This window comes from Odocoileus virginianus, chromosome 10 (assembly GCF_023699985.2).
Source record: "Odocoileus virginianus isolate 20LAN1187 ecotype Illinois chromosome 10, Ovbor_1.2, whole genome shotgun sequence".
Classification (NCBI taxonomy): domain Eukaryota; kingdom Metazoa; phylum Chordata; class Mammalia; order Artiodactyla; family Cervidae; genus Odocoileus; species Odocoileus virginianus.
The window spans coordinates 1,454,608-1,597,602 of NC_069683.1; the positions used below are offsets into that span (position 1 = coordinate 1,454,608).

The window sequence follows — 142,995 nt, forward strand, 5'->3', positions numbered from 1 at the left end:
ACTCTGAAGCCCTTGACTGAAAGTTTGTTACTTTTTGTAACAGTGGAAGACAAAGGAATGGGTGATTTTAGCTAAACTGGGGCAGAAGCAGAGAATAGGAAATGTACTTGGATGTGGGGAAAAAAACATGGCATGGCACCTATATATGATGGAATATTACTCGGCCATAAAAAAGAATGAAATCACACCAAGTGTGGTGACATGGATGGACCCAGAGACCGTCATAGTAAGTGACGTTAAGTCAGACCCAGAAAGACACACAGTACAGGACGCTGCTCACGTGTGGATTCTAAAAAAGGGTACAGATGAAGTTATTTACAGAACAGAAGACAATTCACAAATAGAGAAAAAAAAAAAGCAAAGTTATGCTTACCAGGGGTTGAAGCAGGGAGGAATAAATTTGGGGATTGGGATTGGTATATACACACTCCTATACATAAAATAGATAATTAGTAAGAACTTGCTGCATAGCACAGGGAACTCTCTACTCAGTACACTGTAATGGGAACAGAATCTTAAAAAAAGTGACTATATATATGCATGTGTACATGTGTGTGCTTACTAAGTCACTCAGGTGTGTCCGACTCTTTGCAACCCTATGAGCCATAGACCGCCAGGCTCCTCTGTCCATGGGATTCTCCAGATAAGAATATTGGAGAGGGTTGCCATGCCTTCCTCGGGGGATCTTCCCACCCAGGGAGTGAACTCCCATCTCCTGTGTCTTCCGCATTGACAGGCAGATTCTTTATTGCCTTTATTGCTAGTGCCACCTAGGAAGCCCTAGCTATATGTATATATATAAAACTAAATCACTAACACAACATTATAAAATCAACTATAGGCCAATAATTTTATACTCCAATAATTTTTTTAAATCTACAAAAATAGATAGAAATTTTTAAATTAGACATGTTAGATATAAGAAAATTAGTTTTTAATTTTTAAACCATGTTCCAAAAACATTTTTTAAAAAATTTCACTGGAAGATGACTTTACAGTGCTGTGCTGGCTTCTGCTGCCCAGCAGCTCGCATCATCCATAAGTAAATACACACGTCTCTCCGTCCCCTGGGCCTCCCTCCCGCTCCCCACCTTGCCACCCCTCTCGGAGTCACGGAGGACCGCCCTGAGCTCTCTGTGTCACACAGCTGCTTCCAACCAGCACTTTCTTTTACACATGATTGTGTGTATATGTCAACGCCACTTTCTCAGTTTCTCCCACCGAAAACCAAAAAGTTCAAGCATCTAGGTTAGCTAATTGGCTAATGACTGCTTCCAATGTCCAATCCATTGATCTTTTTTTCTTATTTCACATCACTGGGGATAATTGCTAAATTTGTAAAATGGCATGTTGGTAACGTATCAACACAAAAACCCAGCATCTGTTAATTGTTCTGTGCTAGGCCTAATGCTAAGTATTTTATATGCATTACACCATGTAATACTATAGCTCTGGAAACAATGCATTCTACCTTTCAATGAACTCATTAGAAAACACTTTGGAACACCGATTGATTAAACAACTTACAAAGAAGCAAGAGGCAAAGCCAAACTTTGAACCCAGCCTGAGCTTTGGACTGCTGTCAGTCTTGCTGATGGCCTTCTCAAGTTATTAATGTTTTGCCTCACCCGAGAGAATTGTGAATGGTGTTCCAAATGAATTCCATGGGCATGTGTTCAAAACTTTAGTTTTCAAAGATTGTAATGAAATTAAGACAACTTCTGAAATAAACTGTAGGTGGACCTTTGTGTGTATGTGTGTGTTAGTTGCTCAGTTGTGTCCCACTCTTGTGACCCCACAGACTGTAGCCCACCAGGCTCCCCAGTCCATGAAATTCTCCAGGCAAGAATACTGGAGTGGATTGCCATTCCCTTCTCCAGGGGATCTTTCTAGACCAGGGATCAAACCCAGGTCTCCTGCATTGCAGGCAGATTCTTTACCATCTGAGCCCACCAGGGAAGCCCAGATGGGCCTTTAAGAATAGGTTTATCAACTCCAGCTTGAAGTTTTCATTTCTTAAGAGCCCTAGAAGGGGTGATATTCTCTATTCCAGGTAAAAGAAGACTTGCCAGGCATCAGATAACTAAGATACAGGAAAAGTGTTTGATGGTGGTGAGGGGTTCTGTTGTGGGCATTTGGAAATCTCACAGAATGTTTAATATTCATTCCATTAGGGAGAAAGAGCATGAATTTTGGAGTCATTCATACATGGTTTGGAAATCTAAGTCTGCCTTTCATTTCTGGACAAAACCTGAGGAAGTTACTTAGTCTTGCTGAGCTTTGATGTCTTCAAAGTGACGAGGATCGTAACATCCTCATGAAAATTACTTAGTGGACATGTTTAAAGTGCATTTTGAAATTTCTTTGGTCCTCGAACATACTCCCTTTACCTCTCATCTTTTCAAAATTTCTCCTTGAAGAGTTCAAAGACTGGAGCATCCCATAAAATCCTTCTGCTTTGTGACTCCCAGAAGCTGCTGACCTTATACAAATCCTTCACCAGAAGCATCTCTGTGTTTCTCAAGATGAGGAGTAGCAGACTACGGTGTGGAAGTGGAGTATTGCGGATGAGAAAATAGCAGGCTCTTAATTCCATTTTTGTTTTTTTTTTTTGTCCCTGACTCTTGGCCGAGGGTTGCAGCTACAAAAGAGGATGGAGTAATATTCCATTGTGTATATGCATCACATGCTCTTTATCCATTCCTCTGTTGATGGACATTTAGGTTGCTTCCAAGTCCTGGCTATTGAAATGCTACTCAACCATAAAAAGGAACAAAACTGGGTTATTCGTAGAGACATAGATGGACCTAGAAAGTGTCATGCAGAGCTAATTAAGTCAGAGAGATAAAAGGAAATATTGTATAAGAATGCATATATGCAGAATCTAGAAAACTATGTACATGATCTTTTTTGCGAAACAGAGACACAAATGTAGAGAACACATGAATGGACACTAAGGGGAGCAAATGGAGCCGGGATGGATTTGGAGATTGGGGTTGACGTACCTACGCTGTTGATACTGTGTATAAAATAGGGAAGTAATGAGAACCTGCTGCGTACGTAGCACAGGGAACTTTGCTCCGCACTCAGCGGTGGCCTAAATGGCAAGGAAACGCAATAAAGAGGGGGTACATGTACACATGAAGTTGGTTCACTTTGCAGTCCAGTAGAAACTAACACAACATTGGAAAGCAACTATACTCCGATAGTTTTTGTATTTTTTAAGAGGGTAGAGGGGAGACACACCTAAAACTGCTGCTTCTTGTCCGGAGGAGGCAACTGGGCCCATGCGGTAGGCTCTGCCAATCACTGGGAGAGGCAGTGGGGGACAGGGGCCAAGCGCGGACCTCTGGGGGCCAGACTGAATGGGCGTAGGGGCCAAGGCCGCCACTTTATAGCTGCTTAGCTTTGGACACGTTACGTCATCTTTCTGTACCCTGGCCTCTTCATCTGAGAAATAAGGATAATGTTAACGCCTCCCTCTTAAAATTGCTGGGCACTAAGGTCCGTAACACGGAAGTGCTAAGCACAGCAGGTGCCCAGTTAGTGGACAGAGAGCCGTCGTTATCATGAGGACACCTGTGAGTTCTTCTGTTCCGCCCGCTCGCTGGGGACTTCATTTCCGTCGGCGTGGTCTGAAGACACAGCTCATCAGTCCTGTCACGGATGTGGCCCTCCTTCGAGGGAACGGCTCTGCTTACCATGTCAACTTCGAGGTGTCGGTGGGCGCTTCATTGGAGCCTTTCAACCAATCCTTTAAAACCAAATCAACTTTTACAGTCTTTGAATTTTTTTTTTCAAAGTTTAGGACACATAGAAATCACTCGAGCTACCCTGCTATTATCACCTCTTACCCTAAGTCTTGATTCGAAATTGTATTCTGAAGCTGGATCATCTTCCTTTCTGTGACCAAATTCCACATTACTCTGTGGTATTACAAAAAATTCTAATTTACATGTAGAAACTTGACTCAGACGCTATCCAAATTTAGGTGCCCCACAAACATTAGGGATGTTATCCAAAAGAATGTCAACATTCTGTTGCAAACTGAAGTATTTAAAAATGAAATAGTCCATTAGTAAAAATGTGATGATACAGAGGAAACAAGATTGGTCGTATTTGACCATCGTTGAAGCTGAGTCATGGGTACACTGAGGAGTTATATTTTTCTACTTTGATGTGACATATTTTCCAATACAAAATGTAAAAAAAAAAATTTTTTTTTTTTAATTTAAAGAAACAAAAAGTCTGTTAACTTCCTCACAACTTTAGAACAGCATCAAGGAAAAGCAGAACCAACACTGGACTAATCCTTCTGTTTAAGCTGACCACTTACCAGCTGACCTTGGAAAGGCACAGTCTTTCTACTGAAATTTAGTTCTTTCATTTGAACAATAGAGGGTACATCCTGGACCCAAGTCCAGTGGAAAGATAATTTAAACCATTGGTTTTAAAGTCTTCCTCAGATGTAATGAATAAGAGCCTTCAGGGGTGAGATGCAGGAAAATCTATCTAGACAAGGTTTAAATGGTTTACTTTGTCAATTTTTAATCACAAAGATAGTAAATACTGAATATACAAGTAGACTGATCCAATGTTTTTTAAAAAGTTAATAATCTCACCTCCCCCCCTCCCCTCCTTGCCCCTGCCATTGACGTAACTAGTGTCCTTGTTATACCAATGCATATAAGGGTATCTCGTCTTTCATAATTTTCATTTGCCTTTGACTTAGCATGGACATCCCCTAGGGTCAGTCAATACAGCACTAACTCATTCTTTTGAGTAACTGGGTAATATTCAAATGAATGCTTGGGACAGTTTAGTTGACCATTCAGCTGTTCCTTGCCACTGTAAATAGAGCTTCAGTAAACATCCTTGTACACATTTATTTACATCCTGGAAGATATTTTTCTCTATGGAACTAATTCCAAAAAGTGGTATTATCAAATCAAAGTACACGTGCATTTTAAATTCCAGAAGTTACCACCAGATTTCTTTCCCCAGATATGGCTGCAACTTTAATTCCATCAGCAATAAATGGATGAAATATTTCCCTACATTCTCACCAGTACTAGATGATGTCCCTCATAAATTTATACCGAATTCATGGGTGACAGATGGCATCTTATTATAGATTTAATTTCCATTTCCCTGACTAGTGAGATTGGACATATTTTCATATGTTTATCAGTCATCTGGGATTTACTCCTGAACTTTCTGCTTCTATCTTTTGACCCTTTTAATACTAGGCTATTTTGTCATTCTTATGTGGTTCAGTTGGTAAAGAATCTGTCTGCAGTGTGGGAGACCTGGGTTAGATCCCTGGGTTGGGAAGATCCCCTGGAGAAGGGAAAGGCTACCCACTACAGCATTCTGGCCTGGAGAATTCCATGGACTATATAATCCATGAGGTCACAAACAGCTGGACATGACTGAGTGACTTTCACTTTCACTCTTTCAAAATTCTGTAAGAGAATTTTGAATATTAAATGTACCAACATTTGCAAGTATGCTACAAATTTTCCCCACAATTTATAATTATTTTGCATTTTAACAGTGGAGTTTCTGGCATGCAGAAACTTACAATTTTCAATCCTCAAATATCTTTCTCACTATGACTTGAGTTTTTTTTTTAAATTAGGGATATTTTTACTACTCCAAGGTTATACAAATATTTTTCTATTTTTTCTTACAACAGATAATTTTTTACTTTTTAATCTTTGTTTCATTCAGAATATATTGTTAATACCATTGATGGAGTTTATTTTATATCTTTCTTTCATATGGCTAGCTAATTGTGCATACTATTTATTAAATAAATAATTCCACTGAAACTTAAATATTTCTTTTGCTGTATAACACACTTGTATATTTTTTAATCCATTTATGAATTTGTTTCTAGTCTTTTCTTAAGCTATTTCGGTGCCTTTATGGTAAGTTTTAATATCTCATAAAGTAAATCTCTGTTCACTATTCTTTTTTTTTAATTGTCTTTTATGGACTTAAGAGCTGTAGGACTTGCACTAATTTTTCTAGCTCCCCACCAATTATACCAACTACCAATTGCAATAATGATTAGAATTGGATTCACTTTTAATTGAAGTCAATTATGGAAGGATTAATATTTTCATGATACTAAATATTTTATTCTAGAAACATGGTATATATATCAATTTTCTCAGTTCCTTTTTCATACCATTTGGTAAAATTTTAATGTTTTTCTTGGGTTAGCCAAATGACTTTCCATTAAACTTATCTTTGGATATTTTATGCTATTTGTCACTCCAGTCAATGGAATTATTTTTCCCTCTCCATTTCTGACTATTACTAGTTTTTAATTTTTATTTGTGTTCTTAATTTTCAAAATATGACACAAGATCCCTTAAGATCCTGTTTGTTAGGGTTTGTTTATTGTGGTTTTTTTTGGCCAAGGTCTCTTGGATTTTGTAAATACAGGCATTATTGCAAGTTCAGCTCCAGATTATCACAATAAAGATATTCTGAAGCTCGGTTCCTCACCTGGAAGCTGGCATGAGATAGATCACCCAGACAATGAGTTTGAGAAGTTCAAAAACATATGCTAACCGATACTGTGGCTTTTCGTTAATACTGTTCATCCTTACACCCTCTGTAATTCTCATAAATTAGTCTGGTATTGAGGAGAAGACAGATGCATTCACTGGGATGAGTGAAAGTTGTCAATAGTTGGCAAAGGTAGGAATTTAACCAAGAAAGTGAGTGCTGGAGAGCTCTAGTGTCTGGACGGTGTTTGGAAATTACAGGAGCAGGGATTAAAGGCTTCCTTGCCTTGTCTTGTTCCTGCAGTGAGGATTTAAACTGGAAGTCTGACTGGCTGGGTGCTTCTTGTTCTGGGCTGGTGAGTGACTGCTGGAAAGCAGGTCAGGGCGAGAGGAGGCTTCGCCGGCCCCTCCCTGTACACAGACCTGCCTGTGAACTGCCTGCCGGGCCCTCGCAGACCCCACTGGCAAAATGGCCAAGCCCCTGGAAGGGGACCGAAGCAAGGACGTCCTGAGACAGCTGGTGGCGTGTTACATGGAACATCTGAGCCAAGAGAATATTCTGCTTTACCCTTATGTGTTGAAACAGAATGAAAAATCCCGAAGATCTATGACATAGTCTGGTTCTGTCGTGGGCTCTTGTGCGTGGTATCAATGGACCTGCTACCCACGGAAATCCGTTCCATCTGTTCAGACGATGAGGCCGTTTGGCCGTCTTGGGAAAGTCCTTTCTTAATATTGAAGCAGACACCATAAAACAGCTTTCTTTCCCTCACAAAGGCTTATTGGGCAGTCATGATATGCCAGGAACTCTGCTAACATGAAGAGGTAATGTTGAAAGATGCAGCCGCCGTCCTGAGGAGCGCAAAGCCTGGAGGCGTGCGGGTGGTGATGACACAGGCCAGGACTCTACGCTTGTACTGGCAAGGCCTCTGCCTGCCTTTTGTCTGTGGGAGAGCTTCAGCCAAAGAACAAGTTTAATCCGAGAAGGGAGAAAACGCAGTAGCAAAATAGAGCAGGCAGGACAAACTAATAAGAGTTTAGTTAGGAAGCAATGTCAAGGACCTTTAGTTCCTTCTCCAGGGCTAGAGATGATATTCTGAGCCGTATCCTGGGAGCTGTCTTGCAGATACTAAAACACCCACCAGGTGGAAGGAGTCACCCACATGATGAGCAGGATGTGGCCATGAAATAAGCTGCCACAGTTCTGAGAATTGGCCTCAAAGAAATGGGAATAAACTGGCCCTGGAATTGAAGATTAACTGTACTTAAAACAACCAAGGTGGCACTGGTCAGACCCCCGATGACCAACTTCGAGGTGACTGTCAGGGCTGGCGGCGCTGCTTCTCATGTCGACCCCTCCATCTGTAAAAGCTCCTGCCCACCGACTGTCCGTGGGCAGAATCAGCATTTGGACAGAAGTCCACCCCCTTTCCCCCACCCCGACCCCGGTTGCCAGCATCCAAAATAAAGCAACCTTTCCTTTTCCCCAACTTGGCTTCTTTATTGGCTTTTGAGCAGCGAGCAGCCAGACCCTACTTTTGGGAACAGTGACAGAGTCTTTCAAAACGTATTGTGAGCTGTTAGGAAGGAAGGAGCTACCAGTAAGTATGTGGCTAGGAGGGCTTCCCAGGTGGCTCAGGCGTAAAGAATCTACCTGCCAATGCAGGAGGTAGACGCAGGAGACGCAGGTTCAATCCCTGGGTCAGGAAGACCCCCCGGAGGAGGAAATGGCAGTGCACTCCAGTCTTCTTACCTGGACAATCTCATGGACAGAGGAGCCCGGCCGGCTACAGTCCATGGGGTCTCAAAGAGTCGGACCCGACTGAGGGACGATGCCCACGCGCATGCATGTGTGACTGGGAAGCATAGGCCATATTTACTTCTGGGAATCAGAACTCCTCATTGAACTCAACTGATAGAATCATTATCTGGAAGACAAATAAGGGACGTAATTGTCAATCGACTATACCTGGTCGGTATGGATTGTTTAGTGTAAACACACCTGCTGTTTATGAATTTATGAGGCAGAGCTACACCGAAAAATTGGAAGTCACTGTCATCATTTTGGCTAGCAACGTATGAAAGGTGAAATCTCTTCCCCCATCCCGGTCCTCCCCACCCCAACCCCCTGGCGACCATGGCTCATTCTCAGTCTATGAGTCTGTTTGTTTCTGTTTTGTAACTAAGTCCATTTGTATCATTTCCTTTTAGATTCCACATAGGAGCGTTGTCATCAAGGATAGTTAGGGACTTTGGGACTGACATGTACACACTGCTATACTCAAAATGGATAGCCGACAGGGACCCGCTGAGTGGCACGTGGAACTCTATTCAGTACATGTGGCGGCTGGGTGGGAGGGGAACCTGGCGGAGAAGGGATCCACGGTGCGGCTGAGCTCCTTCCTTGTTTACCTGGAGCTACGCAACATTGTTTGTTCATCAGCTATACCTCAGTACAAAAGAAAAAGTTCAAGAAGAAGAGGTGAAATCCCAAACAGATGGCTTCCCGAGGCTCATGTGACCCGTTCGTGCAGTTATTAATAACTGTCATCACGACCACGTGGGCAGTGGAAACCAGGGAGCGGAGCCTGAGGGACTTGGGACCCCTTCAGAGGGGAAGGTTGCTGTGACCCCCTACACTTCATTAGTCGTCCGAGAAGCCTGGGGCTGGGCAACGCATCTCCTGGAACTCTGGTTGTTTGTTCAGCCCAATGTGCTTGTGCCAGCAGAAAGATCTGATATTAGGAGGATTCGGGGAAGAAGTAACAACTATGGTGAGGACTGAAGATTGAGTATGAATGAGCCAGACTAAAAGAAAAAGTGATGGGGAATCCTAGATGAAGGAGAGAACTCGTTCCAGGCAGGAGCCATTTCTAACCAAAAACTTGTATTATCCACTCAGAATCCCTGACCTAAAAAAAAATAATACACACTTCAGGAACAGCACAGACTTTTTTCCTGACACTGCAACTTGGGTCATTGTGGACATTGCAACTACTGCTTAAAAAAGAAATCTTAACTGAATTGGCTTTGGGTGATTAGCCAATCCCCATCCCTCTATGAAAGGCTTCCCAGGTGGCACTAGTGGTAAAAAGCCGGCCTGCCAATGCATCAGATGAGAGACATGTGGGTGGGGAAGACCCCCTGGAGGAAGGCATGGCAACCCACCCCAGTATTCTTGTCCATGGGAGAGGAGCCTGGTGGGATATGGTCCATAGGGTCTCCAGGAGTCAGACACGTCTGAAACGACTTAGCACATCTCTCTATAAAAAATAGTAAACCTCTATAGAATTTGCTGTTTACATTTGGTATGATCTTAAAGGATGAGGTTCTAGCAATTCAAGAATTATATCAGTTAACAAGCTTTTTGTAAAAATTTCAAATCACCTAGAAGGCTATGGTAGGTTTGTCACTCACAGCATAGTATAAATCTGTCCACTCAGATTATTAAACTCCTAAGACCTGGCTGAATGTTATACTGACTGAATGAAAGCATACACTGAGAAAGAAAGGAAAGAGATCATTTTGGATTTCGAAGGGTATAGAAGTCTTAGATAAAAAAATAAAAAATAAAACCAAGAAGTTAGTGCTATATGAAAACAACTACATTCTGGCAATCAATGTTCAGAAAACACGGAAGGAGAAAGAAGAGAAAGCAAATAGATTCTCTGTTTCAAAATGATGCCTCAGGCAGGTCTTATATCCAGAGAATAATATTTATTCAAGGGTTTAGGCTCAGACCATCTTAGAACAGACCTGCTGACCTTGAATGGCTCCAGTTAAGACAGTGATTCCAAAACCAATCGTGTGCCTGAAATAAACAGCAACAAAAAAGTGGGAAATGGAGTTTTTTTTAATATGGCAAAACTAAGCATATAATTACCAACTCGTGTATTTTAGTGTGTGTTAGTTGCTCAGTTGGGTCCAGCTCTTTGTGGCCCTGTGGACTGTAGCCCACCAGGCTCCTCTGACCATGGCATTCTTCAGGCAAGACTACTGGAGTGGGTAGCCGTTCCCTTCTCCAGGGGATCTTCCTGATCCAGGGATCGAACCTGGCTCTCCTGCACTGCAGGAAGATTCTTCACTGTTTGAACCACCGAGGAAGCCCATAATTATCGATAATCACAGTTAAAATAGGTGAATTAATTTTCCTGCTAAAAATGTAGGTCTCATATATTGAGTTAAAAGCAAAATCCAAGAAGCACATATTAGTCTGCTCGGGCTGCAGAATCCCATAGGCTGGGTAGCCTAAACAACAGAAATTATTTCTCACTGTTCTTGAGTCTGAAAAGTCCAAGGTCAAGGTACCAGCAAGGTAAATTCATGCTGAGCCTTTTCTCCTGGCTTGCTGCTGAATGCCATCTCACTCTGTCCTCACGTGGAAGAGAAAGAGGAAGACAGAGAGAGGGCTCTGACCTCTCTTTTCCTACTGAGAAGGACAGCAGTCCCATCATGGGGACTCCACCCTCATGACCTCAACTAAACATCCAAAAATCATCACATTGGGGGTTAGGGCTTCAACGCATAAATGCGGGAGGGGAAGGCACAAAAGCATTCAATCCACACTACGGCACATCTGCAACAAACAGCATGTGAGGGCTAAAAAGATGGAAAACAGACACACTAGACAAACGTTAAACTGAAAGCAAGCTAATAACATCAATATCTGAAGGAGAAAAAAGAACTTGAACATTTGATAAACACAGAGTCCGCCCCACAAGATGGGCTACGAAATCTTCCTAACAGCATAAGACAGCTATGGTATAATATACAGACGTACAAAGAGTGATTGGTAAGTTTACAATCAAAGGGGGAGAATTCAGGACACTTTCTGCAGAAAGCAACAGATGGAGTACATTTTGTTTAAGTAGGATTTATACCATACCATTATAATTTGAATTTTTCATGATTTCTGGTTTTCTCCTCATGTGTTTGAGAACTGTTCATCTGCTCGTGCATCATAGCTGACCTCTAGGGATGAATATCCACATGCAGAGCACTGGGCACTTGTTTCTAAGTCTTAGTTCTGGTCCCTGCCTGTGATCATCAACTATCTATTGAGCAAGACCTGTATCTGTAGTCTAGTGCTGACCGTCGTTACTTTCACCTACAGATAAATGCTGCTTAGAAGAAACTGGGATGTGAGGATGAAGGAAAGGCAGGGGCTTACTAGATATCCTAGGCCGCCATCTCCCACTCAACTGCTTACTTCTGTCATGCCAAATGTGAACTTTGTCTTGTTTTTACAGGTCCTATCTCCACAACAGTCTGCTCCTGTGAGTGCTCCAACCTGCTGTTTCTTCTCTGCTCCACCATCTGCTCAAAATGTCAGACTTCATGGCGGTTTGTTTTGGGGACATATTATTGTCTTTGTCTCTTTTTGTTTTTCCCATTATCTTATGTAATTATTGGTGTGAAGAAGACGGACACGTGTTCAGTTCACCACCTCGATCCGCTCTCCACCTGGCCTTCTCTCTCTGCACTCCTTCTCCCAGGCTGGTCCCACCCTCCACATCATACCAGTTCCTTTGTATTTACCTTATACCACTTTCCTTACAGTCCGATGAACCTGGGACAATCCTACTTTACTGTGGACACCAACTCCCCTGAAATACTGCCTGAGTCTTGGCCTTTACATGTGCATCTTCCCAAGAACTAGTGAACAATCTTTTCTTTTACCTTCAGGGAGTGCTTCAGCTTGGGAATATGGGGAGAAGACAGTGGACTATCTCTGATACACCCTTTTGAGTCTTTTGAAAGGGGAGAGGGATAGGTTACCAGGGACCTTCCCACCTCCCTCCCTCTCCTGCAGAGTTAAAATAGGGGCAGTCCAACATAAGTTCTTGGCAACCAAGCCTTATCTTGTCTCCACGGGATGAGTAGCCTGTGTGGGATGTGTTTAAAAATTTAAGAATGATGCCCAGCATTAATAATAAAAATATTTAAAATGGGTAAAGGCATTCACCTTTTAATTTTTAAAAAAGTGCATCTGTTTGTTTGGGTGGAGCTGGGTCTTTGTTGCTGTGTGTGGGCTTCCTCCAGCTGTGGGTAGTGGCGACTACTCTTCTTTGTGGTATGTGGGCTTCTCATTGCAGTGGCTTCTCCCGTTGGGGACCACAGGCTGGAGGGAGCAGGGACTTCAGTAGTTGCGACATGCAGGCTCAGCAGTTGCCGCTTGAGGGCGCTAGAGCGTGGGCTCAGTAGTCGTGGGACACAGGCTTAGGTGCTCCATGACACGCAGGATCTTCCCAGACCAAGGATCAAACCCATGTCCCCCACATTGGCAGGCAGAGTCTTAACCACTGGGCCACCAGAGAAGTGCCGGCACCAATCGTTTCAGTTTGTCTTCCCACAGACTACTCCAGGACCTGGAGATCGCAGCACCTCACTAGCAACCTAACAGCTCCCCACCTGTCCTACCTGAACACACACACCTCTGCTAGCCTCTTTATCTCCTGATCTCATCTAAACTTGGTCTAAATATTTAGCTTCGTGTGTCCCCAAATCATGCATTATAGATGTTTTGCAAATCCCCTTTTGGCATAGTCACTGAATGTCTAAAAACTATTCATGACAAATATATCAAGGTAAGACTTCATTTCCTGCCAGATCAGCCAGTCTTCTTATGTATGAACATTGAACTGCTCAGAGGCCATGAAATATGTTGAAAAGGAGATATTATGCTTGTATAGTCATAGATGATCCCAGAAAAGGTAGTGTCTTGAAAATGAACTTTATTTCCCCTGTATACACTTTTTCTCTTTTGAAAATTGTACTCTGTGTCTGGAGAAGGGATGGGCTACCCACTCCAGTATTCTTGGGCTTCTGCTGTGGCTCAGTTGGTCAAGAATCCACCTGCAATGAGGGAGACCTGGGTTCGATCCCTGGGTTGGGAAGATCCCCTGGAGAAGGGAAAGGCTACCCATTCCAGTATTCTGGCCTGTGTCTTAGATTAACTGACCATAAGTGTGTAGGTTTTCTTCTGAGCTCTCTATTTCATTAATCTGCATCTATTTTTGCACCAGTACTATATATACTGTTTTGACTACTGGAGCTCTGTACTATAGTCTGAAGTCAGAGTACCTGATATTTCCAGTTTTTTTCTTTTTCTTCAAGAGTGTTTTGGCAATTCAGGGTCTTTTGTAGTTCCATATAAATTTTAGGATTGTTTATTCCAGTTTTGTGGAAAATGTCATGGGTATTTTCATAGGGATTAAATTTTAAATTTGTAGATTGCTTTGAGTAGCATGGCCATTTTAACAATACTAATTCTTCCATCCAAGGACGCAGAATAACTTTCCATGTATTCATATCATCTTCAATTTCCTTCATCAATGTTTTAAAATTTTCAAACTATAAGTCTTTCATTTCCTTAATTAAGTTTATTCTTAGGTATTTTATTCTTTTTGGTGTGATTTTAAATGGGACTATTTTATTCTTTTGTCTTTCTCATGGTTTATTATTAATATATAGGAAAGTAACAAATACTACCTCCACTAAGGAATCTTATGAATTCACCTATTCACATTCTCTTATTAGTGTTTATTCAATCAGCAGTTCTCACAGTTGAAATTTCTCTACTATAATATGTACACAAAGTACCAGTATTCTCACTCTGCTCCCACTTGCATCCCAATAAGACAATAACTCCCCAAAAGATTCATTCTCCTATTCTTGTCCCTCCTTCTACCCAGAAGGGTGTGATGGTAAGACACAATGCCTCTACAGCTCTGTCTGTGCTTCCCTTGAGCCCTACCCTGGCTGTTTCAGCTCCAGATACCATGAAATTTCCCTTGCAGTTAATCACGTCCATTTAAAGACTCCTTCATTAAAAGTTTTATTACCCATTCCCAGAGAGTGTATCACTGTTCATTTAAAGTTAACTATACAGGCTTTAGCAACACATGAACCGTGAACTTCCAGATGCTCAAGCTGGTTTTAGAAAAGGCAGAGGAACCAGAGATCAAATTGCCAATATCTGCTGGATCCTCAAAAAAGCAAGAGAGTTTCAGAAAAACATCTATTTCTGCTTTATTGACTATACCAAAGCCTTTGACTGTGTGGATCACAATAAACTGTGGAAAATTCTGAAAGAGATGGGAATACCAGACCACCTGACCTGCCTCTTGAGAAACCTGTATGCAGGTCAGGAAGCAACCATTAGAACTGGACATGGAGCAACAGACTGGTTCCAAATAGGAAAAGGAGTACATCAAGGCTGTATGTTGTCACCCTGCTTATTTAACTTATATGCAGAGTACATCATGAGAAACTCTGGGCTGGAAGAAGCACAGGCTGGAATCAAGATTGATGAGAGAAATATCAATCACCTCAGATATGCAGATGACACCACCCTCACAGCAGAAAGTGAAGAGAAACTAAAAAGCCTCTTGATGAAAGTGAAAGAGGAGAGTGAAAAAGTTGGCTTAAAGCTCAACATTCAGAAAACTAAGATCATGGCATCTGGTCCCATCACCTCATGGGAAACAGATGGGGAGACAGTGGAAACAGTGTCAGACTTTAGCTTTTTGGGCTCCAAAATCACTGCAGTTGGTGACTGCAGCCGTGAAATTAAAAGATGCTTACTCCTTGGAAGGAAAGTTATGACTAACCTAGATAGCATATTAAAAAGTAGAGACATTACTTTGCCAACAAAGGTCTGTCTAGCCAAGGCTATGGTTTTTCCAGTGGTCATGTATGGATGTGAGAGTTGGACGGTGGAGAAAGCTGAGCACTGAAGAATTGATGCTTTTGAACTGTGATGTTGGAGAAGACTCTTGAGAGTCCCTTGGACTTCAAGGAGATCCAACCAGTCCATCCTGAAGGAGATCAGTCCTGGATGTTCATTGGAAGGACTGATGCTGAAGCTGAAACTCCAATACTTTGGCCACCTCATGTGAAGAGTTGACTCACTGGAAAAGACCCTGATGCTGGGAGGGATTGGGGGCAGGAGGAGAAGGGGCCGACAGAGGATGAGATGGCTGGATGGCATCACCGACTCGATGGATATGAGTTTGAGTAAACTCCGAGTTGGTGATGGACAGGGAGGCCTGGCGTGCTGCGATTCATGGGTTCGCAAAGAGTCGGACACGAGTGAGCGACTGAACTGAACTGAACTAAGCGACTGAACTGAACTGACAGGGGAACTGTCATCAGCTGTACAAAGGCAGCACAGCGTGAAGGGCTGGAGATCTGGCCTCTGGGGAAGAGTCAGGGTTGAAGGCCTGAACATCCTCTTCCAGAGCTGGTCCTGGAATATGCCAGAGCCCATTGGGATGGTCTCCTTCTTGTCACCCGTAAGTTCACAGTGGGCCTACCTCAACTAAGAAGCTGCCCCCTCCCTTTAATTAAAAAAAATTTTTTTTTTACTTTTAATTTTTTAATTGAAGCATAGTTAATTCACAATTGTGTGAATGTGGTGGTTTAGTTGCTAAGTCGTGTCTGACTCTTGTGAGTCCATGGACTGTAGCCCACTGGGCTCCTTTGTCCATGTGATTCTTCAGGCAAGACTACTGGAGTGGGTTGCCGTGTCCTGCTCCAGGGGATCTTCCCGGATTACGTGACTATGTTGTGTTCGTTTCAAGTGTACAGCAAGATGATTCAGTTATACATATCTATACATATTATTTTTTAGATTCTTTTCCATCATAGGTTATTACAAGATATTGAGTATAGATCCCTGTGCTATACAGTAGGTCCTTGTAGTTTACCTACTTTATATATAGTAGTAGTGTGTATATGTTAGTCCCAAACTTCTAATTTATCCCCCACCACCCGCTCTGGCAGGGCTGTCCTGATGGCTCAGCAGGTAAAGAAGCCACCTGCAACGCAGCAGACACGGAGGCCGAGGCTCCATCCCTGGATGGGAAGACCCCCTGGGAGAGGAAAGAATCAGACATGACTGAGCATTCATGCAGCCCCTCTGGTAACTGTAAGTTTGTTTCCTGCGTCTGTGAATCTATTTCAATTTATTTTTTTACTTTAACATTTTAAAATTTATTTTTAATCAGAGGATAATTGCTTTACAATGCTGCTTTCTGCCCCACGTCAACATGAATCAGAGGTATACATATGTCCCCTGCCTCTTGAACCTCCCTCCAACCCTGTCCCCTTCTTAAAAGAGGATGGATATGGGGGCTCTAAATTTCTAGCAGCCCATTAGGGTCAGCCCTGAAGGCCTGGCGGCTAAACTGTCTACAGAGACCCCTGGTCCATCCTGTCCTAGGAAAAAAGCCCTCCCTCGCAGGACACCAGGTGCTCCAAGGAGGCTGTCAGCACGCGGGGGGTTTTTCCGCACCAGGAAAAGAACCATGGCGGGGGTGGGGGGGGTTGAACATTGCCTGGAGCCAAGAGGAAGCATGAGCTGGGTGGTTTTATTCAAACCTCCTCGCAGGCACACTGCGACTTCGAAACCATCCTCTGAGCTCCTGTCTCGATTCTGGGGATGGCTCAGAACTGGGCTGGACCAGACTGAGGCCAAACTAAGAGACCTGGATATCTTCCCCGAAGCCCCTCACTTGCTGACTTGAGTTTCCAAGGAGGATTATTTTATCAAGAGAATGGCAGGGTCCCAGGCACCTACAGGAATTGCAGGCTCTGGGGCCAGACATGGATGAACACTTCTGTCCAATCCATACTCCCAGAGGGCACTTTTCTGGGTTGCATTTGATCTTCGAAGTCATTCCTTGAGCTAGGTGTGACTTTTGCCCCCATTTCACAGATTAGGAAACAAGATACTTTGAGGCCACTGGACTAGTTGGGGCAGAGGTGGAGGGGTGTCGGGGCGGAGTTTAATGTTAGAGCTTCACAGTTTCTTAGGACCCTGAACATAGACCTTAGGCAAGTTACGGTTGCGTTTTTGGGGTGCGGGGGGTAGATGGGGGGCGGGTGACTTGATTCCCTGTGAATTAAAATGATCTGTTCATTTGTGATTCTCCAACCATTTGCGTTCAAACTCAATCACATGAGTAGCTTTTAATAAACCACAGATTCTGGGACTCAATCTCAGCGTAAATTCACCAGGTAGGGCTCAGTAATCTGCATCTTTTAACCAGTAGCGGCATCAACAGATCTGCCTGAGAAGCTCAGACCAGCAGTTCATGGGGATCCTGTAGTGATCTTGTCGAAACACATTTCTGAGCTCCTGAGGCCATAAGGCTGGAGTGTGGCCGGGTGGGGTGACCTGCATTTCTCAAAAAGTGATGCCAACGCCGCTGGTGACCATCCGTTTTCACTGAACAAAAACTACTCTAAGGACTTCACAAACATTAACTAATTTCATCCTCATAACACCCTAGGGAGTAACGTCAGTCATTCCCCATTTCAAAAGAAAACTATGGCCAGCGACATCAAGCCTGCAGACATACGGCTACCTGCAGAGTCAGGCTGACTCCCTAAGCACGCAGGCAGCTGGCACTAGACCTTAGCGAGCCCCGCCCTCCCACTCTGCTTATCCGCTGCGGTTCTAATCAGCTTCCGCTCCCCCCGCCCACCCCAGCACCTTCCGGACTGCTTCCCTCCCGTCTCGCTCCCTGCTGCCCCAACCTGTCCCTCCGGGACCCTCCCGCACGGGGCCTGTGACCGAGGTCTGCGCGGGCAGCCCCTTCCCGAGCCCTCCCGAGTCCAGCTCGCAAGAGCAGCGACTATTTGCGGCGAGCAAAGCCGCTTCCGGGCGGATGGACACCCGCAGGCGGCCTGCAGGCGCCAAGTGAGCCTCAGCCAGGGGACGGGGCGGGGCAAGGAGGCGGGGAAAGCGGAGCTGAGCGCGGACTGACAGTCGCGACGGCCAATGGCAGCACGGGGCGGCTCGCCCAGCTTCCGCGCTCTGCCCCGCGACTTGAGTCAATTTAGTCGCTTAGTTCAGTTCGGTTCAGTCGCTCACTTGTGTCTGACTCTTTGCGACCCCATGAATCGCAGCACGCCAGGCCTCCCTGTCCATCACAAACTCTCGGTGTTTACTCAAACTCATATCCATCGAGTCGGTGATGCCATCCAGCCATCTCATCCTCTGTCGGCCCCTTCTCCTCCTGCATCAGGGTCTTTTCCAGTGAGTCAACTCTTCACATGATGTGGCCAAAGTATTGGAGTTTCAGCTTCAGCATCAGTCCTTCCAATGAACATCCAGGACTGATCTCCTTCAGGATGGACTGGTTGGATCTCCTTGCAGTCCAAGGGACTCTCAAGAGTCTTCTCCAACATCACAGTTCAAAAGCATCAATTCTTCAGTGCTCAGCTTTCTCCACCGTCCAACTCTCACATCCATACATGACCACTGGAAAAACCATAGCCTTGGCTAGACAGACCTTTGTTGGCAAAGTAATGTCTCTACTTTTTAATATGCTATCTAGGTTAGTCATAACTTTCCTTCCAAGGAGTAAGCATCTTTTAATTTCACGGCTGCAGTCACCATCTGCAGTGATTTTGGAGCCCAAAAAGATAAAGTCTGACACTGTTTCCACTGTCTCCCCATCTGTTTCCCATGAGGTGATGGGACCAGATGCCATGATCTTAGTTTTCTGAATGTTGAGCTTTAAGCCAACTTTTTCACTCTCCTCTTTCACTTTCATCAAGAGGCTTTTTAGTTTCTCTTCACTTTCTGCTGTGAGGGTGGTGTCATCTGCATATCTGAGGTGATTGATATTTCTCCCATCAATCTTGATTCCAGCCTGTGCTTCTTCCAGCCCAGAATTTCTCATGATGTACTCTGCATAGAAGTTAAATAAGCAGGGTGACAATATACAGCCTTGATGTACTCCTTTTCCTATTTGGAACCAGTCTGTTGCTCCATGTCCAGTTCTAACGGTTGCTTCCTGACCTGCATACAGGTTTCTCAAGAGGCAGGTCAGGTGGTCTGGTATTCCCATCTCTTTCAGAATTTTCCACAGTTTATTGTGATCCACACAGTCAGAGGCTTTGGTATAGTCAATAAAGCAGAAAAGATGTTTTTCTGTAGTTCCCCTGTAGTCCCCCATAAAACTCCTGCTCTTCCCTTATCCATCAACTTCAAATCTAAATCAACGTCTCTCTCTCTCCCTCTGAACTTCTCCCTTTCTCTCTTTCTCTCTCATACTCTCCTCGGGTAAAGGAAAGGTGTCTTCTTGGCTCCTAGAACATGTTGTTTGCAACTCTAAATACAGAAATCATCCTATGATGTTAAGGACTATTTGAGTGTGGGTGGAGCGTCCCAGGTAGTGCTAGTGGTAAAGAACGCGCCTGCCAGTGCAGGAGACATAAAAGACACAGGATGGATCTCTGGGTCAGGGAGATCCCCTGGAGAAGGAAATGGCAAACCACTCCAGTATTCTTGCCTGGGAACTCCATTGACCAGGGAGCCTAGCAGGCTGCAGTCCATGCGGTCGCAAAAAGCTGGACATGACTGAAGCGACTGAATGTGTGTGCATGGAGTAGAGACATCTTTCAAGGTGTGAGCAGTCTTTATGGGTTTGGTGGTGGTGGTAGTTTATTCCCTAAGTGGTGTCCAATTCTTGCAACCCCATGGACTGTAGCCTGCCAGGCTCCTCTGTCCATGGGATTCTCCAGGCAAGAATACTGGAGTGGGTTGCCATTTCCTTCTCCAATACATGAGAGTGAAAAGTGAAAGTATACACACTACTATATATAAAATAGATAAGTAGTAAGGCCCTACCATAGAGCACAGCGAACTCTACATGATACTTTGTAATGGCCTACATGGGAACAGAATCTAAGGAGAATGGATATATGTAAAAGTCTAACACATTCACCTTGCTTACACCTGAAACTAATACAAACTTGTAAATCATGTAAATCAACTCTACTGCAATAAAAACTATTTTAAAAATTAAGTGACTTAAAGCAATAATTATTACCTTATATTTCTGGTAGTCAGAAACTTAAAATAGGTCTTGAAAGTGAAAGTGTGAAAACATTAGTCGCTCAGTCGTGTCCAACTCTTTGTGACCCCGTGGACTGTGGCTCTCTAGGCTCCTCTGTCCATAGCATTCTACAGGCCAGAATACTGGAGTGGGTGGCCAATTCCTTCTCCAGGGGATGTTCCTGACCCAGGGACCAAACCCACGTCTCCTTCATTGCACGAGGATTCTTTGTTTTCTGAGCCACCGGGGAAGCCCTAAGTGGGTCTTATGGGATAAAAATAAAAGTGTTGGCAAAGCCAGCTTCTGGAGTCTGTAGGGGAGAATCTACATCCTTGCCTTTTGAGCCTGAAGAAGTTTTCCACATCCCTAGGCTTGTGATCCTACATCACTCTACCTTTTCTCCCTACTTCCATCATCTTTATATAGTCTTCTCTTCTGCATTCTAATCTCCTTCTGTGTCCCTCCTACAAGCACACTTGTCATTGCCCTTGCAGGCTATTTGGTCCTGTCCAAGAAGCCCATGAGACATTTGGTCCATGCCAAGTGCCGGGAGAAATATCAACAGCCTCAGATATGCAGATGACACCACCCTCACAGCAGAAAGTGAAGAACTAAAGAGCCTCTTGATGAAAGTGAAAGAGGAGAGTGAAAAAGTTGGCTTAAAGCTCAACATTCAGAAAACTAAGATCACGGCATCTGGTCCCATCACTTCATGGCAAATAGATGGGGAAACAGGGAAACAGTGGCTGACTTTATTTTGGGGGGCTCAAAACTCACTGCAGATGATGACTGCAGCCATGAAATTAAAAAATGCTTACTCCTTGGAAGAAAAGTTATGACCAACCTAGACAGCATATTAAAAAGCAGAGACATTACTTTGCCAACAAAGGTCCATCTCATCAAGGCTATGGTTTTTCCAGTGGTCATGTATGGATGTGAGAGTTGGACTGTGAAGAAAGCTGAGCACTGAAGAATTGATGCTTTTGAACTGTGATGTTGGAGAAGACTCTTGAGAGTTCTTTGGACTGCAAGGAGATCCAACCAGTCCATCCTAATGGAGATCAGTCCTGGGTATTCATTGTAAGGACTGATGCTGAAGCTGAAACTCCAATACTTTGGCCACCTCATGCAAAGAGCTGACTCATTGGAAAAGACCCTGATGCTGGCAAAGGTTGAAGGTGGGAGGAGAAGGGGACAGCAGAGGATGAGATGGTTGGATGGCATTAGTGACTCAATGGACATGAGTTTGAGTAAACTCTGGGAGTTGGTGATGAACAGGGAAGCCTGGCGTGCTGCAGACACGACTGGGCGACTGAACTGAACTGCAGATCAGGGAAGATGGAAGAAGACTCGAGGAGCCGTGGGGACTGCAGACACGTTTGTTCTCTCCAGGCAGCGGCGGCGAGTCTTCAAAGACTACTGATGTACTAAGACAGACAAAAGTGGCCCGTGCCCCAGTGGGCTCGCAGGCCCACTGCTACCCAGGTCAGCAGTATCGTTGTTTACAGAACATAAACAGGCAGTGTGAGGCTGTGAGACAGTGGGGCAGGAGGGCCGGACTGAATCCATGTTGTCAGTTCATTTCTCCACAACATTCTGTCTTTAATTAATGTTATCCCATTTCACATCAAATGCAAAGACAATTCCATTTGCTCCCTTTTGTGCTATTGTTAAAGTATTATCTTCTGCATTTACTGTAACTCTGGTATACAGTTATTATGCTCTTATTGTTTAGTCTCTACGTTGTGTCCGACCTTTCGGTGACCCTGTGTATCGCAGCCTGCCAGGCTCCTCTGTCCGTGCGGCTCTCCAGGCAGGAACACTGGAGGGGGCTGCCGTTTCCTACTCCAGGGGCTCTTCCCGGCTCAGGGATCAAACCTCTGTCTTCTGCTTTGGCAGGTGGATCCTTTTACCTCTGAGTCATGAGGGAAGCCCCATACAGTTACTGTATTTGAATTTAAAATAGTCAATTGTTTGTAAAGAATTTAAGAAAAGAAAGAAACATAGCTTTAAACCACTTATATTGTCAATAGTCTCTCTAGCTGCACTTCCAAAATATCACTGAATTTAATTTCCTTTCAGTTTACAGACTATTTCTTTCTTGTAGGGCAGATATGCCTTGTTTATCCGAAACTTCTTTTTTTTTTTGCTTGTGTTTTGCAAAGATATTTTGTTTGATGTGAAATTTCAGGCTTTCAGCATTTTAAAAATGTCATTCTATTGTCATGGGGAAGAACCTTTGTATTCTATTGCAAGTTAATGACTAAAGGGATGTTGCCTATAAGTTTGAATTATAAATAATGGCCCATCTCTGGGAACCCAGCCTCTCAGGTAGGGAGTGCTAAACTAAAATACTTTGTTTAGCCACAGGAAGCATCCCTGACCAGGCCCTCCTGTGAGTGGCTGCAGGAAGGAAGACATTAACACATCCCTTCTAAGTCTGATCTGAACCAGGAAATGTTTGACTTGACTCCCTTCCCTTTTAGTATCAAAACACCCTCTTCACTCAGGAAAGATGATTCTTCGGGGCCTGAGTCCATCATCTTTCTGGTTTGCTGGCTTTCTCTGAATAAAGTCATTCTTCCTTGTCGATTTGTTGGCATACCGTGCTAGGGAAGGAGGAAACAGAATAGGCTCCATCTTGAAAGCAGGACGCCATCTTGGGCCGGACTGTGGACTTTGAGGTTTAGGCTCAGTATCTATAAAACGACATACCAACTGGAAAACCAGGCGCCCGAAGGAAGACTCGACTCTCCGTGGCCTAAGAGAATGCCCCAGTTATCTGTGTAACTGAAGAGAATCCTGCATTCGATTATGCTTATTGGCGTGTGACCACAGCCCTGTTGGTAACTGTCCATTGTTGACCCCCTAGGGTTAAGGTTTACAAATAAACCAAAGGCTTAACTTTGATTCTATCTTTTCCTTTGTTCAGACTAGTTTCAGGGAAGATGGGGAGGTGGGTTTGGGCATGTACACTTAGGGTATATAAGGTTTTCACAAAAACTGGTCGGGGGCCTTGGCTAAGAGGAGACTCTGCCTTGGGCCGGCCGGTGGAATAAACTGTGCTCCACGATCTGCATTTTCCTTCTGAGTGAGTTTGTTTCCCGGAATGCGTGGCTACAGCACAGCAAGCAGTGCAAGCTTGGACTGGGTAACAGATTTCGGGGAGGCAACCAGGGCCTTGCTGCCTGTGGCCAGATGCCCCGGTCCCGTTGCCACTGGGAGGTTTCTGGGTGAGACCCTGTTGTAGCCACGCGATCCGGGAAACAAACTCACTCAGAGGGACAATGCAGATCGTGGAGTGCGGTTTATTTCACCGGCAGGCCCAAGGCAGAGTCTCCTCTTGGCCACAGACCCCGACCAGTTTTTCTGAAAACCTCATATACCCTAAGTGTACATGCTCAAACCCACCTCCCCAGATTCCCTGAGACTAGTCTGGACAAGGTAAAAGAGATACGATCAGAGTTAACCCATGATTCATGTGTCACAAGACTAGATAAACAGTGGATATTTATCAATAGGCCTGTGGTCATGTCCCGATAAACATAACGGAATATACCACTTTGTTCTGTTACAGAGATAATTAGCACATTCTTTTAGGCAGCGGAGCGTCCAAGTCCAAGTCCTGAGGCGCTTTGACCCAGGGGTCTGGTTTTCCGTTGGTCTGCCATTTCTATAGACCCCGGGCCCAAAGTTCAGAGGCCACTGGGAGGGTGACCACGCCTGTAGCCGAATGCTCGCAGTCTGGCCTGAGACAGAGTCCAGCTGCTGGTCCTTCAAGCCTGGCAGCTGCGGATACCACTCGTCGCTTCAGAATTCCCCAAGGTGGCACAGGCTGTCCCCGCGCTTGGCAGTTGGAGGCAGGGATCAAGATTGGGGAGAGGACACACTCCCTACAGTGCGGTAGATCGCTCCAGTGTTTACACCCAGAAGCTTCATTTCCTCTCTGTTAGGGCTTTTTCTCCAGAATAAGTCAGTTTGTTTTGTATTCGAGGAGGGGTACCCGGTTGGAAAGAGGAAAGAGTTGTTGAACTTTTGTCCAGTTTGTGAACCAGTTCTCTGCTTTCTTTCTGAGGCTAGCATTTGTCTGCCATTTGTGTTTTGTCTCTCTTGAATTTGTCTTTGAAAGTGGGGAATGTTTCACTGTCCCTAAAGAAGAGCCCCCCAGGCACACGTTGGGTAGGCGAGCTAATGACAGCCGTGAAGCCCTGACTGAGAGGCAGATATCTGATTGTAACGAGGTGTGGCCCAGTACCTGGGAGGATCTGCACGCGGCTGTCAGGAGGGCTTGTCATGGGCCCTGCGTACCATGTCCTGCCCACCTCACTGTGTTACCTGCATAGTCTGTGCTCTCCCGTGTTGTTGGAGTCTGTAAAACTACAAGACCAAACCTGAAGGTCTGTCTAGGATTTTCTGCTTGTCCTTTAGGGGTTTTTGTCTCTTTGTTTGGTACCGTTTCTCCAGGGCTTCTTGGGTGGCTCAGTGGTGAAGAATCCGGCTGCCAACGTAGGAGAGGCAGGTTCAGTCCCTGGGTTGGGAAGATGCCCTGGAGGAGGACATGGCAAACCCCTCCAATGTTCTTGCCCCTGGAGAATCCCACGGACGGAGGAGCCGCGCCTGCTATATAGTCCATGGGGTTGCAAGAGAGTCAGACATGACTTAACGACTAAACAACAGCAATGTTTTCTCCATTTACAGCCAAATCAGTTTTGTGACATTCAGAACTTTTACTGATGTCAAATGGAGGAAAGGTACAGTGGGGAAAGCTCTCCTTGTCCAAGAGTGGGAAATTCCCAGGGAGAAGAGAAAGGTTCCGTTTGGTTCTTAAAATCAGCAAAAGCCCCATCCTAGAATTCCGCCTGGCTGCTTGGTGTCAAAGCAAAAGTGTATCCTTTTAATGGTTAGAAATGACCAATGGCTATTTACAGTTTTACAGATTTTTTCCCCCGCTATGGCTCTTTTGTGAAGAATCAAGGAAGAATAATGAAATCCTTTACGTGCAAGCATGTGGGCTATTTCGTCAGGAAAAGTAAGACAATGAAGGAAATGAGAGTGAGGATACGGTGCTTCAAACCTTAACTCCTCTGGTTGAACTAGATGTCTTAGCCGCTCCTGCTGCTCTGCTAATACATCCACCCCGCCCACCACCTTTCCTTCCTATCCTGCCCAAGTCCTGACACCAGGGCTCAGGACATCCCCTCCTTATAGGGATCACTTAGAAAATCCTACGTTAGTTTCTGGGCCCCAGGGACTTGGTCTGGTATTACCATCTAAGACACAACAGGGCAGCCAGTTTGGACTAAGAGCCACTCCTAGGGCAGAACTGTCTCCGTGGCTTTTATCTCAAGGGTGCATGCTCAGTCACTTCAGCCGTGTCTGACTCTTTGCAACCCCATGGACTAGAGCCCACCAGGCTTCTCCGTCCATGGGATTCTTCAGGCAAGAGTAATGGAGTTCCTCCTCCAGGGGCCGTTATCTCATCAGTTCAGTCGCTCAGTCATGTCCAACTCTTTGCAACCCCACGAACCGCAGCATGGCAGGCTTTCTTATCCATCACCAACTCCCAGACTTTACTCAAACTCATGTCCATTGAGTCGGTGATGCCATCCAACCATCTCATCCTCTGTCATCCCCTTCTCCTCCCACCTTCACTCTTTCCCAGCATCAGAGTCTTTTCCAGTGAGTCAGTTCTTGGCATCAGATGGCCAAAGCATTGGAGCTTCAGCTTCAGCATCAGCCCTTCCAGTGAATATACAGGACCGATCCCCTTTAGCATGGACTGGTTGGATCTCCTTGTAGCCCAAGGGACTCTCGAGAGTCTTCTCTAACACCACAGTTCAAAAGCATCAATTCTTCGGTACTCAGCTTTCTTTATAGTCCAACTCTCACATCCGTTCATGACTACGGGAAAAACCATATCTTTGACTAGACAGACCTTTGTCAGTAAAGTAATGTCTCTGCTTTTTAGTATGCTGCCTAGGTTGGTCATAGCTTTTCTTTCAAGGAGCAAGCGTCTTTTAATTTCATGGCTGTAGTCACCATCTGCAGTGATTTTGGAGCCCGAGAAAATAAAGCCTGTCACTGTTTCCACTATTTCCCTATCTATTTCCCATGAAGTGATGGGACCGGAGGCCATGATCTTAGTTTTCTGAATGTTGATTTTTAAACCAACTTTTTCACTGTCTTCTTTCACTTTCAACATGGTGGAGAGCTCTGAGAAAACATGGTCTGCTGGAGAAGGCAATGGCAAACCACTTCAGTATTCTTGCTTGAGAACCACACGAATGTCATACAGGAGGCTGACTGCAAACAACCAGCCTGCTGGGTTTCCAGGGCATCTTTAAGGGCTGAGATCACAGCAGTCCTTATAGGGAGGATCCTCCACACCTCAGGCAACCTTGGCAGTAACCACAGCTGAACCACACTGGGGCCTGAGGAGGGAAGATTGCCCTCATTAGGGCACCACTTATTAGCGCATTGGGGCAGGGCTTTGAAAAGGGCAATCACAGCTAAAGACTTTGAACACCATTCAAGAAATTCAGCGAGACAAACGAAGACCTCTGTGAAGTTTTAGGGAGGATTTATCGAGACCACAGGGCTTCCCTAGTGGCTGAGACAGTAAAGAATCTGCTTCCCGCGTAGGAGACACAGGTTCGATCCCTGGGCCCGGAAGATCCCCTGGAGAAAGAAATGGCAACCCACTCCAGCATTCTTGCCTGGAGACGCTCAGGAACAGAGGAGCCTGGCGGGCTACAGTCATGGTGTCAGAGAGAGTCAGCCAGGCCTGGGCGACTCACACACACAGACGCCATGCTAACGCAGATCCTGAAGCCCCTGGAGATATTAGAGTGGTAAACTTCACCTTGTTTTGAGCAAAGTACCTTGATCAGGGGAAAGTTGCAAAGATCACGTGTGACATTTAGAATGAACACTTCTCAGTTGGTCGGTGTCGCCTATAAAGTGTTCAACAGGGAACGACAGAAGAACGATGCAAGCAGAATGCCGCTTTCCTGGGGGACAGCATTGAATATCTGAAAAGCAAGTAACCTGGAGACAGGTAAGGCACTCTTGAGGAAGGAATAATGCACTTATGGAAAGAAAGACAACATGAAGAAATGATTGCCCTAGGCCAAAACATAAGAAGAAAAATGATAAAAGTAGAGAGCCTCTCATACGGTAGAGATGATCACGGTGATGAAGGACAAGGCCCAGGGCTCATTTGGACTTGAGGTGCCTAATTCCCCACAGGACCCCGGGATAAAATGGTGCAGAATGAGCTGATGAACTTTCTGGTGATACACCTCGTCCTGAAGTTTTTCACCAAGGCAGCTTGGCATCAGAGTCACACCAGAGCACGTTTTAAGCCTACAGATGGCACTCAGGAAAACCCCAGAAACGGAGACCCCCGATTCACCAACCACCCTCCCTCCCGGGTCTGTGAAAAGATAGCCACTAATATCTGTGGAATTTTTTCCAGTGTGGGTGAAAGCGTAAATCACCTGGTCAGAAAGTCTCTGAAGAGGATGCCTGGGTCTTGAACAAACTGAAAGCTGAATGCAAGCTTAGTATCGCCATTGATATCTGCATGTGGACGTTTGAGACCAGCGAGTGCCATCACTGCCGCCCCAGGACACAGAGACCTTATCAAAAACGTGGCCACGGGCCATCCGAGACTGATGCTGCTGCCCTGACTACTGTTGCAGCCGCTGAACGTGAAGGAGGTGTCTCCAAGAATGGGCAGACCCTTGGGCATGCCCTTCTAGCTTCCACTCGGCGTGACTAGTTGCTGGACTTAATGACAGATCCCTCTGAGCCACCTTACAGCCAGGAGAGACGAGCAAGTCGCTAAGAAATTCAGCTCCTGCGTTAAGAAAACTGACTCCAGCCCTGACACAGCAGCATCCGTGAAATTTCTGGCTAGAACAGCGACAGTGTGATGGAGCCGAGCACTAGCATGCCTTATTTCGAGGCTTGGAAAGTCATCCCTAGAGATGGTAACGCCAGTGGGACAAATTGCTAAAGGGTTTTATCAGATTCAAACAGCTGTAGATACAGAAGGGAAGAGAATTTTTCCTGCTGACTGAAGATTCTAAGTTGGCTCATTTGAAAAGACCCTGATGCTGGGAAAGAGTGAGGGGAGTAGAAGGGGACGACAGAGGATGAGATGGTTGGAGGGCATCACCGACTCGATGGACATGAGTTTGGGTGGACTCTGGGAGATGGTGATGGACAGGGAGGCCTGGCATGCTGCGGTCCATGGGGTCGCAAAGAGTCAGACACGACTGAGTGACTGAACTGAACTGAAGACTAAGAAACATTCATCGCCCCATTTGGCAGGAAATAGCCAGAGTGGTCTTAAGCCTTTTCCCCACAAATTTGTGGAATGAACGTTGACAGTGGAAAAACCTACCAGGGAAGAACCTTTGTATTCTATTACAAGTTAATCACTAAAGCAGTTGTACCTTTAAGCTTAAATTGTATCTCTGGGAATGAGAGATGGGGCATTATGTATAACGTGCATAATAGCCTATTATCTCTGCCTCCCAGATAATGAGCTGCAAGCTAAAAGACTTTTGTTAAGCTCACAGGAAACATCCTGACCAGACCCACCTGTGAATGACTGTAGGAAGGAGGAAATGAACACATCCCATCCAGAGGCTGACCCAAACTTGCAAATGTTTGATTTTAATCCCTCCACTTTAAGTGGAGAAGAAGCCTGAATTCTAACTCAGCCAGGATGGTTCTTTGGGACGCAAGCCAACTGTCATTTTGGCCTGCTAGCCATCTGAACAGTCACTGTCCTTGCCAGGACTGTTGCCTCTTGATTTCCTAGACTCCCGCGCTGCCAGCAGGTAAGACTGAATCAGTGACACGACTGTCTCCCGACCTTGTGCACCTTCTGAACGTCAGCCGCTGTTTGTACCTCTGTTCCCTTCTGTGTCTGCCTGCTTTTGCTGTGGCTTCCTTGAAGGTTATCTTTTTATCTGGGACTTTCAGTAGTTTAATTATGATATGTCTGGGGGTGGTTCTCCTTCTGTTTATTCCATTTGAGGTTTACCAAACTTATTCTAAATGTGGGGTGGGGGTACTTTCTAGGTCCTTTAGTCTTTCCAAGTAAGTAATTTCTTATGGGTAAAAAAAGAGCTCTGCTTCTCTGCGTGAGTTCTAACAGTGGCTATCTCTTGCTTTTGCGGCAGCTGTTTATGCAAAGAGGGGGATGAGGCAGGTAGGCGTTGCCTGTAGCGATCCTGCCTGCCTCCGGATCTCACAGCTCAGAGTTGCTGAGCGCTGGAAGGACTGGAAGGAGCTCTGGGGTCAGAAAGCAGCTCAGACCCCTGGAAAAGTGAGCCCCAGGGGCCATCTGCCAAGCACAGGGCCTGGGGGACGGACTCCCCACGCCCAGCCCCGGAAGTGCAGCCTGCCGCGTGGGTTCAGGTAGGACTCTCAGCTCGGCAGGTCGGGGCTCACATTTACGCACACTTTCCAAGACCACAGGAGCCAGAGGATACCTGTCATCCTCTGGAATGGTCTTCTGCCTGTTGTCCCCGGGGGGGATCTCTGCAGAGACTCAGTGGGGAGACAGTGTCCCGGGTGAGAACCAAGGAGGATCCCTGCTCTGAGCCGCCGCAGCCCCTGGCTCCTCACTGAAGCAAACGAAGCAAAATGCTGCTGTTGGATGTGGGTAAGAATTTCTGAGCCCCTCCGTGCTGAGAGTTATGCCGGGCGGAAAGGAAGTGGTTCCCTTGGAGAAATCTGCGTCAGGCATGCCCTGTGTAGGGGCAGTGTCCTGACTCTGTAAGAAGTTCTCCCTGGGGAAGGACAGGCTTCTGTTCTGAATTGAGACATAAATGTGGAGTGATTTGGGAGCCTCCTGTTAATAGATGAGGTGCCAGAAAAGGTAACAGCTTCTGGGAAGAAATATGTGGGTTTGGGTGATGTTTATGTAACAGTTTGTAGATATACTAGGCAAACATGACCTTATTCAATTCCCTAGTAATATTTTATGGTAGTCAGACTTTTTTGTCCGCCTTGGATAAGTGATGGCCAGGGAAATTCAGTGCCCTTTTTAAAGTTTCCAATAGATGAGGTAGGTTGTAGTCAACAGACTACAATCCAGATGAGATTAATGTTAATTTAAAACCGTAAAAAAGAAATGTAATGTTTAAAATCTCAGTTATAGTGCTCGTATATAATTTGGTTTCCTTCTCAATTTTCATTGTCTGTGTTTATGTAATAAACAAAAAGGCCTCCAGGATTTTTGCAGTGTCATGTCCATCCTTTTCATGTTCATTTTTAAGACTCTCATGTGGCCACATACAACCTTCATGTTAAAATGGGTTTTAGAGTAGTAAAATAATGACAGATCATGTTTACATGAACTATATTTATAGCAGGACACGGAGATTGTGTCCAGTATATCCCTGTGAGTTAATATTATATTGCTTTCAAACTTTTTCAGAGTATTTTTCTTCATTTGAACTGTTTTCTTTGGATAAATTCCCAGTACTGGAATGGATTTGTCAAACGTCTCAAACTGTGCTTCACTGGACTTTGGCTGTTATCAAGGCTGGCAACCTCCTAAAATGAGTCTCCTCAGTTTTAGTCAACTGCATTTATTGAACATTATATTTGTCTTCAATTTGTGTGTGTGTGTGTGTGTGTGTGTGTACATACATGCAAGTGAAGAAAGTTTTCCCAAATGTACTTGTCAGAACTTTAATATTCTGTCCCCAGTAATCTGGCATCAAATTCAGCTTATTTTATTCTCATGCAATCTTTCTGTGAAATGCTCCTAGCTAATGTCTGAATGGGCTTCCCAGGCGGCACTAGTGGTAAAGTGCCCGCCTGACGTGCAGGAGACAGAAGGAAACAGGAGCTCGATCCCTGGGTCAGGAAGACCCCCTGGGGAAGGCACGGCCACCCGCTGCAGGATTCTTGCCTGGAGAATCCCATGGACAGAGGGGCTGGTGGGCTACTGTCCACAGGGTCACGAGAGTCGGACACAGCTGAAGTGACTTAGCGTGCAGGCGATGTCTGAGTAATGTTTAGAAATGATGCAGTTCTACTGTCCTGAAATTTTCCAGGATATGGCACAGGTACTTCTATTCTGGTCTGAGTCTTTTTTTCAAAGAAACATCTGGTAGGAATGCCCAAGCCCAGAATGTAGTTGGTCTTCTACTGACACCTGTTGAGTGAAAGAATGGGTCTTTTCCCTTGCTAAGCAGAATGACTAAAGAGATGGCTATGTTTATGCAAGCACGTCACACATGGAATCAAAAAACTTTGAGTTCCTACTGTGTACCTAATGGTGTTATTACATTAACACATGTACAATTAACATTGTATAACACTGAGAACAACAGAATAAATTATTTAGGACATTGCCCAGGGGACTGATAATCTAGAAGACAAACTGTAATTTGCTGTAACAAGTTTTGACTGAAATGTGTCCATAATCTTTGGGGAGTACAGAAAAGAGAGTGATCTGTTCTGTTTGGATTGAGGAACTAAAGGGAGTCAATAGAGAGAAAAGGGAAATTTGAGTACGACTTTGAAACGGGAACAAAAGCTGGATTTTGAAGGTCTTCTGGAATTAGGGCCTGAAGAAAATGAAGACAGGCCAGAGCTGTTAAGTCAGATACTGAGTTAAAGAAATATTCTGTGGTCCTGTGTGGGAAAGCAGGACAACAGAGGGGCCCAGCACACTTCACCTTAGAGTAAAGAAAACATCCATTTACAGGACTTGTGATTCCTACCAGCCTCAGTGACTGCCCACAGCAGCTACAATCAAGATACAAAGACCACCTCAAAAAACTAACCTAGAATGGACTAAAGGCTTAAATGTATTAGGACCTGAAATCATAAAACTCCTAGAAGAAAACATGGGGGGGAACCTTGACCGTGGTCTTGGCAGTGGTATGTTTGGATATGACAACAAAAGCTCCAGTATTGAAAGCAGAAAATAAACACGTGGGACTGTGTCAAACTAAACAGTTTCTGCACAGCAAAAGAGTCAACAAAATGAACAATCTATGGAATGGGAGAAAACATTTGCACACCACTAAGGGGTTAATATTCCCCTGTCCCAGGTGACAGACAGGCTGAAGGCAGACCCAGGGCAGAGAGAAGCACTTGCCAGCCCAGCTACGACCTTATATCTTCAGTTATTGCTCCATGCCCAACTTTGTGCAAACTGCCCGGCTCCTCTGTCTGTGGAGTTTTCCTGCAGAAATACTGGAGCGGGTTGCTATTTCCTCCTCCAAGGGATCTTCCTGACCCAGGGATTGAACCAACGTCTCCTGAGTCTCCTACATTGGCAGATGGGTTCTTTATCACGGAGCCACCTGGACATCCCTGAGGTCAGCTGCAGAATGCCCGCTGCTTTAATTCTGCTCTCCGGGTTTTCCACTGGGAAAGACTGGAGGCGGGAGGAGAAGGGGGCCGCCGAGGATGAGACGGTGGGATGGCATCACCGACTCGATGGGCATGAGTGTGAGCAACCTCCGGGCGATAGTGAAGGACAGGGAAGCCTGGCGTGCTGCCGTTCATGGGTCACAGAGTCAGACACGCCTGAGCGACTGAACGACCACTACCAGGTTTTCCGTAGGAATCTCTCCGTGCTGTCTGCTTAGCCGCTCAGGCGGGTCCGACTCTGTGTGACCCCATGGATGGTAGCCCACCAGGCACCTCTGTCTATGGGGATTCTCCAGGCAAGAATACCAGAGTGGGTAGCCTCTCCCTTCTCCAGGGGCTCTTCCCAGCCCAGGAATCGAACTGAGGTCTCCTGCATGGCAGGCAGATCCTTTATCAGCTGAGCTACCAGAGAATCTCTGTGGTCCGCCCTAAGTGGAAACATTAAGGGAAGGGAATTCTGGGAAATGTAGTTCAGCCTAGCTGAACTCATTTGTTGAATACAGTAAGTTCTCAATAAATAGTAACAGTTAAAGAGTCATTGAATAAGCAAATGACTGCATAGATGAATAAATCAATACTTAGGTTTCCAGGCTAGTCACAAAAGTCTATTTCAATTATAATGAAACTGTACCAAAATACCCTTAAATAAAAATCAAAACCAGACTTTGGTAAGGAGAGACTTTATTTGAAAGGATTATTTGCAGAGGGGAAAGGAGTGCTGAAATAGGAAGAGGGTATTATTTCAACAGAAGAACTCTCAGATGGTAAGATCTACAAACATCTGAAAGGTGAGGCAGAAAAGGGTTATTTTATGGAAAGGAGTCAGCAACGTTTCCTGGAGGATCATTCTGAATGCCAGTGTTGGCTTGGGCTGAGAGTGGATCACACTGCGGAGGACTGTGTGCAGGAGAGAAGACGATTAATGCTTTGTCAAGCCAATAACCTTTGTCAAGCCGTTAGAACTCCTTGTTGCCATTGTTCAGTGCGGATAAGCCGTCCACCCAAGCGTGTCGGAAGGGAGAGTAAACGGTCAGAATGACCAGTTCCTGCGCCCTTTCAGTGGGGTGTTTGGCTCTCTGTTTGTTTGAGGTTTTTTACGTTGACTTGCATGAGCTGTTGAAGATGGGGAGTTTGAGGGATCAGTACCTGGCCTTGTCACAGACAACGTGAGGGTCATGGTGAGGCTTAAGCCCAATGGGAGAAGGGCAGTTCCTTGCAGGAAGACACTCAGAAACACGGAGGGAGTGGAGGGGGTTTTGCTGTGTTTTGTTTTTTAACCGTTGCTGTGTCCCAGGAGACAGGGCCGGGGGCGTCTTCGTGTGTCTCCCAGCACTTCTCATTCCCTGCTTGCTGATCCTCTCTGTAGATTAAGGGACCTGCCAAGATGCTCCAGCTACAAGGCCCACAGCTGCTGCAGATGTTAGAGAAGTGCTTGACGAAGAGTCTCCCTGAGTCCTTAAAGGTGAGAGGGGGACGTTCTCAAGGGGAAAAGGGCCGGGAGCAGTTTAAGGGAAGGCAGGAAGGAGAACGAGGAAGCCCTGAGCACCTGCTCCGCGCCGCGCTCACTCACCCGGCTGCCCACTCCCCTGTCTGCCGGGCAGCTGTGCTGTGTCTCTAGCACCAAAGAGGAAGGGGAGCTCCAGGTAGATGACCTGACCAAGGTCATCACGCCAGCAGGGAGCGGCGACGCTGTGGCTGGGGCCCATTATCATCTTTGCTCTGTGATGACGCAAAGCTTTCCCTCGCGCCCCTTCAACTCATGTTATGTAACTCTGGAAGGTTCTTTTTCCCCAAAGTTGGCAAAGCCAATGTTTATTCTTATCAAACAATCAAGCGCCTGATGAAAAGCTATCGATTATGGTTCTTCTTTGTAATTAACAATCGGTCAAATTCTGTTTTTGTCAACCCCCAAGGATTAGGTTTAATTTTGAATGAGACAGAAATGTCTAAGGGATGATCTATGCACCACAGACACCTAGATCATCACATGTGCCATAGGGAAGAGGAGTGTTTTGTCTTGCAATAATATGTATTACAAAGGGAGGAGGCCTTTACTAGAGATAAGGAGTGCCACTGCATTATGATGAGGGAATCAATGCACCCAGAAGATACAAGAAAGCCTGAAATGTATACCCAGCAACAGAGGCTCAACGTACATGAGACAAAAACTGATTAAGCTGAAAGAAGAAATAGGGAAGCACACAGGTATAAAGAGTTCAACACTTCTCCCGCAGTAATCTGTAGGATAGGCAGGAAACCTATACACACATGTATGAACTTACTGTGTATGAAAGGAACCAACTTGAATAAATCGACATTCACAGAATACTTCCCACAGCCATGGCAGGGTACATAATATTTTCAAGTGCACATAGAATGTTTAGCAAAATAGACCATATTTTTAAAATTTTTAGAAGAATTGAAATATAGCAAGTATGTTCTTGAACAATATAGACTTAAACTCAAAAAAAAAAAAAAACCCAAAACCCGAAAGGTATCTGGAAAACACCTGAATTTCTAAAAGTATACAACACACTTCTAAATAAGGCATGCTTAAAATTGCAAGGAAAATTAGAAAGCATTTTAGTTGAATGAAAATAAAAATACAATGTATGAGAAGCTTTGGGATGCAACTAAAGCAGTTGATAACAGAGAAGCAGATAGCATTGAGTGCTTAAACTAAAAAGGATAACAGTCTAGGGGCTTCTCTGGCAGTCCAGTGGTTAAGACTTGGCACTTCCAGTGAAAACAATTTTCAATACTATGAACTTTTTGAAGTCCATAAATTTCACATTGTATATTCTGTGAAAAGCATGACTCACCAAAGGTCACTGAAGAAGAAATATGCAACCTAAATTGCCCTGTATCTATTGGAGAAACTGATTTTGTCATTTGAAACCTTCCAACAAAGAAAATTCCATGCTCAGGTATTGTCAGTGGCAATTTCTACCTCACACATAAGGAAGAAATAATATCACTTCCACAAAAACCCTTGCGGAATGGAACAGAGGAGAAAACACTTCCCAAATCATTCTATGAGTCCAGAATTAACCTGATACCAAAAAGAAGACTGCAGAACAATATTCTTTGTGCACAGAGATATCCATTAACAAAATAATATCAAGACAAATCCGTCAACATATCAAAAGGATAATCCATCATAACCAAGGTAAGTTCATCTTGGAAAGGCAAGGCAGATTCAGCATTCAGAAGTCAATCAATGCAATTCACTGTTATCAACAGACTGAAGAAAAGCTGTAGATCTTCTCTCAATAGATGCAGAAAAATGTTTGACAGAATGTAATATTTCTGAAAGAAATAAAACCATCAGCAGACTAGAAATAGGAGGAAGTTTCTTCAACCTGATAAAAAGTGTACTGGAATAATCTATACCTAAGATTATACTAAATAGTGAAAGACTTAATGTTCCTCCTACGGTCAGTAGCAAGGCAAAGATATTCATTCCCACCACTCCTGGTGGGAATGGTACTAGATATCCTCACCAACACAATAAGATGATAAAAAGAAATAAGAAAAATATATATTGGAAAAAAATAAAATAGTGTTTATTCACAGATGGTATAATTGTCTAATGAGGAAAATCTTAAGGAATCTACCAAAAAGAAACAAAGATTCCCAAAGCTCCTAGATGTATAACTAAGTCTAGCAAAGGCTTTAGGGTGAATATACGAAATACAAAAACTGTCTTTCTGTGTACTGGCAATGGACAATTTGAATTAAAAACCAATACAATTTATAAGATACACAAAACAATAGACAACAACAACAAAAGCCTTAGGTATACACTCTGTTAGCTTAGAGGGCTTGTCTCTAAAATAAATGCTTTTTGTTCTATTGATGAATCACAGCTTCAGACTTCTCAGAGCAGCATGAATATGACGTGTAATTCAGTAGAGCTGATTATACTGATCATGCTGATGGGAAACATGGAAGGAATAGCATCCTATTACATCCTTTTTCGGCCAGGGTGGGTGAGGTTGGGGGTGGGGGCTTCCGTTGTGGCTCAGCTGGTAGAGAATCCGCCTGTGATGCGGGAGACCTGGGTTCAGTCCCTGGGTGGGGAAGATGCCCTGGAGAAGGGAAGAGCTACCCACTCCAGTATTCTGGCCTGGAGAACCCCATGGACTCCATAGTCCAAGGGTCACAAAGAGCTGGACATGACGTCTTCCCTGGTGCCCGGACGCGTTGGTTAGGGTCATGTGCAGACTGAGCCACAGGAGCCTGGTGTAGCCCAGGGCACAGCACACTGAGCGGGAGGGCGGGGAGCTGTGGCGAGGAGCAAGGTCAGGAGTCAGGCGGCTCTGATCCCACAGAGGCATTGTTTCCTGCGCGACACTGCACACACCTCAGTGCTATTGCATGTACAGTGAGTAAAACGAGGAAGTGAATACTCTTGGTAGACAGTCCTCGGCCTTAAACAGGGTTGTGTGTGTGTGTTAGTGACTCGGTCATGTCTGACTCTTTGAGACCGTGTGGACTGTAGCCTGCCAGCCTCCGCTGTCCATGGGATTCTGCAGGCAAGAATAACGCAGTGGGTTGCCATTTCCTACTCTAAGGAATCTTCCCAACCCAGGGATCAAACCCAGGTCTCCCACCTTGCAGGCAGATGTTTCACCATCTGAAAGACCAGGGAAGTCCTAAGCAGGGTTATCATCACCTTGCAGAGATGTTTGGAGGATTAAATAAGATATGGTAAAATTAATAACCAATACTTCTTGAACACTTACTGAATATCAGGAACTACACCACGTATTCAACATTACCTCAGAAGTATTTTTTCAGGAGGAGGAGCTACTAAATCAGTTAGGTGCCTGAGTTATTTCTATCTTAAGTGTCTACTTTGAAAAATTTTCCAAGTTAGATTGTTTTCTTTTATGCTCTGTGTCTGGGGTTTGAATTGTTATTTACTTCTTGTGTTAAGAGGATCCCAACTTTTTGGAGATAATTCTTGGCACTAGTAATCTTAGCCCAACTCTACTGTAAGGCAAAATAACTCAATATGAGATCCTCAGTTTTAATGAGGTTCTTTTCCTCTCTACTCACCTGAGTCACGATGTTCTGGTTAAATGACGCTATCATGCACAGAGAAATGTGTGTATAAATGCCACTGGTTCCAACCGTCACGTTGAAAAACATATATTTTGTTTTCCTTAAAACTGCATTTAATTTCTATGTTGTGCATCTGCTGATGGCAGAAATTTAAGTTATAAAAACTCAGTTAAGTCAAAGTTTGAAAATCAAAGTCGAAGTTTGCCTCCTCCTCTCTCCGCTTAGTCTGACACTGACATTTCATGGCAAGAGTAGGGAAGCACAGGGTGAGAGGTGGTCCTTGGTCATTCAAATAGTCACCTTTCCTTTGGGCACTGGTCTTTGGCATTCTTCCCTACCATCTGCTAAGGCATCTTGTTTCAACGCATCTAGGTCCTACGGTCCACCCTTGCATGGATTGCTGTTTTTCCTCTCCCCAACCACGTGGCTCATTCCAGTTTGGACAATCTCTTTCTCAGCCTCTTCAGTGTTTTGAGGGCACCAATGTTTGAACAAGTGGTTGCAAAGATATAAACAATTGCCCAATAAGCGATGCCCTTGGACCTTGGCCACCAAAGCTTGTGCTATTAACATGATGCCCTGTCTCTACTTTTATGTAGATGGGAATTCATTGAACCTTTATGGAGGGTAATTCGGAGGCGTATGCAAGAAAAATAAAATATTTAAACAACAGTTGATGTTTGACCCAGAAATTCCCCTTGTAGAATTTGTAATATCAGACATATTTACCAAGATTTATGCAAAAGCAATGTTCATTGAAAAATAAACTGTTGAAAATTAGAAAACACTGAAATGACCAGCAATAAGGCAGAGTAAAATTGAAGTAGTCCTTCCATATAATGGATATTATGCAACCATTAAAAATGATTGTATAGATTTGTGTTTATTGATGCAGAAACATGCTCGTGGTATAGTGTGTATGTGTACATGGCGGGGCGGGGGGGGAACAGATGTTAAATTAATATGCATTAGGTAATTAATTTCATGTTTAGAAACTGTGTGTGTGTATCAGTCACTCAGTTGTGTCTGACTCTTTGTGACCTCATGGACTGTAGCCCACCAGGCTTCTCTATCCACGGAATTTTCTGGGCAAGAACACTGGAGTGGGTTGCCATGCCCTCCGCCAGGGGCTCTTCCTGACCCAGGGATCAAACCCGGGACTCTTGCATTGCCGGCAGTTTCTTTACTGACTGAGGCATCAGGGAACCCTGAATGTGTGTGTGTAAATAAATGGAATAAAAGGAAAGATGTAACACTACATTCTACAGTGTGTTAGCAGATGATTTTAACTTATTCGTTTTATACATCTGGATTTTAAAACACAGTAATAAGATATTTGATTTTCCTGGTGGCTCAGACAGTAAAGAATATGCCTTCGAGGCAGGAGACCTGGGTTCGATTCCTGGGTTGGGGAGATCCCCCAGAGAAGGAAACGGCAACCCACTCCAGTGTTCTTGCCTGGAGAACTCCACGGACAGAGGAGCCTGGCGGGCTACAGTCCATGAGGTCAAAAACAGTTGGACATGGCTGAGCAACTAACACACACACACAACAGAATATTCCCATTGTTTGACCCAAAGTCTATTTCCATTTGGAATAATAAGGTAGAACCTGAAGACCCTGAAGACCAAAGTAAAGGCCCTTTTAAGTACTTAACCTGATTTCATCGAAATGAACCTTGTCCTGATCAAACAAGGCGCTGCACAGCCCCTCCTGATAAGCTGACCCTCTCACTTTCTCGGGACACTGCAGGTTTATGGGACCGTCTTCCACATGAACCAGGGAAACCCATTTGGTCTAAAGGCCCTGGTGGACAAGTGGCCTGATTTTAAGACAGTGGTTATCCGCCCTCAGGAGCAGGTAAGGGGCCAGGGGTAGAATGAATGTGCATCTGTGTTTGTATTGGCTATGTGCCTGGCAGTGTGGTAGACCTGGGGATACAGAAATGAAATGCAGTGATAGTGAACAGGTCCCTGTGCTCGAGAACTTAGAGTCTGGTGGGAAACAGACAAGCAAAACAAATACAACAAGGTGTGAGAATGTACTGTAAACATTTGAGATACAGGAGTAGCGCTGGCCAAGAGATGAGACGATTGATGTCAGGATGCAGGGCAAGGACCAGAGAGCTTTCACGGAAGACGTTTTGCCAAAAGTGAATTTTGAAGAATAATAGGTTTTTGACGGGTTGACAAGAACAGAGGTTGTGTTCTAAGCCGAGAAAGGAACATCCCAACATGTGTGAAGGTAAATCTCACATGTGTGAGAAGCCGCTTCAGTCTTGCCCAGCTCTTTGCGACCCCACGGACTGCAGCCCACCAGGCTCCCCTGGCCATGGGATTCTCCAGGAAAGACCACTGGAGTGGGTTGCCATTTCCTTCTCCGATGATAATGTTAAGGAAATAAAAAGAACAAGTTATGATGCTTGTATTTGGGAATATATTTTCAGTACTAGACTTTTAAAAATCACTCATACTAAGTTGCTAATCTGTTTCAAATATAAATATGTTATAAGCATATTGAAAATAAAGTATAAAAATTCCCACATGCAAAAATATGTAACCGTATAGTATCATTTGATGAATTATTTGGAAGTAAAATTTAAATGTGTAGTGAATTTTTTAAAAAATACCAAATTAAACAGAATACAAAAGTAAAGATACTTTAATTATTGAAATCTAAAAAGAATAAGATTCACTTTTTTATGCAATCTTTAGAAAACAAATTGCTGGTGCCATGAATGCGGAGGGCATTTCTGGTCAACGATTTCCAGCTATTCTGCCCTTGTTGGGTAGATTTCTCTGATTTCTTCTCTCAGCTTCAAAATAGTCTCATTTTTTATTTGTTAATTTTGAGACAATCTTTTTGAGCAAATTTTGTGTTTCAGCTTTGTTGGAAAAATGAATTATTTTTTAAACAGTGCATTGCAATTTACATTTTAAAGGCATCCTGGGTCTTCATTCTGTACAGCTTTATGACATGTGAGAATTCTAATGCAAGGTTACCTGTGTCTATTTCAATATTGTCCTCATAATGCATTTGTTCCAAGGCTTTGAAACAGAGTAACTTTTACTCTTGCAACAGAAGCTTGCCTTTAACAAAAATTCATTCTTTCTCCTGAGGACTGTAGAATCACTGAAGAATGCATTCTAAACTGGTAAGTGTTTGGTTGATTTGAAATTGTCATGCAACATAAAAATACCTTCATCAAGTGTTTCTTCCTTGTAAGTGGAGTCATTCATTAAATCCCTGACTTAGTTGTGTGGTGAAAATGATTCAGGAATGATGATAGCACACCAAGAAGAACAGCGATATTTACTTTGTAAAATAGAACTCTATAAGGAAATAGCAAACAAGTATCCCAATCGCTGGATATGAACAGTTTGATTTATTTATATTCCCAAACAGGAGATGGCAGATGACTTTGATCACTACACCAACACCTACCAAATCTTTTCTAAGGATCTCAGGAACTGTCAGGAGTCCCTTACCACATCAGATGTCATCAACTGGAAACAACATTTGCAGATCCAAAGTACGTTAGGGATCTGGGATCTGTCCACTGCAGGGGCTCCTCATATCTATACCTGGAGTGTCACTTTATCCTGAGTACAATCCCCTACGATCAGTATTTCCTACCAGACCCCAGACACTCAGCTTGACGGTCACTCCCCGTGTCGGCTAACACCATCTCTTCAGTGGAGCTGAATCCAAGCGTTGCAGACTATAGGGTTCTTTCAAGAACATGTGAGTAATGTAAGTTCTTGCTAGACGAGGATTCCTGATGCATTTTGCAGACATATTGAAGATCCCTTAGGGTGACTGGGTGTGAGAGCAGAGCCCCCTGAACTTGTCGTTTGTTTAGCTGCTGAGCCATGTCCAAGTCTGCAACCTCAGGGACTGCAGCCCACCAGGCTCCTCTGTCCATGGGATTTTCCAGGCAAGAATACTGGAGTGGGGTGCATTTCTTTCTCCAGGGGATCCTCCCGACCCAGGGATCAAACCTGAGGCTCTTGTGTCTCCTGCATTGGCAGCGGGATTCTTTGCCGCTGAGCCACAATTGGAACAATAAGTTCTTGTGCCATAGAACATGTCCCCAGTCACAGGAACATCTGTCACTGTTGGAATCAGACTCCCTTGGGTGACATCCCTGTTCTGCCTATTACTTGCTTTGTGATCTTGAGCAAGTAGTGTAATGTATCTATTATTCAGTTCCCTCACATATGAAAAGTGAAGATAACAGAAGTAGCTAAAATTGTGGCTGGGCTTCCCAGGGGGCACAGTGGTAAAGAATCCGCCTGCCCATGCAGGGGATGTGGGTTCGATCCCTGGGTTGGGGAGAGCCGCTGGAGGAGGAAATGGCAACCCACTCCAGTATTCTTGCCTGGAGAATCCCATGGACAGAGGAGGCTGGCAGGCTGTGGTCCATGTGGTTGCACAGAGTTGGACATGACTGAGCATGCGTGCGATACCTGTGGTTAATGTAAGGATTAAGTGCGGTGTTAGACCGATACCAGGGCATGCCATCCGTACACAAGCACGGTCGGCTACTGGTTTTTTAATTTATTTTGCTGTGCTGGGTCTTTGCTGCTGCGGGCCTGCTCCAGTTGCGGCAAGTAGGGGCTGCTCTCCGTTGCACTGTGCGTGCTTCTCGTTGCCGTGGCTCCTCTTGTTGTGGACCACAAGCTCTGAGAGAGCGGGCTCTGCTGCTCCGAGGCACATGGGGTCTGCCCGGATCAGGGATCGAACCCATGTCGTCTGCAGTGGCAGGCGAATTCTTAACCGCTGGACGACCAAGGAAGCCCAAGTTTGGCTACGGTTTTTTAAACACCACGTGTCCTTGATTCCACAGCATTTCTAGTCTTATCTCTGCATTGGGTAAGAGCAGACAGCTTCAGGCAGTGATGTGGCCACGGTCACACGGCCACCAGAAGCAGAGTTGCTGCTTTAACTCCGGGCCCCGTCTGTTGGGAAGCTTCCTGAAGCATCCACAGGGGCAGCTCCTCCTCTCCTAACTACCCCTCTCTAGGTTCACAGTCCAGCCTGAATGAGGTGATACAGAATCTTGCAGCCGCTAAATTTGTTAAGGTCGAGCACACACAGTGCATTCTCTACGTGATGCCTGAGACAGCGAGGAAACTGCTTCCTTCCCTGCCAGAGACAAAGAACTTACCTGCTGGATATGGTGCACCCAAAGCCATGTGAGTTTGAAAAAAGATGCTCTTTCAGTGTTGCAGTAGCCTGCCAAGCTCTATCCCGACATTCACTCTTGGCTCCCCGCAACCCATTTCCAGAGCGATGCTTCCAGCGTGTAATGTGGATTACGCCCGTTCACCTGCTGGAAAGCCACGGAGGTGGCTCAGCTTGCTGTTCTTTTCAGCCCCTAAGTCGTGTCTGATTTCTCGACACTCCACAGACGACAGCACGCCGGGCTTCCCTGCCCTTCACCGTCTCCAGGAGTTTGCTCAAACTCATGTCCATTGAGCTGGTGATGCTATCCAACCATCTCATCTTCTGTCGTCCCCTTCTCCTCCTGCCCTCAATCTTTCCCAGCATCAGAGTCTTTTCAAATGAGTCAGTTCTTCGCATGAGGTGGCCAAAGTATTGGAGTTTCAGCTTCAGCATCAGTCCTTCCATTGAATACCCAGGACTGATCTCCTTTAGGATGGACTGGTTGGATCTCCTTGCAGTCCTAGGGACTCTCAAGAGTCTTCTCCAACATCACAGTTCAAAAGCATCAATTCTCTGGCACTCAGCTTTCATTATAGTCCAGCTCTCACATCCGTACATGACCACTGGAAAAACCAGAGCCTTAACTAGATGGACCTTTGTGAGGAAAGTGGTATGTCTGTTTTTTAATGTACCGTTTGGGTTTCTCATAGCTTTTCCTCCAATGACAAAGAATTTTTTTTTTTTTTTTTTTGGTGACTGCAGTTACCGTCTGTAGTGATTTTGGAGCCCAATAAAATAAAATCAAAGTCAAAGTCCTTTGTGGACTTCCAAGGTCCAAAAGGCCTGGAGCGCATCACCTCTTGGACTTTATCCCGTCGCCCTTGCTCACTCCTACCAGCAGCTCTGACCCTTTTTATGCAACTTGATCTCACACACCCACACATGGCTTGGGGCCATTGCTTTTGCCCTTTGTCTTCCCACGATGTCCTTCCCTCTGATCCTCATATACTTGTCTCTTTATTGTCACTCATACTCTCAAATGCTGTTTCTTCAGAGATGCCCAGCCATATGGTCCGCTGTGTGTTAAAATGACTGGAAAAGCTTTACTCGCAGTTTCATACATTACTTCCCATGGAGTTCTCCAGGCAAGAATACTAGAGTGGGCTGCCATTTCCTTCCCAGTGGATCCTGTTTTGTCAGAACGCTTCACTATGACCCGTCCGTTTTGGCTGGTTCTGTAGAGCAGGGCTCATAGGTTCATTGGGTTACATAAGCCCCTTCGCCACAGCAAGGCTGCGATTCATGAAGGGGTGTGGGGGCGGCAGAGGATGAGATGGTTAGACAGCATCACTGACTTAATGGGCAGGAATTTGAGCGAAATCCAGGAGACAGTGGAGGACGGAGGAGCCTGGCGTGCTCCAGTCCATGGAGGCACTAAGGCATGCACATGACCTAGTCACTGGGCAACAATCCCGTTACACCTGGAAACACCTTCACATCCACAGTCTCACTGGATTCTGCTGTCACCCCGGAGGTAGACAAGATAGGAGATCTTATCCTCATTTTCCTGACAGAAACAGGCTCGGCTGATGACATAGCCTGTTCGGGTCACGTGGATAGTTAAGGGTGTGATGGGATGAGCACAGATCCCCTGGCTCGCCATCAGGAGGCCCCTCCCAAACCCGTTTACAGCCTGAAGATGCTTCAGGTTCAGTGTTCTGTGCCTCGGGGGCTGTCTGCACTCCACATCCCTTCCCCTCTCTGGACTCCAGCGCCCAGAGTGGCCAAGGGCCCTCTGGCACCAGCGGTCTACGATTCCATGCTTCCTAAGCTCTGGTTTGACCCAGCTGCTAGCATGTGCGTTCGGGCACTTGTCTATTTTCCGTTTGCCTATTTTTCTTATCGCTAAAATGGGGTGTTATCAATTCCCTCATTAAATGCTGAGTCACTGCTTTGCCGACAGCAACATACTTAACTTTTAGGTACTTCTTACGCGGGTAGGCACAAGTCCTAGGTGCTTATGGTGTAATTGCTCTTGTATCAGTTTTTGAGGAAGGTACAATTAATAGGCTCACTTTATAAAGGAAGGAGGCAGAGAGACATCATGTTGCCTGGTTAAAATCACACGCTTTTGAATTATGAATCTGGGCAGCCTCGTTGCAGAATGTGTGCCTTTGCCTGCACTCTCAAATGCATCATCTGAAGACAATTTGGGGGCAAAAATATATAATACTTCACAGTATGTGTGACTTACGAGGTTTTTTTTTTTTCCCCCCTTCTTAATAGTAATGAGGAGATGTTTAAGCTCTCATCCATGGATCCTACACATGCCGCTTTGGTGAATAAATTCTGGCATTTTGGTGGCAATAAGAGGAGCCAGAGATTCATCGAGCGCTGTATCCGGGCCTTCCCCACCTTCTGCCTGCTGGGGCCTGAGGGGACCCCTGCGTCCTGGTCCCTGATGGACCAGACAGGAGAGATCCGGATGGGGGCCACCCTGCCTGAGTACCGGGGCCGCGGGCTCGTCTCCCACATGCTGGCAGTCCACACCCGGGCTCTGGACCAGCTTGGCTTCCCCGTGTATAACAACACAGACAAAGCCCACAAAATCGTACAGAGAATCAGTCACAACCTGCGTCACATCGCCATCCCCCATGGCTGGAACCAGTGGAACTGCGTGCCCCTGTGAAGCGGGCCCCCACCCGAGACAGCGCTGGGTGGGCTGGACACGTGGCCAGAGAGGCAGAGGGCTGGGCGGGAAGGAAGACGGCCTCGTCATCAGCGGGGAGGCAGCGTGGGCTGTTCGGGGCTGGGCAAGCGGTGAGCGACCCGCAGAACCCCAGAGTCCCTGCCCACTGCTCGCCCGCGGACTTGCCTTGAGGTCCCGCAGACCTTCCTGTTTCCCCCACATTCCAACCCTGGCAACCACCACTCTACTCTGTGCTTCTGTGCGTTCCACTTTCTTTTTAAGACCCCATGTAGTAAGAGGGAGGCTACATGTGTATAATTATGGCTGATTTGTGCTATTGTATGGCAGAAACCGACGCAAGGAAATAAATTTAAAAAATGAAGTTAATGCTTTGAAGAAACGTTACAAAAGCGTCTAAGTGGTATCGTCTGGCAGCATTCCTGTTTCCGTCTGGTTACTTTACAGGCTCCTAAGTCCCTTGTAACACATGTGGCTAGTAGGAGAGTGCCCGTGACCAATGAAGGGTGAATGCAGCTCCCTGCTCTAGCGGCGCCACTATTGCTTCCAGCACTGTCGTATTTGTCTCTATTGAGGGTCTAGACGGGGCTTCCCCGGCGGCTCAGTGGTAAAGAGCCCGCCTGCCGATCCCTGGGCCGGGGAGATCCGCTGGAGGGAAAAGGGCGGCCCACTCCAGGATTCTTGCCTGGAGAGTTCCCCGGACAGAGGAGCCTGGCGGGCTGTAGCCCACGGGGCCGCGAAGAGCCAGACACGCCCGGGTGACCGCGCAGGGCTCAGCGCGAACGTCGACACGCCGGACACGTCTCCAGGGAGTCCGTGTAACAGGCGCGATTGTCGGAGAAGGAGGATACTGGGGATGTATCAGTGGCAGAAAAAAATTCTGCAGGCCGATACATCGAGGAAGAAATGCTTCCTCATTTCAGGAAGAGGAACTGAAACTCTGCTGATCTAAGACAGGGTTTCCTTATCACATCTGTGATCATCATAGCATCACTGGAATTTTCTGAGTACCGAAAACATAAAACAGCGCACATTCCAGTAACAAGTTACATTAACTGCTTATTTTGAAGGATATTTTCACTGAATGTAGAATTTTTTCAATGTTTCTCCTGAAGCCTTTTCTATGTTGTCGATCCAGTGCTTTCTTTTGTAGTGATAAGAAGCCAACTGCAATTCTTGTTCTTCCCTCAATGAAATATGCCTTTTGTGTCTCTGACTGCTTTGCCCCCCTACTTTCAAATGTTACATATTTATTTTACTGTAGTTGAGAAATAATATGAGATCTTAACAAATATTTCCGTGTATGGGGCAGCACTGTTATCTGTGAACACTGTATTGTGGAGCAGACCCCTAGAACTTTTTCATCTTACACGGTGAATGCTCTATACTCCATGAGAAGCAGCGCGTCCTGTTTCCCTCTGCTCCTAACTACCACTCCACTTCTTGTTTCTGCGAGCAGCATGACTTTAGGTCCCTCATGTGAGTGGAGGCATGCACTATTCGTCCTGCTGTGACTAGCTTCCTTCCCTCAGCAGAAAGTCCTCAAGTTTCATCCACATTGTCGTATATTGCTGCATCTCCTCCTTCTTTAAGGCTGAGTCATATTCCATTGCAGGTATATACCACATTGTCTTTATCCATCGTCCTGACATTTAGGTTGCTTCCGTGTCTTGGCTATTGTGAATAATGTTGTAATGAGCCTGGGAGCAAAGACAGCCATCCCGGACCCCGGGTCCCGCGCTCTCGTCTGTATACTCAGAATCAGAAGTGCTGGCTCATGGGATAGCTCTAGTTTCACGTTTCTGAGAGACTGCTGTATTGCTTTGCATGGCGTCTGCTCTATTTTGCCTTCCTGCCAACAGCGCACAAATGGCTGGATCTCTCCATCCTTGGGAACACTTCTTAGTGTTTGCTTCTGAGAAGAGCTGGAATTTGGGGCTTGGGGTGCCTGTTTGCATTAAACTGTGGGGTGGCCCAGTGCACTAGCGGGAGTGGTGTGCTGGGCCAGAGAGTGTGTGCTGGCTCCAACCAGCGCCTCATTCTCAGTGGTTCCAAGCATGGGGCTCTTTCCTCTCGATCCTCAGACTCAGGCAAGTTGCAAAGATAAGTCCCTCCGACTGCTGCTGAGAAGTCGGACCCCTGGCTCTGTGGCCCGGCCCTCTCCTCTCCCCAGGACAAGCGGGAGCTGGGTCTTCCCCCAGCCTGGAGTGCAGGGCCGCCCGGTGGGGAGGCGATGGCGAGAGGGTGCCGCGTGTCTGCCTGTTGGCTTCAGCGTGCTCCTCTCCCCTCCCCTGGTGCGCGGGACCCTGTCGACTGCTCTCTGCGCTCCTCACAAGGGGAGTCGAGCTGTTTCTTAGCTTTGAGTTGCTGTGTCTACGGTTTGGAGAGTATTTTATAAATAAGTGCATTTGTATTGTATCATTTTTATTAGATTCCACGTATAAGCAATATCATATTTTGCTTCGTCTTTCTCTGGCTGGCTGACTTCACTTACTGTGATAATCTGTAGGTCCTTCCATGGTGCTGCAAATGGTATTATTCCATTCCTTTTATGGCTCAGTAATACTCCATATATATGTATTCCACATTATATGTACGTGTGTGTGTGTGTATATACATATACACTCCACATTATATGTATGCATGTATGTGTGTGTGTATATATACTCCACATAATATGTATGTATGTGTATATATATACATTCCACATTATACATGTATGTATATGTATACACTCCACATTATATGCATGTATGTATGTGTATGTATATGTATATACTCCAGATTATATGTATGTATGTGTGTGTGTGTATATATATATATATATATACTCCACATTATATGCATGCATGTATGTGTGTGTATATGTATATACTCCAGATTATATGTATGTATGTGTGTGTATGTGTATATATATATATACTCCACATTATATGCATGCACGTATGTGTGTGTATATGTGTATACTTCACGTTATATGTGTGTGCATATATATATATATATTCCACATCTTCTTCATTTCATCTGTCAATGGACATTTAGTTTGACTCTACGTCCTGCATACTGTAAACAGTGCTGCCATGAACACTGAGGTGAACGTATCCTTCTGAGTTAGAGTTTTTGTCTTGTCCGTGTATATGACCAGGAGTGGGACTGCAGGATCATATGGTCGCGCCATTAGTTTTTTTGAAGGAACCTCCATACCATCCTCCATGGTGTCTGCATCAATTTACATTTCCACCAAAATGTAGGCGGGCTCCTCTTTCTCCGCATTCTCTCCAATGTTTATTTGTTGATGATGGCCATTCTGAGACAAAAGCGCTTCAGTGACCTTCAACCTTGGGGGAAGGGTAATGAATAATTTAGTAAACTTCAACCCCAGGAGACAAGATGGAGCAATAATATTCTAGGAAGGCAGAGGTAACCACGTGTAAACTTGTGCTGTGCTGGTCTATGGACTGAAGGAGCGCACAAGCTTTTTCGGCTTTCTAGACATTAATCACCCTTGTCCTTGCTCCTCTGATCAGAGCAACTCTTTCCTTCCATAAAGAAAGTGTCCACTAACCCATAAACAAGGATAAGAGTGACGAGGACTAGAACGCAGACAGTGTCAAACGTCCTTCCTTGGCTGTTTCAGCCAGGGCACTCTCTTTTCTACGAACCCTACTCTGCTTCCTGAGGACGGCAGGACAAGTGTTCAGGTGGGACCCAGGGCACTGTGGAGTGAGAGGCTCTGGACTCAGACTCCATCTCACTCAGCCAGGCTGGGCCTTAGTGTGCTTTTCTACAAAAGTGAGGCTCAGGCCCGAGTGAACCACTGTGGGGATGTTTCACTGTAGCCTCAGCATGGAGGGGAGGAGAACACAGCTCAGCCTGGGGAAAGGAGGACCCTGACGGCTTTAGGATTCGTGCAGATGCACATACGTAAAAAGAGAGATCAAATTATGCCAATCCCACTGGGGCCCTGTCTTTCCTAACATCTTACTCACTGCAGGTACTTGAGAATGGGAAGGGCTTCCCTGGTGGTTCAGGGGTAAAGAACCCCCTGCCGATGCGGGAGACGCAGGTTCGATCCCTGGGTGGGGAAGATCCCCTGACGAAGGGAATGGCGACCCACTCCAGCTTCTTGCCTGGACAGAAGAGGCTGGCGGGCTGCAGTCCATGGGGTTGCAGAAGGGTCGCACATGAGTTAGCAACTGAACAACAGCCACAAGAAGCCCGGGAAGGGGGGAGGGAGGTGCTGCCTCCTGAGCGTGACCCGGGGTCGGGCCTATTGGCTTCATACAGCTTGGATTTCAGAGTAGCTGCAGGGCCCGAGGGCAAAGAGCAGCCTGGTGTTTCAGAAAGAGGAGCTCACATGCACACTGGCAGCCTCCCAACCTTTCAGAACCCGTTCCCGCGACACGGGACCCAGAGAGCAAGGGCTGGGTCCCATGAGCACTGGGACCAGACTGCCTCAGCGCCAGGTCCACAGCGCAAGCCTCCGCCTAGCAGTTTCCGGAGAACACGTCCTCAAAGGCACTCAGCAGGGCACCGCTGAACTGACTGCATCAAAGAGAAACTTCAGCGTCTAGAGACTGCGCCTCTTCAGTTGCTCCTGCAGAGCTTGGTGTGAAGACAGCTTTTCAGGTAAGTACCCGTTCCAAAAACAAAACGGATAATCGTTGCTTTGCGACATCTTCTCCACTTACATGAGTAAGGCAAATCAGAGTGCTCATATTGTATTATGCTCAGAATATGATGGTAAATATAGGAAAAGTAATAATTTCAACGTAAGAAAAGTGTATCCAGCACCTATTCTGTAAAACGCAACTTGTTAGGTGCCATGAAAAACTCTTGCATTTTCCAGATCTGAACTAATAAAGGAATGAGGAAAGATCTGGGCATTTCCCGGAAGTGAGTGGGTAAAAGGAGCACTTAATATCTGAAGATGATCTAAACATTACCCTGTTTAATCCCTCTGGTCATATTTTAAGATAAGCAGCTTTTTGTCTCCTTGAATGATAAGAAAGTTGTTGTGGTTCATGTCAGAGAGGAAGTGAGCAGATGAGAAAGGACGATAATGCAGAACTGATCTGCTGTTCATTTCAACCATGTAATAAACTTGCTTTAAAGAATTCACTTATTTGGCTACTACCACAATCCACCTTTTGTGTTCTCTTTTGAATTTATGCCTATGTATGTGGCATATGAACTGTTTTATGTCCTACATTTTCTCATTTTAACTGTTTCTCACCTGTCCCTATGTATGAAGAATGAGGTGACTCTCATGGAGTTGTATCATAGTTTATATTTCCTTTCTCTGTGGCTGGACACTGGGCTTTTGTTCAGTCTTTGCTTACGTTCATGTAGCTTTATCAGTTTCTGCTGAGAGCTTTTTTCTTCCTTTTGGATTGTTTTCTTTGGGTTAATTTCTTCTTCTGGGAATAACTAAGTCAAAGGTTCGGATTTCACTCCCCAGGACGCCGCCTGTTACCCAGTTCTGCCAGCTCACGGTGAGCATGGCCAAAGCCCTATAGGGTGTCCAGATCCCTGTTTTGATTGTTTCCAGCCTACTTGATTTATGAATCTCAGGCTCCGTTGTTTTCAGTACCCACCAAGTTTGGTTGTTGGTTCCCGTGTGCGTTCTTGAAGGATGGTTCTAAACCCTATGCTTTCCAGGAAACATGGCAATATTACACCTCACAGATTTTTTAAAAACTTTATTGAAGTATAGTTGATTTACAATGTTGTGTTAATTTCTGGGGTACAGCAAAATTATCCAGTTATACATATTGAATACCTATACATTTTTATATATTCCTTTCCACATTCCTTTCCACTGTAGTTTATCACAGGACGAGTATAGTGCCCTGTGCGGTATGGTAGGGCTTTGCCTTTAGCCTAACATCCTGTATGTGAGCGCTCACCTCTGCTAATCCCGCACTCCCAATCCTGCCCTTCCCGGCCGCCGCCGCCCACGACAACCGAAGTCAGTTCTGTAAGTGGCTTCTGGTTCATGCGTGTGTTCCCTCGCGTCACGTTTTAGGTTTCACTTCCGGGTGATGTCACACGGTGGTTATCTTTCTCTTTCTGACTTCCTTTACTCAGTGTGATAATTTCTAACCCGTCCATGTTGCTGCAGTGGTGTTATTTCATTCTGTTTAATGACTGAATAATATTCCACTGTATGTGTGTGTGTGTGTGTGTGTGTGTGTGTGTGTACATATATCGTATCGCATTTTCCTTATCCATTCATCTCTCGATGGAGGTTCGGGTTATTTCCACGTCTTGGCTGTTGTAAATAGTGCTGCTATGAACATAAGCGTACCTGTATCTTCCTGAATTATAATTTTGTCTGAATATATGCCCACGAGTGGGATTGCTGGATCAAATGGAAACCTTATTTTTAGTTTTTTTGAGGAACCTCCATACTGCTTTCCATAGTGGCTGCATCCATTTACATTCCCACCAACAGTAGAGGAGGGTTCGCTTTTCTCCATAACCTCTCCAACATTTATTATTCATAGACTTTTTAATGATGGCTATTCTGACCTCACCCCACCGGGGTCATCTTATACTCAGGTAACTTCCTTGTGAGTTGCCTCCAGATAAAAGGTAAGATTAGCCTTCAGGAATGCTATCCTGTTTACAATCCTAAGATCTTCAAACAGGTCTTCTCTGCTGGGTCAGTGGTAAAGGTTCTGCGTGGCAATGCAGGCGACACGGGTGTTACCCCTGTTCCTGGAAGATCCCACGATCCATGGGGCAACTAAGCCTGTCACCTCCGCTACTGAGTCTGTGCTCTGGAGCCCGGGGCCACAACTACTGAGCCCACGCGCCCTCGAAACCATGCTCTGCACAAGAGAAGCCACTGCAGGGAGAAGCCCGCGCGCTGCAGGGAGAAACTCCACACTGCGGGGAGAAACTGCCGCACTGCGGGGAGAAACTCCACACTGCAGGGAGAAACTCCGCACTGCAGGGAAAAACTCCACACTGCGGGGAGAAGCCCGCGAACTGCAGGGAGAAACACCAAGCTGCAGGGAGAAGCCTGCGCACTGCAGGGAGAAGCCCACTCACTGCAGTGAGAGGCTTGCACACTGCAGGGAGAAACTCCACACTACAGTGAGAAGGCCACACACTTTAGGGAAAAACTCGTGCTCTGCAACTTGAGAACAACCGCGGCTCGCTGCAGCTAGAGGAAAGCCTGAACAGCAAGGAAGACCCAGTACAACCAGAAGTAAATAAATAGAATAAATAAATAAATAAATAAATAAAAATCCTACAACACACAACAAGGGTCTGGACTTTTCTGCAAGACATAACTTAGTACAAAGGGACCGGAAACCTTTCCCACGTCCAGCGTATATTATGTACTCAATACATATATGTTGATTGGATTAATCAATCTATCTATGTCTCTGGAAGATGGAGTTACTAAACAGGTAAATACAGCATTTCTTGCATCAAATCATCCTCATCACCCACTTACTGAGAGCATATCATGTGCCAGATGACAGAGGATGAGATGGTTGGGTGGCATCACCGACTCAATGGACATGAGCTTGAGTAAACTCCAGGAGTCAGTGATGGACAGGGAGGCCTGGCATGCTGCAGTCCATGGGGTCGCAAAGAGTCGGACACGACTGAGCGACTGAACTGAGCTGAGTGCAATAAAGGTAACAGATAGGATAACACATAAGATGAGGTTCCTGCCCCAGAGGAGAACACAGTCTGGAAAAGCAAACTCTAGCCCAGAGTAACAAGTTTTGTAACACAGGTATGCAAGAGCACTAACAAGAGCAGAGAAAAGGGAGGGACTGTTCTGTCTGAACGAAGAAATAAACAGGGATCATCGTCCAGTGGAAACTATCACAACACTTTAAATCAGCTATACGCCCATTTTTAAAAATAAACACAATGTGAATGAATGAGCCAGTTCTTTGACACATGGATCAAAATAGACATTTAATTTTTAGGTGTTGAAAATGGGACTATGTATTTGCGTGGTTTTTCTATATCAGTATGTATATGTCGGTTTATAACTAGAGGTGATTAGACTAAGGCTGTACACACATGAGAAATCAGAGAGGCGCTGAAGAGGGCGCTGGCAATCAGCACAGAGCCCGCTGCTCTTGCACCTGGGTCTCCTCCAGCCCCTCTCACTCACGGCTCTTTCCCAGGTGTCTCTCTAGGCTTCGGTGTCTTGCAGGATGTTCCTGTTGCAAGGCGCCCAGATGCTGCAGATGCTGGAGAAATCCTTGAAGAAGAGCCTTCCTACGTCCTTAAAGGTGAGAATGGCAGATTCTTGGGGAGCTCTCCCCGTGGGGAGTGAGGACTAGGAAGTTCCTGCGAGCAAAGAAGAGAGACGAGTGTTTGCTCAGTGCCTGCTCTGTGCCAGGCCTCAGAGCATGTTTCCTCTGGTTCAATGTGCACAACCTCTCTGCAAGATGATCGCTGTTATGCCCACATCACTGATGTGAGGAGGGAGGCTTGGTGAAGTGCTTGCCCGGTGCCCACAGATAGTGAGCTGCAGTGCTATGGTATGAACATAGGAATGCCTGAGACCTAACATTGCTTTTTTCTCCAAGCTGAATCAAAAAGTATTCCCTTGCTCCTTTTCAAGAAACATTCCATAACAGCACTGGGAATTTGCCCAGAGCTCTCCTACAAAGTTAGCTAAGACTGCATGTTAATTTTTAACTTTTTCTCCCTGAAAGAACAGTTGCCAGACCACGAGCCTCCTTTGAAATTACCAATGAATCAATTTCTATTTGACTTAAATTTCCCAATTTCTCTGAACATACTGCACAGCAGACTATTTTGATAGTCAGGCTGACACTGAGGATCTCTGTTCACCTAGTACAATTGATCAGAAACGTTAGGATTGAATAGGGCATACTCATAAATGCCCCCATCCAGAACTGTTCCATAGCAGCTCTACTGATTGACCGAGGTCCTCGCCTGTGTTTTTTCTTAGCAATGAAAGGGATGGTGTCCATTCCAGTGGAATTTAGATGTAACCACATGTCTGTGTGGACAGGAGTTTGAGCAAACTCTGGGCCATCGAAAAGGACAGGAGGTCTGGCGTGCGGTGTTGCAAAGAGTCGGACACAACTGAAAGACTGAACAACAGCAGCAGCGTGTGTGTGTGTGTGTGTGTGTGTGAACAATCGTTTTTCCCTGAAATATTTTTTGTTTCTTTGGTCAGATTAGAAACTAGATTTCTACTGTTTCATAAGACACTCCTACAAGATACACCCATTTGAGATTAGATAAATGCATTTTTCACCCCCCTCACTCTCTAATAGATTTTTGTGCTCCTTCTTTCAGTATAAAGGTGGACAATGTTAGCGGTATTTTATTTGTAGATCATATGGCTTCATTTATTAGAAATAGACTAATGAGGGAAGTCCCTGACGGCCCAGTGGTTCAGACACCACACTCCAGGGCGAGGGGCCCAGTCCCGACCGCTGGCCAGGGGACGGGATCCCACGTGCCAAGCTAAGGGGCTCAGGCAGCAGCTGGAGAGGCACGTGCTGCCACTCAGACCCGGGGCAGCCACGCAGATCAGTGTTAATAAACGAGAAAGAGGCTAATGAGACAGCTCACCCTGTCTTTAAACTGCTGCCTGGAAATGCCTCCAGATCAACTAATTTAAAACTAAACGCCACCACTTCAGGGGATCCCACTAAATACGAATCTCTGTTACCTAGTTTTAGTAACTTCTTTCACTTGAGAAATCCTTAAGATCTGGGCAACCTCTCAGAGAAACGGTCAATTTTTCTTGGCGGTAACATCAGTTATACATTTTAAGAACACTTGCCTAAGATATTTTTTATGGTGAGTAGCTATTTTTGAACATGCTTCAGCCTAAAACTTTCTCCTCAAGTTAAGTGGACCCCAAACCTTTTGAGAAAACTGTTGGTGGGTCCTAAGAGGCCTTATTTGGAGCATCTCTGTGTTAAGAGAAGGTGGTCCTCTTGGGTCCCCAGCTTTCATGAAGAAATAGCATTGGTTGTGTATTAGAGATGCACATTTTACCCTAGCTCAAATCTACAGTAGCTGTTTGCCGGGTACTTTTAATGGAACTGTAACCGAGAATTCAATACTTGAGTCTCAGTTCAGAAAATGCCCATCTGTCCTTCTAAGTGTTGGATATTCAGTACATTTTATTGTGTGTGTCAACTCCAGTTGAGTCAATTTAGAGTAGTGGCCTGACTCACTATGTTCTGTGTTCAATAGAAAAAAGGTTTTAATTAATTCAGCCAGAGGAATAAGAAACAGTAACAGTTACACATATTTTTAGACCTTGTAATGAGTAATATATTAACACAAAATGGTTTTACAGACTTCCCAGGTGGTGCTAGTGGTAAAAGATCCTGCTGTTAATGCAGGAGATGCAAGAGATGCAGGTTTGATCCCTGGGTCGGGAAGATCCCCTGGAGGAGGAAATGGCAGCTCACTCCAGTATTCCTGCCTGGAGAATCCCATGGACAGAGGGCCACAGTGCACAGGGCTGCAGAGAGTCAGACGTGGCTGAGCGACTAAACACAATCACATAGCTTAGTTTCACAGCCCCAAATGCCGATGTGTAAAAACGCCTATATTTTGCCAGACTCCACTGAATTTCAATTTCAAGCCTCCATTCATGGCTGAAAACAATAAATTCAGGTAAGATCAGTCAACATAGATTCTTCTCCTCTTTCTCCATGATCTGACACCAATAGTTCACGTGAGGTGGAGAGTGGTAGGAGGGAAAGATGTTGAAAAGTCTTGGGTCATCATTAAACATGGTAGAAGTCACTCAACTGGATAACTTGGTTTTTTCTCCGCCTTTGGTCTCTGGCAGTTTCCATGCTGGTATCTGCAGAGGTTTCATGTCCACAGGAGTCACGAGGCCCATGGTAGAATTTATTCACTGCTGCATTCCCCCACCCACGATCCACAGGTGCCCGCATACATCCTCTTCCTGCTTTCCCAATTTGGAACAAGTCTGTTGTTCCATGTCTGGTTCTAACTGTTGCTTCTTGACCTGCATACAGGTTTCTCACAAGGCAGGTAAGGTGGTCTGGTATTCCCATCTCTTGAAGAATTGTCCACAGTATATTGTGATCCACATAGTCAAAGGCTTTAGTGTAATCAATGAAGCAGAATTAGATGTTTTTCTGGAATTCTCTTGCTTTTTCTATGATGCAATAGATGTTGGCAATTTTATTTATATTAGATGGGAAGAAAAATTTCTCCTTTCAGGTAAAAAAAAAAAAGGTTTCACATGGATATTTTTGACATAGATGCCCTATTTGTCTTTTTCCCACTATAAAATTTCATGATTTCATAGAAATAAGCCTTGTCCTGATCAAAGAAGGTACTTTGCCATCCCTTCCTGATAGGCTGACCTTCTCACTTTCTCGGGACACTGCAGGTTTATGGGACCGTCTTCCACATGAACCATGGAAACCCATTCAATCTAAAGGCTCTGGTGGACAAGTGGCCTGATTTTAATACAGTGGTTATCCGCCCCCAGGAGCAGGTAAGGGCCAGGGGTGGAATGAATGGGCTATGTTTATATTTGCTATGTGCTTAGCATGTGCCTGGCAATGTGGTAGACACTGGAGATATGGAGATGAAGTGCAGTGATAGTGAACAGATCCCTGTGCTCAAGAAACTCAGAGTTTGGAGGGAAATGTAGATAGATAAATAAATTATAATTTAGCATAACGTGTAGAAGAACAGAACATGTACAGCATACAAAGACATGAAAATTGATGAGCTATGGAGGTTGAAGACGGAAGTTACAGAATCAGGTGAGAGATAGCTCTGAATGGATGTTTCATCGGAGCTGGATTTTGGTGATAAATACATTTTGTTAGGCCGATAAAGAACAGAGGACATTCTAACCAGAGAAAGTAGCAAGGACAAAAATAGGAAGGTATAAAACAAGACAGTTAGCTAAGGTGATTATAAAAGCAAACTTATATTAGAATTTCTGCACGCATTTTGGAAAAATGTGAAAACGTAGTGAAACAAAAAGTTAATATTTTAAAGACAAAGCATTCTAGGTTCATTTTTAAAATATATAGTAAAATTATAACTTTATAAATATATAAATATACTTTTCCTGAAAATAATATTATTTTAAAACTAGAGACAAAAAATATATTTAATGAATACATTTACTGAACTGAAATAAAATTATTTGATCTTTTATCTTCAATGGGATATTAAGAAACAAAATTTGTTAGTGGTATCATTGCTGAGTTGTGAATCTATTTTTATGAAACATATTCCAAACATTTTTTAAATTCTATAATTCTGCACTAGCTGTGGTTATGTTTTTCTGTGACTTTTTCTTCCAAATAATCTCACCCCTTTTTTAATAATTTGACAGGATTTTTCTACATAAGTGATTTCATTGTTTTTCTGTAATTACAGCTTGTTCAACTATTGTATTATGTAAGTAAGCATTTCCAATAGGTTTTCGTCTTCTTTATCCTGATTAAGTATAGATAGAAATTTCAACCCAGAATTATCAATATCTAAATTTAATACTGTCATCCTCTAGTTGGTATATTTAACAAGTATTTGAAATACGAAACATTTATTCTTGCAACAGAAACTTTTCCTTGTCAATTGCTTTTATCGCTGTTGAGGAAATGAAAATATAGAAAAGTGCTTTCTAGATGGTTCTGCCTTTGTTTGAGCTGAAATTTTGACACAATGTATAATATTCTTCAGTTTTTCATCATAATTTGAATACCTTAATCTCTTATTCTGATCTCATAACTTAAATGATTCAGAAAAATATGTAATGCACAAATACAGAGAGCAATATTTTAGTACTTAAAGTGCCAGTTTAGTAGATTTTAGAAAAAAAGTATTAAAATTATGAAAAATAAGAAATTAATTTTGTCCCCCGTTTCGTTATGATAACAGGACATGAAAGATGAGCTTGATCACTACACCAATACTTACCAAGTCTACTCTGAAGACCTTAAGAACTGTCAGGAGTTCCTTGACTTACCAGAAGTCATCAATTGGAAACAACATCTGCAGATCCAAAGTAAGTGAAAGGGGTGAAATCCGTGCTGACTCACATCTCCATCCTAGCGATTTCTTCTTGTCATGGACATCTTTTTTCAAGCGCCAGACCCTCAGCCTGCTCTCAACTTTGTTGTTGTTCGACCACAACCGTACCCGTACGGGGGAGAGACACCCTCCAAGGGTGTCTGGGCTTCGTAGACAGGACTGCACACAATCCCTGGATGGCCGAGGATTTGCACCACACTTTGCAGATGTAAGCGGATGTCTTAGGATGGTTGGGTATCAGAGCAGATTTCACCTGGGACTTTCCTGTGGCTCAGCCAGTAAAGAATCTGCCTGCAATGTGGGAGACCTGGGTTCGACCCCTGGGTTGGGAAGATCCCCTGGAGAAGGGAACAGCTACCCACTCCAGTATTCTGGCCTGGAGAGTCTCATGGACTGTATAGTCCACAGGGTCGCAAAGAGTCGGTCACGACTGAGCGACTTTCACTTCACTTGCAGACATAACCAGGGTGGCTTAGGGTGGTAGGGTATCAGAGCAGAGCTTGTCTCAGGGACTTCCAGTCTCAGATCACCTCTCAGGTCACAGAGAGCAGCTGTCATGGTTATGAGCATCCCCTCCAGAGTCAGACCAACTAGGATGGCATTTGCCTGTGACTTTGTTACGTGATCCCAGCCAGAGACCATGATCCCAGATCATGATATGTATATAGAAATGAGGACAATCAGTTCAGTGACGTTCAGTTGCTCGGTCATGTCCGACTCTTTGCAACCCCATGGACTGCAGCACGCCAGGCCTCCCTGTCCATCACCAACTCCCGGAATTTATGCAAACTCATGTCCCTTGAGTCGGTGATGCCATCCAGTCATCCCCTTCTCCTCCTGCCTTCAATCTTTCCCAGCATCAGGGTCTTTTCAAATAAGCCAGTTCTTCGCATCAGGTGGCCAAAGTGATGGAGTTTCAGCTTCAACATCGGTACTTCCAATGAAGGACCCAAAACACAGCAGTGTTGAAAAGATTCAATGAAATCTTGAGCAGGGAATGCCGAGTACAATGCCTGGATGTTTCAGTTCATTTCAGTGCACAGCAAAGCCCATAATTCTGTGAACTGACAGTTGGGCTGGGCTTAGCAAGGCAGTTGCTCTCTTGGTCTCCTCTGGGTTTACCATATGCATCTGCAGTCAGCTGATGGATGGGCCGTGGGCTGGTTTCTCTAGCATGGCCTCACTTATGTCTGACTGATGGTCTGACTATCGGCTGGCTCCTGGCTGTGGTCATATCACGGTAGGAGCACACGTCCTCAGCAAGCTAGCCCAGGCTTATTCGTGTGGTGTTGATCTCAAGGTAAGAGAAATGCATAGACATGGTGAGCCCCAATGTGCAGACATTTTTAAGCCTCTCCCTGCATCAATATACTCTTCCCCATTGATGAAACCAGTCACATGGTCAAGGTCGGATGCAGTGCAGGAGGGGACTATTCTGGGGAATGGATACAAGGACATGTGGGCAAATTGAGGAGCATTCCTGCAATCATCTCTGCGATCACGCAGAGATGCGAAACGCAGTAAGTTCTCTGTAGACGGTGGCGATGATACTGATGATGACTTATCTTCTCTGATCACCAGAACCACATGGTTATGTAGCTCAGGAAACTTAGCTCTTGGCATGACCGTGGCTGAATGAATTCCTAGACCTATTTTCAATTTTGTAAAACCAGGAAAATTGCATGAATCCTGACTACATAACCAGCAACACCGAAGTGTGAGTGGTCCAGCCCTACCCAACTCTCTGCGACCCCGTGGACTTTGGATGCTCAGGCTCCTCTGTCAGTGGAATTCTCTAGGCAAGAGCACTGAAGGGGGTTGCCATTCCTTTCTCCAGGGGACCTTCCCAACCCTGGGATCGAATCTGGGTCCCCTGCAATGCAGGCAGATCCCTTACTTGCTGAGCCACCGGGGAAGCAGCCCCAAGCCCATCCCCAGCGCTCTCCGTCTATACCCCTCAGCCACCTCCTGCTCCACTGGAGAGCTCTTCCCTAGAATGGACTTAAACCATGGCATGCCTCCTTATAATCCCATCTAGGTACGCAGTCCAGCCTGAATGAAGTAATACAAAATCTCGCAGCCACGAAATCCTTCAAAGTCAAACGATCAAAAAACATTCTCTATATGGCATCTGAGACGGTCAAGGAACTGACCCCGTCCCTGCTGGCTGTAAAGAACTTACCAGTCGGCGACGGCAAACCCAAGGCCATGTGAGTTTGAGAAAAGCTGCTCTGCACCACTTAGACCTCTCACTGCGCAAGTAGCCTCCAGCCTTCTCTACCTGCTCTCACCCTGGCTCCCCACAATCTATGTTCTTCAAAGCAGCCAGAACAAGCTTTTTTAAAATCTAATTCAAGCCGTGTTTCTCCCCGGCTTAAAGTACGCCACCAGGCCCTCTCCTCCGCAGCGTGTCAGGCCTCTGCCCACCTCCCTGCCTGCCTGGCCCTTCCAGCTCGCTCAGTCCAGCAGCATGGCCTCTGTCTCGTCCTGGTCCTGACAAGCTCGGCCACAGTCCAGGGCGCTGTGCCCCCTCTCTCCTCCGCCTCCTCTGTCTCTCAGGCTAATAGCGGTGGGGACAGGTGCAAACCGCTAAACTCACAGACTGCTTTTCTCTTGGAACACCCACAGCGACCCAGAGATGTTTAAGCTCGCATCTGCGGAGCCTAGCTACGCGGCTCTGGTGAACAGGTTCTGGCTTTTCGGCGGCAACGAGAGGAGCCGGAGGTTCATCGAGCGCTGCATCCGGAACTTCCCCACCTTCTGCTTGCTGGGGCCCGAGGGGACCCCTGTGTCCTGGTCCCTGATGGACCAGACAGGAGAGATGCGGATGGGAGGCACCCTGCCTGAGTACCGGGCCAAGGGGCTTGTCACCCACGTCATCTACCAGCAGGCCCAGTGTCTGCTCGAGCGGGGTTTCCCCGTGTATTCTCACGTGGACCCCAAGAACCAGATCATGCAGAAGATGAGTGAGAGCCTCAATCACATGCCCATGCCCTGCGACTGGAACCAGTGGAACTGTGAGCCGCTGTGACTGGGCCTGAGCGCCAGCCGGGGGGTGGCTGAGGACGTAACGGGGGGCAGAGCTCGGCGGAGGGAGGAATAAACTGTGGCTGCGATCGCTGGGAAGGCGTGTGTTTGTGATCACCGTGAAGGCATGTGGCTGCGATCGCTGGGAAGGCGTGTGTTTGTGATCACCATGACGGCGTGTGGCTGTGATCGCTGGGAAGGCGTGTGTCTGTGATCACCGTGACGGCGTGTGGCTGTGATCGCTGGGAAGGCGTGTGTCTGTGATCACCGTGACGGCGTGTGGCTGCGATCACTGGGAAGGCATGTGACTGCAATCACTGTGAAGGCGTGTCTGTGATCACCATGAAGGTGTGTGGCTGCGATCACTGGGAAGGCGTGTGTCTGTGATCACCATGAAGGTGTGTGGCTGTGGTCACCATGAAGGCGTGTGTGTGTGGATGCAGTCAACGTGAAGGCATGTGACTGCGATCACCGTGAAGGCGTGTGGCTGCGATCACCGTGAAGGCATGTGGCTGTGATCACCGGGAAGGCATGTGGCTGCGATCACTGTGAAGGTGTGTGGCTGCGGTCTCTGTGAAGGCATGTGGCTGTGGTCTCTGTGAAGGCGTGTGGCTGCGATCGCCGTGAAGGCGTGTGGCTGTGGTCACCGTGAAGGCGTGTGGCTGTGGTCACCGTGAAGGCATGTGGCTGCGATCACTGGGAAGGCGTGTGGCTGTGATCACCATGAAGACGTGTGTTTGTGATCACCGTGAAGGCTTGTGGCTGAGATCACCGTGAAGGCGTGTGGCTGTGGTCACCATGAAGACGTGTGTTTGTGATCACCGTGAAGGCGTGTGACTGCGATCACTGTGAAGGCGTGTGGCTGCGATCACTGGGAAGGCGTGTGTCTGTGATCACTGTGAAGGCGTGTGACTGCGATCACTGTGAAGGCGTGTGTCTGTCATCACCGGGAAGGCATGTATCTGTGATCACCGTGACGGCGTGTGTCTGTGATCACTGGGAAGGCACGTGTCTGTGATCACTGGGAAGGCATGTGACTGCGATCACTGTGAAGGCGTGGGTGCTTGGGGCCCCGGGGAGGCCGTGTGAATGGCCGGCAGGCAAGCTCCTGCCCCTGCACTCAGGTCGCGATGCGCCTGCCTCAGAGGTCCCCGCGTGAGCAGCGGCTGGTCCTTCCGCCGCGGGTGCACACATTCTGTCCCCCACTCTCCTAAGATCCCTGCCACGCCTCCTCATCAGCCACGTGTTGCCCCGAACGGATTCCCCTGGGGCTCTTAGGGTGGGGGGGTGGGGAGAGCCTTTGCACTTTTTCCAGGGAAGGATATTCCCTCCTGGCCTTTATGGCCTCGTCCTGACCTTCTGTGGCTTTTCCCTTACTGAAGAGCAGGTAGACTCTGCTCATTAGGTCTGTAGAGGTTACCTCTCTTATTGCTGCTTCACAGGTACATTAAATACGTTACATACAAAGATACGCCTTCCCAGGTGGCGCTAGTGATAAAGAATCCTTCTGCCAATGCAGGAGACGAGAGACGTGGGTTCAATCCCTGGGTCTGGAAGGTCTCCTGGAGGAGGAACTGGCAACCCACTCCAGTGTTCTGGCCTGGAACATTCCATAGGCAGCGGTGTGTGGCCGGCTACGCTCCATGAGGTTGCAGAGAGTCTGACAGCACCGAGCGCCTGAGCACACGCCTGCCCGGATATGAGACACTGTGTGAGGCGTGTGCGCGATAGAGCAGGAGAATTAGCAAGGAAACGCTGACGTGCAGAGCGTTCAATCCCCACTCTCACTCCGGAGAAAATAATTCACTATCGTTCCTAAAAACGGAGCTCCGTAAAGCCACCAGAGGCCCTCAGACGGTAAAGAGGTGCTGCGCTGTGTTTGATGAACAAGCTGAAGCTCGGCGGTTCGTGGCGGGGACGGCGCGGTGAGTCTGGGGAGAGGGCAGGGGGCACACCCAGACCCCGCGAGGCGGGGACTTGCTGAGAACGAAGCGGAGGGCGAGGGCGGCCCAGCGCGCGTTTCTGCTGCTCCTCTTGGCCTTGGCACCGCACTGCAGGATGCCCAGGTCTGTGCGGGTCAGACCGTTGTCTCAGGGGAGAGTCTGGCTGCTGGTCTGCCGAGCTGCTCCTCCTGGTCGGGACGGGTTGGGGGAGAGGTTCCTGCCCCAGCCCTGCCCCAGCCTGAGCACCAGAGCCGGCAGCAAACAGCGCCTGCACGAAGGTGATCCCCCGGGTCAAGAACCTGTTTCCGTTAGTCCGTCTAAGCTTGGAATTCGGCTCTGCAATCGGAGGTAAAGGCCTCCACTCACATAGACATACACACACACACACGCACGATTGAGGTTTAATTTCTTGAGTATTCAAGTGAGCTTGCTTTTTGTATTGGGTGGCTTTTTATATGAGAGTTGGTTTTTTATATTGGGTGAGGGCAGAGTTTTGTCCAGGGGTTGGGCAGGAGGAGTAGCTTAGGTGGTCTTGGCCACCCATTTGGTTTTGTTGTATGCAGGGGGCATGCTCAGTACCCTGCCTTTCCTTAGCACATCCTGTTTTGTTTTGTTTTTTCACTCCCTGCTCTAGCGGTAAAGAACCTGCCTGCCAATACAGGAGACATAAGAGACATGGGTTTGATCCCTTGGGCAGGGAAGATCCCCTGGAGGCGGGCACGGTAACCATGTCCACTGTTCTTTCCTGGAGAATCTCAAGGACAGAGGAACCTGGTGGGCTGTGGTCCATAGGGACACAAAGAGTCGGACACGACAGAACTGACTTAGAACACAGCACACTTCAGAAGTAGCAACTGGGTATTTTTAGTCTTTTCCTACCTTTCTGTCCATGTTGCTATTTAGTTGCTCAGTCGTGACCGACTCTTTGCAACCCCATGGACCAGAGCACGCCAGGCTTCCCTGTCCTTCACCATCTCCTGAAGTTTTGGTCCATGATTTGTCTCAATTGCACATGTACACAGTTATTTTTAGTCCCTTAAAATCTGGTCCTCAAAATAGCACCATTGTCTTTACTTGAGAATTCTTAGGCTACACACAAGACTGCTTTTTTAAACAATATTTTATTTATTTATTTATTTTTGGCTATGTAAAGCTTTAATTGTGGCCCTTGGACTCTTTGTCCACACAGAGGCGCCTATCTAGCTGCTGTGGACCCTTGGCATGTGGGATCTTATTTCCCTGACCAGGGATCGAACTCTTGTCCGCTGTATTGGAAGGCAGATTCGCAAACACTGGACCACCAGGGAAGTCTCAAAGAGATGCTCGGAATCCCAGAACAACTACGTTCAGAATTTGTGGTTTGGGCTGAAAGAGCAATTATAACAGACTAATTTCTACAACAGTGTTGTGGGGAAGAGCCAATTCTGATTCTATGTTGGGTTTGTTTCTTTGGCTTTAATCTTTGCTTGTCATTGCTCTTGTTGTTATTATCACACTTAATAGCCTACCTTGGGGAACCCTGCCCCTGTGCCTGACTATTAAACTGAAGTGCCTTTGTTCAGCTCACAGAGAGACTCTCAAGAGCGACTCAAGAGACAGACTCAGGGTGACCTAGCTTACCTTGAGAAAAGAAGAAATTAACACATCCCCCCCTCCCATTTGGCAAGATTAATGACCTTTTTAGTTTACTTTCTGTCTCCCCTCCCTCTCTGTCCTATAAAATAACCTGGCATCCAGACCCCTTAAGATGGTTATTTTGAGACATTAGTCTGCCATCTTCTTGGTCTGCTGGCTTTCTGAATAAACTCACATTCCCTGCCTCAACATCTCCTCTCCGATGTTGTTGGCGTGTTCTATGGCACACAGAGTGAGCCTGGGCTCAGTAGAAGCAGCTGCCAGTTCCTCCTCTCCCCTCTCCCGCACCCTGCGAACCCTTTTCAAATGAGTATCGTTGGCACTCTTTTCGGACCCCTTCATCTGAAGTCAGCTGACTGATAAATGTAAAGCTAACCTTTCTCTCTGCAGATAGCAATCCCCCTACAGCCTGAGGAGCGTGATGCTTAGCTTCCCTCTCTCTCCTTGTCTGGTATTATGAGGTCTTTTCTTCTTTACTGAGTGTCGTGATGTCTCCTCTCCCTACTGCAGGGTCACCAAGCCCCTCTTCCCTTGCTGACTTCAGGGCCTTTCTGGGGGCGATGCTTTAGCTGGTGCTCAACTATAGAAAGTGGAGCTCTTATTCTGATGTGTTCAGAAAGCTGTGGTGTGCTGCTAAGGACCGTGGTGGTCCCAAGTCTTAAACTGGTATCATTCTCTTTCCTTCTGTTTTCCTTCAAGCAGGCCCTCTTCCTCTGGCAGTGTTGGGACGGTCTTCCCAGAGAGACTCAGAGAAAAATCATCTGGTGGCCTCACCAGTGAGACTCTCATAAGACCCTACTTAGTCACGTTACAGAGGGTTCAAATATCTTGAAATTATGTGCTGCAGTCAGGTGAGACCCCAGTCTCCTCTCTACACAGAGCCTCCCTGACTCTGTCCCTGGTAGTCCAAGCTCCTCTCTCTGGTCCAAGTGCACCCAGCCCCTCCTCTCCCCATGCTGCTTTCATGGACCATGTAGATTAAGCTTCCACAACCAAACAGAGAGTCTCTTTGTTATATGTGGACTGGAGGACGGCGATTAAGAAAGCTCAGCTTTCAACAATATCAACTAAAAAGTGTCACTTGCTATCTGGTTCTAAAGGATGGTCGTTAGCCATCATAGTTGCTGACCTTCAACACACCCCTTGAAAAGATTTCAGGGTGGAGATCAAGAATGAGGCACTCATGCTCTAGGAAAGCCTGCAGAACAGGTCTTCAGAGAGTTAGACATTTTCAGGGGAAACTTTCATGAATCCCAATTCTTGCATCTTTCCATACTTAGAAAAGCACTAAAATCATTCACCGTGGTATCTGTCCATCATGCCTAACAGTTATCTACCAAGAAGTATGCTTGGTCACAAGTACCCCTGCTCTAAAATCACATACATGCTGGCCTCCCCCTTTAGCTTCTCATTTTTTAAAACTTTTAATTTTGGTTTGGAGTATAATTGATTGGACTGCAAGGAGATCAAACCAGTCAATCTTAAAGGAAATCAGTCCTGCATATTCATTGGAAGGACTGATGCTGAAGCTGAAACTCCAATACTTTGGCCACCTCATGCGAAGAACTGTCTCACTAGAAAAGACCCTGATGCTGGGAAAGATTGAAGGCAGGAGGAGAAGGGGATGACAGAGGATGAGATGGTTGGATGGCATCATCGACTCAATGGACATGAGTTTGAGTAAGCACCAGGAGGTGGTGATGGACAGGGAAGCCTGGTGTGCTGCAGTCCATGGGGTTACAAAGAGTCGGACATAACTGAGCAACTGAACTGAACTGATTATGTTAGTTTCAGATTTACAACAAAATGATTCAGTTATACATACACATGTATCTATTCTTTATCAAATTCTTTTCCCAGTTAGAGTGTTACATAACTGAGCAGAGTTCCCTGTGCCGTATAGTAGGTCCTTGTTGGTTATCCATTTTAAATATAGCAGTGTGTACCTGTCAGTCCCAAATTCCCTAACTATCCCTCTCCCCTCCCCTCCCCACAGTAATCATAAACTCTTTCTCTAAGCCTGTGAGTCTGTTTCTGCTTTGTAAATAAGTTCATCTGTATCATTTCACCCACCCCAATCTCCTTACCTCTTTGGAGGAATTCCTCAGAGTTATCTGAAGGGCTGTCTCACAGGCTAGTCCTCAGCAAACCCCACAATAAATCTGAAACCCACAGCTTTCACCTTGTGCATTTTTATTGATATTTCAGTCAACAGGAACAATTTTTTCTTGGCAGAGTTGGGTCTCCTTCGTAATGTGTGGGCTCTTCCTGATGTCTGGACTCTTCGTTGGGGGCATACAGGCTTTCTCTAGCTGTAGCATAAAGGCTTAGCTGCCTCTTAGCATGTGGGATCATAGTTCCCTGACCAGGCATCAAACCCATGGCCCCTGCATTGGAAGGCGGACTCTTAATCACATGACCACCAAGAAAGTCTTAACAGAAACAACGTTAGTATCTCTTTCCTGAGACAGTGTTGCCGAAACTCAGCCTCAGTGCCAACAGTGCCAACAGAAACCCAGTGCCCAACAGAAACGTGCAGACAGAGTTCTGAGTGAAGTGGAAAACAGCAGCTTTCACCGCTTGACCAGACAAAGGAGGCCAGAGTGGGCTAATGCCTTGAAGACCGCGTGGCCCATGCTGGACAGGGTAGAGAAGGGTTTTATCATGTTCAGGGAGCAGGGTGTGATGAGCATGGACAGTTTTTGGATTAGTTGTAATCAAAGTGAAGCTTCAAGCATCATCAACTTTCTGGTTTCAACCAGTCTAGGATCTTTGTTCTCGTGGTCAGTGGTTTTCATTTGGAGAGGGTCTTCTTCCTGTAAAAACTGCTTAGGGATGTGTGTCAGGCCTTTATCTGTACCTTTCAGAGAACTGTGAGTTCAGTGATTCTGTTATGTGGCAGAATTTTATTCTCAATTGTTACCCATTCCCTAACCCAACAGCTATTCTTTGTTTCTTCATCTTCACATTTTCCAATCATTAACTCTTGAGTCGGCATTTTACTTCAAAAGACAAGGACACAGCGGTTTGCACAGTTCCAGTAGGTGTTGCAAAAAAGGATACTGATACCAGTTAGTCTTTCTCTTTTAATTTTCTATGCTGCATTGTGTGTGTGTGTGTGTGTGTGTGTGTGTGTGTGTGTGTGTGTGGCTTCTCTGGTGGCTCCGTGGTAAGGAATCTGCTTTCAATGCAGGAGACTCAGGGTTGATCCCTGGGTTGGGAAGATCCCCTGGAGAAGGAAATAGTAACCCAATCCAGTATCCTTGCTGGGAAATCCCATGAACAGAGCTACCTGGAGGGCTACAGTCCATGGGGTCACAAAAGAGTCAGATATGACTTAATGACTAAGCAATAACAACACCTTTATAGATAGATAGAGAAATGTATGGTGATATTTGTATAATATATTTCATGTGATTATAATATAAGGCTTAAGAAATGACCTGAGAGAGGAGGATCTTCAAAGATCTACTTAATGGACAGGTCACTCTCTAGTCAATTAAAAAGTCATAGAAAGCCAGAGGGAAAAAATCATCATAAAACCCACAGGATATTACAACACTTCTGGCAAACTGGAAAGAGTTAATGAGCTAGGAGTTCCAGGAACACCAATGTAGAAAAGCATGCAACTAAGTGTAAATCATGACAAGGATGCTGAAAGTATCCAAGTACCCAGACAGCTGGGCACCTGAGCTGTTTCCTACTGAGGAAACTAAGGAAATTCTGGGAAGTATTTGAGCACAGGGACTGAGTCTGTCCTGTGCACCACACATCACTGTTTCCTCCAAGCTCGGGCCATTTCATCACCCCCCGTTACACTGCACTCTTTCTCTCCATTGGCTTCTCCAGATACATTCTGCACCCACTCAATGCTCTCTTGCATTCAGGTCCACTTTACAGAGGCATGAAGTTCCATTGGTTCCAGCCACAGGGCACAGAGATACTCTGCATGTTGGAGCATACTCTTTGCATGATGTGATTGGCCTTGTCGACGTGGGAATACAAGGGGAACCCCAGTTTGTCCAGAGTCTGGACATGGACACAGGAGAGGTAGGAGATGAGCCCCTTCGCCCGGTACTCAGGCAGGGTGCCTGCCATCCGCAGCTCTCCCGTCTGGTCCATCAGCATCCAGGACACAGGGGTCCCCTCGGGCCCCAGCAGGCATGAGCTGGGGAAGGTCTGGATACAGCGCTCGATGAACCTCCGGCTCCTTTCATTGCCACCAAAATACCAGAGCTTATTCACCAAGACAGCATGGGCAGGATCCAGGGTTGAGAGTGTCAGCATCTTTTGGTGGCTATTGGGATTGAGAAGAAAGAATAGCCCATAACATTGAAGCCCTTGTGTCCCTGTCCTTTGAAGTCAAAGGCTTTTGCTGTGGCCTCCCAGGCTTCCCCTGAGTCTCAAAAGACTATCTCAAGGGTTCATCATCAGAGGGCTTCCCTGGTGGTTCAGTGGTAAAGAATCCACCTACCAATGCAGGAGATATGGGTTTCAGTCCCTGGCGTGGAAGAGCCTGCGTACATGGAACAGTTAAGCTTATGTGCCACAAATATTGAACCCACACTCTAGAGCTCATGGGCAGCTACTGAGTCCACACACCCTAGAGCCACGCTCTGCATTGGGAGAGGCCCCTGCAGTGACGAGTCCGTGTGCTGTAACGACAGAGTAGCCCCCAGGCACCGCACTTAGAGGAAACCCGCACGGCAGCCATGACCCAGCACAGCCAAAAATAAATAATTAATAAAGTCTTTATTTAAGAGTTAATGGAAAGATCAAATCACGATGGAGGAATAGAAGGACATGTGCTCATCTCCTCCTGCAAGAGTACCAAAACTGCAACTAACTTTTGAACACCATTGACAGGAGGACACTGAAACCCACCAAAAACAGGTTGCCCATGCTGAGGAGGCTGACGCTGAACGATTCCATGAAGACCTACAAGGCTTCTAGAACTAACACCCGAAAACAGATGTCCTTTTCATTATAGGGGACTGGAATGCAAAAGCAGGAAGTCAAGAGATACCTGGAGTAACAGGCAAATTTGGCCTTGGAGTACAAAATGAAGCAGGGCAAAGGCTAAGAGTTTTGCCAAGAGAATGCACTGGTCATAGCAAACACCCTCTTCCAAGAACACAAGAGAAGACTCTACACATGGATGTCACCAGATGGTCAACACCAAAATCAGATTGATTATATTCTTTTCAGCCAAAGATGGAGAAGCTCTATACAGTCAGCAAAAGCAAGATGGGGAGCTGACTGTGGCTCAGACCATGAACTCCTTATTGCCGAATTCAGACTTAAACTGAAGAAAGTGGGGAAGACCAGTAGCCCATTCAGGTATGACCTAAATCAAATCCCTTATGATTATACAGTGGAAGTGAGAAGTAGATTCAAAGGATTAGATCTGATAGAGTGCCTGAAGAACTATGGATGGAGGTTCGTAACACTGTACAGAAGGTGGTGATCAAAACCATCCCCAAGAAAGAGAAATGCAAAAAACTAAAATGGCTGTCTGAGGAGGCCTTACAAATAGCTGAGAAAAGAAGAGAAGCAAAACGCAAAAAAAGGAAAAATATACCCACCTGAATGCAGAGTTCCAAAGAATAGCAAGGAGAGACTAGAAAACATTCCTCAGTGATCAATGCAAAGAAATAGAGGAAAATAATAGAATGGGAAAGACTATACATCTCTTCAATAAAATTGGAGATACAAAGGGAACATTTCAAGCAAAGATGGGCACAATAAAGTACAGAAACAGCAAGAACCTAATAGAAGCAGAAGAGATTAACAAAAGTTGGCAAGAATACACAGAACTATACAAAAAAGGTCTTCATGACCCAGGTAACCACAAACATGTGATCGCTCACCTAGAGACAGACATCCAGGAGTATAAAGTCAAGTGGGCCTTAGGAAACATTACTATGAACAAAGCAAGCAGAAGTGATGGAATTCCATCTGAGTTATTTAATATCCTAAAAGATTATGCTGTGAAAGTGCTGCACTCAATATGACAGCAAATCTGGAAAACTCAGCAGTGGCCACAGGACTGGAAAAGGTCAGTTTTCATTCCAATCCCAAAGAAAGACAATGCCAAAGAATGTTCAAACTACTGCACAATTGCACTCATCTCACAAGCTAGCAAGGTAATGCTCAAAATTCTTCAAGCTAGGCTCCAACAGTACATGAACCGAGAACTTCCAGATGTACAATCTGGATTTAGAAAGGCGGAGAAACCAGAAATCAAATTGTCAACATCTGTTGAATCATAGAAAAAGCAAGAGAATTCCAGAAAAACATCTACATCTGCTTCATTGACTACACTAAAGCCATTGACTGTGTGGATCACAACAAATTGGAAAATTCTTAAGGAGTTCTGAGTACCAGACCACTTTATCTGCCTCCTGAGAAATCTGTATGCAGGTCAAGAAGGGACAGTTAGAACCAAACATGGAACAACAGACTGGTTCAAAGTGGGGAAAGGAGTATGTCAAGATTGTATATTCATCCTGCTTATTTAACTTACATGCAGAGTACATCATGTCGAATGCCAGGCTGGATGAAGCACAAGCTGGAATCAAGAGTGACAGGAGAAATATCAACAACTTCAGATATACAGATGACACCCCTTAATGGCAGAAAGTGAAGAGAAACTAAAGAGCCTCTTGATGAACGTGAAAGAGGAGAGTAAAATCTGGGTTAAAACTCAACTTTAAAAAAACTAAGATTATGGCAGCTGGCCCCATCACTTCATGGCAAACAGATGGGGGAAAGTAGAAAGTGACTGAATTCGTTTTCTTAGGCTCCAAAGTCACTGCAGATGGTGACTGCAGCCGTGAAATTAAAAGATGCTTGCTCCTTGGAAGAAAAGTTATGATCAGCCTAGCATATTAAAAAGAAATTATCAGCATATTAAAAAGCAAAGACATCACTTTGCCAACAAAGATCCACATAATCAAAGCTGTGGTTTTTCCAGTAGTCATGTACACATGTGAGAATTAGACCATAAAGAAGGCTGAGTGTTGAAGAATTGAAGCTTTTGAACTAGGTGCTGGAAATGACTCTTGATAGTCCCTTGGACAACAAGGAGATCAAAGCAGTCAATTCTAAAGGACATCAGTCCTGACTATTCATTGGAAGGACTGACGCTGAAGCTGAAGCTCCAATACTTTGGCCACTTGATGTTAAGAGCCAACTCATTGGAAAATACCCTGATGCTGGGAAAGATTGAGGGCAGGAGCTGAAGGGGCCGACAGAGGATGAGATATTTGGATGGCATCACTCGGACATGAATTTAACCAAACTCTGGGAGACAGTGAAGAATGGGGAGTCTGGGGTGCTGTAGTCCATGGGGTAGCAAAGAGTTGGACACCTCTTAATGGTTGAACAGCAACAGGAGCCTGTAGACTCCAGGACTGGCTCACCCCAGGCTAAGCAACTAATAGGGGGGAAGCACAGCCCCACCCATCAGCTGATAGTCAGACCGAACTTTCACTGGGAGCCAGAAGATCTAGTTTTTTCCACCACCAGTCCCTCCCATCAGCCTCATCCACCAGAGGGCATGTAGAAGAAGTGATAAGTCAGTCCTGCAGCCTCCAGAACAAAACCACAATCACAGAAAGTCAATCAGAATGAAAAGGGAGAGGATTATCTCTCAGGTGAAAGAACAAAATAAAACCCCAGGAAAATAACTAAATGAAGTGGAGATAGGCAGCCTTGCAGAAAAATAATTCAAAATAATGATAGTGCAGATGACCCAGGTTCTTGGGAAAGGGATGGGAAGTGTTTACAAAAGACCTAGAAGAACTAAAGCACAGAGATGAACAGTACACTGGGAGGAATCAATAGCAGAATAACTGAGGCAGGAGAACAGGTCAGTGACTTGGCAGACAGAATGGTGGAAGTCACTGCTATAAAATAGAATACAGAAAAAGAATGAAAAATAAATAAATAAGATAGCCTGAGTCCTTTGGGACAACATTAAACACACCAACATTTGCATTATAGAGATCCTAGAAGGAGAAGAGAGAGAGAGATAAAGGACCTGAGAAAATATTTGAAGAGATAATAGCTGAAAACTCCTCTAATATGGGAAAAGGAACAGTCAACCAAGTCCAGGAAGCACAGACTCCCAGGTAGGCTAAACTGAAGGAGGAACACGCTGACATACACAGTAATCAAACTGACAAAAATTACAGACAAAGATAAAATATTAAAAGCAACAAGGGGAAAAAATGGCAAATAACATACAAGGGAACTCCCATAAAGTTATCAGCTGATTTCTCAACAGAAACTCTGTAAGCCAGAAGGGAATGGCATGATACATTTAAGTTGGTGAATAGGAATAACCTACAACCGAGAATATGCTACCCAACAAGACTCCCATTCAGATTTGACAAAGAAATCAGAAGCTTTCCAGACAAGCAAACGTTAAGAGAATTCAGCACCACCAAAGCACTACCTTCACAGCAAATGCTAGAGGAACTTCTCTAGGCAGGAAGCCCAGGAGAAGGAAGAGATCTAAACAATTAAGAAAATGACAATAGGATCCTACATATCAATAATCACCTTAAATGTAAACGGATTAAATGCAACAACAAAAAGACATAGACTGGCTAGATGGATGCAAACATGTGCATGTATTCACTTCCACTTACCACATCACTCCACTTAACCCCCCAAATGGTATGTAATTATTTTATACTAGTAGCTTAATCATTCATCCATTATGGCTTGCAATTGTAATTATATTTTTAGTCTGGTTATTACTTGTGAAAACTGATAAACATCTTTTACTACTGTGATTATGTAGCTGGTATTCATTTTAATACCATTGCATCATGATCAGTCAATAGAAAATAACAGATTTCTATATCACTAAAACTTAATAGAAAAACTTGTAATTACTTTTTAAAATCCGGATGCATATTAGAATTATCTTGAATTGTCTTGGACAACACAAATCTGCCCAAAGTTCCAGATGTGATTTTAATGAGCAGCCATGTTTAAAAACAACTGGACTATATGTTTTACTTTTATCTAGTTTGTTTCACTTTTTTCTATTTCATGTTCAGGGCTCCCATTGCATTTAGCTTGTTTTCCAATTTCTCCATCTCTTTTTTTGTTGTTCTTTCTCTAGCCTTTACCCAGTGCAGTAGAAGAGCTTTCACATACTATATATACACATATATATATTGAGCATAATGTATATTTTTTTAGAAAACATGAAATTTTGCTTAGCTAAATATTTGACATTTTTGGTTCCTTTTGTTTGACTAAGCATGAATAGACTGTTAGATTTCTAATTTATATACACTCAAAACTTTGATATAGTTTCATATATTCTGGCATCTAGTATTATTGCAAAAAAAAATCTAGAGAGCTTATTATTTTGTGACATTAAAAAAAATTAATGAGGCTTGAAACTTCTAATCCAATTCTGAAAATATAAATAGGTATTATGTTGTAAAAAAACAACAGGAGATTAAAATGTTCAGTTCAGTTCAGTCGCTCAGTCGTGTCTGACTCTTTGTGACCCCATGGACTGCAGCACACCAGGCCTCCCTAACCATCACCAACTCCCGGAGTTTACTCATGTCCATTGAGTCGGTGATGCCATCCAACCATCTCATCCTCTGTTGTCCCCTTCTCCTCCTGCCTTCAATCTTTCCCAGCATGAGGGTCTTTTCTAGTGAGACAGTTCTTCACATCAGGTGGCCAAAGTACTGGAGTTTCAGCTTCAACATCAGTCCTTCCAATGAACACCCAGGACTGATCTCCTTTAGGATGGACTGGTTGGATCTCCTTGCAGTCCAAGGGACTCTCAAGAGTCTTCTCCACCACCACCATTCAAAAGCATCAATTCTTCTTTGATTTCTTCTATGATTTGTTGGTTATTCAGAAGCGTGTTATTTAGCCTCCATATGTTTGAATTTTTAATAATTTTTTTTCCTGTAATTGAGATCTAATCTTACTGCACTGTGGTCAGAAAAGATAACTGGAATGATTTCAGTTTTTTTGAATTTACCAAGGCTAGTTTTATGGCCCAGGATGTGATCTATTCTGGAGAAGGTTCCATGTGCACTTGAGAAAAAGGTGAAGTTGATTGTTTTGGGGTGAAATGTCTTATAGATATCAATTAGGTCTAGCTGGTCCATTGTGTCATTTAAAGTTTGTGTTTCCTTGTTAATTTTCTGTTTAGTTGATCTATCCATAGTTGTGAGTGGGGTATTAAAGTCTCCCACTATTATTGTGTTACTGCTCCTATGTTGGGTGCATATATATTTATAATTGTTATATCTTCTTCTTGGATTGATCCTTTGATCATTATGTAGTGTCCTTCTTTGTCTCTTTTCACAGCCTTTATTTGAAAGTCTATTTTATCTGATATGAGTATTGTGACTCCTGCTTTCTTTTGGTCTCCATTTGCGTGGAATATTTTTTTCCAGGCCTTCACTTTTAGTCTGTATGTGTCCCTTGTTTTGAGGTGGGTCTCTTGTAGACAGCATATATAGGGGTCTTGTTTTTTTATCCATTCAGCCAGTCTTTGTCTTTTGGTTGGGGCATTCAACCCATCACACTTAAGGTAATTATTGAGAGGTATGGTCCCGTTGCCATTTACTTTGTTGTTTTGGGTTCGCATTTATACAACCTTTCTGTGTTTCCTGTCTAGAGAAGATCCTGTAGCATTTGTTGAAGAGCTGGTTTGGTGGTGAAAATTCTCTCAGCTTTTGTTTGTCCGTAAAGCTTTCAATTTCTCCTTCATATCTGAATGAGATCCTTGCTAGGTACAGTGATCTGGATTGTAGGTTATTCTCTTTCATTACTTTAAGTATGTCCTGCCATTCCCTTCTGGCCTGAAGAGTTTCTATTGATAGATCAGCTGTTATCCTTATGGGAATCCCTTTGTGTGTTATTTGTTGTTTCTCCCTTGCTGCTTTTAATATTTGTTCTTTGTGTTTGATCTTTGTTAATTTGATTAATATGTGTCTTGGGGTGTTTCGCATTGGGTTTATCCTGTTTGGGACTCTCTGGTAATCTTGAGAAAGGAGAATGGAACTGGAGGAATCAACCTGCCTGACTTCAGGCTCTACTACAAAGCCACAGTCATCAAGACAGTGTGGTACTGGTGCAAAGACAGAAATATAGATCAATGGAACATAATAGAAAGCCCAGAGATAAATCCACACACCTATGGACACCTTATCTTCGACAAAGGAGGCAAGGATATACAATGGAAAAAAGACAACCTCTTTCACAAGTGGTGCTGGGAAAATGGATCAACCACTTGTAAAAGAATGAAACTAGAACACTTTCTAACACCATACACAAAAATAAACTCAAAATGGATTAAAGATATAAATGTAAGACCAGAAACTATAAAACTCCTAGAGGAGAACATAGGCAAAACACCCTCCGACATAAATCACAGCAGGATCCTCTATGACCCACCTCCCAGAATATTAGAAACAAAAGAAAAAATAAACAAATGGGACCTAATGAAACTTAGAAGCTTTTGCACAACAAAGGAAACTATAAGCAAGGTGAAAAGACAGCCCTCAGATTGGGAGAAAATAATAGCAAACGAAGCAAAAGACAAAGGATTAATCTCAAAAATATACAAGCAACTCCTGCAGCTCAATTCCAGAAAAATAAATGACCCAATCAAAAAATGGGCCAAAGAACTAAACAGACATTTCTCCAAGGAAGACATACAGATGGCAAAAAAACACATGAAAAGATGCTCAACATCACCCATTATCAGAGAAATGCAAATCAAAACCACAATGAGGTACCATTACACACCAGTCAGGATGGCTGCTATCCAAAAGTCTACAAGCAACAAATGCTGGAGAGGGTGTGGAGAAAAGGGAACCCTCTTACACTGTTGGTGGGAATGCAAACTAGTACAGCCGCTATGGAAAACAGTGTGGAGATTTCTTAAAAAACTGGAAATAGAACTGCCATATGACCCAGCAATCCCACTTCTGGGCATATACACTGAGGAAACCAGATCTGAAAGAGACACGTGCACCCCAATGTTCATCGCAGCACTGTTTATAATAGCCGGACATGGAAGCAACCTAGATGTCCATCAGCAGATGAATGGATAAGGAAGCTATGATACATATACACCATGGAATATTACTCAGCCATTAAAAAGAATTCATTTGAATCAGTTCTAATGAGATGGATGAAACTGGAGCCCATTATACAGAGTGAAGTAAGCCAGAAAGATAAAGACCAATACAGTATACTAACACATATATATGGAATTTAGAAAGATGGTAATGATAACCCTATATGCAAAACAGAAAAAAGAGACACAAATGTACAGAACAGACTTTTGGACTCTGTGGAAGAAGGCGAGGATGGGATGTTTCGAGAGAATAGCATCGAAACATGTATATTATCAAGGGTGAAACAGATCCCCAGCCCCGGTTGGATGCATGAGACAAGTGCTCGGGCCTGGTGCACTGGGAAGACCCAGAGGGATCAGGTGGAGAGTGAGGTGGGAGGGGGGATCGGGATGGGGAATACATGTAAATCCATGGCTGATTCGTGTCAATGTATGACAAAAAACCACTACAATATTGTAAAGTAATTAGCCTCCAACTAATAAAAATAAATGGAAAACAAAACAAAAGCATCAATTCTTTAGTGCTCAGCTTTCTTTATGGTCCAACTCTCACATCCATACATGACCACTGGAAAAACCATAGCCTTGACTAGACAGACCTTTGTTGGCAAAGTAATATCTCTGCTTTTTAATATACTGTCTAGGTTGGTCATAACATTCCTTCCAAGGAGTAAGCATCTTGTAATTTCATGGTTGCAATCACCATCTGCAGTGATTTTAGAGCCCCCAAAAATAAAGTCTGACACTGTTGCCACTGTTTCCCCATCTATTTCCCATGAAATGATTATTAAAGTATAGATTTTATTCAAATTTCACAAAATTTTATGCTAGTGTCTATTATTTATTTTCATACCTTATTCAAGATTCCACATTGTGTTTAGTTGCATTGGGTAGCTTCAGCTGCATACAATGAATTGTGATAAATTCCCTTTTTATTCTTTTAGTAATATTTTCTAATTTTCCTTGTCATCGTTTCTTATATACACTCATCATATAAAAGTGGACATTTAATTTCTAAATACATGGGGTTTTTTAATTATCCTTGATATTAATTTCTTATATTGATATTAATTTCTCATTTAAATGCTTTCTTCTCCTCAATCACCTTCTGTGTTTTTTCAGCCTTTTAACCTTCTTGAGGCTTTCAATGGCTAAGTCAAAAATCTCTCTGAGTAAATGTCCCACGGCATTTGAAAACATGTGGGTTATTTTCAAATTTCTTTCGATATTGATTTTGAACACAATTCCACAGTGAGAAGAGAACAGACTCCGTGTGATTTCAACACCTTTAGACCATGAGACTTTCTCACCTTGTTGTGTGTCCCTGGATATGTCCCACTGTCTCCTCGTTTATAGTCTATAGGAACTTGGGTAAAATTTGTACCCTGCTGCTGTGTGAAAATTGTATAAATCTTAATTATGTTGAACTGGTTTATAGTGATTTTCAGGTGTACTATATCCTTCTAATTTTGTGTCCATTCTATTAATTTTTGAGAGTTTGATGTTGAAACTCCAACTAAAAATCTTAGTTTATCTACTTAAAAAAAAAAATACTTGTACTATATAGTGAAACTGTAGGTAACTTCGTTGTGTACTTTCCAAGTCCGCTATAAATGTGTCATCATAACTGTCATAATTTTAAAAATTAAAAAACATTAAAAAGAGTTAATGATTAGGATCTGTGCAGCTGTAGAAACAGAACAGCTGTTGACTTAGAAACTGTTGAGAGTTTAGACTACAGACTGGCCACATGGCCGGATCAGGGAAGTGACATACAGATAAAGGCCTGACACACACTCCTAAGCTGTTTTACAGAGAACAGACCCCCTCCAGACGAACACTTCTGACCGCAAGAACATAGACCCCAGACTGGTCAAAGCCAGAAGGTTGATTTTGCTCGTGGCCTCACCTGACGGCAGCAGAGAACTGCGCACACGGTGAGCAGCCCGCGGGCTCACGCTGCCTAAAGCCCTTCCCTGAGAACTGCTGGGGGGTCGATCGTGCGCCCTGCGGCCCCCGGGCCCACGCTGCCTAAAGCCCTTCCCTGAGAACCGCTGGGGGGTCGATCGTGCGCCCTGCAGCCCGCGGGCTCACGCTGCCTAAAGCCCTTCCCTGAGAACCATTAAGAAGTTGTGTCTTTTGAGCTTGAGCTGCCCATCTGACCCCTGGACACACTGCTACCCTCATCCCGTATAAGGAACCAGCTCCCCACCCTCAGCAAGCAAGCAAGGGAAACCCTTGCTTATCTTCACCCCCGCCTGCTGCAGCAGAGGCATCAGTGAAGCTTTGCCTGAATTTCTTGTTGGGCTTCTAATCAGTGTCTGTTGCTTGGAGAAGGCCAAGCACCCTGGTCAGTATCAAAGTCACAAGTCAATGTATGGCAAAAAACACTACAATATTGTAAAGTAATTAGCCTCCTACTAATAAAAATAAATGAAAAAAAAAATAGCATGGAAAAAAAAAAAGCCACAAGTCAAGGAATCTGCAGAGCCACCAGAATGTGGAAGAAGCCACGCCGGATTCTCTCCTAGGGCCTTTGGAGGGAACATAGGTTTGCCAACTCCTGACCTCTACAACTGGGAGAATACATTTCTGCTGTTTAAATCCACTCCAGTTTGTTGTGTCTTTTTGTGACTGTCCTAGGAGACTAATGCACTGGCTACTTCAGTGGCGACAGATATGACATTTTTGGTTTGGTTTTGTTTTATCCTGCCAGTGGCTTGTGGGTGAAGTCTTAATTAGTTCTCAGACCAGAGGGATTAAACATCGGCAGGCAGTGAAAGTGCAGAGTCCTAACCACTGGACCGCCTGGAAAGTCCCCAGAGCAGATTCTATCAGACTTACCCGGATTTGGGTTTATCACCATTGACTGATAAACTTTTTTCCTCCAGCAGAGAAGTAGCGAATTTCTTTCCTGCCTCAGAGGTCATATAGAGAAAGCATTGTGTTTGCTTGACCTTGCCCAATTTGATAGCTGCAAGATTTTTTATCACATCATCCAAGCTGGACTGTGAACCTAGATGGAGGAAATGAAGAATCATATGAGATATCATTGTTCATTTAAACGTCAGGAAAAAGCCGTCCGATGACTGCAAAGTTTGTGGGTTTTGAATGATTAAAACTCGTGTTCCATCATGAAAAGACCTCTAAATCACTCTCATATTTAAAAGAAATTCATTTGCAAAGCTGAAATAGAGACACAGACATAGAGAACAAACATATAGATTCCAAGGGTCAGAGTGGAGGATGGGGTTGGGAGACTGGGATTGCCGTTTTGTCCGCTGTTTACGATAGATGACCAACGAGAGCCTACCATAGAGCACTGGAAACTACTCAGTGCCCCGTGGTGATCTACACGGAAAGGAAATCCAAAGCAGGGGCGATACGTGTGCGTGCACGTGGCCGATTCACTTTGCTGTGCCACAGAGCCTGACACCGCCGTGCAACCAACTAAACTCCAGCTTAAAACATCAAACTCGGGACAGCGCTGCGATTCCTGAACACAGCACAGGACAGGTATGCTCATCAGGAGATGCGGTGAAGATGATAACCAACATTCACTGAATTTATTTAACATTCTATGCTATAGGTTGTTGCTATCATGGTCCCAGTTTTTTCTTCTTCGCTATCCAGACTTTTTTCTCCTGAACTGCCTTCCAGGATTGACCATGGAACTTGCTTTGGCCAATGAAGCAATAGCAAATGTGAATGAGTAAGAAGCTTGAAAAGTGACTATATATGAAGTTTGCCTTTTGTCTCTGCTCTTAAGAACCTTGGGTGACGTCTGTATATCACCCAAGCCACTTCATCAGCATAGCCAGGAGCCAGAACAGACGGAGGCAGCGTTGACAGCCAGCCTCTAGATGGTGGCTAACTTAGTCCTGCCAGTTTATGGACAACCCCCAGCTGACTGAAGTCACATGGGTGAATCCAGGACAGACCAGTGGAAGAATCATCCAGCTGCGTCTCGTACAAAGTGCTGACCCACAAAATTGGAGCTAATAAACGATTGTGTTTTGCAGTCACTATTTTGGGGTGGTTTCATAACCTGACTGATAAAACCAGGCGTAGGGCCAAGCATTTCTCATTCAAGGTCTCACTTAATCTTTAAATAGCCTAATGTTTTGGGTACTATTATAATTGCTATTTTTACTCATCAGAAGGCTGATCCACAGAGCTCTTATTCCTTGTCTTAGACCACACAACTACTAACAGGCCTAATAAGGTCACAACTTCAGGTAGTCTGACTTCAGAGAACAGACTTTTTTTTTTTTTTTTTGGATACACTGTAAGGCTTGTGGGATCTTAATTCCCTCACCAGGGCTCAAACCTGGGTCCCTGGCAGTGAGGGCATAGAGTCCTAACCACTGACTGCCAGGGAATTCCCAAGCATATTTGTAATCACTAAATTTCTCCTCTGTAAGCATGATATATTGACAGCATGGAGGCGAGGCAGAATGGAAGCTCTGCTCCCGTATCATCGATCCTGGAATAAGCCATGAATTTTTGTTGTTGTTCAGTCGCTAAGTCGTGTCTGCCTCTTTATGACCCATGGACTGCAACACGCCAGGCTCCTCTGTCCTCCACTATCTCCCAGAGTTTACTCAAATCCATGTCCATTGAGTTGGTGGCGCTTTCTAACCATCTCATCCTCTGCCACTGTCTTCTCCTTTTGCCTTCAGTCTTTCCCAGCATCAGGTCTTAATTCCAATGAGTCGAATCAGGTAGCTGTGAATTTTAACTATTAAGAAACTCTATTGCTCATGATTCTCTGTGTAAACCCCATACATGGCAGTCTTTAAGTTTTAATTCACTATTGTTGAAGGAGGTCATCAGAAAGACATGTTGCCTGTTGACTCGGGAGGCAACTGGAGGCTTCCCCCTCCCTCTCCTGTCCTTGAAACGAGTGTTCCACTTGCCTTCCAGAAGCTGCTCCAAGGACACAGCCTTGAGATAGGAATGTGGTGTTCACACATCTGGACTGGGCACGTGACTAAACCCAGATAAGACCACTGTATACGTTTTTAAGATTTTGGCAGGCAGATGCAGGGATTCGCTCGTCCTGCAGTCTCCCAAGACAAGCCTGGAAGGAAGTTCTCCTGCTTAGTAAACTTGCCACCCAGCAGTCTGGAGTGGCCTGCCCCTTTCTCAGCCTCTCCCTGCCGTGCGTTCATAGGGGGGTGACTTTCAGACTCCACCTGGGAAGCTACCCAAGAGCCTTGTGAACTGGCAGCTCTGGAGGTGCTGATGGCAGCTGAGAGAGAATGGACAGCCGGCTGAGTGTCTGGGATTGCAATAGAGATCTAGAAGGGGCGTGAGTGTGTGTGTGTGTGTGTGTGAGTGTTAGTCACTCAGTCATGTCAGACTCTTGCGACCCCATGGACTGCAGCCCACCAGACTCCTCTGTCCCTGGAATTATCCAGGAAGAACACTGGAGTGGGTTGCCTTTCCCCTCTCCAGGGGATCTTCCCGAGCCAGGGATCAAACCCAGGTCTCCTGCATTGCAAGCAGATTCTTTACCTTCTGAACCACCCAGGAACCCTGTTATAGAGGATACAGGGGTGTTATTCCAGATGTAAAGGGACCCTGCAGATCCGACGTGGAGAGTCTGGCAGCCAGCCCACGTCCTAGCCCCTTACTTTGAATCTGCAGATGTTGCTTCCAGTTGATGACTTCTGGTGAGCCAAGGAATTCGTGACACTTCTTAGGGTCCTTGGAGTAGACTTGATAAGTGTTGGTGTAGTGATCAAGGTCGTCTGTCATCTCCTGTTTGGGTCAGGAAAGGAGAATCAACCAAAACGCATCTATTTAGTGATTGCCATGCTACTTCTCAGTGTTCTGTTGTATTATGATATTTTAAAAATACTAAAATATTGGCATTTTTTGTTGTATTGATTTTATTGAAGGACTATTTACATTATGAGATCAAGTCAAGGACTCCCTTATTCAAATAATGAAAGATGTCTTGAAGAAAACTACTTCCAACTCAGTTATTGCTTTAAATTTTCAAAAGTAACAAAAATAATCTATTTAAAATTACTTTCCACCCCTCCAAGAAACACATGAAGAATCTTGAAAAGTGACTGAGCACTGAATCTTGCTGTCTCCTGCTGCTCTTGAGAACCCTGAAGCTTCCGTGTGTTGCCCAATCCACTTGCGTTTAGTGTGGTCAATAAACAGCAAAAACCAAGCTAGCACCTGTGGCCAGACTTGGGACTGAGACTTACCTAGTCCTACCAGCTCAGTAAAGTGACAACTGAGAAGTGAAATATTTGGCCAAAAGAATAAATCCTGCTTTAGGGCAAAGATGTTTAGATTATGTGGACGATGAACATGTCTTTATTGAAACAGATACAGGCATCAGGTCAGACAATTCTTCTGTACATTGTGAAACCGAGAAAAAGAGGATGAAATCGATTTGCTTTCTTTCAAAAATACTCAAGGGCTTCTCTGGTGGCCTGGTGAAGACTCCATGCTTCCGCTGCAGGAGGCATGAGCGGGATGAGGGCCATGTGTTCCATCTCTGGTTGGGGAACTAAGACCCCACATGCTGCACAGAACAGCCGAAAAACAAAAACCATGCTATTGTTAAACCAACAACAATCCCATCAGTAAACAAGCATACTCATTTAAGTATAACTAGTGAAATTATTAAAACTGACACAGGAGGATAAAGGAACAGATAAGATTCTGCACCTAGTGCAGAATCAGAAAGCTTTCTTCCCTATAACTGGAAAATACGCTACACAACTGCACTTCCTATTCAGCAAGGGTTACTTCTGATCAAACTTTATTTTTAAGAGTAATGCTACCAGAAATGTCAGTATAGGAGACTCCAGCCTCTGTCCCTCACAAAGATCAATAATTAGATAGATCAATAATTAGATCAATTGTGCCTGCTACCCCCCCACACACAAAAAAGCTATGCGACAGCCCTTAAGTCCAGCAACACAGGAGAATTAAAAAAAAAAAAAAATTGAGACTAGCTGCCCCCAAAGAGAACAGACAGTCCGATTTCACCTGCATCACCCCATTCACCAAGCCAGCATTGCTCAGCGCCCAGAGGGAACTCGCCAGCTAGAAAGCCTCTCTCCCTCACCAAGAGAGGGAGCACGGGGTGAAGGAGCAGCTTCCCTAGCCTTCTAGGGCACCACGCCAAGGTCCCAGTCTGGTTTCATCCCACCCACACTGGCCAAACTGAGATATACGGAGGTGGTTAGAAACAACGCAACGCAAAGGCTCCCAGTAGCAGCCGTGTAATGGGGTGATTGACAGTTCACCCTGACCTGCTCTGCAGGAACACCCAGCAGTTTTTGCCCCTGCAGAAATCAACAGTCAGCATTGGACCACCCGCAGATATCATCAAGTTTAGCCCCACCAGGATTCACGTGCCCTGTGCCAGCCACCGGAGACCCTTCCCACGCCCTCCCTGACCAGCTCCCACCGGAACCGGATCGCTGACCGCGCGGTCAGCACTGCAGCTGCGTGAATACAAGCCGACACCCACCACCGAGCACGCGTGGGCTGGCCCCCCAGCTGCGTACTTGCGCGCCACTCCGCAGGTGACTGCCACCGGCCGGCACTGCCGTTTGCCCAGTGAGAGACAGACCGCGCAGTCCCGAGAGAACCCACCCAGAGCCAGGGTCCCCACAGCTGTCTGTGGGCCTGGATCGGGCCTGCGCCCCGGCCCTGACCTGCCGCCGATCCCCAGCTGCCCGCCGGCACGCCCCAGCCGAGCCCCCGCCCCCGGTCTCCAGTCGCTGCGCCCTCACAGCAAGGCCCCGTGGACACTGCGCTGAGTGCCAGCAGCGAGGCCCCCATGGCGCCCGCGCGCCCGCGGTGGGTCCTGGCCCCGCCTCGTGTGCCTGTTTGCACGCGGCCAGCCGCCACACAAGAGCCTGCAGCTGGCCCCCACAGCTGTGTCTGAACACCCCGCCGACGGCAGCCTCTACTTCCGCCTGCCCTGGCCCCTGGCCACTGGACCTGGAGGCGTCACTGAGGACCCCAAAGCCTTGAAGCCACTGTTGACCCCCCTGAAATGCTCGCCAAGGATCACCCAGTTGTCAGTGTGGATCCCGGCAGCCTGGGTGGAAAACACCTCACCCCCTAGCCCTGAAGACCAGTGCCGCCAGGCGCCCCTGCACTCCGCGCCCTACACCACTAGGCCTGGGGTCACAGCACGCCCTGGAGAGCCCCAGAAAGTCACTCAGTCATGCCTGACTCTCTGTGACCCCGTGGACGGCAGCCAAGCTCCTGTCCGTGAGATTTCCCAGGCAAGAATACTGCACTGGGTAGCCGTTCCCTTCTCCGGGGGATGGAACTCGAGTCTCCCCCATCGCAGGAAGATTCTCTACCGTGTGAGCCACAGGGAAGCCCATATGCCTTGAATACACCTAAGTCAATCTCATGAAACCCCTAATCTATGGGATACCTCAAAGAACCAATTTGTGAATTTATTAAATTTCCAGAAGTAGAAGAGAGGGAAAGGGGGAAGAAAGTTTATTTAAAGAAATAATGGCTAAGAACTTCCCAGTTATTGGAAGAAATTCTGATATACAAGTTTAAGAACCTAATAGGTCACCAAAAAACTTAAAGAGGACCTCACTTAGATACATTAGAATAATATTGTTGAAAACCCTTAAGGTGGTTATCAGTCGATTTCTCAGAGACCTTGCAAGCCAGGAGAAAATATGGCAATATATTTAAAGTGTGGAAAGAAAGAAACTGTCAACCAAAAATACTTTAAGCCAGTCAAATTTGTTCTTCAGAGACAAGACAGACTTACTAACAAATAAAAACTGAAGAAATTCATCACTAAAAGGCTTGCCTTATAAGAAATGTCAAAATGGGAACAGTTCTCAGAACAGTTCCAAATAATCCTCTTAAAATAGGCAGAGGAATTGAATAGACATTTTTCCAAAGAAGATATACAAATGACCAACAGATAAATGAAAAAGTGCTTTATATCACTAATTATCAGGTAAATGCAAATCAAGGCCACATACAGAGCAGAATGGGTATCGTCAAAAAGACAAGAGGTAACAAGCTTGGGGGGAGGTTTGGAGACAAAGGAGCATTTGTGCACTGGTGGGAATGTAAACTGGTATCCCGACCGTAGAAGTGGTATGGTGGTTTTCCCCCAGATTTAAAACAGAACTGTCATAGGAATTGGGAGTCTCGTTCTGGGTGTACACCCAAAGGCAATGAAAACAGGATCTGGAATAGATACCTGTGCTCCTTGTTCAACGCAGCATTATTCACAACAGCCAAGACGTGGAAACAACAAATGAATGGTTAGAGGAAATGTGGCATGTCTGTACAATGGAATATCAGTCATTCCGGAGAAAGAAGCAAATCCTGCCATTTGTGACATGTGGGTAGACCGTGTACGCATTGTGCTAAATGAAGTAAGGCAGACAGAGAGAGACAAGTGCTGAATGGTGTCTTTTACGTGTGGGATTTTAAAACACCACATCACAGAAACAGAGTTGAACGGCAGTTCCTAGAGACTGGAGACGCCCGGGAAGGGGCAGTGGGGAGATGTTGGTCAAAGGGTACAAACTTCCAGTTGTAAGATAAATAAGTTCTGAGGATCACAGGCACAGCATGAGGACTATAGTTAGTGCTGTTTTATATGCAGTTGAGCATTGTACAATGCAGGAGTTAGGGACCCCAACTCTCCCCACAGCTGAAAATCTGCATATAACTTAACAGTCACCCTTTGTATCTGCTATTCTGCATCCACAGAGTCAAACATCATCAGATGGTGGAGTACTGTAGCATGTAATTATCGGGGAAAAAAAAATTTAAGTGGACTTGCGCAGTTCCAACCCATGTTGTTCAAGGGTTAACTATACCTGAAGGTTGCTGAGAGAGCAGATTTTGAATGTTTTCACTAAACACTAGAATGGTAATTATGAGACAGCATGGAAGGTTAGCTAAAGTTATGGAGGAAATCTTTGTACTGTACATGTATATCAAATCTGCAATGTTGTAGATCTGACACAATCTTATATGTCAATGATCGCTCTTCAAGTTAGAAAAGTCTTATTTTTAAGACTGTATTTTTGAAAGTAGCTCAGATTTCTATCAGTGATTAAAAGTCTTCATTTTAAATTGTCATTTAATTTGGTTTTCTTGAATATTTCTTACCCATTTCACTTCTATATGTTATATTAAATGATAATATATTTACATTAAAATTTTACTTGATACTTAAAAATATAATTATACACTTTATTTTTGAATAAACTTAACTATTAAATAAATGTAACTATTCCGTTTCACTAATTAAAAAATAAGCATACAATATGTAACCAACAGTTCCAACTATGTAATTTACTCCTTAATTTTCCTTAATTCACTCTCTTGTTTCAGACTTTATCTCTTGCCACTGCTTTGAATGAAGTCCTGCTCTGCCACCATGTAAAAACTCCTATTTACATCCAACATCCAGTTTTGGTAAAATTTCTACTAAGAATCATTCCTCTCCCAGCAGCCTCTGCCACATGCTTTTTTTCCCCTGCCTGGTTTTATTTGCTTAATTGATGTCCATAGGTTATAACATGGTGCAGCCTCTCAGCGGGAAGAGACCATCACAGTGAGACGCTTTGAGTTAGTATACATGAGCTGGTGTGGTTTCAGAATGGGTGTTTTTACAAGGTATGAGATATTTTTCCCCTTAGGTTAAGAGTTTAAAATGGGCTTGATTTATTACATGTAGAAATCCAGCCTGGGAAATGCTCTTTTGACGCCTTTCACAAAAGAGGAAGCTCTTGTCTTAGCCATCAGCATAATCCTACATTCGCACAGCCTCCCACTGGTTTCCTCTATTCCCACAAACTGGATGCGAGGAATGACCAAGTGTTTGGTGTAAGCGGGACAGGATGCCGTTTGTGTTTTGATTCTGCCCATTTCGCACCACGGGGCCCTAGTGGTTCAGACAGTAAAGAATCAGCCTGCAATGCAGGAAACATGGGTTAGATCCCTGGGTTGGGAATATCCCCTGGAGAAGGGAATGTCAGCCCACTTCATTATTCTTGCCTGGAGAATTCCATGGACAGAGAAGCCTGGCGGGCTACAGTCCACAAGGTCGCAAAGAGTCCGACACGACTGAGCAAGTAAACATTTCACACCATGCTGTCATTTACCTTTGGATTTACCCATAATCTCCTCCAGGCTGTGGACCTTTTGAAGATAAGGACATGTTGACTATATTACCTTGATTTATTTCTGTATTCCCAGGGTCTACCATATTGCCAAATGCATAGTAAGTACACAGCAAATATGAACACAAATACATATTCATTCCACATCTGGCCGCTTACCTGCTCCTGAGGGCGGATAACCACAGTATTAAAATCAGGCCACTTGTCCACCAGAGCCTTTAGCTTGAAAGGGTTTCCCTGGTTTATGTGGAAGATGGTCCCATAAACCTGCAGTATTACAAGAAAGTGAGAGGATGATCTTATTAGGAAGAGATGGCAAAGTGCCGTGTTTGCATAGGGCAAGATTTATTTTTATGAAATAATGGAATTTTTTCACTGGAAGGTACCTAGTGAGAACTTCAGCAGACCATTGGTGAGATTCTAAGTTTTCCCCCAATAAGTATATCTTTTAAAAATATTCACATAAAAGATATTCAAACCAACAAAACTTATGGACAAAAATCGTGAACTCTCCCATTATAGAATTTAATAAGATCTTTCATAGATCTTCATCTGTTCATGTATGTGTGTACGTGCTAAGTCCCTTCAGTCATGTCTGACTCTTGTGATCCCGTGAACTGTAGCCCACCAGGTTCCTCTGTCCATGAGATTCTCCAGGCACACACAACAAATCTCCCCAAACTGGAGAATGTCAGATACACTCCACTCCAGGTGTTTCCAACTTTTTGACGTAAAAAAGTACTCTTCAGAGAGTATCTTGCTGAAATCTTTGCATTTGTACCTGATATTTGCTTAGGGAAGGTTTTAGAAGGGAGATTGCTGGGTTTATATTATCTACATGTTTAAGGGTTTTTTTAACACATATTTTCAAATTAACCTCTGGTAAAGGTAACTATTTCCTACAAATAAGTGGATGCTATAGTAACTAAAGGTCATGGAGAATTGTCTCTTTGGTCCCTTTACAGTAAATATAAACAAAACCAGTCAGGCTACCTATAGAAGAATGCTTACCCCAGAGTAAAAGGATGGTTTACAAATGGTTAAGATTGAGGAAGGTGAAGATACTCAGCTCATCCCAAATTATGCCGAGTCTTTCAAAGTATCAGCCTCAGATGAGATAAACCAATGCAGCCACAATTCTCCCCACCGTAAATTTATGGTCTGCTCTGTACCCAGAGTGGCTAATATTGGCATCGCTTCTCTGTGTGCAAGGCACAGCTCTGCCTGTTCCCCAGAAAGTCTTCTCATCTGACAACAGCCCCGAGAGGCTGGGGTCCTGTTACTCCCCTCCTCTTTTATTGTGGCCACGTAGCCTGTGGGATCTTTGCTTCAACGTCAGGCATCCACGGTTCGAACCCGGGCCCTAGGCAATGAAAGTACCGAGTCCTAAGCCCTGGGGCCACCGGGACATCCCCTCACGGCTCCCGTTCTGTGTGAGGAAACCAAGGCCTGTAAGGTAAGTGACGTGGGGGCAGACAGCTTGTTGGTGGAAGGGGCGGGCACGGACGCAGGCAGGCTGTCCTTTTAGCCGTGGAACCGAGAAGTCACTGTCATCACGGTAACTCCCAAGGCGGGATGGCGGAGCGTATTCTAGACAAAACTGTGAGATAGAAACGGAAACGTATGTTTCACTGACCAAAGTCCAAGGCGCGGTGCTAAGTAGACGAGCATAACGGTTAGGACTTGGCTTCAGGTGTTCACCTGCCCAGAGGAAAATCCTGGCTGCCGACCGTGTGAGCTTGGTGAAGCCCAGAGACCTGCTGGACCTTGGGAACAACACCACAGCAGGCTTTTGACACTGATACAGTCCAGATGCAGAATACCTCCCTTATCATGAGCATGGCTCCTGAGACTCTTTGACGGTCACACCCGCGACCACCCATTGCCCACCTCCTCTCCCACCTCCCGCAACCATCAGTGTGTTCTGTTTCTGTACTTGGTTGTTCCAAAGACTTGATATAAATGGACTTAAATAGTGTGGAACCCTTTGGGTCTGGCTTCTTTCACTCAGCATAATTTTCTGAGGATTCATCCAAATCATTGCAGGTATCCCTAGGTCATTTCTTCTTTATCATTTAGTAGTATCCCATAGCATAGATGTACCACAGTTCATTTAGCCACTCAACTACGGGAGGGCATGTGAGTTGTTTCCAGCTTTTGACTATCATGGATAAGTTTGTTATAGACATTAGGGCACATAGCTTTGTGTGAACATAAACTTGCATTTCTCTAGGGCAAATGCTCAAGATTGTCATCGCTGGTTGAGCGCTGGTTGCACGATTAGTTAGACACTTACAAATGGCCTTTTAAGAGGGGCTGTACCATCTCACATTCCCAGCAGTGATGTATGAGAGATCCAGTTTGTTCTCTTAACAGGATCTGAAGTTGAGGGGCTGTTTTGCTCAAAACACGCAGGTAGGCTCTGGAGAGTTGAAACAGAATAAATGGGTTATATTTCTGGCCCCAGGAGTAACCAGGTGGGCAAGTTACTAAGTTTTCCTGGCCTCAGATGCATCTCCCACAACATAGGGAGAGCAGTGACCCCTCCTCCTGCGGGAGTTTTGAGGCTGACATGCGTGCACAGATCAAGTCCAGCAGTGAGGTGACGTGAAGGCTGCGTTCCGTCGCCGCTGACGGCCACGCTGCCACTGTCCCGCCTCGAGGCCTGCTGGTGCTGGCCGCGGTTCTGTGATTAGGCGTCTGTCTCTGGATGTGAAAGGAGCTTTTATAAAGCAGTTCAGGAAAGCCCCCAGTGGTCCACAGTCAGAACTCACGCTTTCTCTGTCGAGGACCTGGATTCGTTCCCTGGTCAGGGAACTGAGATCTGACAAGTCACGCAGACAAAAAAGAAGAAGCAATAATGAAAGGAAAAGCATTTTCCTCCTTTCATCAATCCTCTAAATGTTAAAAATGAAAATAGAAATAAATCTGCATAAATCCAGCCGTTCTGTAGTAAATATCATTGCCTTAAAGTAATGAATAGTAGATAATTCTCTAGATCTCTTCCATGCACACTTGGATTTCAAAGAAATAAGATTTGATCTGTTAAATGTTCCAAGAAGATACACAGTGGTTAACTTCACCTCAGACGCAAATCTTTAAAAATTAGTATGTACTTAGATCAACCTTTGAAAGAGAAATCAAGGAAATGTTTTTTTGAGTCTTCAGAGGATAGTGTTTTTGTAACTTAAAATTATTGGACAACAGAGAACTCTTCCCTCTTCCGGGACATGAGTATAATATACTTCCCTTGCCAAGAGATGGTGGGAACTGCGTGAGATGTGGTGTGAGTGAGTTCTCACCACAGAACAAGCACTCGGTACGAGCTCATTCTCTTACTGCCTCTTTGGTTCCCTAAGAATGCAACCCCGTGCTTCCCTGAGGACGTCCCATGCTCACCTTTAAGGACTCAGGGATGTTCTTCCTCAAGGATTTTTCTAGTATCTGCAGTTTCTGTAGGCCTTGTAAGTGGAGCATCTTGGCAGGTACCTTAGCCTAGTGAGGACCAAGAAATAGCCAGGAATGAGAAGATGCTGAACCAATAGGAAAAGATTCACATACCTTTACCTGAGTTTCAGAAGGTAACAGGGAAGATAAATTTGCCACGAATAACTGCCTTGGCAAAAGGAAAGATATTTAGATTGATTCCATGTCTTGCTGTTCTACAATCACAAAAATTTCTTCTTATATTTTCTTTCAGAAGTCTTATAGGTTTAGTTCCTATATTTGGGTCTACGGAAATTTCAAGTTAACTTTTTGTAGGTGGTGTCATGTAAGAGTTGATATTCTTTTCCCTAGGGTAGATTTGTTGTTGTTGATCAGTTGCTAAGTCATGTGCCAACTCTTTGCAAACCTATGGACTGCAGCACACCAGGCTTCCCTGTCTTTAGCTATCTCCTGAAATAGAAAGCAGTTATTTAATTACTAGTTATTGAAAGGACTTTCCTTTCTCTGTTGAGTTGCTTTGATGTAATTGTTGAAAAGCAATTGAGTTTATATGTATGGGTGCAACTTTCAAGTTTCTGTTAGTTTAGTTATCTATTCTTATGATTTTTTTTTTACTACTGTTTTTGAGTATAATGTGGCTTTATAGTAAGTCTTCAAATCTGATAGTGTGAGTCCACCAACCTTTTAGATGCTTTTTGCTTAGGTTTTTTGCATTTCTATTTAAATTTTGTAATAATCTTGTGAATTTTTATTAAAATCTTTCTGACATTTATGTTGAGATTGCAGTGAATGTGTAGCTTAGTTGTATAAGAAGTAATATCTGAAAAATATTGAATATTTTAGTCTATGAATGTGATGTATCTCTCCATTATTTTAGGTCTTCTTAAAATTTTTTAGCAAAGTACTTTAGTTTTTGGCTATCTTCTGTTAAGCTTATCCCTATTCATTCTCTTCTTCGGATGTCATTACAAATAAATATGAGATTTCTCAGGTGGTACTAGTGGTAAAGAACCCACCTGCCAATTCAGGAAAACTACGAGACACCAGGCAGATTCCTGGGTCGGGAAGATCCCCTGGAGGAGGGTATTCTTGCCTGGGAAGTCCCACGGACAGAGAAGCTTGGCAAGCTATAGGGTTACAAAGAGTAGGAGACAACTAAAGTGACTTAGCACATAAATAAATATATAGCTGTAAATTATGTTATATTTTGAAGTTTTAAAAAATTTTGTTGCTTGTTTATAGAAGTGCAGTTTTTCTATATTGTCTTTATGTAGTGAGAACTTATTGAGTTAACTGATTACTTTTAGTGTTGTTGTTCAGTTGCTAAGTCATGTCCCACTCTTTGTTACCACGTGGACTGCAGCACGCCAGGCTCCCCTGTCCTTCACCATCTCCCAGGGTTTACCGAAACCCATGTCCATTGAGTCGGTGATGCCATCTAACCATCCCATCCTGTCGTCCCCTTCTTCTCCTGCCCTCAATCTTTCCCAGCATCAGGGTCTTCTCCAGTGAGTCAGCTCTTCCCATCAGGTGGCCAAAGTATTGGAGCTTTAGCTTTAGCATCAGTCCTTCCAGTGAATATTCAGCGTTGATTTTCTTTAGGATTGACTAGTTTGATTTTGCAGTCTCAGGGACTCTCAAGAGTCTTTTTCAGCACCACAATTCAAAAGCATCAGTTCTTCGTTGCTCAGCCTTTTTTCATGGTCCAACTCTCACATCCATACGGGACTACAGGAAAAGCCATAGCTCTGACTGTATGGACCTTTGTTGGCAAAGAAATGTCTCTGCTTTTTTACCATGCTCTCTGAGTTTGTTATAGCTTTTCTTCTAAGGAGCAAGTGTCTTTTAATTTCATAGCTGTGGTCACCACCTGCAGTGATTTTCTTCTTGGAGAAAAGAAAATCTGTCAGTACTTTTACTTTTTCCCCTTATTCACGCCATGAAGCGATGGCACCAGATGTCATGATCTTCATCATTTAAATGTTGACTTTTAAGCCAGGTTTTTCACTCTCCTCTTTCATCCTCATCCAGCAGCTCTTTAGTTTCTCTTTGCTTTCTGCCATTAAATTGATATCATCTGCCTATCTGAGGTTATTGATATTTCTCCCAGAAATCTTGATTCCAGCTTGTGATTCATCTAGCCTGGCATTTTGCATGATCTACTGTGCACAGAAGTTAATTGAGCAAGATGACAATAGATAGCCTTGATGTACTCCTTTTCCAATTCTGAACCAGTCGGCTGTTCCATTTCTAGTTCTAACTGTTGCTTCTTGACTCCCACGCCGGTTTCTCAGGAGACAAGTAAGGTGGTCTGGTATTCCCATCTCTTTAAGTGTTTTTCAGTTTGTTTTGATCCACACAATCAAAGACTTGAGCATAATCAATGAAGCAGAAGTGGATGTTCTTCTGGAATTTCCTAGCTTTATCTATGATTCTACCAATGTTGGCAGTTTGATACTGGTTCCTCTGCCTTTTCTAAACCCAGCTTGCACATCTGGAAACTCTGGGTTCATGTACTGCAGAAGCCTGGCTTAAAGGATTTTGAGCATTACCTGCTAGCATGTGAAATGAGTGCAATTGTACAATCTTTGGCAGTTTGAGAATTCTTTGGCATTGCCCTTCTTTGGCATTGGAATGAAAACTAATCTTTCCCACAATTACCTTTAGTAGTTGTGTATTTTTGCAATTAAAACTTTCTATATACGTGATCAAATTTTTTTTTTTGCAAATGAAAATAATTTTGTGTCTTCCATCTGTATGTGTTTTATTCCTTTTCTTGTCTTATTGTACCACTTAGAACTTGCAGGAAAATATTTTATAGGAGGTGCTATATGAGCATTCTTCTTGATATTAGGGAAAAGTATTTATTTTCTTACTTAAGCTTAGCTGTTAATTTTTCATCAATAGCCTTTGTCATGTTGAAAAAGTTGCTTGTTAAGAGGTTTTTTAAAAATCATAAATTAATGTTGATATTTGTCAGCCAATACATCTATTGGGATAATTATATGATTTTTTTCTTGTTGACATGTTGAATTTTAAATATTTATTTTTGAATGCCAAATGAATAGTATATTTTCAGGATAAACCCCAATTATTCATAAGGTATTATTTTTATATATTGTTGGATGAATTTTCTATTATTTTAAAGGATTTTTTGCACCTATGTTTGCAAATGATTGATGTATATTGATCTATATTCTTATTTTCTAGTAAAGTTTTTATCTGTTTTGATTTAATATTTATGTTCAGAAAATACAAATTGGGAAAGAGCTTCCTCCTCCCCTGTTTTCTTAAGAGAATTGATGTTTCTTCATCAAGTGTTTGTTGATTTCAACAGTGAAGCCATCTGGGACTCGGAAATATTTTTACTTGCAATTAAATTTCTCTGTGGAAATGTTTTAACTACAAATTCAGCCTCCTTTGTAAATATATGGCTTTTCTGATCATGGGGCAGCTTTTATTTATTTAATTGGGTCTTCCTTGGTGGCTCAGACAGTAAAGAATCTGCCTGCAAGGCAGGAGACTTTGCAATGCAGGTTTGACTCCTGGGTCTGGAAGACCCGCTGGAGGAGGGCATGGCAGCCCACTCCAGTGTTCTTGCCTGGAGAATCCCATGGACAGAGGAGCCTGGCGGGCTACAGTCCATGGGGTTGCAGAGACAGACACATCTGGGTATTTATTTAGGTCATTAGAGGGATTTCTTTTTCCATTTCATCTATGTTGTAGAATTTATTGCACAAAGTCATCTATATTTTCTCATCCTTTAAATGTCTGTGGGACCTATACTGGCAATTCATGTTCTTTTTCAAAATTTCTTAATCAGTTTAGAGTAGGGTTCCCTAAATTTAGCGCTATTTATATTTCAGTCCAGATAAGTCTTTGTTGGGGGAGGCAATTCTCTGCATCATAGAACGTATAATAACATCACTGGACTCTACCAACTAGCTGTCAATAGTAACACTTCCACTCTCAGTTGTTGGAAACCAGAATGTCTCTAGGCATTTATTTCATCTTCTGAGAGCCTCAGGATTTGTTGTTGTTCAGTCACTGGGTCGTGTCCAACCCTTTTCGATCCCATGGACCGCAGCACACCAGGCTCCTCTGTCCTTCACCATCTCCTAGAGTTCACTCAGATTCACCTCCATCGAGTCAGTGATGCTATCTAAGCATCGCATCCTCTGTCCCCTTCTCCTTTTGCCTTCAATCCTTCCCAGCTTCAAGTATAAGTCCAGCATCCTGGGAGGCAAATGTGACCTTTTGTCTGAAAGCCTCCTGTAAGAGGCAAAATGAGTTTGATGCCAAATTTCTAGGGTTGTAACTTGGTTACAATACGGCAAGCCATTTAATGAGAGACTGTTCTGTTAGGCAGGCCCACAAATACACAGTGAAAAGTGCGCCGTCCCCAGCAGCAACAGCAAACATGCTGCCCTGTTAATGAGTAGACTGAAAACTGAAGAGGCTCTAGAATACTGCCCAGTCATCATGAGCTTTTAGCTCTGGCAAAGGGCAAAGTCTGCACACACGCACAAAATAAACACTTCAGACCCAGCCATCCTGAGTGGAAATATTTGCAAAATGGTGAACAATTTAAACAAGGAAAACAAGCTCTAAAGAACAGTTTTATAAAACAGCACTATCAAATAGGAACACCGAGGCGCATCCTTGATGTCTAGCACTAGGATAAGATTACACAAATGATGATCTCAGTATGCTTAATAACTATGACATGCACAGGAAAATACTAAAATCAAAGGAGAAAATGTAGAACACAAAACAGTACATAATTCTTGATTATAATATGTAAATCTCTGCTTACACGTATTCAGTATGCAACATATATGAGAACTGTAAGGAGGTAGAGAGAAACTTAGAAGGGAAAACAAGATGTGAAAAGCCATGTAATGCAAATTGAGAGGGTGGCATTGACATGTATGCACGACCGTGTGTAAATGAGATGGCAGCTGGAAGCCTGTGTAACACGGGGAGCTCAGCTCAGGGCTCTGTGATGACTTATGGGGGGATGGGGGGCAGGGAGCCTCAAGAGGGAGGGGACCTCCCGTGTGAGCGAGCGCTGCTCAGTGTCCGACTCTCTGCAACCCCACGACTGCAGCCCGCCAGGCTCCTCTGTCTGAGGAATTCTCCAGGCAGGAACACTGGACTGGGTTGCCATTTCCTCCTCCAGGGCATCTTCCCAACCCAGGGACTGAACCCAGGACTCCTGCATTGTAGGCAGATTCTTCACCGTCTGAGCCACCGGCGAAGCCCAGGGGAGGGATATATGTAAACAGATAGCTGGTTCACTTTATTGTACAGCAGGAATTAACACAATATTGTAAAGCAGGTATATTTCAACTAAAAAAAAAGCTAAAAAAGCCATTTTATAGCCATAACATTATGGATAAACTATTTTACATTAGTTTCTTTTTCCCAGGATCTGAATTAACTAACAGTTAACCTAGCGTGCATTCTAGTCCATGTTCCTCTCATTATTTCCTCTCTGACTTTGAACTGACTGCTTTGCTTTCTTGGTTAACCTTTACCTAAGGAGCAAGCTACTTCCTTTAGAATGGTTCCTAAAGGAGTAAACAGAACAACGTTTACCTCATGTCTCGGCACAATAGGAGTGTTAGGTAAATGTTACCTGGGTCAGCATCCTTCCTGCAACTGTTCTTACCTTTCCACTCACCCACCAACTTCCAAACCCCCTCCGTATTATTCATCTGCTCAGAATGGAAACCTGGCTTCATCCTTCCAAGAACCTTTTCTTCCCCACAGTACATCTATCATATACACAGTAGAGGCAATGCATTATTTCTCAAATCAAATAGGCTCCCTTCCCTTTGGCATAAGTATCTATCAATAAGCTTGGCACGTTCTGTCTAAAACCAACAAGAGCGTTTGATTTTTCCTACCCTCTCGTAGGAAGACAAGGGAGGAGGTGAGTGTCACAGGCCGTGACTCTCTCCCCGAGGTGAGTCCTCACCTGGAAAGTTATCTCCACAGAGAAGGGTCCCCAGGAACCAGTGAGAAGCAGCTCACTGAAATGCTGCTTCCAGCATGTGAAATGCTCGTCCTGACACGCCCAGCCAGGAACTGCAAAGTGTGTTTTGATAGTTTTTCTACAGAAACAGCTAAGTTGGAGCTGTCAGTGTGGACCTTTCCTCTTTAAAAAAGAAGGGAGACGGTTCTGGGAGCTGGGGCAGCCTCCCCTGGACCTCTGGGCCCTCCTTCTGGGTCACATGTTCTGCTGTTTCTGCAAATCTGGGAGCCTGGCTGTAACTCAGGGTTTGTAATCCTACTGTTTACCAGTCATGTGTCTATGACCTAATCAGCTAATACCTCGTTGCCTCTGTTTCCTTATCTATAGGTGAGATCAATAACACTGTCTACACTTACTTACTAGGTTTCTTCTTTGTTAAGTTAAAAAGGCTAACATCTGTGAGCTGCTTAGGGAAGTACCTGACAAATACAAAATGTATATTAATGTCTCTTAAATGAAAGAAAACAAAACAAAATTATCCACATATATGGTGTAAGCTGACTAAGTAAATGTGTCTCTCAAAATATGGAGTGAAAGCCTTTTTCCCCTGTGGTTAGATCCAATCCCTTTTGATACTTTCATTCTAATGTGAGGCACTGAAGAGAAGAATGTCAGAAAAAGGTGATCCGTTCTCCTACGACCCCGTCCTAAACAGTCCTGCACACTGTGAGTTTTTCTTATGAACATCCCCACCAAAGTCCTCCTTTATGTTGACTCAAGGTGGCTTTTCGTAACTAGCTCATTATATATAAGTGAAGATGCTCACATACAGGGTTAGATAAGGTTTTGCCTTCACTTGGGGCTCCTGGTATTCAAGGAAAGCAAATTCACGTTTAAACATTATCAAGGGATTTCCCTCAGGGTCCAGAGATTAAGAACCCACCTTGCAATGCAGGGGAAGCAGGTTCAATCCCCGGCTAGGGAACTAAGCCCAGACAGCTAGAGCCCGCGCGCCGCAACGAAGACGCTGAATACGGCAGCCAAGGCCCCTCATGTTGGAAGTGGACCCAATGGCGTCAAAGAAGCTAAAAGAATGAAACTAGAGCACTTCCTAACACCATACACAAAAATAAACTCAAAGTGGATTAAAGGTCTAAATGTAAGACCAGAAACTATCAAACTCCTAGAGGAGAATATAGGCAAAATACCCTCCGACATAAATCACAGCAGGATCCTCTATGACCCACATCCCAGAATATTAGAAACAAAAGCAAAAATAAACAAATGGGACCTAATGAAACTTAGAAGCTTTTGCACAACAAAGGAAACTATAAGCAAGGTGAAAAGACAGCCCTCAGATTGGGAGAAAGTAATAGCAAACGAAGCAACAGACAAAGGATTAATCTCAAAAATATACAAGCAACTCCTGCAGCTCAATTCCAGAAAAATAAATGACCCAATCAAAAAATGGGCCAAAGAATGAAACAGACATTTCTCCAAGGAAGACATACAGATGGCTAACAAACACATGAAAAGATGCTCAACATCACTCATTATCAGAGAAATGCAAATCAAAACCACAATGAGGTACCATTACACACCAGTCAGGATGGCTGCTATCCAAAAGTCTACAAGCAATAAATGCTGGAGAGGGTGTGGAGAAAAGGGAACCCTCTTACACTGTTGGTGGGAATGCAAATTAGTACAGCCACTATGGAGAACAGTGTGGAGATTTCTTAAAAAACCGGAAATAGAACTGCCATATGACCCAGCAATCCCACTTCTGGGCATACACACCGAGGAAACCAGATCTGAAAGAGACATGTGCACCCCAATGTTCATCGCAGCACTGTTTATAACAGCCAGGACATGGAAGCAACCTAGATGCCCATCAGCAGACGAATGGATGAGGAAGCTGTGGTACATATACACCATGGAATATTACTCAGCCATTAAAAAGAATTAATTTGATCAGTTCTAATGAGGTGGATGAAACTGGAGCCCATTATACAGAGTGAAGTAAGCCAGAAAGATAAAGACCAATACAGTATACTAATGCATGTATATGGAATTTAGAAAGATGGTAATGATAACCCTATATGCAAAACAGAAAAAGAGACACAGATGTACAGAACAGACTTTTGGACTCTGGGAGAAGGCAAGGGTGGGATGTTTCAAGAGAACAGCATCAAAACATGTATATTATCTAGGGTGAAACAGATCCCCAGCCCAGGTTGGGTGCATGAGACAAGTGCTCGGGCCTGGTACACTGGGAAGACCCAGAGGGATGGGATGGAGAGTGAGGTGGGAGGGGGGATCGGGATGGGGAACACATGTAACTCCATGGCTGATTCATGTCAATGTATGACAAAAACCACTACAATATTGTAAAGTAATTAGCTTCCAACTAATAAAAATAAATGAAAAAAAAAGCAAATAAATATTTTTTTTAAAAAACCAAAACCACATAAAGAAATTTTAAAAAATTATCAGCAGTCAGATAGCTTAGCACACATAATATCTCTTGCAAACAGAGATAAAAGCATGGAGGTAAATCACTTTTATCTTATCAGGGATAGGGCTTCCCTTGTGGCTCAGCTGGTAAAGAATCTGCCTGCAATGCAGGAGACCTGGGTTTGATCCCTGGGTTGAGAAGACCCCATGGAGAAGGGAAAGGCAAACCCACTCCAGTGTTCTGGCCTGGAGAATTCCGTGGACAGTATAGTCCGTGGGGTTGCACAGTCGGACACGACAGAGTGACTTTCACTTTCAGCTATCAGTGACCTAACTCAGGAAAAGAAACCGTGTCTTGCTGTAAAAGCACTGAGATCTGCGGACGTTTCATTTATCTTACACTCAGATGGCTCCAGTGCATTTCTGGTGTTAATCCTGTGTGTTTGCAATGCCACAGACTCTTACCAGGCAGTCAAGTAAAATTCAAACTCTGGGCTAAAAATCACAGACGAATTTGACTGAAGTGTGTTCTTTATGACAGCCTAAGGCTAGAGGTATCTCATTAGCTAGCAGGCACAACTCCAGGTATACGTGACAGTTCCAGACTCTTTGAGAAGACCTACAGTCCACTGAGGGAGCTGGGGAAGAAATACACGGAAATGGTCCAAGATTCCCACACTTGGAGAAGAACCTGATTCCTTCACAGAATAAGAACCCAGGAGCCTCTTATGAGGTGTGGTTAAAAATGACTAATTCCGTAGGTTCTCCATGTCTGGGTTATGTCACAAAACACAGTTCCTGATTCTCAGGAATATGTATATGTCTGTCTTCACAGCACAGGGATATTTGCTTTTTGTAGTATTATCCCCCCCCAAAAGTGGTAAAATTAATGTAGCACAGTTTAGGACCATCCTTTTCTCTCCTATGCCTAAGAAATTTGAAATCCCGTGGACAGAGGAGCCTGGTGGGCTACAGTCTATAGGGTCACAAAGAGTCAGACACGACTGAAGTGACTTAGCATGCACGCACATTCCTAGACAGGAAACACCTCTGAACACCGACAAAGGGCTAGTCTGGCTGCGGATGGACTGATTGAAATGATTAGGTTGAAAGATAATATTTTTATAACCTTGAACAAACTTGACCCAGTCTTATCAACAAGACTTACCAAAAGTATTGTTCCAGGGACCTTCCTGGCGGTCCATTGGTTAAGACTTCGCTCTTCCAATGCCAAGGGGCACGGATTCCATCACTGGTTGGAGAGCTACAATGCCACATGCTGTGGGGTGCAGTCAAAAAAAGTTGTTCCAGAAAATATTCCATGAATGTTTATTAACGGTGTCTTTCTAACATTCCTAAAATCTAGTTGTTGATCAGAATATCCTTGTTAAATTTAGTAGCATCAGTAGAATTTACATCCATTAATTATGGATTCTTATTTTTAGTAACTATCAAGTGCAGAAATTCTTTAAGTTGACTGAACCAGCAATGACTTGGAAAAAGTAATTTATAGAGTCAGGATGGGATTGTCTTTAAAACCTAAAGTTGTTATTTGTAGTTAAGCGAAACCCACGCATGGAGCTAGTGGTGAACTTGCCTGCCAATGCAGGGGACGTAAGAGATGTGGTTTGAACCCTGGGTCAGGAAGATCCCCTGGAGAAGGAAATGGCAACCCCACCCGGGTATTCTTGCCTGGAGAATCCTATGAGCAGAGAAGCCTGGTGGGCTACAGTCCGCGGAGTCGCAAAGAGTTGGGCACAACTTAAGTGACTTAGCACGCAGCAAGGGAAACATTTTGTGGAAAATTAGAATTGCATAACCTTAACCTAGAAAAAAAGAATAATACAATCTAAACAACAAAGGACAAAATTATATAAACAGAATAGTACTGTTAGTAGTTGGAGACATCTGGGAGAATTTGGTTCAATGGTCTTTGGTGGAAGCTGACTGATTTATGTAGATTTCTGGTTTGGGTTTTGTTTGTTCTGAGGCAATTTTGTGAACCATCTACTTTCAGAGGCTCCCTAAAAAGTGAATTTTGAGACTTTTGATGCTTTTCTAATTCTTATTATTTGAAGATCAGTCCATGGAGCTTTCCAGAGGAATTGGTCATCAGGAATACCCATAGAGTCCCTTCCAGAGAGGCTCCAAGGAAGTCATTCTCAGATTTCTTTCCCAGAATCACCTGCTTTATAGCTCAGGCAGGGATTGGTCATGTGAGGAAATGTAGCCTGCTCCTATTGAAGACAGCTCAGATTGTACTATAGAAAGCCCGGGCTTATCAACATTTACCTAGTTCAGATTGTAAAATACTGGGATTTAGTACTGATGGAGTACTGCTGATGGAATACCTGTGACACGGAGTTGCCAATGAAGGGATCAGACCCATATAGGATGGGACATTATTGAATAACAGCAATAAGATGAATGAAATATTGACACACACATCACAGATTAATAGCACATTTTAAGAGAGAGAATCTGTGTATTAAATATCTTAAGTTTTTGTATGTCCAACTATTTCTTTGTTCTTTTAATTAGAGCCTGTTTTCCCCATCTTTATGATGGTGGATTTAAGACCTTTTCTGAGAATCTCCATGGTATCACTTCTCTGTTTACTAAGTATCTGGGGTTGTTAATGAGAAGTCTGAAGGCCGGAAGATTCTTATTCTTCTCATCATAAACAGGTTATCCCCTCTTGCTGAAACCTTGTAGGATCTTGTCTTCCCCTCTGGTGCTGAGAAATTTCACAGTAATGTATCTGAGGAGTTCTTTTCACACTCAGTTTGTTTAAAGGGAATTATTTCAGTCTTAAGCCATTCCTCATTTTTGGAAAATCTGCCATGTCTTCTGATGCTTCTGCCACCTCTCTCTTCTCCCTTTTACATTGTTTTCATAACACCACTCTCTGTTCTCATTTTTTGGAATGCCACTTAGATGAGTGTCCAAACTTGTCAATGTTGTTCAGTTTTCCTATATTTTCTTTCATACTTCCCATCCCATCTCCGTTCTATGTGATGTTCTGACATACACCGTCTACCAGAACGTCTTAGCTTTCTAATTATCTATCAGCTGTGTCCACTTTGCTACTCAGAATATCTACTGAGATTTCTATTGAAAGTTCCAGTACTTAATTTCCAAAATTACAGATTGACTAGAGGTTGATTCCTTTTTGAATATAATATAAATCAACAACTATACTTTCCTAAAATCTCCTACCTGCTCTGTGTCTGTTTCAGCAGGTGTGAATTCACCCACAGGCTGTATCCTGCCTTTCTTTCCTTGTCAGTTCTTTGGTCATTGCTGGTTTTATTTTCATCTTTGAGTTTGAAAGTTCCTATTCACAATTTTAAAAGAACTGTTGTTCCACACCCTGGTGTTTTGGAGGATGGGACTGGAATGTTAGACTGTGGCAGTCATGTGCCCTCTTTATGTGAGGCCCTCCCCTTTGGCAAAGGTCATAGCTCTCTGCTGCTTCCCGTCCCCAAAGCCCCTCCTCCACCTACATTGCCCCCCAAATGCCTTCTTTTTGAGTAACACTCACATTTGCAAATGACTCAGCAAAAAAGTCAGGATGGAACGAAAGGTCAACCAACCAAGTTTACATAACCTAGCTCTGATCAATAACAAGCCTGAGTTAGGCTTATTCCAGTTTGCTGACTCGGGGCTGATTCTGCCCTGAATGCTCTTCTGGCTGACATTTCACACACGTGTTACAGGGGGCAGTTTCTTAGACTTTTATTTCACCCTGGTCTTGGTCCTTCTCCTTCTCCAGTTTAGAGAAAATCCTCAACACATCTGGAGCGTCAACAGATTACTTTTTCTCTTACTCCAAGTATTGTTAATTTCATCACATAAAAAAGCATAGGCAAATGATTACTGGCCTCTTGGCCATCTAGAATCTTCAGCCAGTTCTCTAACTTGCATTTCCACAATCCTTTTCATATCTATTTTTACAGGTGCATGTATTTTTATCTGCATTTTAAAAAATAGGAAACAAAAATCCACAGTGTTGATGAGATTTGCCCAGTATCATCCACTGAGTGGCTGAATCTTACTTGTAATTCAGACACACTCCTGACCCCTAATCTCATGTTTTTACCACATTACCCAAGGTACTAGACTTAGGTATACTAAACCAATTATCTCTAAGTATATAACATGTAGCAGTTACGAAGCACGTTCACGTGCATTGTGTTAACTTTTCCTTACAGAAGTCCTTGCTATAGTGTTATTGCTTACCCTAGACAGGAAACACTGCAATTAAATAAGAAAGCTACATGGCAATTGAGGGTTACATGACAGTTGTCATGACAAATGACAACTGAGCAATGACACTCAGGGTCTGGAAACCTGAAGTCTCTGGACAGGCATGGGTGTAAATCTTGGGGCATCCTGCATATTTCTTTACCACCTACCTCAATAATATGGCAATCAGCATGTTAAAAGAATGTCCAAATAAACCCACCTAAGGCTGGACAATCTTGTTTCCATAAATTATCTTTTTATCTTTAAGGACATTGGATTGCTCCTTTTCATTCTTTTTTCTGTTCAGTGGCAGTGATTTCCACTGCTCTGTCTTCCAGCTCACTGATCTGCTCCTTGGCGTCATTTAGTCTACTATTGATTCCTTCTAGTGTATTTTTCATTTCAGTTATTGTATTCTTCATCTCTCTTTGGTTGTTCCTTATATTTTTAACTCTTGGTTAAATATTTCCAGCTTCTGGTTTTGTGTATCCACTCTCCTTCCGAGTTCCTTGATCATCTTTACAGTCACTACACTGAAGTCTTTTTTAGGGTAGACTGCCTATCTCCAAAGGACTTCCCTGTGGCTCAGACAGTAAAGCGTCTGTCTACAATGTCTACAATGTGGGAGACACAGGTTCAATCCCTGGGTCAGGAAGATACCCTGGAGAAGGAAATGGCAACCCACTCCAGTACATGTCACTCAGCTCTTTTTCTGGGTTTTATATTCTTCCTTCATCTGAACCATATCCCTCCACTGCCTTATCTTGTCTAACTTACTACTTGTATGTTTATGTATCATGTGAAATGCCAGGCTGAATGAAGCACAAGCTGGAATCAAGATTGCCAGGATAAATATCAATAACCTCAGATATGCAGATGACACCACCCTTATGGCAGAAAGGGAAGAAGAAATAAAGAGCCTCTTGATGAAAGTGAAAGACACAAGTGAAAAAACTGGTTTAAAGTCAGCATTCAAAAAACTAAGATCATGGTATCCAGTCCCATCACGTCATGGCATATAGATGGGAAAACATTGGAAATAGTGACAGACTTTATTTTCTTGGGCTCCAAAATCACTGCAGATGGTGACAGCACCATAAAATTAAAAGATGCTTGCTCTTTGGAACAAAAGCTATGACCAACCTAGACAACATATTAAAAAGCAGAGACACTACTTTGCCAATAAAGGTCCATCTAGTCCAAGCTGTGATTTTTCCAGTAGTCATGTATGGGTGGGAGATTTGGACCATAAAGAAGGCTGAGCACCAAAGAACTGATGCTTTTGAACTAGGGTGTTGGAGAAAACCCTTGAGAGTCCCTTGGACTGCAAGGAGATCCAACCAGTCAATCCTAAAGGAAATCAATCCTGAACATTCATTGGAGAGACTGATGCTGAAGCCAAAACTCCAATACTCTGGCCACCTGATGCGAAGAGCTGACTCATTGGAAAAGACCCTGAGGCTGGAAAAGATTGATGGCCGAAGGAGAAGGGGAAAACAGAGGATGAGATGGTTGGATGGCATCATCGACTCGATGGACATGGGTTTGGGTGGACTCTGGGAGATGCTGATGGACAAGGAGGCCTGGCATGCTGTGGTTCATGGGGTCGCAAAGAGTCAGACACAACTGAGCGACTGAACTTAACTGATGCTGGGAAAGATTGAAGGCAGGAGGAGAAGGGGACGACAGATGATGAGATGGTTGGATGGCATCACTGACTCAATGGACATGAGTTTGAGCAAGCTCCAACAGATGGTGAAGGACAGGGAAGCCTGGTGTGCGCAGCCCATGGGGTGGCAGAGTCAGATGCAGCTGAGTGACTGAACAAAAACAAGATTGTTTACATTTCTCAGCTTTGGAGAAGTGGCCCTCTGTAGGGAGCTTCTTTCTCATGAAGGCACCGAAGAGGTATTCTGAGTAGATATTTTCTTAAAACCTGCCATGTATGACTGCCATGCTCCAGGCCAGAATTGGATAAAATGTGATTGTCAAACAGTGAATATACTTCTGCTTCTGGCCAAGACAGAGAAACAGGATGTGACTACTTACCTCCCCGCATCAAGCAGTGACAAAACTCAATAAAGTAGATGAAACAGCTTTCACGTGTTGGACATCAGGCACCACAGAAATACGACCCCTCAGAAAAGAGAAGCGGTAAATGTGAGCTTGGGATTGAACCAGCTCACTGTGTGAAGGCCACAGCTCAGGGAAGTGGAGCCCGACCAGAGAACAGGGTCTCACTGAGACCCTCACTGTGCACACAGAGACGGGAGGCCAGGGAGACCCGGGCGGGGCTTCAGAGCCAGACAGACAGACGGACAGAGAAAGACAGAGAGGGGGAGGGGTATCTGGAGACTTCTTGGGGAAGAGCAACCTCCTAGACTCTGGCTCCATACTGATCTGTGGAGGGGAAACTCCCTTAGACTTTAACCTAGGGGAAGATCACTGGAAAGGAGTAGGTGGGGAATTTCTCCTAGGTCCCACAAGGCTGGGAATACTTGGTGTTCTTATGAGCTGACTTGAAAATATCTCATAACATAGGGCATTGGGTAAGACGCTCAGTCTTAGCAGGGGGTGAAAGGCAGCCTTGCCTCTTCTAGATTCACCCTAACTCTGGTTAAAAGCAAGCCTTGACATTATGCAATTGATTCCAGCAACTTAACTGTGCACCAAAACAAAAGTCAACACTGTAAGTAAGTATAGCAAAACCCATTGAGAGTATATAGTTCAAATTGTCTACCATTCAATAAAAATGGTAAGCATGTAGAGGATCAGGAAAATAGAAAATCATACATCTGGACAATTGGTCCCAGAGGAGACATTTGCAAATTCATGCTGAAAATATTTTTCCTATTATGATAACAGTTTCCACTCACTGTAATAATTCTTGCAAATAAGGTTTCTCTTTATCTAAAAAAAAAATTGGTAAATGCAGAGATGTTGGAGATAGACAAGAATGTTCAATAGTTATAATCTTGCTTCTCATGTTTAATAAGATAGAGGGACATGTGATCAAAATGAGAAGAAAAATGGAAAATATAAAGAAAACACAGAGTTTGTAGAGATGAAAAGCTACAATATCGAAAATGAAAAATACACTGAACATGATGAATAGTAGATAAGACATTGCAAAAGGAGAAGAAGCTAAAGTCACAGCAATTGAAACTTCCCATATACCCCAGTCCCTGGAGTGTGAAAGAGCAACCTGCTCCGGTATTCTTGCCTGGAAACGTCCAAGGACAGGGGAGCCTGGTGGGCTACCGTCCACAGGCCACCAAGAGTCAGACACGACTGAATGACTAACACCACTATATGCTTCAAAACAAAATAAAAAGTGAGTAAAGGCGGAAAAATAATAAAGCCCTAATGAGGTTAACTCCTCCCACTGCAAACACTTGTAGAGAACTCCAAATTTTTTAAGAAAAGATATGGTAAACTAGATTAAAGTCATAGAAATGGTCATGTCCTTGTATAATATTGCTTCTAGATTTTGTTCTAAGGAAATAACACAAAAAAAGAACCAGCTATCCATAATGATGTACAGAGGGAACAAAAGAATCACGAGGCTCATTACTGCTAGCATGTCACTATTTTCCCCAAAACTGATCTATAGAGTCAAATTTGCCAAAAAACACCACCGGTTTCCTTTGTAGAAAGTCAAAGACAATTCTAAAATTTCTGTGATTTCAAGGCTTTTGAGAAAGATAAGGTAATCATGACAGAATGACTTAGCATAACAACAGACAAGTCAATTTGTGACAGAGTAGAGAGCCCAGAAATAGACTAACATTTGTGGTCAACGGATTTTCTAGGAAGACATCTAGACAGGACTACCCTGGTGTGCCAGTGATTTAGGAGCCCACCTGCCCGTGCAGGGAGTCTCAGTTTCCATCCTTGGTCTGGGAAGACCCCACAGGCTTCGGGGCACCTAAGGCTGCGGGCCGGAGCTCCTGAGCCCGAGAAGCCGCTTCAGTGAGAAAGCCTCACACGGCAACTACAGAGGGGCAAGTAGAGACAGCCCAGCCAGAGGGACCCAGACCCAGAGCAGCCAAAAGGAAGCAAGGAAATAAACGTTTTCAACAAAAGATGTCTAGACAACTGAACGGAAGCAGGATAGACTTTTCCAAAAACGGTGCTGACTTTTACCTTTCTAAGCAGTCAAGGTGGCTTTCTGACTGACTTAAGCGGCCGTACGTTTTTGAATGCAGATGTTAGAGGCAAGTCCTGGTCACCTGTACTTATTTTTTCTGCTGCTTTCTGCTCCCGGGGTCGTTTGATCTAACCTAGCTCATTTGTTTCCACTTTAGGAGTGTCTTATGGATTTGAAAAACAGGGGAAAAAAGCAAACAGCCCCAAAAACATAACACGTTCACAAAACACGAACAGCAGACAAGGTCATCCTGTGGCCATAATGAAATGAGACAAAAATAAGCCCATTTCCCGATCGTGTTGGAGCGCGGACGAAAGCAAAAGGACGTCTCAGCAGCAAAGACGGCCAAGTGCTCCTCTGCCCAGGTAACAAGAGGCTGCCGCTCCGCTCCCTCTGACCTTTGCTCCTGCTTTGTGGGTAACAGCCTTAAACAGAGCTGCAGGGCCTCCTGGCAGCACCCAAGCCATGCGGTTCCGGGGCTTGGACCCCTTCCCACCCGCTGCGCTCAGGCCCCTTCTGACGCGCGCTCCCTGAGATGCGCCTTTCCCGGCGGGTGCACTGGCTGGCTGGCTGGCCGCAGCAGACATCGCAACTGACTTTGTCGGGTTCTCGCGCGCTCCGCAGGGCCTTCGACCACGAGTCATCTACAGACGACTTCAGGGTTTAGCTCTGAGCCATCAGCTCCTGCTGCCTCTGTTCTCTGTTTAGTTTGACTTCCCAGAGCCTCTTCCTTTCAGCTCAGCTCCTGATTTCTTCAGGATGGCCGTGGAAGGTTTGCATCTGCAGAAATGAAACCGATATGAGTTCGTTTCTCTGGAAAACCGTCTCTCTGTTCCAAAGACGTCACTCTCTTTTTGTTAACACGTTGGGCAGCGTGAGGACTGGTGCATGTCCCTGATTTTTTCACGTGTGTGCCCCCGGCCCCTCCCAGATTCTTGGCCATCGTTTGAAGAGAACGGCGTGTGCTTGGCTTCCCTGCATCTCCTTCTGGAGGAGGGAAGAGGAGACACTTAGCCAGACGGCGAAGGCTGTGGTCACCTTGACCGTGGCTGCTGGGCCCCCTGAGATCCACTTAGGAGATGCCCGAGGGATCTTCTCTGCCACCTCGCTCCGCTCTGTCCTCCCAGACGCTTCTGGGGCTAGTGCTCCGCGCTTGAGGCTGCAGGACGTTTCTTCAGGGTGGCGCCTGCTTTTTTAGCGCCTCCGTTCCTTCTGCCTTTTCTTCCTTGTTTGGAATTCCCTAATTCCTCTCTTCTGAGTTCAGCTTCCAATCATCCTTCGTCCAAGTCAAGCTGAAGGCCGTGTCACCCCTACTGACTCCCTTTTCTGTTTTTACTTTATTTTTAAATGTTTGATTTATTCCTTGGCTGCACGGGGCCCCGGAAGCTGCGGGCGGGCTTTCTCTGGACCGGGGAGCAGGGCTGGCCCTCTGGCTGCGGAGCGTGGGCGCCTCGCTGAGGCGGCTGCTCTTGTTGAGGACAGACTCGGGCGCGCCGGCTCCCATCGTTCGGGCATGTGGGCTCAGTAATCGTACGCTGAGTGCCCCACAAAATGTGGCATCTTCCCAGAGCAGAGACTGAACCGTGTCCCCTGCATTAGCAGATGGATTCCTCACCACTGGACCACTTAGGGAAGGCCTCTTATTTCTTACTTTAGACAGAGGAGCCACTCCCTTTTCTCTGCTCTCACAGGAGCTCATGCATACCTGCGTGACAGAACTTGTTACATCGGGCTAGTTTGCTCTCTTATGGGGCAGGAAGCTCCTCTTCTCCCAGCTACGCTTGTCACTGTACCTGGCACATAATATGCCCTCAGCAGTGGGTGGTGAGAATGACTTAAGGCACAAAATGCTTCTAATCACCTGTCTAAGTATTCTAACTTCCAGAGGCATAGACAGATGGATTGATTAAGCCAATCATCATGTATGTATTGAGTGTATAGATATATGCTGATATGGGAAATATTTTCAGTTACATTGTACTAAGATATGCTTTGAGGAAAAGCCCAGACCAAGGTGCAGGCACCCTTGTCTTGTTTCTGAGGATCTTAAGGCTGTAAAAAGTATAGTATTCGTGAAGGCCGATCTTATCTTTTATCTCAGGGTAACTCCCAAGAAAGGTACATAAATATAAGATGCAGAGATGCAAGTCAAATCTCAGAGATCAGAATACCCATCATTAAAAAGTCCACAAATAATAAATGCTGGAGAGGGTATGGAGAAAAGGGAACCCTCCTGCACTGTTGGTGGGAAGGTAAATGGAATTGGTGAAGCTGCTCTGGAAAATAGCATGGAAGTTCCTCATAAAACTAAAACTAGAGCTGCCATTTGATCCAACAATCTCACTCCTGGGCATATACCCAAACAAAATTATAATTCAGAAAGATACATACAGTCCTATGTGCATAGCAGCACTGTTTACATAGTTAAGACATGGACAACCTAAATGTGTACCAAGCGATGAATGCATAAAAATGATGTGGGAAACATATACATAATGGAATATTACTCAGTCACAAAAAAGAATGAAATAGTGACATTTGCAGCAACATGAATGGACCTAGAAACTATCACATAAAGCAGAGTAAGGCAGGGAGAGAAAGACAAACACAGTATGATATCACTTACCCGTGGAACCTAAAACACAAAACGAATGAACGCATCTATGAAACAGAAAGACTCACAGACATCGAGAAAAGACTTTTGTTTGCTAGGAGGAGGAGAGAGGGATGGATTGGGAGTTTGGGGTTAGCAGAGGCAAGGTATTTTATATAGAATGAATAAACAAAATCTTACCGTACAGCACAGGGAAAGATAGTCAGCATGCTATAAAACCATGTGATAAACCATAACAGAAAAGAATAGTAAAAGGCATATATATATATATATATGCATCTATCAGTCATTTTACTGCGCAGCAGAAATGAACAAAACACTGTTAATCAACTATACTCCAATAAACTTCAAAATAAATCTGTGGGGTGTGATAGCAATGACTTTCCTGAAAAGTATAGGGTTCGGAAGCACCCTCCAGGGATGCCCACTCAAACCATCAGCCAAGCATTGTGCCTGATAAAAAAAGGTAGGTTGAGAACCACTGAGACTCAGATCCCTCATGACATTGGACACACTCACTGCGAGCTGGCAGGAGAGAGCAACAGGCAATGCCTTCGGGGTGAAATTCAGAATCTTTGACCTAATTATTCCCAGAAGAGGAAATTCATCCAAAGAAAACAATTCAAAAACAAAAAAAGCTCTCAGAAGATTTTGATAAAGCTGCACAAACAAGCAAGGACTGAACAAAATTCCAGGGCCCAACAATAGAGAAGGAAATGTCAACAGTGACGCAACTCGATGATATTACATAACTCCTGTACATGTGGACACACGGGAAAGGGATGGAGAAAAATGAGAAAACCGAGCGTTAAACAAGGTACACCTTCAGAGTTCTTGGTGGTGAGTTAGTCAGGCTGGAGCGACGCTGGATTGAGCTGATTAGCGTCTTCATAAAAGGGGAGAGAGATGCAGCGGGGAGGTGGCCACGTGGGGACAGGGACACACAGGGAGAACAGAGAGAACCCCGTGGAAGGACGCAGGCAGAGGCTGGGACGAGGCATCAACCAGCCAACGGACACTGAGGATGGGCAGCAAGCAGTGCTTGGAAGAGGCAAGGAGGGTCCTCCCCTGAGGGCTCAGAGGAGGCGCCGCCCTGCCCACACCTTGATTTTGGCCTGTTAGACTCCAGAACTGTGAGAAAATAAATGTGTTTGAACCTACCTGATGTTTGGTACTTGTGAACCTTATATTTGTGGCCCTGGAGAGTCAAGTGTGGTGGGTAAGTTCACAGCCTCTATAGCCAGACTGCTTCACCTGAGACTCATGGGGCTTTGGGGTTTGGACAAGCTGTGGGGCTTTGGACAATTTACTTACTCTCTCTCCGAGTCGTAAAGAAGGCTGAGCGCTGAAGAACTGATGCTTTTGAACTGTGGTGTTGGAGAAGACTCTTGAGAGTCCCTTGGACTGCAAGAAGATCCAACCAGTCCATCCTAAAGGAAATCAGTACTGAATATTCATTGGAGGACTGATGCTGAAGCTGAAGCTCCGATACTTTGGTCACCTGATGCGAAGAGCCAGCTCATTGGAAAAGACCCTGATGCTGGGAAAGATTGAAGGCAGGAGGAGAAGGGGATGACAGAGGATGAGATGGTTGGATGGCATTATCGACTTAATGGACATGAGTTTGAGCAAACTCCAACAGATTGTGAAGGACTGGGAAACCTACTGTGCCGCAATTCATAGGGTTGCAAAGATTAGGACACAACTGAGCAACTGAACAACACATAAGTGACAGCATACAGTATTTATCTTTCTCTGACTTATTTCACAGCATAAAACCCTCCAATTCCATCTGCCTTTTTTAAAGATTTTTTTTTTTACTATGTGGACCATTTTTAAAGGCTTTGTTGAATTTGTTACAATATTGCTTCTGCTTTATATTTTGGTTTTTTGGCCCAGAAACGCATGGTATCCTAGCTCCACAACCAGGGATCTAACCTGCAGCCCCTGCGTTTGAAGGAGAAATCCCAGACATTGAACCATCATGGAAGTCCCTCCATCCATGTGGTTAGCAAGATCCCTCTGTTTGTGGCTGAATATTATTCCACTTCTGTTAAACTCTTATTAAAGCTGTTGTACCACTACACCAGGAGCTCCTTGAGGTCACCGAGCTGCCCTGTTCTCCTGGGTCGCCCTTCGCTTCCTGCGGAGCCACACCACCAGCAGCTAACACGCCAAGCAGAAATATGCAAAGAGAAGGTGCTCAGCAACAAAGGAGCGGGTGGCGGAGAGGAAGGAAGCCCATCCTCCAAAGCTCTCGAGTCTGTGGAATGAGGTCCGGGTAGCGTTTCAGGAAACAGTTGGCTCAGATGTTAACATTTTTTAAAATAGGCCATTCTGATGCAGAATTACACGCACAGTTCTCTTGAAGTCTCAGCTCTGCCCAAGCAGACCTTCTGCCCACAGGGCAATAATCAGCCAGAGCTCGGTAAGCTTCTGTCCCTCAGGCGGGCCCTGTGTTGTCCTGAATGCCGTGGAGCGGAGGGGAGCCCACCGCACTCACATCACTGTTTATAATTCATCCCCTGTCCGCCACCAGGAGGAATGTGAGCTTCCCCCACTCGTGCTGTGGAGGAAAGTCTGATGTGAGGCCAGTTGAAGTTTTCTAAATTTACTTGCCTCCCTCCACCTTTTTAAATTTTCTGTCCCTGTCAAGTTTTCTCCTGGTAAAGATATTTTTGCAATACATTAAGCATTCCTGTTTGCCTATTTGCTCTCTAGACAAGGTCAGTTTGCCCTTTTACTTGCTCTTCTTTTTGAAATATCAACCTTAAACACAGCAAAGGCTAAGTTTATGTTTAAAAAAAAAAAGAGAGAGAAAGAGAATAGCAGAGGAACTGAGGCCTCCCAAGTGGCTCAGTGATAAAGAATCCTCCTGCCAATGCAGAAAATGCGAGAGACGTGGGTTTGATCCCTGGGTCAGGAAGATCCCTGGAGAAGGAAATGACAACCCACTCCAGTATTCTTGCCTGGGAAATCCCATGGACAGAGGAGACTGGCAGGCTACCGTCCATGGGGTCACAATGACTGAGCAACTGATTGTGCGTATAGCAAGGAATTGCAGGAGAAGCAAACTGGTTAAAACAGAGACAACGCAGAGGATGAAAGGAGAGCATTCTTTTATAGAAGAAAGGAGAAGGTTGGGAGGGGTTGCTCTGAGCAGAAATTCATTGGAGAAAAGGGGAGTTGGAAGCGGTGGAGGCCCTAACTGGCTGCAGACCAGGGCAGCCTGCTGTTGCTGGGTGAGAGAGGAAATCCTCCTCCTCGCTGCTGATCCACGCAAGCTGCAGAGACGAGCACGGGCCTGAACACCCTCCCTTCACGGCCTCCAACTCCAGCTTTGAGTAAGCGTTCTTTAATTCATCGTCACACTCATGACGTGTCAGGGGGCCTACGCGACCGCATAATGCCTGCATTTCCTATCTGGAGCAGTTAGCCCAGCTCTGACCTACTGGTGGCTCAGACTGTAAAGAATCTGTCTGCAATGTGGGAGACCCGGGTTCAATCCCTGGGTCGGGAAGATCCCCTGGAGAAGAGAATGGCTACCCCCTCCTATGTTCTTGCCTGGAGAATCCCATGGACAGAGGAGCCTGGCGAGCTACATGCAGTCCATGGGTCACAAAGCGTCAGATATGACTAAGTGAGCACGCGATGAAGAGACACCTACTGGGTTTGTGTTCAGTGGTCAGTGCAGTTTTCCAAGAGAACAGATTGCTAAAGCAGGTCTTATAGGAAAACATTTTCTCTTTGCTCTGAATCAGGGTCAGGCAAGGCCCAGCTCACCAGATTCTGCAGACTCAACGTGCACCAACGAAATGCCTTTCACTTGGAAAATACCTACAAAGGCTGGAAAGCTGGACACACGTGCCTCACACAGTTTGGGGCAAGTTTGGCCCAAAACACACTTGGTCAAAAGAAAGGGAGCCTTCATATGCGGTGACCTGAGATTCTCGAGAGAAGCGGAGCGAGGGAGGCGTGCACAGAATCTCCGCAGAGGCTGGGATGCTGTGAATCGTTGCACAGGCCGGACTCCTGGTGCTGCAATCAGATGAGAACTGCGGGCAGCTTATCCTCAGTCCCTCATCTCTCTCCTCCTCATCTCTTCAGGCTGCTCTCAAGGATCTCAGGGTCTTTATGCCGTCCATTCTGCTAAGCGTGTGCAAAGTTACAAATTCCTCCTGGAACCTTCACATTCCCTCAGAATAGCTTATCTGGGGATAATGAAAGGAAAGATGATAAAAGATAAATAAATAAAGTTCTATCCTTTCCAATTCATGAGTGTTGACTTTCCTAGTGGCCCAGTGCCTAAGACTTCAGGATCCCAAAGCAGGGGGCTCCAGTTCAATCCCTGGCTCGAGAACAAGACTCCACATGACACAACTAATAGATTCCACATACTGCAGATAAGACCCTGCAGACTGCAGCAAAGAACAGCATGACCAAATGAATCAATAAAACAAATGGATGAGTCATGAGTGGAAATAAAGGCAGTGAAATGACCAACTGAAGTGGAAAACATCAAGAAGAAAAAGCTGTCACTCGCCAGTGGAATCCCCTTTAGAGATCTGGAGCCCCACTTAATGCTCCCAGAGAAGGAAATGGTGTTGCTGAAGGCCTGGATCATTACACAGGGTGATTCTGAGTCTCCCTTCTCCCAGCTCTTCTCATTTCCCTAACGTTTCTTGGTCCTTTATAAAGCTTCAGCCAGAATGCTTGCTTTAGATGGTATTCAGATGCTGAGGACACGGGAGAAATCCATGAATGAAAACCAAAAAAAAAGTCCTGAGTTCATGAAGGTGAAGATAGGAGCTTCTGTGGGGAAGTATGAAACTCAACCTCTAATACAGCCCACGGGGGCCAGCACCCCCGAGTCACGTCCATTCACCTTACCCTCGTAATATCTCTGGAAGGAGAAACCAATATTCAATGGCTATGAACAGAGGAGCAGAGGCCTAGAAAGGATGAGCAAAGACTGGCAAATACTAGAGCTGAGGCTTGCCTGATTCCCATTTATCTGACTCTGTTTCAGATGAGATTTCTGAAACATTCCCCTCTGTTTCAGAGGGGAGATTTCAAGTTAGCGGTGATTTTTACAGGTTCTCAAGTCAAACCAGTGTGCAAACTTAAGCCCAACATTAGCTTTGATTATTGTCTCAGATATTAAGGAAGATATCCTGATAGGGTAGGGCTTCCCAGGCAAGCGCTAGTGGTAAAGAACCCACCTGCCAATGAAGGAGATGTAAGAGAAGCTGGTTTGATCCCTGGTCGGGAAGATCCCATGGAGGAGGGCATGGCAACCCACTCCAGTGTTCTTGCCTGGAGAATCCCATGGACAGAGGCGCCTGGCGCGCTACAGTCCATAGGGTCGCAAAGAGTCAGACACGACTGAGCAACTTAGTACACAGACATACTGACATGGTATTTATCTAAATAATGTGACAAATCATATACCAGCATTTTCCAAATAACATCTGTATGGACATCAGCTATGATCAATATTCTTTGGACTAAGGGGGTCATGGGAGGAGACTTAAGAATCACTGGTGGTCAGTTGCTCCTCATTCAATGCCTGCTAATAGCCAGACTCAGTACCAGGCACTGAGGAGGTAGCATTTTATTTTACATAAATTGTCATAAAAAATATTCTAAAACTAGACCTGAGACCACAAAAAGTTACTTCCTTTATCCAGGTATCTGTTTCTGTATATTATGAAATGTGTGGGTCAGACGATTTGCGAGCTTTTTCCAGGAGTAGCATTCAATAATTCTGTCTTTTAAGGATTGATTCTGCCACTTATTAATTATGGACTTTAGCCCAAATCACTCTTCATCTTCATCATCTAGCTTCTTCAGCTCAAAGATGGTAATGATATAATTCTTTTCCTGCCCAGAACTCAAGAGTTTTGGTAGGGATCGCCAGGAATGGCCTTTGAAAACTGCCCCAGTGCCAAATGAAACATCTTGCTTCTCCAACCTAAGTGTCCAACAACAAATAAATGGCTAAAGGAGATGAAGTATTTCTCAGCCATGAGAAGTTTGGAATATTTATCAGCCATAAACAAGTATGAGACAATGTCATTTACAGCAACACGGATAGACCTAGAGTTTATTACACTAAACGAAGTGAGTCAGACAGAGGCAGACAGATGTCATGTGTCAGCTCTTACGTGTTGAGTCCATACGAGGTGTGTCTGCACTTCCATCCCTGACGTCCCTGTGCTCGAATTTTGGCATTTTGGTGGGAAGGAGATAAAGCTGAGCACTGAAGAATTGATGCTTTTGAGCTGTGGTGTTGGAGAAGATTCTTGAGGGTCCCTTGGACTGCAAGGAGAGCCAACCAGTCCATCCTAAAGGAGATCAGTCCTGAATATTCGTTGGAAGGACTAATACTGAAGCTGAAACTCCAATACCTTGGCCACCTGATGCAAAGAGCTGACTCATTTAAAAAGACCGAGATTCTGGGGAAGATTGAAGCCAGGAGGAGAAGGGGACGACAGAGGATGAGATGGCTGGATGGCATCACCCACTCAATGGAATGAGTTTGAGTAAGCTCCTGGAGTTGGCGATGGACAGGGAGGCCTGGCGTGCTGCAGTCCATGGGGTCGCAGAGAGTCGGACACGACTGAGCGACTGAACTGAACTGAACAGAGAGGAGCCTGAGATTTGTGGACAGGATCCAGACCTTCCCAGCTTGAATCTGTTGGGATCTGATGGGAATCCTGAGCTATCACCCAACGTGGTAAATATCCCACCCCCTCCTTGCCCACCTCCCCTCCCCACCCGCTCCCCTTAAGAGTCAGCGACAATGAAGTAAACGCCCGGTTGATTCCGTTCCGAAAGGCCGGAGTGATCGTCCCTGTCGTGGACGCCGCTGACCAGCAGAGGGCAGTGCAGGCAGCAAGCGCCGCCGCTCGGCAGGCTGGTGAGCCGGAGACTCTCAGTTTCCGAATCGAGCAGAAGCCACCGTGCTCAGCGCCACCTCCTGGCAAAGTTTTTTACTTCAGCCACGTGCGTGGAGAAAGAGTGCGGAGAACTTCATATCCACTCTGAACTGCTTGGCACCCGAAGTGACCCATCCCTGTGCTACTGTTCCCGCTGGCAAGTGCTTACAAAAACAGAAGTTCATTTATTTATTTTAGAGCTTGCTTTTCACTGTGGAAATGTGTTCATGTGTCCATTTCATACAGTGAACACGTGTTCATTCCTTAGGAACAGAACACAGCTGGAGCGAAAGGAAGTCCCTCCGAAGATTAGGTAAGGATTTATGTCTAGATCATGGCATCTGGCCCCATCACTTCATGGCAAATAGATGGGGAAGCAGTGGAAACAGTGGCTGACTTTATTTTTCTGGGCTCCAAAATCACTGCAGATGGTGACTGCAGCCATGAAATCAAAAGACGCTTACTCCTTGGAAGAAAAGTTATGACCAACCTAGACAGCATATTAAAAAGCAGAGACATTACTTTGCCAACAAAGGTCTGTCTAGTCAAGGCTATGGTTTTTCCAGTGGTCATGTATGGATGTGAGAGTTGGACTGTGAAGAAAGCTGAGCGCCAAAGAATTGATGCTTTTGAGCTGTGGTGTTGGAGAAGACTCTTGAGAGTCCCTTGGACAGCAAGGAGATCCAACCAGTCCATCCTAAGGGAGATCAGTCCTGGATGTTCATTGGATGGACTGATGCTGAAGCTTCAACTCCAGTACTTTGGCCACCTTATGCGAAGAGCCAACTCATTGGAAAAGACCCTGATGCTGGAAGGGATTGGGGGCAGGAGGAGAAGGGGCCGACAGAAGATGAGATGACTGGACGGCATCATCGACTTGATGGACAAGAGTTTGGGTAAACTCCGGGAGCTGGTGATGAACAGGGAGGCCTGGCATGCTGCGATTCATGGGGTCGCAAAGAGTCAGACACAACTGAGCGACTGAACTGAACTGAACTATGTTTTGCCCACAGTCTCTCTCTAACTCTTCTCGCTTCCTCTGTTTTTTTTTTTTTTTTTCATGTTTGTTTATTGGCCTGCACCGGATCTTCATTGCAGCGTGAGAGCTCTTACCTGCCACATGTGGGGTTCAGTTCCCCGGACCAAGGATTGAGCCCAGGACTTCTTCATTAGGAAGGTGGAGTTTTAGCCAACGGACCACCAGGGAAGTCCCTTCTTGGCAAGTAATTAATCACAGGGTCTTTAACTATGCGAGTTACTGGGAAATGTAATATCTCCCCATTCTTTTAGTAAAAAATTTAAAAAAAGAAAAAAATTATTTTTGCCACAATTAAAAGAGAGAAAATCATATGCATATAGATCATTGTCCCTGCCATAACCTATCATTTTTTTGGTTACCAAACCATTTTATTTTTCTTCTGACTCATAGAATACACCCTCTTCTTCCCAGGAGAGATAAATGAAAGTTCCTTCCAACCGATACTTACTGATAACAGTTGAAGCATCCCGGGATACACAGTCATCTATGAAGCATCCCGGGATACACAGTCATCTATCTGGCCCAGAGGCTCCAGGGTCCAGGTTCCACCTGCAGGGATGTTTTTAATCTCATCTTGGCTTAAGTACAGCTCACAGACCATCTTGTTCCCCGGATGTTATTTGTTCAAGGAAATCAACGTCCTCCACTTATGCTATTTGTTCTATGTACCCACAGTGCTTAGAGGGTTCTTAAATTACACTAAGCAAATATTTCTTTTAATTAAATGTTTTTCATTAGAGAAGATTAATTGAACATCAGCTATATGAAAAACACTCTGCTGGGAACTCCAGAAACACACGTAAGCAAGAGGTTCAGTGCCTTCCATGCTTACTTAGATGTTGTTGCATAGTCACTGAGTCGTGTCCAGCTCTCTGTGACCCGCGGACTGTAGCCTGCCAGGCTCCTCTGTCCATGGGATTTCCCGGCAAGGATCCTGGAGTGGGTTGCCATGTCCTTCTCCAAGGGACCTTCCTGACCGGGCATCGAACCCGCGTCCCCTGTGTTGGCAGGCAGGTTCTTCATCAGTGGCCCCTGGAGAAGCCCATTTACCGCTGTGTCCGTTAATCACACGCAGGCCCGGTCTGTGTTGTTGCTGTTCTTGTTTTGGTTATGAAGTGCCTCTTGCAGAATCTTAGTTCCCCAAGCAGGGAGTGAACCCAGGCCGTAGCAGTCCCGGGGCCTCCAGGGAACTGCCCCCCAACCCTCAGGTGCTTATCTGACATCCCTGCTTTCCCTGGGGAAACTTCCGAGGGCACACAGCTCCTCAGGTGCCATCCACAGAGCACACCCACCTCCTTCAGGCTTTGGCAGACAGCCTGTGTGAGTAGCAATCCTGGTCCACACGGGAATACACGGGAAAGCTCAGCTTATTCAGAGCCTGGGTCTGATACAGCAGAAGGGACAGGAGAGGAGAAGATGCAGGCTAAGGTGCTGGGTACCCAGGCACTCACAGCTCTGAGGCTGGTCCCTCGGGGTCCAGGTCTCAGGATTCCCACCAGCTTCCAGCAGACGGCAGATGGGGAAGGTCTGGATCGCGCACATCTTGAATCTCAGGCTCCTCCCATCCTCACCAAAATGCCAAAATTCACTCAGCAAGGCAGCACCAGTGACATCCAGGGATGAAGGTTAAGATGTCTCTTATACAAATTCTCATATAAATTCTGTGTGTAGGAGATAACATATCACATTGTCTTTGACATTTTTCCCCCTCTGGGATTTCTCCAATGTCCTCAGCATCTGGATACCATCTAAGGCAAGCCTTTTGGCTGAATCTTTATTCTAGATAAAGGGTCAAGAAACCTTAGGGAAACGAGAAGAGCTGGGAGAAGGGAGACTCAGAATCACCCTGTGTAATGGTCCAGGCCCCCAGCAACACCATTTCCTTCTCTGGGACCATTAAGTGGGGCTCCAGATCTGTAAAGGGGATTCCGCTGGCGAGTGACAGCATTTTCTCCTTGACATTTTCCGCCTCCACTTGTCGTTTCACTGCCCTCATTTCCACTCGTGACTCATGCATCTGTTTTATTCCTTCATTCAGTCAGTCAGCCATTCATTCAGTTGTGCAGTTCTTCGTTGCAGGGTCTTTAGTTGCAGCCTGCAGGAACTTTCAGTTGTGGCAGGGGGATGTCGTTCTCTGACCGAAGACGAGCCTGGGCCCCTGAATTGGGAGCACATAGGCTCAGATACAGGACCGCCAGGGACAGCCAGACTTGTGCATCTGAGAGGATAGAATCTTCTTCCTACCATATTCCTTTCATTATCCCCAGACGGGCTATTCTGAGGGAATGTGAAGGTTCCAGGAGGAATTTGTAACTTTGCACATAATTAGCAGAATGGGCGGCATAAAGACCCTGAGATCCTTGGGAGCAGCCTGAGGAGGCGGGGAGGAGAGAGATGAGGGACTAAGGATAAGCTGCCCGCAGTTCTCATCTGATTGCAGCACCACCAGTCTGGCCTGGGCAACAATTCACAGCATCCCAGCCTCTGCAGAGATTCTGTGCACGCCTCCCTCGCTCAGCTTCTGAGAATCTCAGGTCACCACACATGAAGGCTCCAAGCATGATTTGGGTGAACCTCGTGAGGCATGTGCATCCAGCTTTCCAGCCTTCGTAGATATTTTCCGAATGAAAGGCATTTCGTTGGTGCACGTTGAATCTGCAGAATCTGGTGAGCTGGGCCTCGTGTGACCCTGATTCAGAATAAATAAAAACTACTTTCCTGCAAGACCTGAGTTTGCCACCCGATCCCTTGGGAAACTGCATTGACCATGGAACCACAAACTCAGTAGGTCAGGGCTGGGCTAACTGCTCCAGATAGGAAATGCAGGCATTATGCGGTCGCGTAGGCCCCCTGACACGTCATGAGTGTGACGATGAATTAAAGAACGCTTACTCAAAGCTGGAGTTGGAGGCCGTGCAGGGAGGGTGTTCAGGCCCGTGCTCGTCTCTGCAGCTTGCGTGGATCAGCAGCGAGGAGGAGGATTTCCTCTCTCACCCAGCAACAGCAGGCTGCCCTGGTCTGCAGCCAGTTAGGGCCTCCACCGCTTCCAGCTCTCCTTTTCTCCAATGAATTTCTGCTCAGAGCAACCCCTCCCAACCTTCTCCTTTCTTCTATAAAAGAATGCTCTCCTTTCTCTCTGGACTTGCCTATTTGTTAACCACAGTTTGCTTGTCTTGAAATGTAATTCCTCTGCTATTCCTAAATAAACTGGGGTATTTTGGGGGGGAGGTAAGGTGGGGCTTACATAAAATCACCCTTTGCTCTGTTTAAGCAGGATATTCCCAAAAGGAAAACAAGTGAAAGGACAAATCGACCTTGTCTAGTGAGGTAGCTCAGTGGTTTGGAGCTTGCCTGCCAATGCAGGAGCCGCAGGTTCGATCCCTGGGTTGGAAAGTTCCCCTGGAAAAGGAAATGGCTCCCCACTCCCATATTCTTGCCTGGGAAATCCCATGGACAAAGGAGCCTGGTGGGCAAAGGATCGGACATGAGTGATTAGACAACAACAACAAAGTGAGCAAATCGTATAGCAGCGCTGAGCCACGGGGAAGCCCAAGAGTACCGGAGAGGGTCGCCTATCGCTTCTCCAGCGGATCTTCCCAACCCGGGAATCAAACCGGGGTCTCTTGCATTGCAGGCGAATTCTTTACCAACTGAGCTATCAGGGAAGCCCTAAATAAGCTTTCAGTTTCATCAAAGGCCTTTCCTTCATTTATTAAGTATGATCATGTTATCTCCTTTAATCAGTTCATGTTGTGGGTTATTTATATGTATTTTTTTTTCTATTGAAGTTAGTGTATGTGTGTGTTTTCTGTTCTTAAGAGTTACTTCAACTCTTTTGGTTTGTCTTTGCTTAGTCCATGGACTGTACAGTCCATGGGATCACAAACAGCTGGACATGACTGAGCGACTTTCACTTTTCAATGCAGGACACGTTGCAAAAACGGAGGAACCCTGACAGAGGCAGATCGTTTTTTAAAACGGTAAATTTAGAAAGCTTCCCTGGACTCACGTCAGACTTTCCTCCACAGCACGAGTGGGGGAAGCTAACATTCCTCCTGGTGGCGGACAGGGGATGAATTATAAACAGTGATGTGAGTGCGGTGGGCTCCCCTCCGCTCCACGGCATTCAGGACAGCACAGGGCCTGCCTGAGGGACAGAAGCTTACCGAGCTCTGGCTGATTATTGCCCTGTGGGCAGAAGGTCTGCTTGGGCAGAGCTGAGATTTCAAGAGAACTGTGCATGTAATTCTGCAGCAGAACGGCCTGTTTTAAAAAATGGTAACATCTGAGCCAACTGTTTCCTGAAATGCTACCCGGACCTCATTCCACAGACTTGAGAGCTTTGGAGGATGGGCTTCCTTCCTCTCCGCCACCCGCTCCTTTGTTGCTGAGCACCTTCTCTTTGCATATTTCTGCTTGGCGTGTTAGCTGCTGGTGGTGTGGCTCCGCAGGAAGCGAAGGACGACCCAGGAGAACAGGGCAGCTTGGTGACCTCAAGGAGCTCATGGTGTAGTGGTACAACAGCTTTAATAAGAGTTTAACAGAAGTGGAATAATATTCAGCCACAAACAGAGGGATCTTGCTAATTACATGGGTGGAGGCACCTTGTTCAGTAGCTGGAATCTCTTCTTCCAATGCCGGGAGTGCAGGTTGGAGCCCTGGTTAGGGAGCTAAGATGTCACGTGCTTCTGGGCCAAAAAAACCAAAACATAAAACAGGAGCGATAGTGTAAAAACTTAATAAAAACCCTTTAAAAATGGTCCACATCCAAAAAAGAAGAAAACTTAAAAAATAAAATGAAGGAATTGGAGGGTATTGTGCTTAGTGAAATAAGTCAGACAGAGACAGACAAATGCTGTATGTTATCACTTATATGTGGAACCTAAAAAATTAAACAGTGGGAGCAGATATAACGAAACAGAAGCAGACACAGATATAGAGAACAAAGTACTGGTTACGAGGGGAACGAGGAAAGGGGGAGGATGGGGTAGGGAATTAGGAGGTACAAACTATAATGTGCAAAATAAAGAAGCCACAGCGGTATATTGTACAGCAAAGGGAATGTGGCCATTCTTTTGTAACAACTTTAAATGGAGTACAATCTATAAAAATTTTGGATCACTATACAGTACAGTTGAAACTAATATAAGTATTGTAAATCAACTATGCTGCAATAAAATATTTTTTCACTTGAAATAAATGCAAGCATAAAAAAATGTTTAACAGATGGAAAAACTGCCCCCTTAAACTGCAATCACTGCTGACGAGTAGGAAATGTATTGGGGAAGCTGCAGTATCTCTGCAAATCCTTTCTGTTCTTTCCTTGTTTTTAAGCTGGGGATGCTGACAGTGTTGAAGCAGAAAGTGACAGGACTTGATTTGAGTTAGTGACACACAAGGGCCAACTTCCCTGGCAGAGCAGAGGGAGAAGGCCTTGGAGTTCTGCTCGCAGGTGCGGCAGAGTGAGTGTGGAGGGGAGACGGTGTGGGGAACGGGAGCCTGCGAGTGAGACGCGCTGGTCCGCAGGTGGCAGACTCACCTAAGAGACAGCCCTTGGTCGCCCACTTGATATTTGCTTTGCAACCTCACATACCAGAAAGCCTGCTACAGACCGAAAGTTCTCGTGTGATTCTTAGCTTCTGATGTTAGAGAATAAAGGAACGGGGCTGTGCTGTAGAAAGCGAAGTCAGGAAGAGAAACACAAATAGAGTGTGTTAACACATATGTATGACATCAGCCAAACCGTGCTGATGAGCCTATTTGCAGGGCAAGAATAGAGACACAGACCCAGAGAGCAGACTTGTGGACGCGGGGAGGAAGGGGGTGGCGGGGCAAGCTGAGAGAGGAGCGCTCGCACATACACACGGCCTGTGCGAAGCGGGCAGGGGCCGGAGGCCGCCGTCTAGCGCAGGGGGCTCAGCGCTGAGCTGTGATCGGAGGGGACGAGCGCAGGTGTGGAGGGAGGCTCAGAAGGAGAGATACGTGTGCATACAGCTGATTATAAAGCAGTGATCCTCCAGTTCAAATAAATAAAGCCTGAAATTCAAAGGAAGAAAAAAAGGACTGAGTTTCCCTGGAGTGGGGTAGGACACAGAGACAATGGTAGGATGGTGACAAGATGCATAACCTGAGCCACTTCTGGACCATGACGAGCATCGGATGTCTGGCAAACTCAGTCCCCAACTGGCCACCGCAGTGTTGAAGGGACCAGGGCCTCTTGGCAACCATTGGACAGTCTGTGCTCTATATGAAGAGCTAACAAGCTATTTCTTGAGGACCAGATGTTTAGTATTTTAAATCATTGCTGTATTCATTCTTAAGGTGCTTCTCAGATGGATGACACTTCACCAAGTGAGGAAGATGAAAACCACTGAAGAAAATATAGGAAAGAAACCATTGTTACTTGAGTAGGGAAAAGATTTTTCCATGAGATACCAAAAGCACCCTTCATAAAAGAACAAATTATTAAGTTGACTTGGAAGGAAACCAGAATGTTAACCCAAAAAGAGAAAAACATACAGCGTGTTAAAACATGAAGTGCACATTGTTCAGGAGAAATCTAAACGAAAAGTAACTCAACATGGTAGCCTGGAATGCCGACTTATGTGGTGTCTTCAGCAAAAATAGCAAATTTATAGAGAAATGACAGGGTGAAGGAAAAGTTAGGCTTCCAAGGAGGGCAAAGTATGAGAAGTTAAATATATGAGAGGAAAATTATGGGGCAAAGTTGGTTTGCAAATTCCTCCGGGCTGATAAGAAAAATAGAACTTAGATCCTGCCTTTAGGCAGAAAAAGAGGAGCTTTTCTGTTCGCTGAAACTTCCCTATAGCTCAGATGGTAAAGAAACTGCCTGAGTGCAGGAGATCTGGGTTCGATCCCTGGGTCAGAAAGATACTTTGGAGAAAGAAATGGCACCCCACTCCAGTCTTCTTGCCTGGAGAATCCCACAGACGGAGGAGCCTGACGGGCTACAGTCCGTGGGGTCACAACGAGTTGGACACCACTAGGTGACTAACACATACAATGCCTGTTTGCTGCTTCTTCAGTTCAATGCAGTCCAGTCGCTCAGCGGTGTCCAACTCTCTGCGACCCCATGGACTGCAGCATGCCAGGGCTCCCTGTCCATCACCCACTCCCGGAGCTTACTCAAACTCATGTCCATCGAGTCGGTGATCCATCCAGCCATCTCATCCTCTGTCTTCCCCTCCCGCTCCTGCCTTCCATCTTTCCCAACATCATGGTCTTTTCAAATGAGTCAGTAATTGAATTTAATTCAAAGTAATTATGTCAAAGAGCATATTTGGGATAATATTCTGGTTTCCTTCCAAGTCAACTTATTAGTTTGTTCCTTTATGAATGGTGCTGTTGGTATCTCATGGAAAAGTCTTTTCCCTACTCAAGTAACAGTGGTTTCTTTCCTATATTTTCTTCAGTGGTTTTCATCTTCCTCACTTGGTGAAGTGTCATCCATCTGAGAAGCACCTTAAGAATGAATACTGCAATGATTTACATGCAGAGTGGAAAACTCTTCCACATCTTCCTTGCCTGCTACTCTCCCTACCCTAGTGCCTCACATAGTAAACAATTTGCCTGGAATTCAGGAGACCCAGGTTTGATCCCTGGGTCAGGAAGATCCCCAGGAGAAGGTCATGTCAACCCACCCCAGTATTCTTACCTGAAGACTCCCATGGGGATGTCCACGGGGTCATGAAGAGTTGAAAACAACTGTGTGACTAACACACACATACTCCCTTCCCTACTCTGGACTCTCCAAACCATGGAGCCCAGCAAAGATTCCTCAAAATCCAGTCTAATTTTTGATCAACATTTTGCTGATTTGTTTGCTTATAACTTAATGATTGCCTATAACCTCAGATATGCAGATGACACCACCCTTATGGCAGAAAGCGAAGAGGAACTAAAGAGCCTCTTGATGAAAGTGGAAGAGGAAACTAAAAGCTGGCTTAAAACTCAACATTCAAAAAACTAAGATCATGGCATCTGGTCCCGTCACCTCATGGCAAATAGATGAGGAAACAGTGGAAACAGTGAGAGACTTTATTTTTCTGGGCTCCAAAATTACTGCAGATGGTGACTGCAGCCATGAAATGAAAAGACGCTTGCTGCTTGGAAGAAAAGCTATGACCAACCTAGACAGCATATTAAAAAGCAGAGACATTACTTTGCCAACAAAGGTCCATCTAGTCAAGGCTATGGTTTTTCCAGTGGTCATGTACGGATGTGAGAGTTAGACTGTGAAGAAAGCTGAGCGCTGAAGAATTGATGCTTTTGAGCTGTGGTGTTGGAGAAGACTCTTGAGAGTCCCTTGGACTGCAAGGAGACCCAACCAGTCCATCCTAAAGGAAATCAGTTCTGAATATTCATTGGAAGGACTGATGCTAATGCTGAAGCACCAATACTTTGGCCACCTGATGCGAAGAACTGACTCATTGGAAAAGACCCTGATGCTGGGGAAGATTGAAGGCGGGAGGAGAAGGGGACGACAGAGGATGAGATGGTTGGATGGCATCACTGACTCAAAGGACATGAGTTTGAGTAAGCTCTGGGAGATAGTGATGGACAGGGAGGCCTGGCGTGCTGCGGTTCCTGGTGTCACAAAAGAGTCAGACATGACTGAGGGACTGAACTGAATGACTGAATTTAATGATTCTCAGACTTTCAATGCCGCAACATTCTTTTTACAACAAACACACATCCTTCTTTTTTGCTCCTCTAAGCTGTTTTTAAAAACAACATCATATCTTTACAATTAAATTTAAAATTAGTCTTCATTGTCAAATTTTCAGGAACTCCTTGAGATAACCAGAGGCTATCTGATTTACAACAGTCCATCTCTGTGGAGTCAGTACAGTATAAGTCAGTCGGTACAAGATGAGTCAGACCAAGCCTAAAGCTCTAGGTGGTGAGACTGTGGCTGAGATAAAGACTGGGCGTGGAAGCTGGGGCTCAGAATTGACCAGGTTCACCCTTGTGACTGCTCAGCTGTTATCCATTTCTTTATATTTTAAAAATAACATATGGTTTTTTATGTAAATAAAAAAATAAATCATAAAATTTGAAAAAAAAAATGAGTTAAGAGGAAATAGAAGTGCAGAAAAATTAGAACTAAGATGGAGTTTAGTAACAAGAATGCTGTAGACAGGACCAAATTTGGCTTGAAGCTCTTTGACGGTCAAAATAAGGAGAGAGACCTCTTTGTTCTGCGGGACTTACCGCGAGACGGAAACCACCCAGTGTCCCAGAGAAGCCAGTCTCAGGAGGAGGCGCTGTGTGATGTCCATCAGTCCCCGTTCTGTCCTTGGCTGGGATGGGGTTTCAACAGCCCCTCCACACTGCTCCTCAGAGTTCTGAAAGGAATCTGGAGACTCAGGGGTTCCCCCAGGCCAGCACCTCCCCTTGTCCCATGTTTTTTATTTTTTGTCTGTCTGCCTTGAATATCTTGAGTCAGTGAAAACTGAGTTACATTGATCATTGTATTTATTCAAGCACTTATACTAGGCAAAATGATGCTTAAAACTCATTCATTCATGACATAATACATGTAAGTATCCCAGAAGGGCAAGGAACCTAAAAGGATAGGATGACCTGGGGCCTCCCAAGATCTCTTCCGGTTTTCTTTCATCCAGCAAACTTGTAGAGCAACTACTGTGTGTTCTGTCTGACACTGAGCTCTGGAAATGAGTCCAATGAGCACAGCACCTTCCCTTTCCCCATTCAGGGAGCTCCTGATCAGGTTGGATGAAGAACTCATGCCAGAGACAGGCTCACAATTACATGCTTAAAGAGGTTAGGAGGAGTAAGAGACAAATTCTTCCTGGGAGATGGAAGGAATGTGTGGCTTCCCTGGGGGCTCAGATGGTAAGGAATCTCCCTGCAATGTGGGAGACATGGGTTCTATCCCTGGGTCAGGAAGATCCCCCGGAGAAGGAACTGGCAACCCACTGCAGTGTTCTTGCCTGGAGAATCCCACGGACAGCGGAGCCTGGAGGACCGTGGGGTGGCAAAGATGCGGACACGGCTGAGGGACAACCTGATGAGATGGAGATGTGGGGTGGCGGAGAGAGGGCAGCCAGAAATGGATTCTCCTGTGTCCTCGGGGAGGTGACCTTTGACCCTAGTCCTTCTCTTCTTCCTTTTTGCTTGTGGCTGTGCCAGGTCTCCGTTGCCGCCCAGGGGCGTCCCGAGCTGCTCTGAGCCGGCGGGGGTGGGGCTCCTGACTAGCTGCAGCACATGGCTTCCCATCGTGGAGGCTTCTCTTGGGCCCTGAACCCGGTCTGATTGATGAGCAGGGCTTCATCAGCCATCACTGGACGTGGAGGTCAGCGTGTGCATCAGAGTGAGTGTGAGACGGGGCAGAGGCTCCGGGCGCCCTGCTCTTATCACTCGGAGAGCTCAGGTGTTGAAGCCTGGAGGACTGCTCCAGGAAGTGCATTGAGACCGTCAGAAATGGGCATTCAGTTTCTGTCGAAAGGACCCTCCCAGGCCTGTAGAACTCAACGAACCTGAAAATATGCCGAGCTGACCCGAGTCCAGTCCCATGCCAGAAATCCTGTGAGTGCCCCCCCAGCTAGAGTGTGACCCTAATTCGCTTTCCCATAATGTTTCATTTGAAGCTCTGTGACATTCTTACTACGGGTGAGCTGTGTTTGGTAGGTGCCTTACCCACTCAGCTGGGCCCCAAACGTACACCTTTGTGTCCTGAGGCCTTGTGATGAGGCAGCTCACTGGGAGCTGCCAGACAAGAGGCCACACACCAGGGAACTTCCACGCACTTCCCATTAAATCCTTGTAACAACGTATGACACCAGTCTACGATCATCCCCATTTACCAGCTGAGATTAGTTCTCAGGGAGGTGAGGCCATTTTCTCATAGGCATGGAGCCAGGAGGCAGCTGTGCTGGGACTCAAACCCAGTTCATCTGATTTGACTCTGGAATGCCGCTCTGAGAGCAGTGGCAAGTCAGACTCCGTAATGCTGGTGTCATCAGTTCCAGACTGAGAAAGGCCAGGCCTTTTCATTTTGGCCACCTGATGTGAAGAACCGACTCACTGGAAAAGACCCTGATGCTGGGAAAGACTGAAGCGAGGAGAAGGGGACGACAGAGGATGAGATGGCTGGATGGCATCACCGACTCGATGGACATGAGTTTGAGTAAGCTCCGGGAGATGCTGATGGACAGGGAGCCCTGGCGTGCTGCAGTCCATGGGGTCTCAAAGAGTCGGACACAACTGAGCGACTGAACAACAGCAAACTATTTCAAGGGACTTTGCATCCATTAGCTAATTTAATCTTCTCAGGTCACCTGAGAACTTAACATGCTATTATATTTAACAGAAGACCAAACTGAGGCACAGGGAATTTCCAGAGGCCCACATCTGCCCCAGACCAAGCCCGTAGGTGTATTGTGATCCTCAGCAAATAATTAAATGAAATAATCTTTCCAAAGGGCAAATTCTAAATACTCACAAGGCATGAGTCATTTTTCTTCTTCTTCTTTTCTTTAATTTTCAGACCATGTCATGATGTATGTGGGATCTTACATTCCCAACAGGGGATCAAACCCATGCCTCCTGCATTGGTAGCATAGTCTTAACCACTGGGCAGCCAAGGGTGTCCCACAATTATTATTCTTAATATTTGAGTCATGTAACTTTGGGCAGGTCAATGTCTGAGCCTCAATTTCCTCACTCAGAGCGTGAGAACTACTCACCTACGTAAGGTTTGTGAAGACGGTGGGATGCTATCATAAAGGTAACTTTCACGAAAAGAAAGCCTCTATAAAGGGTAATGACCACAAGTCTGGAGAAAGCTCAGGAGAGCCACCGGTCAATCAGTTCTCAGCTGACAGCCTACTCCAATGTGCACATGTCAGACCAGGAGAAATAGCTCAGACATCCCGAAATCACTTGGATTTCTATTGTCTGCTCTCTCAGGACTCACCAATACCATTGCACCATCCCATCAGGACTCTGGAATATTCCACTGTGTAGCTAGAGTTTGTGAAACAGCAAGAAGTAAAACAACTCACCTAGGTCACTCAGGCCATGGAAATAGGAGTCTTGTGCACCCTAGGGGGGCGACATTTGCTGCTACCTAGGGCTTCTCCAAGTGCCTTCAGAATTGGCTCTAAAAGTCCCACATGAGGAAACCATCTGGACTCGGTCCTGCAGGTCCTGTGGTCTCAAGGTTAAATAGGGTTTAATGGGACACTCTGCGTTTGTCCTTGTGACAACCAGACCCACACTCTGGGCTTAAATCGTGATGAGGCTTTTGTTGCAAGAACATTACAAATGGAACACTGGCCCCCAAAAACTTGTATTGGATTAAAGAATGACATTTACTCTGGTGTACTGGAGAAAAATAGAATCTGCAAAAGGAGACCTCTTCCACCGTGGGTGAGGACTCTGAGTTTTCCAAAACTGAGTTTCACAGAATAGAGGATGAAATGGAAGAGTTTTCCCATGGCTTTCAAGTCTTTTGAGTGTGATCATAGTTTGCATCACACTTTACATTGTGATCCCATATATATGTGTATATATACCTGCCATTTTAGGGTGAGTTAAAATGGTTGGTTTTGGGCAATTTTATGTGATTAACTTATTTCACAAAATAATCGTTGTAACTGTTTCATGCAATATACCATTTTCTGTCTTTAAAAAATTTGCTTTAAAAAAGTGATTAAAAAACAACCTAATTCATTCTATCATCCACAAGTAGGTCAGACCCTATTTGGAAAACAGAAATAACAGACCCTCTAACTTAAAACGAGTCCAAGAGGGAACTTTGGGGATTCAAGGCAATGATTCTGGGAAAACGAATGGACAAAATGAATTTTATAACAATTAACAAAAAAAAAAATTCTAACACAAAGCCACATCATGTGTCCTGGGGTCAGTACTGATTCTACCTTCTCTGTTGCTTCCCCTCCTGCCCCGTCCCATCCCCAACCAAAGAACACCAGGAACACACCTGTAACTTAACAAAGCTGGGTTTATTGGCTCTTTGCAACAAAGAAAGTGCCCAACCTAAGACTATGGCAAGAAGAACGCGGGCATGGGTGCTCAGAACAAGAGGGCTTTAGGGAAAGAGATTGTTCCAGGAATTGAGCTTGAATTCGGCGATTTGGGGCACGACTTGAGAAAGTACAATTTAGTCCTTGAACCTTGAGAAAGTGGGGCCCATTCTATGAGCAGGTATCTCACATCTGGTTACCCAGGCAGTGGAAGAAACAGACTGGACTAAATCTCTGACTAGGGGCGAAGGATGCTGCCGTTTGGTCCAAGTCTAGACAGAATTGTTGGCATTCTCTGAGCGGTCAGACGGAGCTGGGCTCGCAGTGGTTTCTGCGGTCCCATAGACTGTCTGCTCCTCGGCCAGGATGCCCTCCGGCAGACTCCTGTAACCCCGCTTCTGGTAGCGCCTGAAGCCCCAGTTTACCGCCAGACCCAGAGCCACCACGCCCACGACGGCCCCCAGGCAGGCGCCCGCGATGGCCCCAGCACTGGGCCGGGAACGCCCCTGACCCAGGAGCAGCGCTGCCAGGGCTGGGTCGTGGATATCGGCCTGCCGCCAGCGGCCGGAGCCCTGCAGCTTCACCCAGGCCTGCTGACCGCTGGCGTCCACCAGGACCGAGGCCCTGCGGCCGCTGCTGTTGCCCAGCAGGCCGGGGCGGGCAGCAAAGGGCGGCAGCCGGACCACGAGCTGCTGCGGGTCCAGGAGGAAGCCGGCCCGGACGCAGTAGAGGATCAGGCAGCCGCTGCTGAGGTAAGCCGGGTGTTGGCTGTAGCCCGCGGGGCAGGCCACGGGGCTGTCCGCGGCCACGTTCAGGCTGAAGACTTCCTTCATGAGCTCGGGGCCCTGGCCCCTCGTCCGGGCCGCCAGGGGGTTGCCCATCTGGCAGCTGAAGAAACCCCCGAAGGGGACCGCGTGGGCCGCGCCCAGCTCCCAGTCGCTGCTGACGCACACCTTGAGGCCGCCCAGGAGGGTCAGCGGGGAGAAGGCCGAGGGGCAGGCCCGGGCCCCGGTGCGGCCGTCGGGGCGGCTCCCGAGGGCGCGCACCAGGACGCGTCGACGTGCACCACGCGCTGGACCTCCACGAAGCCGCACACCTTCCGGCAGCAAGTGAAGAACAGGAAGCAGGCGGGGCACTGCAGCCAGCACTCGTGGCTGCTCTCGCGCCACACCTTGACCTCGCTGCTCAGCAGGCTGGCCGTGTAGTTGGCCGGGCAGGAGGTGCGACCGGTGAGCGGGTTCGGGGTGGTGTAGGGTGCGCACAGGCGGCCCCCCTCGGGGCCCTGATGGCCTCGCACTCCTGGAAGACGCCCCCGAAGCTGAAGTTGGCGTGCTGGCCGTCGGTGCACGAGCCGTCGTCCGCGTTGGCCTGCGGGTCGAAGTTGGGGGCCCCGCGCTTCACGCACCCGGGGTGCATGTTGACCGCGTAGTAGCGGCCGATGGCGCCGCTCACGGCCGCCTCCAGGCGGCGCGCGGCAGGCGCTGGGAGCTCGGGCAGCGCCTCGGGCTGCAGCAGCGCCGGCAGCGGCAGGCCCGAGCGGCCGATGGCCACCAGACGGTTGGCGACGCCCTCCTGCCACTTCTGCAGGGTGAGGCCCTCGTAGAAGGGCGGGCCCCCGCGGCTGTGTATCTTGGAGGCCACCGTGCCCCGCTGGTATGCCTGCACCAGCTGGCTCTGCTTGTCCCAGGACACCGCGTCGCTCACCCCGACCTTCAGGCCGAACAAGGCGGAGGCGGCGAAGCTGATGTTGAGCCCCTCCTCCTCCTCGTGGCCCACCAGCTCCCGCCTCACCTGGTCCTCCTGCACCAGGGTGGCTCCCACCTCCACCTCGGTGAGGACGTGCGTGCCGTATGCGAGCACGAGCATCTCCGCCAGGTGCTCCGCCTCGCGGGTCTGGTTGCTCTCCAGGTGGTCGCTGAGGGTCAGCAGGCGCTGCCGGAAGTCGGGGTGGAAGTCGGGGGTCCCCCGGACCCTCACGGAGTACATGCTATGCCGCCGCTGCACGCGGGTGGTGACCGTCTGGTACTGCAGGCTGTGCCTCCGGACGTTCTGGCAGTCCACGGAGAACTTGCGTTGGGCATGGAGAGGAAGGAGGAGTCCGCGTTGACCGAGGCCGCCCAGGCGTCAGTGTAGTTGACCCAGCTGTCTGCACCACGCTCTCGCGCCGCGGCACCGCCAGCATGCCGTCGGGGATGAGGTGCTCGCCGTCCTCGGTGGTCAGGCACTGTGAGTAGGCGTGCCCGAGCACCAGCCCCAGCTCTGTGTTGCGCAGGTTGCCCCAGCCCACTCCAGGCAGCGCCCCCAGCACCGACACATTCAGCTGCTGCTTGCAGCCTTGGAAGCCCCAAGGCACCCCGTCCGCCCTGCCGCCTGGCCCAGCCCAGATTAGGACCAGAAGGGGCGCCAGGCCCAGGCCCAGGGCCGGGGGCCAGCTTACCCGGGACGGCCTGCCGCCCCTCATCTCCTCCAGGACCCCGAGGTCGCTGAGGGGGGCTGTCCCCGGCCTGGAGCTGAAACAGGCTCAGCCTCAAAGCCCGGAGGGACTCAGCCCCACTCAGGCCCCTTCCCAAGCCGGCAGCCCCGCCCAGGCGCCTCTCCCGGAAGTCCTCCCAACAGAGGAGCGAGGCGGTCTCTTATCACAAGCACCGAGGCGCGTGAAGCTGATTCCAGGCTTGAGGTCAGGGCTGGGTAGAGTAGACCGGGGGATGACCTGAAGACCCACCGACTATCCAGGGCCCAAGAACTTTTCTCCTCTCCTTGTATTTTCGAGGAGCTCTCTAGGGCCCCCTCCCTGAGATCATCAGCTGCTCTAAATACCCTAGGCTAGGGCTTTATAATCCCATTTTAAACTCTCACCAGTCTCTCTCTCTTTTTTCTTTCTGACCTCTCTGTACCTCAAACGGTAAAGAATCTGCCTGCAATGCAGGAGACCAGGGTTCGATGCCTGAGTTGGGAAGTTACTCTGGAGATGGGAATGGCAATCCACTCCAGTATTCTTGCCTGGAGAATTCCATGGACAGAGAAGCCTGGCGGGCTACAGTCCGACTAACACACATGATAGTCTCTTTTTACACATTAGAAAATAGGCCCCAGAGAAGTCACGTAAAGTACCCAAAACCGCAGGTTCACTTTGGAGCCAGCATTTGAATCCAGGCTCATCTGCTGCCAAAGCACAGTTTCCATCCACTGATCTTGGTTTAGGGCTTCTTCTTTCTATGCAGTGTCAGGATCTTCTTCTTCTTTTTTGGAGGGGAAATGTATGTGCTGAGTTGTTCAGTCGTGTCTGACTCTTTGCGAACCCCGTGGACTGTAGCCCACCAGGCTCCTCTGTCCTTGGGATTTCCCAGCCAAGAATACTGGAGTGGGTTGCCATTCCCTTCTCCAGGGGAATCTTTCCAACCCAGGGATCGAACCCATGTCTCCCTCATTGCAGGCAGGTTCTTTCCCATCTGAGCCATCAGGGAGGGACTTGTTCTTTATTTCAAAAAAATGTTTATCAGTTTTCAGTATCAGAACAGCTGCACCATTGGTTTTTTCTCCCGGTGGATCCCCAAAGAGACCACACCAAAAGAAAGAACACTTTAAGGAAATTAAGCTGCAGCATACTCTCCTAGCAGACCTCACTGAAATCTCATCCGAAAGGGGGGATTGGGTAGGGAAAGAAACTGAAAGATCAGCACGCTGCCAGCCCACAGGCTGTAGGGAGCTCTCAGAGCCAGAGGGGTCACCGTGCGCCCCAACCCAAAGAAACAAAGTTCCAAAATAATATAAAGTTTATAAACAGGTTTGTACACAAGCTCTTCCAGCTCTCCAGCAGTAACCGATACAAACCACAGTGAGGTGGCACTTTTAGAGACAGCAGCTTCAGACCCAGAAAAGGGTGATGAGAAGAGTTTCCTATGGTTAAATCAGTGCAAAACACACTTTCCTTTCTTTCAAGGAGGCAGGAGAGCAAATGTGTTCACCTCAACATAAGGGCCACATGATCCACTCTGTGAGCTCAGGTTGAGCTGAGGCAGGGTAGAGCTGGGACAAAGATTTGGTTTCAGAGCTTTCACCATCTTAAATTTCTTGGGTCACTTCTGATGAAAAAAGAGAGAAAAAAAGTTTCAAAGATACCGTAAAGTAGAAAACTGGAACAGCACTTTTTTTTTTTTTTTTTGGCTAACTCCTCCTGCAATCATCTTTGTGGTTTGGCATGTACTTTTTCCAGAGCAATGAGGTTTGCCCAAATAGAGTCTTTTTCTGGGCTGAAAGGCTCTCAGTAAGGCAGGCCCATACCTTTTCCCCTCCCCTATGGAGAAGGTCTTTGAAAAGACCCTGATGCTGGGAACGATTGAAGGCTGGAGGAGAAGGGGACGACAGAGGATGAGATGGTTGGATGGCATCACCGACTCAATGGACATGAGTTTGGGTAAACTCCGGGAGCTGGTGATGGACAGGGAGGCCTGGGGTGCTGCAGTCCATGGGGTCGCAGAGTCGGATACGACTGAGGGAATGAACTGAACTGCTGGAGAAGGCGATATGCATTAAGCCGAAACGTTACCTTCCAAAAGTGAGAGAGGGGTTAGACTGTTGCTTCAGAACTGTGGAATTGTCTGGAATGTTTTTACAAATTGTTGTTACATCAACAGAAAAAGGTAATTACAAAATGTGTACATCACAGCAGGCTTTTAAAGACACTTCGAACTGTGCTCACATTCCCTTAAACTTGATCCCCAAAGGTGTTCCACCTCTAGCCCAGCTGGGGTCTCTGGGGAAAGGCAGAGACAGTTTGGCAAAAGGGACACAGAGGTGGGGGTGGGAGAGGTGGCAGAAGGAGAGAAGCAGGCTTCCAGTTAAATGAAGATCAGTCCTCAGTCTGCAGGTGAGCTTCAGACAGGCTGTTCTCAGGGGAGTCGGGGTCGGGGGAGGAGCTGCGGCAGGGGGCGACGGGCACTCTACATCTCGCTCAGGTAGAGCAGCGTCTGCCCCAGCATCCTTTGCTTACAGAGATGCTCCTCTTGGGTACATTTCACTTTCTCTTCCAAATCGTCCATTGTCTTTTCCAGCCCGGCTACTGATCTCTCAACAAACTCAACCCCGGTCTTTGCCTCCTTGAGTTTATAGGTAGGAATCTTTATCTCTTCCTCGTATTTGTCTCCTTTTCGAGGGTACTTCTCTCCAGCAGCACTCAGACACTTCAGGGTCTGCTCCATCGGTCAGATGCGCTCATCCATCTCTCGACAGTGGCACTCTGCCAGCTCGGCTCGCTCCTCTGTGCTGCCAGGTCCCCCCATAATCCCTAGCTTCAGTTCAGTTCAGTCGCTCAGTCGTGTCCAACTCTTTGTGACCCCGTGGACTGTAGCACGCCAGGCCTCCCTGTCCATCACCAACACCCAGAGTTTACTCAAACTCATGTCCATCGCGTCGGTGATGCCATCCAATCGTCTCATCCTATGTCGTCCCCTTCTCCTCCCGCCTTCAATTTCTCCCAGCATCAGGGTCTTTTCCAAGGAGTCAGTTCTTCGCACCCCCAGCTTACAAGCCACCTCTTCCTACTTCCGGTCTGCCTCTTGTGCAGTGTGCTTAGCATCTTTGAGTTGGGTTTCCCGGAGTTCCATTTCTTTCTTCATCTTTTATAAGGCTCAGTTTTCACACCTTCAGGCCTCTCTCGGGCTCACTGGCAGCTCTCTCGGCTTCCTCCAGCTCTTGCAGGGCAGGGGCCAGGCGCTCTTGAGCTCAGTCCAGCTCCTCTTCAGCCAGCTGGATCCTAGGCTCAAGGAGGCCACCTCAGTCTGCCCTGCCCTGGGCCCGCCTCTCTCCCTGCATCTCCCATTGGAGGCACTCAGCGCTCTCGCCTGCATCACCGGCCTGCTGCCATGGAACCTGGACCTCCTGCTTCACCGCCTCGATGGTGCTGATCCCGGCCGTGGGCCCTAGCCAGCTCCCACTAGGCACTGTAGTAGCCTCTCGGGGACCTCTTGGTTTTTGTCTCTCTGAGGACTTTTGGTCCTAAGAAGGCTCTTGGAGAGGGCATAGGGAACCACCTGACCAGTGATGTCCCTCCAGTTACACCTGTTGGCAGTGGTGTGTTGGGAGCAGAGGTTTATTCACCCTACCTTGTGTGGGAGATGCAAGACTCTCCCTTCCCTGAGGGGTGGATACCAGCCTCACCTTCCCGAGTTGGTGCCCAGACTCTGTCATTTCATCATTTGGATGCTCCTACTAGCATGGTTTTCTTCTCTGAGTCCACTTCCCTCGTCTGCTCCACGATGAAAGTGATACAAAGTGTTCAGGTTCCAGCCACTGATGAAATATGCCCAGCACGTTTCCTGGCACGAAGTAGGGTGTTTGCTCAGTGGAATGGGCTCAGGGGCTGGCTCAAGGTCTGCATTTTCGCTGAGTTGGTGTGAATCCAAACCTAGTGCCCTTCTGGGGTTCCCTGCAATCTCTTTGCGTGCTTATGTTTGCATTTCTTTGATCCAGAAGTGTCACCGGTTTATCATAAGGTAATCTGGGAGGGATGATTGCCAGGGAGAAGACTGTTCTCAGAGTAAAGCTCTCCCCCAGCTCTGAGTGCATCTTCCTGTGACAAGGACAAGTCCTCATGCTGCTTTCCCACAGTCTGGACTTGTGACCTAGGAACAAGCACCTTGTGTCATAAATTCAAAAGAAGCTGGGTATTTACCACGTTGGGTGATAACTCTTACATTTGATAGCAGTGGATCCGAAGAAAGATAGACCTGCTTCAGTGGAGTGGTAGCATTTGCCAGTGGGGATCAGATGCCAGCAGGAGGAAAGCAAGGAAAACTGTGAGGATGTTTCCTTACCAGCCTGGGCAGCATTGGCTGAGACTCAGGGATTAAAAGGGTCAATGGGTGCCCAGCACTCCTGTCCCCCAACTTCCCACGGCAGGATAAGGAAGACACAGGCAGGACGGTCTTAAACCAGATGCTGTAGCCCTGCGGGACTATGGACAAAAAGTGTGACTTCTTGTAAAACAGGAACAAACAGGACTTTTCTAGCTATTCACAGCTAAGTGAAAGTGGAAGTCGTTCAGCCTTGTCTGACTCTTCGGGTCCCCGTGGAGTATACAGTCCATGGAATCCCCCAGGCCAGAATACTGGAGTGGGTAGCCTTTCCGTTCTCCAGGGGATCTTCCCACCCCAGGGATCAAACCCAGGTCTCCCGCATTGCAGGAAGATTCTTCACCAGTTGAGCCCTCAGGGAAGCCCAAGAATACTGGAGTGGGTGGCCTATCTCTTCTCCAGCGGATCTTCCCGACCCAGGGACCTAACCCGGGTCTCCTGCATTGCAGGCGGATTCTTTACCAATTGAGATATCAGGGAAAGCCCATTCACTTTAAAAAATCACAACAAATGATTCTTATGGAAAATGAAAAGAGTCAAGAGATTAGATAAATGAAAAAGCCTCCTTCGCCCAGTTTTACCTTCCACAAATAGGCACTGTGATCACTGGGTGTATATCCTTTCAGCCATGTGCACCCAGGCACAGAGACATCTTTGCATGTCTGGTGCTGGGCCATATGTTGATTTTACTGCAGAGAAAGGGGTTCTCAGGGAAAACGGGGTCACACAGAGGTAGACTTGGCAGGGAACTGATCTTAGCCCCCAGGTCCTGACTTGCAGGCTGAATCCACTCACCACCCTGCCTCACAGCCGTGGGCCGTGGGGATTCCAGCTTAGAGCCTGGGGAGGACTCACAAGCGAGTCCCTGGCACACGGGCGGGAGAAGCAGCCCGGATCCCTAACACCCTGCACGGGGCCGGGGAAGACAGGAGAGCTCACGGGCTGCAGCAGGCCTCTGGAGGTTACTGGCTGAATATTGGCCCCTGCCTGGAGGGTCTTCTGGTCAAACCGAAGTTCCGGTGCGCGATGCTGTGACCCTAAGAACCAGAGGTTTTTTTTTTTTATTTGTTGAGTATTTCTTTCCGGCTACCCTGAGTCTCTGGTGCCGGTGCGGACTTTCTCTGGCTGCAGTCAGCCGGTGCTGCTCTTTGTTGCAATGGCCTGGCTTCTGTTTTGGGAACCACAGGCTGGAGCTTCTCGGGCTTCAGTGGCTGCTGCACGCAGGCTCGGTAGCTGTGACTCTCGGGCTCTAGTGCAGGCTCCGTAGTGTGGCACATGGGCTTAGTCACTCTGAAGCTTGTGGGGTCTTTGGATCAGGGCTCAAGCCGTGTCCCCTGTACTGGCAGGAGGATGCTCCCCCACTGAGCCAGCACAGAAGTCCTGAGTTCGGAACTCAGGAAGGGTTATTACAGGTTGCCGGGCCAGGAGAATGGGCAATTCAGGCTGAAAAGACCCTCACTCCCCCAGAGTTTTCCGGGGTAGAGTTCGAAAGGTTAAATTTGGGGTGAGGACCTCAGAGTCCATGAGTTTCTTCTGATGGGTTGGTGGTGGGGCAACAGGAATCTCGGCAATGTCCACCTTCTGGTTCCAACCAGCCCGGATCTATGTGCCTGCAACCTTGGGGTCCACGAGTGGCAGCCATCCCCCAGCAGGGCAGAGTTGGGGGAGGGGGAGAGTAACTGAGATGCGCATCGGACTGTTACCTGCAGCCCTTCGGGAGGTGCTCAGGGTCCTGTGACTCTCTCCTGATAGCTGCTTGAGCCTGCTCTTTGGAACTTGGGGAAGGCCTAGAAGACTAAAACCTTTTTTTTCAAATTTTTAAAAACCTTTCTAAAATTCGAAATTTTTTATTTTCCTTTTGGCTGTGCTGGGTCTTCGCTGCTGCCTGCGGGCTTCTAGTTGTGGGGAGCGGGGGCCGCTCTAGTTTCAGTGCTTGGGCTTCTCGCTGCGGTGCCTTCTCGTTGCGGAGCTCGGCTGCTAGGGCGCGTGGGTTTCGGGGGCAGCAGCACACGGGCTCAGTCGCCTCACGGCATGTGGGGCATTCCTGGACCTGGAGTGGCAGGTGGGTCCCTGACCACTGGACCACTAGGAAAGTCCTTTCTTTCTTATTTTTTTAAATAAGAAACTGGGGACAGGTAGGAAGTTTTGTCCCCAAGAGAGCTCCTCAGTGTCCTGTTTAGTTTCAGTCTCATCTCACTCCCTGTGTGTCTCTAGATGCTTAGTTGAGAACGGACTAGAATGAACGAGGATGAATGCAAACTGATCCTCAATGGCACCACTAAGGAATAAAGTCCTTTCAATAGAGCCACAGTATTATTAACTGCAGCATTACATATGGATATATATTTTAAATAAGGACAAACACCAAGTAATCATGCTGCTTGAACACTGTCACGCTGCTTGTCAAAGAGAAGGAGGCAGCAGAGACAAAAGCAGTCGGGGACTTGAGGCTGAGCAGAGCAGGGCTTGGGGCAGAGCATGGAGCTTAGTCCCCGCTGGCTCAGGTGGAAGGAGTCTGCCTGCGATGCAGGAGACCTGAGTTCAATCCCTGGGTCGAGAAGACCCCCTGGAGAAGGGAATGGCAACCCACTCCACTATTCTGGCCTGGAGAATTCTGTGGACAGAGGAGCCTGGCGGGCTACAGTCCCTGGAATGGCAGAGTCAGACACGACTGAACGACTAACACTTTCACACTTTCACTTTCATGGCATTTAGTGGCTCTGTGATCTTGGACAAGTGACTTCATCTCCTTGAACTTGTTTTCTGAAACCTCTCTGAATGTGAGGGGGAGAAGAGGAATACAATGATTTAAGCAATAGTATACCAGCTAAGGGCCAGATAAGTCAAAGGGTCTGGGGGACTTTCAGTTTGGTCTCTTTATAGATCAGTACCAAGGGTGGGCGTGCTCATTTGCTCAGCTATAGCTGACTCTTTGCAACCCTGTGGCCTGTAGCCCACCAGGCTCCTCTGCCCATGGAATTTTCCAGGCAAGAAGACCGGAATGGATTGCCATTTCCTCCTCCAGGGTATCTTCCTGACCCAGGGCTAGAACCCTGCATTAGCAGGTGGATTCTTTACCGCTCAGTCACCTGAGAAGCCCCGGTATCAGGGGCAGCCCAGACTTTGGGATTTCGACATCCTGAATTTGAGTTGATGGGGGTTCTGAGTTATCTAAGTAACTCCTGTCTCCTCTGGGAGCACCCCCACCCCCACCCTGCCATCCATACCTGAGTCACCTGACCGAGGGACTTGCAGGATCAAAGGCCAGCTCTCCCTCCTCCCCTCCATCCACAGGCACCTGGGAATCACTGCCTCCTGAATGCTCCCTGCCTTTCCTGTGATACTTCTCACCAAGGATTCTTCCTGGGTTTGCCTCACCTGGCAATGGATGTATGTATTCTCTGTGGCTTAGCTTGGAAGGCTCAGACAGTAAAGCATCTCCCTGCAATGTGGGAAACCTGGGTTTGATCCCTGGGTCAGAAAAATCCCCTGGAGAAGGAAGTGGCAACCCACTCCAGTACTC

The 142,995-nt window shown here is 45.7% G+C and overlaps 4 protein-coding genes and 1 pseudogene across 11 annotated transcripts; 2 read left to right on the forward strand and 3 right to left on the reverse strand.

Annotated features, from left to right (window-relative positions):
* Positions 1-29,579: 29,579 nt before the first annotated feature.
* LOC110144786 (glycine N-phenylacetyltransferase) lies at positions 29,580-46,098 on the forward strand. Of its 5 annotated transcripts, none has more exons than XM_020904859.2 (6): positions 29,580-29,809; positions 34,155-34,250; positions 39,611-39,718; positions 41,264-41,390; positions 42,885-43,056; positions 45,314-46,098. In XM_020904859.2, exons 2-6 carry the CDS (start codon positions 34,173-34,175, stop codon positions 45,714-45,716), a joined length of 888 nt encoding a protein of 295 aa, XP_020760518.2. In that variant the 5' UTR covers positions 29,580-29,809; positions 34,155-34,172; the 3' UTR covers positions 45,717-46,098. The 5 variants fall into 5 exon arrangements, with proteins under 5 accessions (XP_020760518.2, XP_020760517.2, XP_070329002.1 ...); XM_020904858.2 differs by lacking the exon at positions 29,580-29,809 and adding an exon at positions 29,816-30,056; XM_070472899.1 differs by lacking the exon at positions 29,580-29,809 and adding an exon at positions 30,285-32,733.
* Positions 46,099-50,098: 4,000 nt separating this feature from the next.
* On the forward strand, positions 50,099-61,928 carry GLYAT (glycine-N-acyltransferase). Its single transcript, XM_070472902.1, has 6 exons — positions 50,099-50,363; positions 53,926-54,004; positions 57,139-57,246; positions 58,650-58,776; positions 60,841-61,012; positions 61,431-61,928. The coding sequence occupies exons 2-6, from the start codon at positions 53,927-53,929 to the stop codon at positions 61,831-61,833; spliced, it is 888 nt and encodes a 295-aa protein (XP_070329003.1). The 5' UTR covers positions 50,099-50,363; position 53,926; the 3' UTR covers positions 61,834-61,928.
* Positions 53,669-98,354, reverse strand: LOC110137913 (glycine N-acyltransferase). Of its 4 annotated transcripts, none has more exons than XM_070472904.1 (6): positions 98,145-98,354; positions 92,114-92,209; positions 88,874-88,981; positions 83,186-83,312; positions 80,391-80,562; positions 53,669-54,062 (listed from the first exon to the last, which is right to left on the reverse strand). In XM_070472904.1, the coding sequence occupies exons 2-6, from the start codon at positions 92,189-92,191 to the stop codon at positions 53,999-54,001; spliced, it is 549 nt and encodes a 182-aa protein (XP_070329005.1). In that variant the 5' UTR covers positions 92,192-92,209; positions 98,145-98,354; the 3' UTR covers positions 53,669-53,998. The 4 variants fall into 4 exon arrangements, with proteins under 4 accessions (XP_070329005.1, XP_070329006.1, XP_070329004.1 ...); XM_070472905.1 differs by lacking the exon at positions 53,669-54,062 and adding an exon at positions 67,584-67,794 and having other exon boundaries at positions 98,145-98,353; XM_070472903.1 differs by lacking the exon at positions 53,669-54,062 and adding an exon at positions 67,584-69,704 and having other exon boundaries at positions 98,145-98,353.
* A 34,539-nt stretch (positions 98,355-132,893) lies between these two features.
* Positions 132,894-135,082, reverse strand: LOC139037218 (macrophage-expressed gene 1 protein-like). Its single transcript, XM_070473711.1, has 3 exons — positions 134,774-135,082; positions 133,884-134,688; positions 132,894-133,717 (listed from the first exon to the last, which is right to left on the reverse strand). Exons 1-3 carry the CDS (start codon positions 135,080-135,082, stop codon positions 132,894-132,896), a joined length of 1,938 nt encoding a protein of 645 aa, XP_070329812.1.
* Positions 135,083-137,561: 2,479 nt separating this feature from the next.
* On the reverse strand, positions 137,562-138,236 carry LOC139037219 (tropomyosin alpha-3 chain pseudogene; annotated as a pseudogene).
* Between the last annotated feature and the right edge of the window lie 4,759 nt (positions 138,237-142,995).

Bases quoted from the DNA above. Each gene is read 5' to 3' on its own strand.
- LOC110144786 (XM_070472899.1), top strand. From the start codon at position 32,695: ATGGGTTCTTTATCACGGAGCCACCTGGACATCCCTGAG. The intron at 39,719-41,263 runs GTAAGGGGCCAG...ATTCCCAAACAG, and splicing joins TTATCCGCCCTCAGGAGCAG to GAGATGGCAGATGACTTTGA. The intron at 43,057-45,313 runs GTGAGTTTGAAA...CCTTCTTAATAG, and splicing joins TATGGTGCACCCAAAGCCAT to TAATGAGGAGATGTTTAAGC.
- GLYAT (XM_070472902.1), top strand. From the start codon at position 53,927: ATGTTCCTGTTGCAAGGCGCCCAGATGCTGCAGATGCTGGAGAAATCC. The intron at 57,247-58,649 runs GTAAGGGCCAGG...TTATGATAACAG, and splicing joins TTATCCGCCCCCAGGAGCAG to GACATGAAAGATGAGCTTGA. The intron at 58,777-60,840 runs GTAAGTGAAAGG...AATCCCATCTAG, and splicing joins ACAACATCTGCAGATCCAAA to GTACGCAGTCCAGCCTGAAT.
- LOC110137913 (XM_070472903.1), bottom strand. From the start codon at position 92,191: ATGCTCCACTTACAAGGCCTACAGAAACTGCAGATACTAGAAAAATCC. The intron at 83,313-88,873 runs GTAAGCGGCCAG...TGACCCAAACAG, and splicing joins TTATCCGCCCTCAGGAGCAG to GAGATGACAGACGACCTTGA. The intron at 80,563-83,185 runs GTAAGGGGCTAG...TCCTCCATCTAG, and splicing joins GCAACATCTGCAGATTCAAA to GTTCACAGTCCAGCTTGGAT.
- LOC139037218 (XM_070473711.1), bottom strand. From the start codon at position 135,082: ATGAGGGGCGGCAGGCCGTCCCGGGTAAGCTGGCCCCCGGCCCTGGGC. The intron at 134,689-134,773 runs GTGCAGACAGCT...GCCCAACGCAAG, and splicing joins TGCCGCGGCGCGAGAGCGTG to TTCTCCGTGGACTGCCAGAA. The intron at 133,718-133,883 runs GTGCGCACCCTA...TGCTGCCGGAAG, and splicing joins GGCCCCGAGGGGGGCCGCCT to GTGTGCGGCTTCGTGGAGGT.